This window comes from Microcebus murinus, chromosome 1 (genome assembly GCF_040939455.1).
Source record: "Microcebus murinus isolate Inina chromosome 1, M.murinus_Inina_mat1.0, whole genome shotgun sequence".
Classification (NCBI taxonomy): Eukaryota; Metazoa; Chordata; class Mammalia; order Primates; family Cheirogaleidae; genus Microcebus; species Microcebus murinus.
The window spans coordinates 132393984-132524618 of NC_134104.1; the positions used below are offsets into that span (position 1 = coordinate 132393984).

The 130635-nt window shown below is 39.7% G+C and overlaps 3 protein-coding genes and 3 non-coding genes across 10 annotated transcripts; 3 read left to right on the forward strand and 3 right to left on the reverse strand.

The window, feature by feature from the left end:
- The first annotated feature begins 6885 nt into the window (after positions 1-6885).
- Positions 6886-69817, forward strand: LOC105860526 (ubiquitin-conjugating enzyme E2 E1). The gene is made up of 6 exons (XM_012745327.2): positions 6886-7050; positions 8159-8343; positions 12555-12605; positions 66280-66412; positions 67897-68044; positions 69028-69817. Exons 2-6 carry the CDS (start codon positions 8192-8194, stop codon positions 69123-69125), a joined length of 582 nt encoding a protein of 193 aa, XP_012600781.1. The 5' UTR covers positions 6886-7050; positions 8159-8191; the 3' UTR covers positions 69126-69817.
- Positions 61391-61492, reverse strand: LOC142875113 (U6 spliceosomal RNA). Its single transcript, XR_012922623.1, has one exon. It is a non-coding gene; the product is annotated as a U6 spliceosomal RNA (small nuclear RNA).
- A 766-nt stretch (positions 69818-70583) lies between the features above and the next one.
- On the reverse strand, positions 70584-94506 carry NKIRAS1 (NFKB inhibitor interacting Ras like 1). 5 transcript variants are annotated; one of them, XM_076005720.1, is made up of 5 exons: positions 94250-94498; positions 87218-87328; positions 77380-77621; positions 71927-72011; positions 70584-70699 (listed from the first exon to the last, which is right to left on the reverse strand). In XM_076005720.1, exons 2-5 carry the CDS (start codon positions 87309-87311, stop codon positions 70680-70682), a joined length of 441 nt encoding a protein of 146 aa, XP_075861835.1. In that variant the 5' UTR covers positions 87312-87328; positions 94250-94498; the 3' UTR covers positions 70584-70679. The 5 variants fall into 5 exon arrangements, with proteins under 5 accessions (XP_075861835.1, XP_075861830.1, XP_020145955.1 ...); XM_076005715.1 differs by having other exon boundaries at positions 71904-72011; XM_020290366.2 differs by lacking the exon at positions 70584-70699 and having other exon boundaries at positions 71477-72011; positions 94342-94503.
- Positions 90470-90609, reverse strand: LOC142874886 (U4 spliceosomal RNA). The gene has a single exon (XR_012922471.1). It is a non-coding gene; the product is annotated as a U4 spliceosomal RNA (small nuclear RNA).
- Positions 94507-94551: 45 nt separating the features above from the next.
- On the forward strand, positions 94552-97410 carry LOC105860525 (large ribosomal subunit protein eL15). Its single transcript, XM_020290265.2, has 4 exons — positions 94552-94653; positions 95319-95500; positions 95925-96061; positions 96818-97410. The coding sequence occupies exons 2-4, from the start codon at positions 95329-95331 to the stop codon at positions 97121-97123; spliced, it is 615 nt and encodes a 204-aa protein (XP_020145854.2). The 5' UTR covers positions 94552-94653; positions 95319-95328; the 3' UTR covers positions 97124-97410.
- Positions 97411-104447: 7037 nt separating this feature from the next.
- Positions 104448-104510, forward strand: LOC142875355 (U7 small nuclear RNA). Its single transcript, XR_012922741.1, has one exon. It is a non-coding gene; the product is annotated as a U7 small nuclear RNA (small nuclear RNA).
- Positions 104511-130635: the final 26125 nt, after the last annotated feature.

The following is a 130635-nucleotide window of genomic DNA, read 5'->3' on the forward strand; positions in this document are numbered from 1 at the left end:
ACTTAACCAAATTCTAAAAAGATTTCTCTAGATGACTAAAGTCAGGGATGAAAAGGGGATGTAGGAATCGTTGCTTCTCTCCTCTCAGTCACATTGGGCCAATTATCGGTCTCTGCTTCACTGTGAGATTTAGGATAGCTTTTAGTTCAGTGAGTGTAATTTAGGAAGCAGAGTAAGTGTGTGAGTGTGTGTGTGTGTGTGTGTGTGTGTGTGTGTGTGTTTGAAGAGTGAATCTGTGCCCTGCTCCATGCCCACTGCTGGGGGGATGTCAACGACTGTGAGACGGCCCAGCTCTGTGGAAAGCAGTGCTGGGCAGACAGAACAGGAGCATGTTTGCCTCCATGGAGGTTTCCTCTTGCTCCTGTAGTCTTGGGCCTGTTTGAGTTGTAGACAAGTGGATTCCACAAGCCCCCATAGTCCACTATGATGCCCCCAAGGGAAGGGTCTTGGTTCTGCTGCTACCTAGTTGCCTGATCTCAGAAAACTCACTTGATGATCTCTTGAGCTCTTCCAGTTCCAGTTTGGAATTCTGTAACTCTGATGTCAAAGCTAAAATTCCTTTCCACCGCTGGAGGCTTGGGGGTCACTCAAACTTTCACAGGGAACAACCCATACCCGCACATTCCTTGTCAACTGCTTGATGGAGTAATCATGCATGCATGAATCAAGGAACATCAGAGGAGATGAAACAAGTGAAGAATAGTACTAAAGACAAAGATGGTTTTCATTCCCCACTCTGGTTGGTTAGCTTTTTATTGTATGCCTACTAAGTGCCAAGCAGTGCTAAGCAGACAAATTCTCTGCTCTCGTGGGATTTAGATTCCCAGAGCTTCAGCATTAAACAGTGATTAATTAAAGTAAGCATGGAGAATTAGGAATTAGGAGCTGCTTCCCTAAACCTAGACTTCCTCAGTGGCTTCCTCCCTGGTTTCCTTGGCTCCTTTCTGGCTTTTCTATCAAACTAAGCTTCTCAAAATGCCCCGAGGCTAAAATGCCTCTAACGTCTGTCTTTCCCCTGCACCTTTTATCCTGTAATGAAATCCAGGCTTCTTAGCTCACCCTGGAGTTCCCACACAGGCTCTCTGTACCTACTTTTCAGCCTTCTTTCTATCCATTCACTCACTTTTCTGAGTCCTTCCACCAAATTACTCTATCCAAGACCTCCCTAATCACTTTCTGTGTTTTTCTGCTTCCATATTTTTGTTGTTGTTGTTCTTTGAAGATTTAGTTGTTGGATTTTAAAAGTGTACTAAAGAACTGCACATTTATTTTATAAAACGATATAGAAATATGTGAGTTAGCAATCTCTCCTTCATTCCCCTCCCTTTCATTTTCTCTGAGATAATTACATTTTTTTAAAAATTTTCAAACTTAGAGAAATTTACAAGAATAATACAGAAAAGATCCTTACTCCCTTTTCCTAGATTCACCAATTTGTAACACCTTGGGCCATTTGTCTTTATTGTTCTCTCTTTCTCTCCACACACATGCATTGTTATTTATTTTTCTTATCTGAAATAGTTTGCAGACATCATGCTCCTGTACCCCTTAATATTTCAATATGTATTTCCTAAAATAAAAAATATCCTCAGTATAGTTATCTACTTCAGGAAATTTAATGTTGGTACAATACTTTTATCTAATCTAACTTCCATACTCTAATTTTTTCAATTGAACCAATTCTGTCCTTTATAATTTTTTTCCATTCAGTTCAGGACCTGATCCAGAATCACATGTTACATTTACTTCTTGGGTCTTTTCAGTCTACTTTAATCTAGAATCTTAATTTTTCTTTGTCTTTGATACCAGTGATACTTTTAAAGAATAAAAGGCCATTTTCTTTCCATTTGTTTTTAATAAAACATTAATAGTTTATAGTTTATATGTATGTAATTTTACATTTGTATAATAGAATATTTTGGGTCTGTTTGTTTTTCCATTTTTTTTCAATGTCATTTCAATATCGAAGAATGCCTCTTCATCTTCCCAAGTCTTATTTGTCCTTCTAGGCTCACTTCTAATCCCCTTTGCCCCAGCTGAAGGCCAGAGGGTTCTTCTTAGAACTCTTTACATCTGCCATGCCACTCATCACCCTGCTTAGCCCACCCAGACTAATTAATAAATATTTGTTGATTAATTTATATGGGGCACAGACATGAGTACTATCTATGGCAAAGACAGAACTTGTCCTGTGGGCTTAGCAAGATTGGTATCTTTGCTGCCAATTGCTTCTGGGGTTAATTTTCTATTCAAAACTAGATTCCACCCCCCCCCCCAAAAAAAAAAAACAACTAGATTCCTGACTACAGATTTGCCACATGATGGAACTGTGGGGAAGTTGACATTTTTTAAAAAGTTTCACAATAGATAATTAAGAGCATGAAATAAAAATAGTTTTTCCTGCAGAGGTGGGGAGCTGGGGGACTATTTCATTTCTCCAGATTTCAGTAAACTGAAAAAGTCTTAAATTTAGGGAAAGGTTTCAGAGACTAATGAACCAAAGTGTTCAAATTATAATCCAAAATATTCCAGTATAGTCCGTTCTTATGTGATCAGTGTATAGAAGGTTGAAGAAGGCTAGTTCGTTTAGCAAATAGGTCCTACAGTGGAGATGCTAAATTATAAATTGAGAAGAGTACTTTCATAATAATCACTATTTGTGGACATCAACCGTTTTGCCCTTGCCTGAGAGAGCATTAGGATCTTGTCAAGTCTTGGTAAATTTTGAAAATCACATGGTTGTTCAATGCCTCCATGTGGTAGAAAAAATAATTTAGTTCTGTCCTAGCTTCCTGTGATAGCAGCATTCAGACCAATAGAGTCTTGACAGTGCTTGGTGTCCTTCAACTGATCAGTATTTTTTGTTTGTTTGTTTTAAAAAAGGAAGGCCTATGGGAAAATGACCTGAATTGAAGATAAATGACCCAGATCTCATTAGGCTATACGGAATTAACCCTTCTTTCTGAAACTTCCTTATTTTTCTGCATGAGGAATGGATTTTTTAGCCAAAGTAGCATTATGAAATGAAACAAGTGGACTGAAATCCATAGTGAGTCCATCTTTTCTAGAAAGGCTTTATATAAATTCTTTTCAAATTTCAAACACAAGATTTTTTTCTCTTGACAGAAAAAGGAAATCCTTTCTGTTCAGCCATACGGTAAGTTTTAAAAACCATAAAAACCATATTAACAAATAGTTAATTTGCTTGGCAATTCTTTGCACATGAAAATGGCCAAAGAGAATGGTCATCTTTCTGAAAGACTTGAATTTCAGTGTAAGTCAAAATTAGGAGCGCTCAAAAGTTAGACTGGGTCTCTTTCTTTTGAATCAACTGTATCATTTCACCTCCTGGGAATCAGCTAGCACCTTGATCTTCAAGTGTTTCTACTTAAAAGCACTTGATACTCTAAAGATGACTTGAAGAAGAGAGTTGGATCATTCTGAGAACCAAGAATAGGTACTAGTGAAAACGGGGCCCACTTTCTCAAAGCCCAATGAGCTGTCACAGTGCTGTACCACTTGGGCTTCTGTGACTGGGTGAATTTTTTTAAATGTAAATTGAGCATTCCTATCAAAGCATTCAATGTATATGTGTTCATTTGCTTGCGCATGCATAGACTACAACAGAAAACTGTTTCCTCCAAGGGAAATTAGGGGTGAGGCCAGGGGCAGGCAGAAGGCTATTTTCTTAGCACATCTTCTGATTTCTTTAGAATAATATGGCACCAAAGTGTATTACCTATTTAAAATATGTCCATAAGTCTAAAACAAACAAATAACAAAGATTATTCTCAGGATGGGAAGGAGTGAACTTCAGTAGCAATAATTCGTTTGTTCAAGTAAATATTACAAATTCAGTGATTTCCTGAGCGTGCGTCCATCTTCCCACTTTCCCAATTATGTCTTGATTGTTCATATATTCTTGAAAATATTATCAGAATTCTTTTATATTTAATGTATTTTTATCCAATGCAATTGAGGCTCTTCTTCTACCCCAATACTGCCAGAAATGACAAGATCATCTGTGGACAATATGGATCATAATCACAATTTTGCCACTGATTTACTGTTTGACCTTGGATAAGTTATTTCTTTGCCTGAATTTCTTCATCTGTAACATGAAGAATGTGAACTGGAAGACACCTTAGGCCCCTTCTAGTGATAAAATCCTATGATTCCCTGACTCTATCTTTGTCCAAGAAGGTTTCTTATACTTGTCATCAATTCTAAGTCATAAAAACCCCATGTCCCCAAAATTCCTGAGAAATAGAACCAGGGTGGAATTATTAATAATTTATTTTGAATAACAGTTAATAAATCACTTTAATTATAGGTGCACATTTGATTCTGCCAGTCAGTACAGCACAGGTATTTTTGCCCTTTATAGATGAGGAAAATGAGGCTTAAGGAGGTCAATTGAGCTCCTTAGGCCCTGCAGTTAATAAGTAGGAGAGCTAGAAGGTTGTAAATGAATTTAATTTTTCTAAGAACTGTATACAGGTAGTTAAAATGATCTGACATAAAGATTAGTCTTTTGAGAGTGGTGGATTCTTTTCTAAACATTTTGAGGTTTTTACCCCCTCTCAGCAGGTCATTCCAAAACCATAAATCAGCTAACCTAAGCTAGTGTGTATTAGAGATTAAAGGGAATAGTACACAAAACAGGGTTAGGATCCTTCCAGACAGGTGGTGGGGAAAGCACTTCTCTATCTAGAAGGAGCCCTCAGATTTCATGATTTCTTTCCCCAAGGACCAATCCAACCCAACATTTACAATGCAACACAAAATACCATGTTCAGGTTCTTAAAAAAAAATTATCATTATAGTTAATATCCAAGGACACAATTTAGACAAACCAATATTAAAGAAAAAGTCATTCAATATCCTGGTCACTTCAGCAAATCAAACCTTTTATTTTCCTGTGGTCTCTGCCAGCTCTTGCCTTTATATATAAATGATTTTTTTACTGGTTGTACTCATGGGTAGACATGTATTTTTAAATATCAGAAATATCTACATTTTCACAAGAGGAAATCTCAATTTTAATAACTGTTCTTAGATTATTTTCCTTGTCCTGAATTTATTTCATCTGTTTGCTTATTGTTTTCTCTTGAATTTTTATCTGTTTCATCAGAAGAACAAAAAGTTCTGTTTTTAAGGAGTTTTCTTTCTTTCTTTTTTTTCCCCCAAATACCACACAGCAGGGAATGTCACTTTTGTATGCTCCTACCAGGACTCCTGAAACCAAACACTAAGAAAGATTATGTCTGGGGATCTTTTCAAAACCCAAATGCATTTGGGTTGTGGAGAAATAATTCTGTCTGGAGGCAAGAGGCTGAAAGGATGACCTAGAAGGTTTCTTCCAGCTTTTGAACTTCTTTGTTTTTTTCTCTTTTTTTTTAATTTTAATTTTTTTATCTCGTTTTTTATTTTGTTTTTTAAATTTATCTTTTTCAGAGAAGCAGAGGAACAGCTTTTGAACTTCTTGATTCTATGACAGCTCCTGGTAGATACAGGTTTCCTGGTAGGGACTGAGCAAGAAACATGCACAATTACTTTATGAGTCTTGATAAGTTGGAGTTTCAGGTTGACGGCCAGAAGGGGTTTAGCTGGGTAGTGAGAATGCTTGTTTTCCTGGTTACTAGATATGCCACGAGCTTATATTATTTTGTCCTGTGGTAACTGAAGCCACAGTCGCCATGGCAAATGATGGCAATATGAATGAGATATTTAGAGTGGCCCATGGAAATCTGACTAGACTGTCTCCTTAACGTACAAGACCTTATACGTGTGGTGCTGTGTTTGGATGATACACATCTCCTTAGTTCTCTTCAACCGAAATGACAAATAGGTAAGAGACCAAATTGTTATTTGATGGCTTAATATTTTAAAAAATCAATTTTGGTCATAATCTAAGGAACAATTCAGAAGAATCACTGGTTATTCTTAAAATATTATTTGAATAGCATTTATATGTAACTAAAGAAGGTACTGCGGTCCCCAGAACTTTCAACCAATTTCCAAAAATCACACTTTATATCTAACGTAAACTGACACCAAAAATTCTAAATTCAGTCTAATTCGGTAGTCTACGGCTTATTCCCAGTGATTCCTCACATTTGCAAGCCCGTTACACGTTGGTTTTACCTGTCACGAAATCCTTTGCATCGCTTTTACAAAACCACATTATTTTCCATAAAAACTGACTGGAAGAATCTAATATTGTAAATTCGCACGTGCCTCGTGCCCTGAGCAGAAAACTCCTGGTTTGGGATTTTTCTCACAGTCCTTCTCTGACCTCTGGTCCGAGCAGGTAAATTGCCAGAGGGAGAAGCAAGTGTTACCCCAAATGAAACTCGTTGTGGGATTCCTTTTTCCTCTTTAAACTGATCACTTTTTAGGAGGAGTTCCCCGCTGCATTCTATGGTCCAAAGTCCTTGCCACCAGGATTACCATCTTTTCCACCAATTTGCCACCTCCCTGCCCCCTTCTTTCCAAAAGCCCTCATTGGAAAGAACTTTCTCTCGTGACCCCCCTATTCCATCTAGTACCAATCGCTCCCAGCGCCCCCCACCTCCACCGGCTTGCCTCTCCCGCCCAGAATCCAGGTCCCCGAACCACTTAGGAGAAGATTCACACCCCTAGCCCCCTTCCCGGGCGTCCCGAGGAGGCGTTGGGTGGGGGTGTGGGTAAGGAGGAGGGGCAGGGTTTTGGGGGGTCCCCAGTGTCCTCCTCGCGCCACCCCCCGGAGGTTTTGCAGGGGGAGGGGAGCGCGGGTGGGTGGGACTGGGCCGGGTGGGGGAGGGGTGAGGGCGAGGAGGAGGAGGAGGAGGAGGAGGAGGAGGAGGAGGAGGAGGAGAAGGAGGAGGAGGAGGAGGAGTGGTGTGTGTGCGAGCGTGTGTGGCTGGGGGAAGCCATTGCCTGTTTAATAGTTGCTGTTGCTGCACTTCCGCTTCTCTCCCAGCGAGAGAGAGACACGAGTGGCCAGGCCCAGCCGCAGCCGCAGCAGCAGCCGCGGCGGCGGCACGGAGGAGCCAGACACAAAGAGAGGTACGGGGATCCCCCCGCCGCCCGCTGCCCCCCGGCCGCGCCGCCGGGCCTCGGGGACACCCCTCGCCGCCTCCCGCGACCCGCTCTGCCCGGGCGGCGGGGCACAGGGCTGGGTGGGGCGGAGAGGGGCTGGGGAGCCCCAGGGGTCCGGGGCCCGCCTGCGGGGGATGGGCAGGGACCCCGGGCCGCGTGGGGTGCGGGGGCCTCCCTCGTCGGGGGTGGGGGGGCATTGTGGCTTGAACTGTCAGTGCTGCCCCGGGAGCCCCCCACTGGCCGCCGAGGGGGCCGGGGGAGGGGGAGTTGGGGGAGCCCCGTTTTCCCCGGGGGCGGGGGCCCGCGGGGATTAACCCCTCCCGGGCGGAGGGGCTCATTGTTATTCCTTCACCGCGGAGGCCGAGCCCCCCCCCCGCACCCCACCCCCTCCGCGGGTGGCGATCCGGCGTGTGCTCCGGACCCCCGCCCGGCCGCGAAGCCGGAGCTGGGTGGCCCAGGGCAGGCCAGCGGGGAGGGGCGTCGGGGCGCGGCGCGGGGGGGCCTCGGGCCTCGTCGCCCCTGCCCCCCGCCGGCCTCTCCCTTCCCCCACCGGGCACCGGCTCCCCGCCTCCGTCCCCGGGTTTCGGCTTCCTCTCTTACTCCTTCCCGCCCCTCCTCTCTTCCCGACCTCGCCAAACTCCGCTCGTGGCCCCCACAGTCTTGCCCCGGCCCCCGGCCCCCCGCGACCCCCGGAAAGCGGACAAAAACAGCCCCGAGGCCGGCCGGCCGCCGGGACCTTCCCTCCTTGCCTCGCCGAGGCACCCCGCGCCCCCGCCCCGCGCTCCTCGGCCTCCTCGGCTTCCCCCTCCCCGGCGGGTGGGAGCCCCGGGGGGCGAGGGAGGGGCCGCTCGCCGGGCTCCAGGCCGTTTTCCCACCGCGTCCCCCACTTGGGGCCAAAAATAAACAAACCGCGTCCGATTTGCAAAAGCCTTAATGGCCTGACTTTGAAAAGCGGGTGGAGGGCAGTGGGCGGCCGTGTGCACCCCTGGTCAGTGCCCTCTTGACAGCACCCAAGTTCCTTATTTACACTGCCTGCATGGTTTGTGTGTTTCTGTTTTGTTTCTGTCCCCTGCAGGGGCTGTTCGCGGGGTGGGGTGGGGGGTTCGCTATGTCGGATGACGATTCGAGGGCCAGCACCAGCTCCTCCTCATCTTCGTCCTCCAACCAGCAAACCGAGAAAGAAACAAACACCCCCAAGAAGAAGGAGAGTAAAGTCAGCATGAGCAAAAACTCCAAACTCCTCTCCACCAGCGCCAAGAGGTATAGCATTCTTCCCCTCTCATCCCACCCCCACCCCGCAGGCTTCCTATCTTCCCCTTGGTGCGTTTGGTATGCCTCCTAATGTGGGTAGCTTAAATGCCCTTCTGCTCATGGTTTATGTGTTCTTAAAAATGAAAGAAGGACCTTGGAAGCCTTAATTAATTTTTCTATTGCGGCTGCTTTTTTAAAATCATTGTCCACGTGCAGCTGTTGTGGCTTGCCTCTCCCATTTCTTGCTGAAGTTTGTAAAAACCCTCATGACTTTTATTAGTCGCCCAAATCTGATTTCAGATTACTTGTCCTATTAATCACCAATCTGTGACCCTCCCCAAGGCTGTCATCCCACTTCTTAATAACTAATACCTGCCCAGACAACCGTATCAAAATGAATTTCTGTGACCACCTTACTTTCTCCTCACCTGTTGCATGGATGATCTTTTTTGAATAGAGTGTTTGCCCCATATTGCATAAGGAATAAGTAACTCATATTAGCAGGTAAAAAATTAGGTAGGTGGAAACATGTTCTCTGGAATTTAAAGATATTTTTCTAATTTGGAGAGTTGAGGCAAATGAATGAATCAATAAGTGATTGTAAAATGGTTATTCTAGGTTATTTTTGTGATTCTGTTTTTTTCTCTTTAAGAACTTCAATTTACCAAATTTCAGGGAAACTCATATTTTTTCCATGCTATTTGCTCTCATGCTGTAAAAATGTTCCTTCACCTTTTTTTTTCGATTGAATTCAAGCAGTGGCTATTTTTCTTTTTTCTTTTCCTCATACGTCTCTGGAGGTAGCTGCTTTTCCTCTGTCATCCTTCAGTAATATTCTCTGATCCCCCCTGACCCTTAAAATAATCTATAGCAGATTCTGGGGAGCCTCCAGACAACCTTTCATAAATCCTTTTGCTCTCGAAGTTAGACAGTTGTTAAACTTTAAAGTGGCAAACCAGGAAGATAGTAAGGAATCCGAATGGTGGGTTAGATAGGGATACCCTTCTTAAAATAATTTAAAATAAAATGGAACATGAAACTTTAGATCTCCGCTGAGTGGTAAGCCTGGAACACGGAGTTTGAGAATTTGTTCTGTCATTCTGCCTGACTTGAAATTTGAAAATTTGATGAAGTGCTCACCATGGGCTGATGAAGGAGTGACTTTAGCTTATTTTAAGTAGTATGGCGGTCTTGAGTTAAGTGGCAAGATGCCTCTGCAAGATTGTTGTCGTTTCAGAGAGTTGGTTTGATGGTACAACTTCCCTGGAGTCCTAACTGGCTTTTATTGACTAGCCCTGTGTGGCTCTCCCAGACCCTAGCACAGGGGTCCTCAAACTTTTTAAACGGGGCCAGTTCACTGTCCCTCAGACCGTTGGAGGGCCGGACTGTAGTTTAAAAAAAAACTACGAACAAATTCCTATGCACACTGCACATATCTTATTTTGAAGTAAAAAAACAAATGGGCAAAAACACCTGCATGTGGCCAGCGGGCTGTAGTTTGAGGACGCCTGCAGCATTTATCCTGCCCGCTTTGGATGGGCCCTTCTTAGCACCCCCACCTCCATCCTCTCACTCAGCTTTTGGCCTGACCTGCTCAAGGCAGGCTAGTTGCTTTCTGTCATTAGTATTTTTATATTTTGCTGGATATTCCTGGTGTACATGAATATATCTGGGAGTAAAAGCGTAAGTAGCAGCATACATAAATAAAATAGTCTGCTTTGTGTCAGTGAATTACAGAGAGGGTAGACACAATTTGCCCATTTACGCTAAGGAAGTTAAAAACTCATTGGAGAGGGCTGGGAGAGATGATAGGTGTAGAAAATGAAAAGTGGGAAACCACAAATAGTAATTTTAACCAGTAAGTTAACATCAGGGTGTTTTGTTTGTTTTTGTTTACATCAGGGTGTTTTGTTTGTTTTTGTTTACTTCAGGGTGTTTTATTTTTGTTTGTATGGCTTTAGCTTCCTGGATATCTTGCTGAAAGAGTGGCTGTTAGTGTAAAAGCAGAACTAAGATTAATAGCAAAAGGTAAAAAATGGAGATGGACGGTGTATCCAGGAAAGAGTAAGAGAGAAAAATTTATGTTAGTGAGACCCTGTAGAAGCTGTTCTGTGGAATATATTGATTTGGAATGTAGATGTTCCCATAGAATTGGAAGGGGCACATTTACCAGAAGATGGAGTGAAAAAGAAGCCTGAATTGGCAGATAAACAGTTTACTAACTGCATATTGTAAAGTGGTTTGTAAACCACCGGTAGAGGAAAGCCCCCATTGACAGTGGTCCAAATAAGAATTACTCTGTGGACATATGTATGAGTTACTCTTGTAAATCTTTTGCCAGTTCTCTAGAAATGGTACACATGCTGGCTGTTGAGATGAAGTGGATAAAGCCGTCTGGTATTACACTTTTTAGGTATTAAAAAAGCAACTACCTTTTCAGTGAATATTTTGTAGAAGTTGAGCTGGCAAGGGTAAGTGAAGTCAATATGTATTTTTATATTCGTTGTGCTCAGAGGGAGGAAATTTTTGCTTGTGTCCCTAGCTAGGTCTTAAAATGCAGTCATTCAAAAAGATGCAGGTAAAGAATCAGTAAACCAGGGTTCCAAACTTTCAGTCTAGCATACAATAATGAGTCAGACAGCAGAGATGCGAATGTCTCAGAACTGAAATGCTTATTGGTAGCAAAACACTGATAAATAGATGTAGATAGATATTGTGAACAAACCGCTTTCTAAAATTGACCAGATTTGTTAGGAGACAGGAAATGTCCTCCAATGGGAAGAACTCCCCCCTCCCAATCATCACCCTTAATTTCTTTTTACTTATAACATGGAAAATACAACACCTTCTAAAACGTATTCCTCTTCGCATATAGCTGAGTCTCTTTTCCTACCCTCAGAAAACCTTTGGAAAAGGAAAGACATCCGTTGTTGTGAATCCAGTCGCCGTGTGTTTGGTTTTTGTTTTTACTACTGTGCTGCCTCAGTGAGATTTTTAAGTTGTAACATAGCCCCTTTGGGCTTTATATGCTAGAAAGAGGGAAAGTTATAAAAATAGGCACCGTTTAGAAGGTGGATGAAGCTTAAAGGCCCCAAACTATGTCGCATTAATTGATGCTGTAAGCGCCTAGGTAAGCAAAAGACAAAGGCCAGGGCTTGGTGTGAACTGCCTGGTGGCTTCGGCCTAGGAGTGGGGGATGGGGCTCTTTGTGAAGTCGAGGGTCGGTGCGGAGGGAGACGACCGCGGGCAGCGTCTGTGTCCCGAGCGGCTGCGAGCGGACCATGGGGAAGGAAGGGGGCAGGCCCGCGGGAAGTTAGAGGACGCCCGGGTTAAAGCAGGTCCGGGAAGGTGGGCCGAGAGTCCGAGCCGGCGAGCGTGCTGGGCGGGCGGAGGCCGGGGTTAGTGCACCTGTGCGGGCCGCCGGGCTGGCGGGGCGCGGGTGTTGGCGCCCGCGCGGCCTCGGGGCCTAGGTTCCCGGCGCCGGGGAAGGCGAGCTGGCGAGCCCCGGTGCTGTCACCCCGTTCCCCTCCCCCCGCCGCTTCGCCCGCGCTGCACGAGCCGTCGGGCGCGCGGGAGGGGGCGGGGAGACGCGGGCGCCCCGCGACGGCCGGCGGGTCGGTCGGGCCCGAGGGGCCTCGTGGGGAGCGGCCATGTTGGCGTCCTTTCGGAGGACGGGGGCGGCCGGCCGTGGGGGACAGGTGTCGGGCGGCTCCGGGGACCCCCGTTTGCGGGGGCACCCTGCTGGGCGTGGGCGTGAGGGCGTCTGGGAGTGCAAAGGGCACAGCTCGGCGGGCCTGGAGGGGCCAGAGGAGGCTGGGGACTCGCGTCCTTCCCACCCACCGAGGGCTGTGATCTCTCCGTCCTGGGGACAGGAGGTGCACGGGAAAGAGTCAGGAAACTAGTCCGCAAGCGAGAAACTTTAAACTCATTTCCCAAGTGGAAAACACCGAGAAGTAGAGCTGCCTATGTGTGCCAGGCAGGATTGGAGCCCACATGCTGTAGATAACGTGAGTTCGGGACCACCGCCTCACTGCCTCTGTGAAAAAAGTTTTTTCCTAAACTAGGGACCTGAAGCTTTTGATGTGTCGTTTCCTCTTTCCTCAGTAAAATCCAGTTGTCGCTGTTAAATTTATATGCCAGACCAAAATGTTACAGGTGGGAGCTTCCATCGCCTTAATATTTCTTGTGTTTGTCTCTCTCCCCTGTTTCCCCGACTCCAGGATTCAGAAGGAACTGGCAGACATCACTTTAGACCCTCCACCTAACTGCAGGTGAGACGCTTTTCACATTTTTTTTGTTTTATTATCATGCTTTTGCTTTTATTCTTTAGTTAATGCTTGTTACAGTGCTAACGTAAGTGACAGCTGAAATATATTAACCTGATGTACTATTTTGATTGCGCCTCTGGCAAACTCAGTACTGTGTTGAAGAGAAGTAATAGATTTGGAGTGGACTTTTGCATGTATGAAACGAAACTGTAAAGCAAATTTAAAGGTGTATCTTGCATGATCATGGATCTTTGTTATGGCATTAAGGATGATGTAAAACCTTTTCGATGCTACGTGCGTTTTGGTGGAGAAAACTGCTTTGCTGTAATCTTGTATTCAAGCTCTGCTAAGAAAGCACAGAATTAAATCAACTACTGGATCTTCAGACTTATTCCATAGTATATAAATTTTGTGTAGGACTATTGGCAGAACAATTGAGGAAACTATTTGGCTTTGATAAAAAGTTTTGTTTTAAATTGCAGATTTAAGCTCTTCCATGGGGGTGTTTTTCCTCAGCATTGCTTTATTCAGAGTATATACATAACTGCATTTCAGTTTCAGAAGAATTTGAAACCAACTATCTGAGGTTTGTTGATCACAATTTTGTTTAAAGTAGCCATTTTGCTACTGTTTGGTCAAAGTGGAAGATGTGATGAGTTTACTAAATCAATAGTGAGGTGAGGAGTTATAATGAAGTCATTTAAGGGAGGCTTATTATTCAGCTCTGTAACTCCTATAGTTTAAAAATGAAGTATAACGTTAATCTTAATGCTCAGTCCTCAAGATTGGCATTGGAATGGGCTGTGAGACTTCAGAAGTGTTCTAAAATTATAGGTGGGAGTAGAAGTGAATGATGACAAGAAGACATTTAGTGGCCATACACAGAACTTCAGATGAGTGTGTGGAAATATTTTGGCTGAAAAGCTAAATGAAATATTTTTTCATATTAACACTGAATTTTCTAAACTGCGATTAATGGATTAAATGCAGACTTCAGTGTTGCCATTTTTGTTACATTTGTTCTTAATGTTGATCAGGTGTGTGATGCTCTTTGGTGAAATTTTGTACTGTTTTGTAAGAAAAGTCTTTTGGCATTTGAAATGTTCTTAAACTGTAATTTATAACTGAACTACTTAATCATTCTTGAAGATTTCCTTCGTGGCTATAAGAATCTTTTCATATGGTTGAGAAAGTGAAGAAATGATAAGGTTTAGGGCTGTGATATTTAACAATTTTACTTTAGTGGAACAGTTGTTCAAATGGAAGCCTATAGATTTCCTCGATTGTTTTTTGTGGAATCCTTGGATGTTCCCCAAGGTAGATCTGTGCTCTGTAGTTATTCTGTTCAGTATTGTGTCTCTCCTATGTGTGTATCTTGTGAGTTCAGACAGCTCTAGCTGATTAAATTGTAAAGCTTTTAAGGCATAGTTTAAAAACTAGTAACATTTATTACTATATATAATGGCTTTCTTGTGAATAAGTGCAATCAAATTGAAAATTGTAAACAATTTTCATGAGATTAATCATTTAAAAATAAGATAAGTACACTTCAGTTCAAACCATTTTAGCTGAGTTTGTGTGTGAGAGATTTGTGCTGCTGAGGCATGTGGAACTTTTCATCTTTGGAAAACCCTCATTACCTCTTCAAGGTGAAATCTTCAAATATTACCTGTGGTCAGGGGAAGTTCCAAACTGGATTGCTGTTGGGTAGCTGGGGGGGGGGAGACAAAGCTTAATATATTTTGAGAAAATATATTAATACATTTTGAGAAAAATATCTGATTTTGGGGAAAATATCAGGCATCTTTAATTTGCAAGAGAAGGTGTATTTGTGTTGTCTTTAAAAATGAAGATGGTTTTAGTTTTTGAAGGCATCTTCCAGTGGGGTTGTTTAATGTGAACAGAAATTTTTACTTTTGGTTGGCTTATTATGGCGTTGTCTTAATGTTATAGAGTACCAATATTCAGTACTCTTGTTGGAGATGAATTGTTTGGGGATACTTTTTGAAGTTAGCATCCAATGAAAATGTGTGAATAAGATGATTTATTAAAAGTATGCATGTTTAAGGTTACCCTGAGCATGAGAGCTTTCAATAGCTCAGCTCCTATTGGAATTATAATTCAATCAACTATAAATAATATTTTGAATAAGTTAAATGGTTATCAATTAATGTATCTTATGTTTTTACCTTTTGTAAGACTTTCTTCAATCAGTATTAAATCTGTAGTTTAAAATTTAATTAAACATATTACTTGATTAAAATATAGTTCTTGGCACATAGTAACCTCAATAAACAGTTGATTATTGCAAATAAGTAGAATTGCTCCTTTTCAAGGAGGGTGCACTGCTCGTGTTCACTAATTTTAGTATTTCATTTGGCAAAAATATTTGGATTTGAAGTTACTGAACTTCAAAACTTAACACGAAATGTAGTTGCTAAATATAATGTATGAAAACATAAAGTTAAATCCTTAATGTTGTATATTATGTTGAGTAGATTTTTTAAGAACAAAATACAGATTATATTAAATGACTAGGCCAAAAGTATTTTAAGTGAATATTTTCAAATTGCTTTATATTGCCACAAATCAAATTTTTACTTTTAGTATCTGAGCTGTTTGGTTGTATATATATATACACATACACACACACAGATGAAATAGTCTCTCAATTCACTATGCCTTTGGTGAGGCTTTTCCCCCCTACCATTTGGTTTTATTCTTTTAGGGAAAAAAAATCCTCTTAACTACTATAATGATTCCCTAAAGTATGCCCTATCTTGGATTGTAAAATTATGCGTTTTAGATAGCTGGTGAACTCTGGGCCACTAGAGTCAGTTTTGCAGCTGTAATTTATAGCTCAGGGCTCAAGCTTTGCTAAATTGACTAGTTATGACTGTATAACTAGCCTGTAGACATAAATGTCTGTAGACACTATGTTGGTACATACTAAATGGCATATTTGCCCAAGTCCTTTAAAGTTTGGATTTTATTTAATGGATACATTTGTTTTATGAGTAAACATTTCACATAGAGACTTAAAACCTAAAAATTCTTATGGAGAGGTGTGCTATTTTAGGATAAAATGTCTGAGAAGTCCTTAAACATTTCAAGCATAAGGGAGAATAATAATTCTCTTTTATATTACCTTATTACATTTTGACTGTTATTTTTCTGTTTCCTGAAAATGTAAACCTAACTAAGTCAATGCTTTTTATTTTTCTGGGGAAAATGTATTATGTAATCAGGTATAGTTGATTTTAAAGTTTCACAGCTAAATTGTACTTTTTTGAAGATGATTTTTAATAAATTTAGTGCATTTGTCTAGGAAGTTAAATTTTCTCAGCCTTCCTTTCCTTATTTACTAAAAGGGCCTAATTCCTGATTTGCCTGCCTCATAGTGTTATAAAGTTTAATTGAGATGAGAGTTTTCTGCATGTGATATATAATGATATTATTGGAATTGCCCATTTAGTCTTTTTTGATAGCTCACCTTTTTTTTTTTTACTAACATTGCCTGTATTTTAAATATAGTTTTAAGCCATTAGACAATAATAAAAATGCATGCTTCTGAAAAATTAGAATGCAGAAGTTTGTGGAGTAAAAAGCGAAAGATCTTTCTCATGATCTCTTCTGATCCTGCTCTTTTGCACAGAGATGCTCCAAGTTAGCACTTTGTGTGTATACTTCCAGATAGTTTATGTGAATTTACATTGTTGTAGTTTTCTGGTTTTGCAGTACCTTCTATAGTTGCTGGCAAGGGTAGTGAGATGTCAGTTTAGAAGTCCCAGGCTGCTAACCTTGGTTTTAGAACAAAAAGAGCCTTTTCTTGTAACAATAGAGTCTTACTTACCTCATCCAGGTTCAGCATGATTTAAATGGTTGTTTGGGTATAAGAAATGGGTTCAACAGAAGTCATCCTTTACAAAAGCCCATATTATGTGCTGAAAAATATTCTTCCTTTTAATATCTTCCATTCATTTGATGTTACTAAATGGCATTGAGGATAGAAAAGTAACTTAAACATATAAATAAATGATGTTTAGTTTCATCACCATTGCAGTTTGTGTACCTTTACATGTATAAAGGAAATGTTGAAACATAGTGAGAACTAGGAGGCTGGAGTGTCAGCACAATGAAAATAGCACCCAAACTAGGGTCAGGCTCCTAGAAATGTGATCATCACTTGGGACCTGAGTGGGTTAGAAGGAAAGAAACCTGTCCAGAAGTGAATTGCTTCCCATATGAGTAGGAACTCTTGTGGCTGCTGTGTTTACAAAAAGACAGTATCTGGATTGTAAAACTATACTACTGTTGTTCCTCAAAAAGCTAAACACAATTACCATATGCCCTAGCAATTCTCCTGCTAGGTACATACCCAGGATATTGAAAACAGACTTAGATACTTGTGTGTCAATGTTCATAGCAGCAGCATTCATAATAAATAGCCCAAAAGTGGGAAAAACTCAAGTGTCCATCAATAGATGAGTGGATAAACAAAATGTATTTATATATAATGGCATATCCAGCCATAAAAAGGAATCAAATTCTGATACATGGCTATAACATGGATGAACCTTAAAGATGTTATACTAAGTGAAATAAGCCATACACAAAATGACAAATATTGTATGATTCCACTTATATGAAATACCTAGAATAGGCAGACTTGACAGAAAGTATTAATAGATTGGAGGTTTCTGGGTACTCCTGGGAGGGGAGAATGGGGAGTTATTTCTTAATAAGTACATAGTTTCTGTTTGGGGTGGTGAAAATTTTGGAAATAGCAGGGTGATTGTTTCATAATGTTGTGAATGTGATTAATGCCACTGAATTGTACACTTAAATGGTTAAAATGGCAAATCTTATGTTATATATATATATTAGCAGAATTTTAAAAACTATACTTCTGTTAAAATATTTGTATTTTATTGAAATTGAAAAAATGTTGAGGCCGGGCGTGGTGGCTCACGCCTGTAATCCTAGCACTCTGGGAGGCCGAGGCGGGCGGATTGCTCGAGGTCAGGAGTTCAAAACCAGCCTGAGCAAGACCCCGTCTCTACCAAAATATAGAAAGAAATTAATTGACTAACTAAAAATATATATACAAAAAAAAATTAGCCGGGCATGGTGGCGCATGCCTGTAGTCCCAGCTACTAGGGAGGCTGAGGCAGTAGGATCGCTGAGCCCAGGAGATTGAGGTTGCTGTGAGCCAGGCTGACGCCATGGCACTCACTCTAGCCTGGCAAGAAAGTGAGACTCTGTCTCAAAAAAAAAAAAAAAAAAAAAAAAAAAAGTTGAAAAAAATGCTTATAGCTTAGAAGGCAACACTCAATAGTTTTTCAGGATTCTTGTTAAGAGTGCTGATATTAAATTCCTGTTACAAACCTTGGGTGCCTATTACAAAGCAAAAGACACTACCTTTAAGGAGTTCATTCATAAGAAATAAACAGATTTTGAATAGTACTTGTAAATATGAATGTTATGGCAGGTATGGTGGTTTGTGCCCGTGCACAAACAAAGTGCTGGTCTCCCAGCACTTTGGGAGACCAAGGCAGGAGGATCACTTGAGGTTAGGAGTTCAAGGCCAACTTGGGCAACATAGCAAGACACTGTCTCAAAAATAAATAAATAACTTTAAATATGAATATTTGGAAAGTATAATAAATGCAAATCACATGTTATAAAGGTTCAGAAGAATGAGAGATTACTTTGACCTAAGTGTGAGGGGTTGTGGCTGGAGCACTTAGTGATCTGGGGAGGCTTCATGGAGGAGGTAAGAAGTGGGGTGGGGAAGAGTAGGGAATATCCCCAATGGGGGAAAACAGTGTAAGCAAAGATGGCAGAGGGAAGACAGAGGGCACTGTTGGGCAGTAGTGCAAACCTGTGGCTGAAGAGTGAAAAGATAAGTAGAATAAGGAGTAGGAGATAAAACTTGTGGTATTCCTCAGCATCAGGCTAAGGCTTTGAATTCCATTTTATAGGTGTTGAAGAATAAGAGTTGTTGAAGCCCTTTTGAGTCGGGATTATAAATCAAACAGGGCTGAATATCTCAAAAGAGACAAAGTAAGGATTGAGCTCAATAGGAACCAGGAAACTTGGAGATTGCTGCAGTAGTCCAGGTAGAAGACTAAAAAAAAGGGCTTTGAGCATAGGAGGCGACCATCAAAATGGAGAGGAGACAGAAAGCAGTAGAATCCAGAGAACTTGGCCACTGATTTACTTTTTTATTTTTTGAGACAGGGTCTCGCTCTATTGCCCTGGCTGGAGTGCAATGGTGTGATTATAGCTCACTGCAACTTTGAAGTTCTGAGCTCAAGCAATCCTCCTGCCTTAACCTCCCAAGTAGCTGGGACTACAGGCACATACCACCATACCTAGTTAAGTTTTTAATTTTTTTGTTGAGATGAGGTCTTGCTATGTTACCCAGGCCAGTCTGGAACTCCTGGCCTCAAGTGATCCCCATGCCTTGCCCTCCCAAAGTGCTGGGATTATAGGCATGAGTCATCGCACCCAGGGTTGACCACTGATTTAGATATGGAAGACTTAAAAAGAAATCTTTGGGGTGTTTGGGAAGTTGGTGGTGCCATTAACAGAAGTAAATTTGGATAGGAAGATGAACTGGCTTGAGGCAGAGAGGTGTATATCATATCACCAAGGTTAAAAAGCTTTAATTATTTGCTTTGTTGATTATATACAATGCTTAGCATGTTTCTGCCACTTAATAGGTCTTCAGTAAATTTTTGATTATATATTTGAGTTTATTTATTAGTCAATGAACTCTGAGATCTATGTGGCCTACTTTTAGATTAGACAAACTCTTTGACTCTTACCCTACATGTTTTTCCCAAATTTTTTAGTTTGAAAATTTCAAAGCTACAGAAGAGTTTGAAAGAATAATACAGCAAGCGTCCATACTTCACTCTGATTCATAAGCAAAATTTCACTGTGTTTGCTTTGTTGCTCTCTTTATATATTTTGTGGAACCGTTTGAGAGTAAACTGCAGGTATCATGATGCTTTCATGTGTGTAGGTTTGCACACCTTGAATCTGATGTGGGCTGATGGTGGTGCTGAGGTTGGAACTGGCATTGGAATCTATATTAGATTTGAAAGTTTGTGGCTGGGCACAGTGGCTCTTGCTGACAATCCTGGCATTTTGGGAGGCTGAAGTAGGAGGATTGCTTGAGGCTGGGTGAGTTTGAGGCCAGCCTGGACAACATAGTGAGATCCTGTCTCTACAAAAAATAAAATTAGCTTGGCATGGTGCCATGTTCCTGTAGTCCCAGCTACTCGGGAGGCTGGGGCAGGAGGATTGCTTGAGCCCAGGAGTTTAAGGTTGCTGTGAGCTATGATGATGTTACTGCTCTCCAGTGATAGGGCAAGATCCTGTTTAAAAAAAAAAAAAAAAAAATGGAAGTTACTCAGGTCTAAGTAGCTCTGAAAAAGAAAAGAAAAAGTTTGGGTGGTGGTAAAGTGCATGAGATTGCCACGATTTGAAGATTGTACTCGGAGTGCACAGGTATGTGTACAAATGAAGGATTGGAAAATGAAGAGGACCTGGAGAAAGAAGCAGCAGAGAAATAGGAGGAGAACTCCAAGGTTGCAAAAGCCCTAGGGAAAGTCAAGGGAGTTTTCTCTTACTTTATGAGTATGCTTTGTAGGCTGAGAGGAAAAGAGTGAAAATGCAAGAGAAGGAGATGTTATTTCTTTCTTTTTTTTTTTTTTTAAACACAATTGTAGAGAAGATGGTAGAATATGGAACTGAGGCCATAAATGGAGAGTGTATCTTTAGAAAGGCTGGAAGTCTGGAATTTGGATAGTGACCATTTTCTAGAGAATTAGAGGCATTTTTGGTGCTTGAGCAGCACTCCAGCTACTTGTATAGAACTGAAAACAAGCAGCATCTGTCTCTAGTGTTATTTGGTTCGTCCTTTCCCAGTAGACTTTGTAAGTTCCGTGAGAGCAGGGATTATTATGTCTTTGTATCCCTATAGTGTCCCAAAAAAGTAGATAAACAATACATATTTATTAAATTAGTAGATAAACAATACATATTTATTAAATTAAAACACAAAACTCAAAAACCTAATTTGGGTCTAATGGTTTAATAGAACATCTTCATTACCCTCTTCAGAAAATAATGGAAAGAGCTTGGGAAATTGGTGTCACATTTTACAGCTGTTCATTGCTGGCAGTTGTTCTGAGTTGGCACCCAAGCAGTTTTGACAATTTTGACCTTCCTGGAACCGCAGGGGAGCTCTGGAGTCAGTGTGATACAAAAAGATGTGATCTGTGCTGCAGGCTAGATTGAGAAGACTAAGGTTACTGTTTGCCAACAAGTGAGCATGGGTCCAGGGGTGCTAAATAAATTGAGATTCCTAGATGTGGTCTCCCAAATCCTAAAGCTATTCCAGATAGTTGGTTATGCTAGAAGATGCTGGCACTCGCTTGAGACATCTGACACATTCCCTATCACCAGTGAAGTGAAACAGGGTTTCATAATAAGCCCATTCTTATTTAGCCTCTCTTATGCAGCCATGCTCTAAAGTGAAACAAAAGACCTAGTAACTGGTGTCAGAATATGCTTCTAATCCTCTGGAAACCCTCCTACTCTATAGGCTAAAAACCCATGAAAGCCCCTGTTTGAGTTTGGTAATCCAGAAGCTGCTGTATGCTAATAGCTCTTTGCTTGCAACATGCATGCAAGTGATTAGGGATTGCTTTCTAGAGTCCATGCCACATTACATAGATGATAAACCTTTGGAAGGCAAAGGTGATGTCCCGCCCCTCTTAGGAAAATCCTGCAAAGCCAGAGATTTTCATGCATAGAATGTAAGTTGTCACTGGGTTTTGCTACAGTGACAGCAAACTGTTGAGGCAGCATACTGTTCACTAATACTTTAACAGAGTAGTTAAAAAACGAATTCTGTCTTCTTTCCAAAGAACATGCTGACCTGCATGTGACAGATAAAGTCAATGCCAAGCCAAAGTAAAGAAACTGTTACTATCTAGCTCTTATATAGTGTTCAATAGCAGATTTGCCACAGGTGTCACATCTGACTCGTCTATAGCAACCTATGTCAGCACTAAATTTTAAATAGTAACACTCAACAGAGCGATCTTGGTAGGGTCTACTAGCATTGAAATGATGATGATTGTATTTACTACCAGGACATTGGGCATTTGTATCTATTTAAATTGATAGATGGAAAACCATTGTGGGACGGACCCCCTAGTAAATTCTACAGGAAAAGACAGTGAAGCATGTTTTCAAACAGCAGTGAAGAAGCTTGGGATGATCTCACTTGGAGAAAAGTTTTAGGTGTGATACAGCTCAGAAAATCATGGATTATGATCATGAAGTAACATTGTACAAGAGTGACAGCAGTGTGAGTAAATCAGATCATAATCATTTAAAATTTGAGTGCTGTGTGCTAGGCATTGTTCTATAGGTAACTGAAACAGATCTGGTCTCTGGCTTGTGAAACTTGAATTTTAGTAGCAGTACAGACAGCAACCAAGCAAAAGGGATTAGTACAAGTCATGATGACTAGTAGGAAAGACATCAACAGAATGCTGTGAGGAAGAATAATTGGAGGAATGGGGGTTACCTGAAGAAGGCTTAAAAAGACCTTTAGCCAAAGACCTAAAATATGAGAAGAAAAGACATAACCTTGTGAAAAGTACCAGAAGAACATCTCAGACAGAGGGAAGTATAAACATAGAGGTCCTGAGGTGGGGGGAGCCAGGTGATGCATATTTTATAATCTATGGTAGGTAGGGTAGGTAGTTTGGAGAACAGTAGGAAGCCATTCAGGGTTTTGAAGCAAGGAAATGAGATTAGTTTAGTAATGATTTAAAAGGCTGTCCCTACCCTCCTTGCTGTATGGAGAATAGCTTGGAGGAAGGCACTAATGGAAGAAGGGAGAGGAGAAAGGATATTGCTTTGTTTCATGTTAGGTGGGGGTTAGGATTAAGGTGTAGTAGATAGGCGGGGCTCCGTGGCTGGTGGCTCACGCCTGCAATCTTAGCACTCTGGGAGGCAGGGGCTGCTAGATCACTCAACGTCAGGAGTTCAAAACCAGCCTGAGCAAGAGAGACCCTGTCTTTACTAAAAAAAAAATAAAAAAAAAAAATTAATTTTCCAACTAAAAATATATAGAAAAAAACTTAGCCAGCCGTGGTGGTGCATTCCTGTAGTCCCAGCTACTTGAGAGGCTGAGGCAGAAGGATTGCTTGAGCCCAGTAGTTTGAGGTTGCTGTGAGGTAGGCTGACACCATGGCACTCTAGCCCAGGTAACATGGTGAGACTGTCTCAAAAAAAAAAAAAAAAAAAAAAAAGTAGTAGATTAAGGAGATGGGGTTAGAACACCTGGGCCTGTTGATGGATTGCATACTGGAGATGAGGAAAAGGAAAAAGAATGACTGAAGTTTCTGTGGCTTCGAGGTTGGCTAGATGATGGTGATGTTTCACTGGTAGGGAGAGACCTGCAGTAGGACCCCAGGGTGTATGTGTGTAATTGGGAAGAGGGCAGGGTAGAAGTGACTCCTTTTTGGACACTTTAGGTTTGAGGTAGATTCCCATGAGGCATCCAAATGAAAGTGTTAAAAAGAGTTAGATGTAGGTAATTGGAGCTCAGAGGATTATTTTAAGCTTGAAATACCTATACGTTTGGGAGACCTCATCGCATAGGTTCTTGAATGGCTTAGGAATGCCTCCATCTCACCTAGAAAAGAAAGTTGAGAAGAGGGTTCAAGCTGGGTACTTGGGCAATCTGGCATTTAGAGGTTGTACACTTGAAGCCAGCAAAGGAGACAGAAAGAAAATGGAGAGAGTGTGGTATTAGAAAGCCATGAGTGGAAAGTTTTGAGCTAGAGTAATCATCAAGTCTGAAATGATGCTGTGAGGTGGAAAAAGATGAGGATCAGCAAGCAACCATTGGATTTTACAACTTCAAGTTTGTTGATGACCTTCATGTGACAGGTGCAGTTTAGAGGAGAGATGATGGAAAGAAGGAAAAAATGTTTGTGTTACTTTTCTCAGTTAGAAGACGTAATTTTATTTGTCCAGAAAAGTGATTGGGTCTTACCTCATTTTTACATGTTGGAGCAGAATTTCTTAACATGGTATGTATTATTTTTCTGGCGGGATATCTGTCATTTTCAGTGAATTCTCAAAGGATTTTTTTTTTTTCTGGTCTCCTATGTTCTCACCAAAAAAAGTTAACTTGCTCCTTTACGAGTTTCAAGTCCTATGTGATCTTTTTGGTTAACATTATAGTATGGATATCATAAGTAAATATTGTTGGGTTCATGTATTACACTTTTTTTTTTTAAAGAGACAGTCCTGATCTGTTGCCCAGGCTGGAGTGCAGTGGCTCAGTCATAGATCACTGCAACCTTGAACACCTGGGCTCATTCAATCTTGATCCTCCTGCTTTAGCCTCCCAAATAGCTAGGACTACAGGCTTGTGCCACCATCCCCAGCTAAATTTTTAAATTTCTTATAGAGATAGGATCTAGCTACATTGCCCAGGCTGATCTCAAAACTCCTGGGCTCAAGCAGTCCCCCTGCCTTGGCATCCTTAAGTGCTGGGATTATAGGCATGAGCCACCATTCCAAGCCCATACATTACATCTTGATGAATCTCTTTTGTAGGATTTAGTTTGCAATACCAGACAGTGTATAAAGTGGAAAATCAGTAAATTGCTGCTGCCATCCTTAAAAGTGTTTGGCATGCTTTTATTTGCATTGACCTTTTGTATTCTGTTCAAGCTCAAGAATGTGCTAGAATGAGTTGGATACATGTTTACTTTCAACACAGCGTAAATTATTCATCATATTCAATTTTTCATCTTCTTGAGATTGGCTATTTTGTTAATACTTTACATGTACCTAGAACTCTTAAAGCATCACGTAAGCATCATCTTTCTAATTATCTACTAATTGTGTTTTATTAATTTGTTTCACATTATGCCAGGGACTCTTGGTCCTGTTTAACTTGATAATTGAGGGTAGAATTAAGAACTTTTCAGGATTGGGAGTCATTTTTCTAGTTCAAAGAGTAATTACTTGGAATCATAAAAGTGTTGGGTACTGTATTGTCAGAGGAAAGCAAATGATAACATGTGGAGTTACAAGTGTTTTGGCTACATAGGAATTTTGCTCCACAAATAAGTTACTCCTACCACTTCCAACTTTCCTCTTCCATGGGAATACATCTCAATTTTTAAAGAATTTATTGGAATTGGCTTTATAAAAATTTACTTCTTAGCAGACTTTGCTAGAACACATTTATCTTAACTAAAAGGAGATTGTTGAATTGGTATACATAAAAGACCCTAAAAGAAAACATTTGTTTTATTACAAGCACCCAGGAGGATTTTTTATAAATATGAAAGATGTCTTTCCTCTAACATAAGTAAATATTTCAAAACAAATTTTTATGTTAAGTGATTATATTATAGTAATGTGTGGGCAGGGATTGGCAGTAAAGTTAGCAACATCATTTATTGGTTACTAGTTTAGTATATTACACTTCTTTGGCATTGGTCCTTTTTCTGAGTAACCCCTCTCTGTGGAAGTCCTCAGAATGCATAGCTTCATTCTTCAATGAGACTGGTGGGACTGGTAACCCCCTAGAAGGTATTTCTATTTCTTTTTTCTTTTCTTTTTTTTTTTTTTTTGTAGCTTAGTATCCTGAGATGTTCTCACATACAGAGTAAACATTTTCAAGTGATACGGACCAGTCCTAAAGGAAATCACATATTGAGGACATAATTCTTATTAGAATTGAAATTTGAAGTTAGTTTTCACTTTGTCCATCCATCCTCCTGGAGTTTATGTAGATGTGTAGGGATTTTTACTATATTTTACTGTAACTATTTACATTTATCTATATTGGGAGGCAATTCTATATTGTAATACCTTCAAGTTAAAACACATGATTGTGGAAAAAGGAAAAAGCTGTTAAGATCTTGAAACCCAAATTTATTTGTTATAGAAATTTTGTACCTAGGAAGGACTGGATGCTCCCTATGTCTTATGTAGTGTGATGTGTGTTTTGATAATGAATTTGTGAAGAAAGGCATTCTTTGAAGTGATGACTTAACCAGAGAAAAAAGTAATAATAATTTTATACATCTGTCTCCATGTGACTGGTGCTATGTTTTACATTCTCTTTTTATTTTCCAGAGCCACTCTTAAAACCTTCCTACAGTTGGTAGTTTATAGTCAATTTTCATTGCTTTTCAAAGATTTGAACTTCCCAATCTGATAGTAAGCCTCCCCTTTAAAAGCAGTCATCTTTTAGTTCTGAAGCTTTTCTGATACTCTTCAGGCCCCTAAAGGAGTGCTAGGTTTGAAGATGATAACATTTACTCATTGTTATTTGGCCTGAAGGTGCATAGAAAGAAATGCTTGTCAAATCGCAGTATATTTAATAACTTTACTGTAGGCTTAATTTGCATTTTTCTTTCTGGTTGAAATCTTGTCAGTTCACTCTTGCATTTCTGGCTTTCTCCCATCCTGATGTGCTCCCTCCCCTTCATGCTTCTTTAAGAAAAAAATGTTAAGCCAGTTGGGTAGAATTTTCTCATAAATTTCTTGTAGGCATGCTCACTTCAACTGGAAAACAGTTTGTGACCCATGACTTTTCAAGAAGGAGATAAAATTTTGTGTATCCAGGTTGTGTGCATATGAATTATGGGTTTAAACACTGAAAGTCCGATTCATTCCCTAATAGTTATTTAATAGGCCCAGTAGAATTAGTAATTATATTCCTTGAATGAGTTTTTAAAATACGTAGCATACTAAACACATATTTGCATCATGAGAATTGTCTGAACCAATAACAGATTGTTTGTTTGCTCTGGTTAAGTCTAACTGCTAGTTTTGCAGGTGTATTGAGGCTGTCAGTTCATCACTGGGGTGAGCAGGGCAGTCTCCTACCTGCCCTGCCTGTTTCTTTGCCTGTTTCACTGTCACCCAGGCTGACTAATACAAATTACTGACAACACTGCCAATACATGGGTCTGTGCCTGCTCTGGCTTATTCCATTTTGTGACCCTTTGATTTAAGATATAGCTACAACCAGCAGCTCTTCACCATATTCAGTAATCCAGTGTAATATTTGTTGGGCATTTACTATTGTGCCAGGTACTACAGATACAGCAGTGAAAAAGACAGTGTCTCTACTCTCAAGGTGGTTTTATTCATATTGAGGAAGGGTCAATAAAAGAAATACGTACAAAAGTAATTTCAGATAACAGTACCAAGAAAATAAAACAGGGTAATGGCATAGCAAGTGGCTGGGCAGGTTGAAGCACTGGTTGGTGCCACTTTGGAGAAATGACCCTGAATGATAACAAGGACCCAACCATGAGAAGGTCATTTTAGGCTGAAAGACAGCAAATAGAAAAGTGCTGAATGGGATAGGCCAGTATGGCTGGACATAGTGAATGAGGGTGAGAGTGGTAGGAGAGGGGATCAAATTTTTTCTTTTTCAGTTGAAAACCATGAGATAACTTTAAATGAAGGAGTGGTATATCACTACAGTTGGCCTGTATTTAAAGAATACCTCACATAAAATTTCCAGTATATAAAAATAGAAAAGCAGGGTGTGTTGGCTTGATACTCACGAGGCTGAAGTGGAAGGATCACTTTATCCTAGGAGTCCATGGTTGTAGTGTGCTATGATCATACCTATGAAGAGCCACTGCACTACAGCCTGGGCAACATAGTGAGACCTCGTCTCCAAAAACACATAAAATAAAATTAAAAAAATCAAGATTATGGGCCAGGTGTGGCGGCTCATGCCTGTAAATCCTAGCACTGTGGGAGGCTGGAGGCAGGAGGATCACTTGAGGCCAGGAGTTCAAGAGTAGCCTGAGCAAGAGTGAGACCCCAGCTCTCCAAGAAATATAAAAATTAGCTGGGTGTGGTGATGTGTGCCTGCAGTCCCAGCTATTCAGGAGACTGAGGCAGGAGGATTGCTTGAACCCAGAAGGCTGTAGTGAGCTATGATGATGCCACAGCACTCTAACATGAGTGACAGAGCAAGACCCTTTCTCAAAAAAAAAAAAAAAAAAAAATCAAGATTATAGAGCTATCTTTATAAATTTTTTTGCATTATGAATAGTTTTACTGACATTTCTTTATGTAAGAGTTCTGAACTATATCTATATTGGATACATCTACTATAGCTAGATATCTATACATAAATATCTAATAAATCTAGAAATTTTACAAAAACTGAAGACATGCTACCAAAAATTTGTGTCTTAACCTGTGAAGGGAAGTATAGCCTACTCAGCTTGTCAGATATACTGGTTGGATGAAAGTGTGAGTGCCTTGTAATGCATATGTTGCATTCAAGGCCAACAAAAACAGCTTCTTAGGTGTCTTTGTAGCCTGCTTGGTTGGGTTTCTGGCTGTCCACCTGAAGTGAAGACTGCCTGAGTCTGGCAGTAGGAAAACATGAAGAATTTGGCCTTCTACTTCTTCAGAGCAGAAGCAGCAAATGAGATAACAAGGAAACTAGGAGAGCTGGGCGGCTTGGAAACGGGACCTCAGCAGTTTGAGAGGCAGCTTGTCAGAACTCTCACCAATTCCCCACTTGGTTATTTGTGATATCTAAAAGACTTAACCTGTATAGTGTGAAGCCCCAAAACTGTGTGATGTGATTATATAGAGAGAATGCTTTCCAGTTCCCTTCATTTTGTGAATGCTTTTGTGGAATAATAATTTTCCATGGTTTTTAGTTATGATAGCTGAAATATTTGGTCTCAAGAGGAGGATCAAACACAAGTGACAAGGCTAATAAACAGATTGTAGTAGCCATGTAATCATTCTTAGTAGGGGAGGGTGTATTTGAAACTTCAGGCACTAAAACTCTTTTTGATGTATGTGCTATAGAAAATAACAACATGATGAAAGGTAATTAATTACCTAGCATATCTTTTTTTTTTTTTTTCCTTTAAGAAGAGACAGGGTCTTGCTCTTTTACCCGAGCTAGAGTTCAGTGGCACAGTCATAGCTCATTGCAGCTTCAAACTCCTGGGCTCAAGCAATCTTCCCACCTCATACTCCCCAGTATTGGGCACAGGTTCGTGCCACCATGTCTGACTAATTTTTTATTTTTTTGTAGAGACGATTTCACTGTGTTGCCCCAGTTGGTCTCAAAACTGTGGCCTCTAGCGATCCTCTGGTCTCAGCCTCCCAAAGTGCTGGGATTATAGGCATGAGCCCCTCCACCTGGCTCTAGCATATCTTTATAAATTGTTGCCAGGAGGTTTTGGGGTTGCACTGAAAGAAATTACATCATTTCCTGCAGAAGGGTCATTTTTCTTGCTAGACAACGAGTTCTAATGATCCCTGCCCTGCCCCATGCTAATAAGCAGCTAAGAAAAAGGCCATTGGGAATTTTTTTTTCCCCACTTAACCATTATAGAAAGTTTACACATGTCATTCAAAATTCTTAAGGAGACAGAATTTCAGTGTAAACATAACATGACTATTTGCTTAAAGGGAAACAGCACCAATAATAAAAAAATAACCAAAATACAAAAAACTATTGTAATTTATATTTGACTTTGAGGTGGATTTTGGTCATTCTGAAATGATATGCGTGAATGAATATGTCCGATATTCTGGGTATTCACTGTATATGAAATAATGAAGGAACAGTAGAAAGCCTGATTTGTGATATTCTGGACAACTCTTTAGACTTAGCATATAAATTTTAGCTTAGTTTCTTGTGCTTCATACTCTATGCTGTGGAGATTTTTTTTTTTTTTTTTTTTTTTTGAGACAGTCTCGCTTTGTTGCCTGGGCTAGAGTGCCGTGGCGTCAGCGTAGCTCACAGCAACCTCAAACTCTTGGGCTCAAGCAGTCCTTCTGCCTCAGCCTCCTGAATAGCTGGGACTACAGGCATTCGCCACCAATGCCCGGCTAATTTTTTCTATATATTTTTTAGTTGTCCAGCTAATTTCTTTCTATTTTTAGTAGAGACATGGTCTTGCTCTTGCTTCAGGCTGGTGTCGAACTCCTGACCTTGAGGGATCTGCCCTCAGCCTCCCATAGTGCTAGGATTACTGGTGTGAGCCACCGCGCCCAGCCTAGATTTTTAAAATACATTAAAAAATAATGATAGCAGCTGACCTTAAGTATGTCGGGTATGATTGTTATTCTCATTTTACAGATGAGGAAAGAGAGGCTTAAAATGGTTAAGTCCCTCACTCTTAAGTGTGAAGCTGGTATTTAGGTCCTAGCTTTCAAAGCCTGTATCCCTAGCCATTATGTTCTACTGCCTCTTGTAGTGGCTCTATGAATTGTAGAGCTTCCTTTTGAGTTACTACCTGTTAAACTTTACTCATAGTAAAACTATATTTAAATTCAAAAAGAGGATTATTTTACAATTTAGCCACTGATGCTTTTCATCAGAGTGGCCATCTACCTCTACATGTTCTCCAGTGTAGGTTTAATTATTATAATAATCTTTTGTTTAAAAATTTAAGGCCCCAGCTGCCTTTAGAATTAAGTGCCCCCGAGTTTTTATACCATATACAAATCCATTATAACCTTATTCCAGTTTACTATATCCCCATTTTGTTATTTCCTCATCTCTATAACTTTCAATATTCAATTTGCCCCCTAGAATGTTGCCTCTCCCAACTTCTATCCTTATCATTCTTCAAAACTCAGATAAAAGTGATTCACTTCAGGCTGCTCTCATTTGTGTTCCATGGCACTGTAAATACATACCTCTTTACAGCATTTCTCACATTCAGTATGGTCATTTGTGTTCATCACTCTAAGTTCTTTAAACGTCTGATTGTTTTATTTTTGTTTCTTGTACCTAACACCAGAAGATGCCTAGAAAGTTTGGATGATCACTGAAAGAAATTACAGTATTTGTTTATTAGTAGTTGTGTAATTGTTATAAGTTTGTTTATTTAGATGTTAACATCAATCACAGAAATGTTACAGTCAGGCCAGCGTGGTGGCTCACGCCTGTAATCATAGCACTCTGGGAGGCCGAGGTGGGCGGATTGCTCAAGGTCAGGAGTTCGAAACCACCCTGAGCAAGAGCGAGACCCCGTCTCTACTATAAATAGAAACAAATTAATTGGCCAACTAATATATATACAAGAAATTAGCCGGGCATGGTGACGCATGCCTGTAGTCCCAGCTACTCGGGAGGCTGAGGCAGGAGGATTGCTTGAGCCCAGGAGTTTGAGGTTGCTGTGAGCTAGGCTGACGCCATGGCACTCACTCTAGCCTGGGCAACAAAGCGAGACTCTGTCTCAAAAAAAAAAGAAAAAAAGAAATGTTACAATCAGGCTAAAGTGATGAAACCATAAATACAGTTGGGTTTAAATCTTTCATTGTTTAAAAAAATCAGTTTCTATATTTTATGTAAATGTAATATTCATCCTTAACATTTTAAATGAAGGTTTAATCTTTAAGAAGATATATAGTATACCTAGCAATTAAAAATGTAGATCAGTATTTCCAAATGAGGTCACAAAAAATAAAAAAATAAAAATGTAGATCAGTTTTAATATATGAGAAATGGGATTATTATTTGGATATTTACCAATGCTAGTTGAAACAACTGCTTGTAAAGACGTCGGAGTTGATGCATTGTAGATAGATGTAAGTTACTTTTTCAATAAAACGTTGAGGTAACAGCTACCATTAGAAAAGAGGACTTGAAATTTTTATTTGACTACAATTACAAGCTGAACATATATGTATGTCTGTGTGTGCATAGCACCGAATTAGGTCATTTATAGATGCGAAAGTGTGATAGATGCTCTCAACATAAAGTGAACTTTAAATAGGTAGTGAACAAGATTCTATATATTAAGGTTCATTAGTGGCCTAGGATATAAATTTAGTTTATAATTTTTATCATAATTCCCTTTCATGTAAACCTTATGTCAGTGATTGCAGTACTTTCCTTAGATATGCCTCACCCTCTAGTCTAGTGATTTCTAGTTTGGTTCCTTTCCCAGCACATCCGAGGAATAGGGAAAATGCCCATCAATAAGTAAAGTTTACTTTCAGTGAGGAGGGTGGAGGAGAAGAGAGATTAGCAAATCTGGGGTGGAAAATAAAAGCCTTGCAGTGGTCTGGTAAACTATAAATGGAGGTGGTAGTAGCTGGAGGGGCAATCTCTCCCTCTTTTCTTCCTTGATAGGAAATAAGGAAAAAAGTACTGAAGTAGGAGGATTTGTAGATTTAGATAGGGAAAGGTAGAGACCTCTGAAAGATCTAAGCTAAGCTAATGGGGGGGGGGGGAGGAAAAAAGGAACTGGGAAAGGAAAGGGGTCTAGAAAGAGAGGTTAGAAATGGGGTCTTACTTGTTTTTCCCCATAGGCTTAGTTTGCTACTTTGTACAAATGAGAGATATCTGAAGGAGAAGCAGAAAAAAAGGGGAAAGCCTTCAGGGAATTTATGAGCTAATGAGCATGGATTGATTGGCTCTGTTGGGCCTGGGTTCCTAGGAAGAAGATCCACATGGTTTGCCATTCTTTCAGACTTTCCATGTAGAAGCTCCGGTATTGTTAGGATATGGACATGCTGCATTTCCCTTCCTCCTCTTCTTTCCCCACTCCTTTTTATTATCTAGTTAGCTACACACCTGGAATTTTGGCTCTAGAATAATTCAAAAGATATATTGGCCAAGAAAGTATCTTTAGACAAAAATCATGCAGGTATGATTTTTTTTTTTTAATACTTCTTGGCCATTTTAGAACTCCACTTCTTAAATGCAGATGCTTGATCTCTGGGCCATGCTTCATGTTAAGTAGCCTTTCAGAATGGTGTTCAGATTTATTCTAAGCTCTTTACACGAAGTCTTCTAATGTCCCTAACAAGGCCATAGGGTCGTTAGAGGGAGTCTTAGTTTTTACTGGTTTCAGGGTCCATCCTCTCAACCAGTCCACTTTGAGGAGAGTTAGTCACTCTGGCACCACTATTGTTATTAACAACTCTTCATGTTGCAAGTAAAGCAATCTAATTAACTTATCTAAATAAAAAGATGGTCTTATAAAGATATTTGTGTATGTGTCTGATGACCCAAGAACCGAAGTGTTCAGGATATCACAAACAACAAAAGCTAGGGATTCTTTCCAACTCTTATCTCTTCTCTTTGCAGGTGTATTTTATTTTTTCTCACATTGCAGACTGCTGTTGGCTGCCCCACAGCCTGCCTAAAGGAACATGACCACAGACACCCAGAGAGAAAATTCTGGGGGCGAGGGGTGAGGGGTAGGGAGCAACTCTTAAACTCCTGGGTGAGGGCCCAGTTAGTCTGGCCTGATTAGTTTGGATCAATCAGCTATTTTGGTGATTAAAGTCAAAGGGTCCAGATGACACAAATATTGATCATTAATTTAACAAAATAAATATTTGTTTCTAAAGAAAGAAACCTTATTCACTTATTTAGGTTTTAATAAACTAACTTACTGTTTGAGTTTGTTCAGTGAGAATAGGGACCATATCAACCACTTAGCCACAGGGCTTAGAAAGTAGTTACTGTTCAGACTGTTTGCTGTGAATGAATGAAGGAATAAATGAATAGTTTTCCTGAAAGAGAAATGAAAATAGAATTCAGTTTCTGGTCGTGTCCAGTGGCTTAGATACAAATAGTTGGTCTGTTGGAGCAGAACGTAGATTTGTAGCAGCGGAGATGAGGACTGTGTTTTTCCTGGGGGGTAGAGACCTATAAGGAAAATATAAACTATTCAAGTTAATTTTAGCCATGTAATACCACATCTCCTTTTTCTTTAAATCAATTTTATCCCTTTTCCCTCCTTTCCCTCAGTCTCTATGTTTGCCTCTCAGCACTTCCTTTTATTCTCTGTAACTTCTTTATCTCTCAGGCGAGTATAAAATGAAGATATTTTGTATTTTTTAAATACAAATTTTGTGTTGCTTGTTCCTAACCTGAAAAAATGAATGGTATATGATATGTGCCTTTATTGAAAACTATTTGCTGGTTGTATATAAAAAATTAAGAATTTAATAGACTCTCCCACTGGGGAAGCATTTGTTTCCCAGGCACCTTTGGAAGCAACCACACTAATGAATTTAATTTGGTTTATTATTTAGATAAATTGATTTTCCCCCATTTTTATTAATAGAATGTTAATAGAGTCAGGTTGGAAGATACAAATAAACAGTGACTCAGAAAGCCACATGAGTTCTGAAAGCCATCCCATAGCATTAGTTAAACAAAGTATTAAATTTAAGGCAAACAAGAAAGTTGTTGGAAAGCAGTGGCAACATTAGCAAAGCTAAAGGGAGGATAATTTCTTATATTTTACAGCAAATTTTGTTGTCTATGTAAATAAAATTATAGGCATGATTATGAAGAAAGGAGGTTGATTTTAACATGCCAAAAGTTTTGTATTATATCAGAAAACGTCAACTTTTGATAGGTGACTTAACAGGTTAACTCTTGACCATTAGAACATTTTTTGAAATGCCTTTGGGCAAGGCCTTTTATAGCTCGTTTATGATAAATACACACTTTGCTATAATAAAAGCTTGGTTTTGAGTTTCACTAGTATAAATTCAGTTCTTAACTCTGCTTCTTATTAGCACTGTAATCTTGAGTAGATCATTTAACTCCTGGCAGCTTTATTTTCTCTTTTATAAATCATAGCTAATAACCGTCATCAAATTTTCCTTTAGAGGGCAAATATTTGTCACCATTGCGGGTAATTTTTTCAAAACATGTCTAATTATTTTACTTTTTCACCTCAAATGCTCGCTGTCTACTTCACATACCTCTGTAGCTTGTCACATTTCAGTATTCATCTCTATTCTCCCTTCCTCTTCTGCTTCCTTCAAGTTCTGCTGTTACCTAAACAGCACTTTAACGTTTCCTGACAGCTTTTATTTTTAAAAGTTAAAAAAAAAAACCAAAAACTTCTCCTGGCTCTCTTTAAGCTCTTTAGAGATTAGAAATTGGGTATTCTTTTTCTTATAGTTTTATAAATATTTAATTTAAAATATTTATGTAATGGGAGAATTCACTTCGGAGGAAATTTTTTTAAATGTGATAATATCCAGATGCTCACTGAATATAATGTCCATACTTTTTAGGTGTCAGTCAATATGTCTTTGCTTGATACATACGGAGAAAAACAGATCAGGGACTGTAACTTTTTCTTTTCAAACTTTGTATTTTATGAGGAGGACATATTTCAGAAAGTCAGTTTTAGAGGGTACCTACAGCCAGGTGTAGCCTTTGGATTTCCTAATGCTTTTGACTTCTGCCCAGTCTCTCAAGGTTTTTTTTTTTTGTGTTTTTTTTTTGAGACAGGGTCTCACTTTGTTGCCCAGGCTAGAGTGAGTGCCATGGCTTCAGCCTAGCTCACAGCAACCTCAAACTCCTGGGCTCAAGCGATCCTCCTGCCTCAGTCTCCCAAGTAGCTGGGACTACAGGCATGAGCCACCATGCCTGGCTAATTTTTTCTATATATATTAGTTGGCCAATTAATTTCTTTCTATTTATAGTAGAGACGGGGTCTTGCTCTTGCTCAGGGTGGTTTCGAACTCCTGACCTCGAGCAATTCGCTCGCCTCGGCCTCCCGGAGTGCTAGGATTACAGGCGTGAGCAGTCTCTCAAGTTTTTTTTTTTTTTTTTTTTTTTTGAGACAGAGTCTCGCTTTCTTGCCTAGGCTAGAGTGAGTGCCGTGGCGTCAGCCTAGCTCACAGCAACCTCAAACTCCTGGGCTCAAGTGATCCTTCTGCCTCAGCCTCCCGGGTAGCTGGGACTACAGGCATGCGCCACCATGCCCGGCTAATTTTTTATATATATATCAGTTGGGCAATTAATTTCTTTCTATTTATAGTAGAGACGGGGTCTTGCTCTTGCTCAGGCTGGTTTTGAACTCCTGACCTTGAGCAATCCGCCCGCCTCGGCCTCCCAAGAGCTAGGATTACAGGCGTGAGCCACAGCGCCCGGCCAGTCTCTCAAGTTTTAAACAGGAAATACAGTTTGCTTTCCTTCCCTTAAATTATGGAATTTATTTATTTATTTATTTTTGAGACAGAGTCTTGCTTTGTTGTCCAGGCTAGAGTGAGTGCCGTGGCGTCAGCCTAGCTCACAGCAACCTCAAACTCCTGGGCTCAAGCGATCCTACTGCCTCAGCCTCCCGAGTAGCTGGGACTACAGGCATGTGCCACCATGCCCGGCTAATTTTATATATATATATATCAGTTGGCCAATGAATTTCTTTCTATTTATAGTAGAGACGGGGTCTCGATCTTGCTCAGGCTGGTTTTGAACTCCTGACCTTGAGCAATCCGCCCGCCTCGGCCTCCCAGAGAGCTAGGATTACAGGCATGAGCCACCGCGCCTGGCCGAATTGTGTTTTAAGACTTGTGGTATTCCCTAGAATGCATAAAAATTAGTATGAGGAGTCACTACTCCAATTGATAATGTTTAAAATCGAGGATAAGAACATAGAAAAAAAATACTGGACTAGTTGTACAGTATTTTAACATTTTTAGGTTTTACATACAAAGCAGTCTAGCATTAGGTGTTATATGTTTAATATAATGGTTCTCAGTCCTGGCCGCTATTATAGTGGCATGTAGTATTTAAAAATATATATATATAGATACCAGGGCCCCACTCCATTGGAATCATCTGCAGGGAAGGTTCACACATCTGCATTAAAACAAAACTCAGAAGCCAGGGTGAGAACTAAGGAAATAATACATATTTGACATACAGTATACCTCTGATCCTAATCTCTATGCTTTTATGACATATAATCATGAATTATTTGAAGTAAAGTCAGGGGAGGGAGAAAAAAAAGAATAAAATAAAGTCATTTAATTTTAGAAACTCTCCCCTTTACCCTTTTTAGACATTAGAAGGAAAACCTCAGGGCAAAGATGAGTGTAGCTGCATCAATTTATAGATTATTGTTTGAAGAACTCTAATGAATTAAGACTGTATTAAACTTCAGTATTTTATTTTGTAGATAATCTAGGTAGTCCTCAAAAGGTTCATTTCAATACATAATAGCTTTATACTTAAAGGCATTAGGAAGGGGAGGTGAGTTTAGCATCTGTTTCCTGTGAGTTTTAAGCTGTTTCTAATAACTTCAGCTGCTGCCTTTATGATTAGTTACAGCACAGACAAGATATATATTTCATTTTTAAAGTATTTTGTTTAATTTTTTTGAGACAGGATCTCACTCTGCTGCCCAGGGTAGACTGCAGTGACATCATCATAGCTCACTGCAACCTCAGCCTTCTGAGTAGCTGGGACTACAGGCTCACGCCACCACGCCTGGCTAAGTTTTCTATTTTTTTGTAATGGGTCTTGCTATATTTCTCAGACTTGTCTAAAACTCCTGGCCTCAAGCAGTCCTCTCACCGCAGCCTTTCAAAGTGCTAGGATTATAGGCATGAGCCACTGTGCCTGGCCGAGATACATAGTCCAGAAAAAAATTTTTTGAGCTTTTGCTGTTGATGTTAAGATTACTATTTTCGGCTGGACATGGTGGCTCATTCCTGTAATCCTAGCACTCTGGGAGGCTGAGGTGAAGGCTGAGGATCACTCAAGGTGAGGAGTTCAAAACCAGCCTGAGCAAGAGCAAGACCCTGTCTGTACTAAAAATAGAAACAAATTAATTGGCCAACTAAAAATATAGAAAAAATTAGCTGGGCATGGTGGCGCATGTCTGTAGTCCCAGCTACTCAGGAGGCTGAGGCAGTAGGATTGGATTGCTTGAGCCTAGGAGTTTGAGGTTGCTGTGAGCTAAAAATAAATAAATAAATAAAATAAAATAAAATTACTATTTTCTTAAATTAGGGTGTTTGGAACAAAAGCTCTTTAGGATATAGATGAAAGACATTGACACAGCAAGAAGTTAAAGTATTTTAAAAAGTCTTGTGAATCTTTAGAGCAGAGTTTTTGTAACTGAAGAAAAATAGGAATATCTAGAATGAACGTCTAGCTAATAAAATTAGCCATTCACATGGAATTTAGGAAATAACTGATTTAGAGTGCTATATAAAAAATAGTTTCTCTTTTGCTTACCAGTTTTCAACTATAATGCATTCACTTATTAAGGATCACATGTCTTCCACATGCCCTGTGTTATATTGGGGAATACATATAGACAAGAGAGACTAGGTCCAGGCCCTGTTGGAGCTCTTTGTCTAAGGAAGCAAGGGATTTTGAATAAGAAATAAAAAGAGCTCTAAATATGCCTTTGAAAACTGCAAGGTGCTTCAGTGAGGCAACTCTTTTGTTCTTTTTCCAAAAGAGCGATATTGGCTTTTCTTGGAAATTTTAGAGCTGAAAGGGAACTTAGATCTAGTTCAATTCCTCATTTTGCAAATGAGAACACTCAGATCTAGGAAGGTTATGTGACTTTCCTAAAATGGCTCAGGGAAGGACTAGAATGGTTGGGATAGAACACTGGTCTCTGATTCTTAATCATGTGTACTCTCTACCTTGTCCCTGGGGGCATGTGACATTAAATGACATATGACAAATAGGATAATGTTGAATCTATTCAGACTTTTATTGATCTGCTTTTATGTTCTCTTTATACTAGATGATGGGATTACTCAAAATGATAAAGCTCTTATTCACAGTTCGCAGTCTCTAGCAGGAAAAGATGGGCAATTTGGGAAATCTATAAACTTGTTACTTGCTGCTAATTTAGCAGACTGATTAAGATGGCAGGTTCTTGGCCGGGCGCGGTGGCTCACGCCTGTAATCCTAGCTCTTGGGAGGCCGAGGCGGGCGGATTGCTCAAGGTCAGGACTTCAAAACCAGCCTGAGCAAGAGCGAGACCCCGTCTCTACTATAAATAGAAAGAAACTAATTGGCCAACTGATATATATATAAAAAATTAGCCGGGCATGGTGGCGCATGCCTGTAGTCCCAGCTACTCGGGAGGCTGAGACAGAAGGATCGCTCGAGCCCAGGAGTTTGAGGTTGCTGTGAGCTAGGCTGACGCCATGGCACTCACTCTAGCCTGGGCAACAAAGCGAGACTCTGTCTCAAAAAAAAAAAGAAAAGATGGCAGGTTCTAGAATCAGAGTCTCAGTTAAAAATCTTTAGTTCCCACTTAATAGCTATGTCGTTTTGAGGGGAACATAAATCTCTACTCAGTTTCTTTATCTGTAAAACAGGGATAGTAATGCCTACCTCACAGGGTTTTTAGGATTTAAAAATGTATATTACGTATTTGGTATAGTGCCTGACTCATAGTAAGCACTTATTACATAATAGCCATTATGACTATAAAAAGCATTCTTTTAAAAAAGTTATATTTTTCTTTTTTTCACCAGTTTTATTTATTTCCTTTATTTATTTATTTTTTCACCAGTTTTAAAGATGAGGAAGTTGAACCATAAAGAAGTTAAGTAACTTGCCCATGATCATACACCTAGAAAGTTTGGGAGCCAGAATTTAAACACAGGCATCTACTATGTGCTCTGCTTAGATTTAGGAGCTGAGCCAGAGAATGTGTCCCAAACCTAGTTCCACCAATACTAGAGAAGCTCTCAAAATTATAAGCATCCCAGGATACTGGTGTCTCAAAAAGATAGTATGTTTATTGTGAGCTGTGTAGTGATAAAGCTGCTTTCTTCTGAAGAGAGAGAGGACTAAAGTTTGGGAATGTTGGCCATGTCATCCAAGTCATCCATGTCATCCAAGTATTTTTAGCCATGGGCTGCTCCTAATTTGAAATTCAAAGGATTTGTGATATATTATGTGATATGTTAAATTACCAGTCGCTTGTTGTATTTTATAAAGCATTGGACATAGTTTTTCTTTGGTTGGTTGGTTTTTTTTTGTTTGTTTGTTTTGTTTTTTGAGACAGAGTCTCGCTTTGTTGCCCAGGCTAGAGTGAGTGCCATGGCTTCAGCCTAGCTCACAGCAACCTCAAACTCCTGGGCTCAAGCGATCCTTCTGCCTCAGCCTTCCGGGTAGCTGGGACTACAGGGATGCGCTACCATGCCTGGCTAATTTTTCCTATATATATTAATTGGCCAATTAATTTCTTTCTATTTATAGTAGAGACGGGTTCTCGCTCTTGCTCAGGCTGGTTTGGAACTCCTGACCTCGAGCAATCCGTCCGCCTTGGCCTCCCAGAGAGCTAGGATTACAGGTGTGAGCCACCACGCCTAGCCTATTTCCTCCACATTTTCAAGTTTATGTGCATAGAGGTTTTTATAATATTCATAGATGGTATTTTGTATTTCTATGGTATCAATTGTAATTTCTCCTTTTTCATTCCTGTTGGAGCTTATTAGAGTCCTTTCTTTTCTGATTCTTGTTAATCTAGAAAGAGGCATGCCAATTTTTTTTTTTTCAAAGAACCAACTTTTTGTTTTATTAATCTTCTGTATAGATTTTTTTGTTATCAGTTTCATTTAGTTCTGCTCTGGTCTTTGTTATTTCTTTTCTTTTGCTGGGTTTGGGGTTGGTTTGCTCATTGTTTTCCAGTTCTTTGAGACGATTCATTAGATTATTATTTGTAATCTTTCTGTCTTTTAGATGTAGGCATTTATAGATATAAATTTTCCTCTCAGGACTGCTTTAGCTGTGTCCCACAGATTTTGATAATTGATTCAGTGCAGGCTTTATACTTCATTCGAGTCATAACAGAACATATTCCTTGCTATGAAGAGTTACTCGCTTTGGCACTCTTGCAAACAGAACACAGGGAATAGATATTTTCAGCAACTTTGAAGGTAAATGTAGTGAAGTTGGACTGAGTTTGGTAAATTTATTGTATGTACAGATGGTGCACCTTCCACAACAGGAAAACATGAAGATATTATTACACAGATAAAGTATTAACAAATCCAAATGCTCTCATTTCTTCTCATTGTATCTTGCAACAGCAAAATCTAGTGCTAAAGCTACTATTTTAAGTGACACTTTGCAACAAGTTATAAGTATTGTTAACTGTATTTGTGCATAACACACTAAAGCTGAAGGATGAGGTAATCAGTGTGGATTTGTCTTATCATTCTAAAGCAAGATGGCTATGGCAAGGATAGCTGTTAGCCAAAACTTTATCTCTGTGAAAACAGATAGTTAAATTTTATGAAGAACAGAATCAGCGATGGGTAATATCATGTCAAATCCAAACGACTTGAATATTTCTTTGGAAGATAAAACTAAGTCTGTATATGATGTGTGGCAAAAACTGAGCATTTTGAAAAAGCTATCTTTTTTCAAAACACTTCAAAAAGAAATTTCAGATGAACATAAAGGTCATTGATGATACATACGAATCATTTGAAGAATATGCAGCTGTTATAGACATATTAATTGGTGAACACAATGAAAGGTTCACTGACTTTGAGAATTATGAGATCACACTCAAATTAGCATTTCCGCCTCACCTAGTTATCACCAAGGCACCTAAAGAACTATAGATGGAATTCATTGAGCTCTTAGTAGATTACATGTAAAAGTCATTGATGCTAATAAGAAAGATCTCATTGAAATATGGAAAAATGCAGGATACCCATGCCTTCGGCAACATGCCTGAAAAAATGCTTTCTTGCTTTTCAGCCTCTTACTGCTGCAACCATACATTCTCCTCCCTAATCCAAATCAAGTTGCCCTTAAGGTTACAAATGACTGATACCCATCTAGAGGATCAGCTGAAACTGCAGACCTCCATACTGCAACCAAATATTCAAATGGCTTTCCCACAAAAAGCAGACACATAGTCTTTAAAAGGCTAGTTAACTTTAACAAATAGTTTTCAGTTTTTAAAGTTATTAAGTACTTAGTAGTTATATTTTTACAAAATAATGTACATTTTTAAGTGTAATTGAAGTTTCTTGAATGCGGCTTTGATTACAGTTAAGTTAATGTGGCCTTCAAACATGAAAAGGTTTTCCACCCCTGGAACTGACCTTTTCATTTCAGTATCATTTGCTTTAACATATCACTAAACTGTCTCATCTTAAGTGAGATACTCAGGCGCCAAGGTATTTTAGGGCCTTGGTTTGTTATGTAAGCTGAATTCAGAGCTTGAGAGCTTGAGGAAGTAAGTCTGAGTCTTATATGCACTTACGTGTCAAAACTTAACAGCAATTTTTGTGATATGAAATCTGATTACCACAAGTTACTAGTGTGTTTTTAGATTTTTAAAATTTTTAATTTTGATTCTTGAAGTCATACATAAGATTTTATGCTTTTTGAGGGAATGAAGATTTCTCATTGTAGAGCACTACTTAAAGTAGAAGGGACAATTAAAACTTAGTCTGCCTCTTCTGGAATAGATGCTGAAAAGCTCAAATTTTCCATACCTCCTATTAATATTAATAATTATTAATAACATAACTGTAACCTCTGAGGAGGGCAATGGCTTATTTTATTTGAATAAAGAACCCTGTTGTAGTAGGATTAGTAGTTATGGTATAACTTTATACCATAAAGTGTCCTTTATGTCACTATATTATGCCATATTATATCATATTTATTTACATATAAAGTTTATGTTGTAGTAGTTTATAGTATGATTATTCGGTATAAGGCTGTTTGTTGGCAGGAGCATAGTTTGAGAACAGTTTTTTTTTTTCAGATTTTCCAGAATAAAATTGACTTTCTTTGGGAAGCCGTCTGTCCCCCCAGACTAAGTTTTATTGGGAGTAGAAAGGGGGACAGGGGAGCCTATTTACTGAAGGATTTATAATTCCTAACATGTTGCTTAGCATATAACGGTACTAAATATTTATTGACATTCTGAACTGTGCTATTAATAAAAATCAGTCAGAATCATTCAGTTGCACAGCTCTGTGGCACACCATTCACATAATACGAATTTTTCTCAATTCCAAGTTTACTTGCTCCATAAATTTGTCTTAAGTCTTTGGTGCCTGCTTCTATTAGAGTAGCATATAATGGTATTTGAAGACAAAATTATGTATTTAGTTTCTATTATACATAGTCAGCTTTGGATAAATGAAAGCTATAATAATTTTCCTTCTCCACTCTAACCTCCCACAGTCATTTCTCCCCTGCTTCTTATTGGTTTATTTTTTTTTAAACCAGCACCCTTCTAGCTCCTCTTGAGTATCCATGAACATCTTCCATACCATGGTCATGTTTAATTACTGTATGACAATTAGGACAATTGACAATCCAAGTGACTCTCAAGTCTATCTCTAGCCATTCTTAACTGCCCTCTGGAGTCAGTATTTTCAAACAGTGGAACTTAAACCATGTCTAAAACTTAATTCTTCTTCCCAGATACTATTCCTGTGTTCCTATATCCCTTTAATAATTTTTTTTCTGGGTGCACAGCTTACAGATATTACCACCTTTATATCCTAAGTTACAGTTGTACTGATTCAAGGTTTCTTCTTGATATTTTTTGACCATTTACAATTTTTTATGCTATTGGGGCTCCTTTAATAAGGTTTATGATATTAATATATAAAATTGGAGTATGTAAAAATAATCAGTGGTCATGGCGTGCGTGTGTGTGTGTGTGTGTGTGTGTGTGTGAGAGAGAGAGGGGTGGGGAGAGAGAGAGAAATTGGGGGCGGTTTCTCCAAGATGCAAGCTACAGCTAGCTAGCCTGGTGTTTGTTAACCCTCCTTTTCCCCTCATAAAGGTTGATTTCTTTTTCTATTCTTTCCTACTTGTCTATTTTATTACATTTTCTCATTTCCCATTTCTTTCAACCCCCCAAAGCACCCATTCTAATGTGTTTCACTATTTGTATGTGATGTTCTTGCAAAATGTATTTAATGTGTTTATATTTTTAACTTAGGTAAATTATGTTATCCCATTCTGTTTCCTCTATTTTACTAAGCACAATGTTTTAAGCTCTCTTCCTGTTGCTATGCAAGCATCTAATTCATTGCTTTGAACTGCCACATAGCATTCCAGGGGGTATACCCATTCTATCTCAGAAGCTTAGATTGGTTCCAGCTCTCCATCACCACTGGCAGAGCAACCGTGAGCATTCTAGTACATATCTTTTTGTGTCCCATGTTCTTTTGTGTAAGAATTTAGCTGAATTGCAGAGAATCATAAGGTTTGCTTAAATTTAATTTGACTTAAGTTGTGCCAGATAGCTCTCCAGAGTGGCTGCATTCATCTCCGTGCCCACCATAGCAGGGCATGGGAATTCCTTTGTCTCTTTGCCATGTTCTGATTTTCTAATTTTTGCCAAGCCTACCCTAAACTTACATATGGAGAGTATACAAACATCTAGGTCACTCTTAGAATAAAGTAGGTGTGGTGTGGAGGTGGGCAGGGTTGTTGCTCTACCAGGTAGGAAAACATTTCCTAATACTGCACTGTTTTTATTACCCTGGCAAAGTGGTAAGATAAACAGACCAATCAACGAGGCTGACTTGAAGCACTCAGAGATAGATACATGAATATATAGGATTTTCATATATGATTATGGTGGCACCAGAAAAACAATGAGGAAAGGATGGGCTTGTTTAATAGATGGCAGAGGGAAAACTGACTCATCATATGGAGCCAAATAAAACTGAATTTCTACCCAAATTGTAAACAAAGGTAGATTAGATGGATTAAAGGCATACATGTGAAAGATAAAACTATAGAGTTTGTAAAAAGAATGTGACCCACAGTCTGGGAATGATTTAAGTCTCTTTTCAAAAGCACAACTCTTAAACTAAAGTGAATTTTATATGAAATTTAAATTTTCTGCTTAATAGAATATTTTCTTCTTTTTACTAGGATCTAAGTGTCTGGCAGTGTGCATCACACACTCTTTAGGAGAGGGGGGGCTGAATCAACTGCACATATATACTCTTTTGGCAGAAGGAAGGAAGCTTCTGTTTACCGAGTTGGCCCCATTTTACTCAGCAATGAAATTGGAAGCTTCCACGTGATATTTCCCTCCTTTCCTGGGAATATATAGAGAAATATGTAGTATATTCAGTGTTTCTGTACATATTGTTTATGTCAATTACTTGGGGTGGTTGTTAAAAAATGAAATCTCTTTTTTCCATCTCTCTCTCTCCCCCATTGTTTTGATGCTATATGGGTGTATGGGTGGGGAAGGATCTACATTTTTTTAAAAACCCCTCTAGAGTAGGGACTGGCAAACTTACTTAGTAGAGGTCCAAACAGTAAATATTTTAGGCTTTGTAGGCCATGTGTTCTCTGTTAGAACTATTCAGCTCCACCCATAGTATACAAAAGCAGCCATAAAACTTTATTTATGTACACTGATATTTTTTAATTGTATAATTCAATTTAAAATTCATATAAATTTCATATGTCACAAAATATTATTTCAGATTTTTTCTAATCATTTAAAAATGTAAAGACCATTCTTAGCTAGCAGACCAAACCAAAACAAAAAACAGGTGGTGGGCCTGATTTGCCCCACATGAGTCACAGTTTGCTAGCTCCTGTTCCTTAGGCAACCGAAGTTTTCAAACCAGTGCTCTTGCTTATCTGATATAATTAGCTGTCATTCCCTGTATTATTTGGGGAAAATTCTTGTGTCATGATAAGAATTTCCAGTACCTACAAGGGAAAGTAGTTCTTAATGGTCAGAAAGGGGTGATTAAATAAATATCTAATCTAATGTAAATTTAATATAACATTTGATTTTTTTATTGCTGCTTAAACTTTTTCAAGAATAGATAATGGAGATGGAAACTGGCATGTTCAAGCTATATTTTTGAAGTATACCGTTGAAGATGGAATTGTTAGTGATGAGAAATAGAAGTAGCTTTTTTTAAAAAAAAAACCTATGTCTAAAGTAACAATAGCTAGGTGTTTAGCTGCCTTTTTTTTCCTTTTTAAATTGATTTATCAGGATGAGTAAATAACTGTTATCTTCAAATATTCTAAGGGCAAGGGCCAGGTATGCTGTGTAAGGTCAAAATTTTTATCATGTTACTACATACTTTAATAAGATAAGCCTGCTAGAAGGCTGTGGCTCACACCTATAATCCCAGTACTATAAGAGGCTGAGGCAGGAGGTTTGCTTGAGTCCAGGAGTTGAAGACCAGCAACATAATGAGACCCCATCTTTCAAAAAAAAAAAAAAAAAATTAGCTGGGTGTGGTGGCACATGCCTATAGTCGTAACTATTGTGGAGACTGAAGAAAGAGGATCCATTGAGCCAAGGACTTGTAGGCTGCAGTGAGCTGTAATCGCGCCACTGTACTCCAGTCAGAGCGACAGAGTTGAAACCCTGTCTCTTACCAAAAAAAAAACCAAACAATTTTTGAAACTCCCAAAAGGGGGAATTTATTATACATAATTTTCATAGTTTCTTCCTTAAGTTGATGGAATGGTCTTTCTGATTGATGTCATAGGAAAAGGAATCTACTTCTTTTCCCTTTGGTTCTTGAGTAGAGTGACCATGTAATAATTAATAATTATACTGGGGGTAGAAATAAACCAGAAGAAGACATGCATTAATGTTATGTTTCAGTGGAACATGATGATGTCAAAATGAGCATTTTCAAAGGAAAAAAAGGTGATAAATATTAGTAAGATAACTATAGCTGAAATAAGTTTATTTTTACCTCTCAAAGGGTAGAAATACCTTGTGGTGTTAATATTTTAAAAAATATATTTCATACATTATTTGTAAATGTTTTCTGTTTAACCAGTGGGTTGTCTTTTCATTTTCTTGATGATATTGTTTGCAGCACTAAAGTTTGGTTTTGATGAAGTCTAGTTTGTTTTTCTTTTTGTTGCATGTGCTTTTGGAATTGTATCTAAGAAACCATTATCTCACAAAATTTTACTCCTACGTTTTCTCCTAAGAGTTTAATAATTTTAGTTCTTACTTAAATTTAGGTCAGTGATGCATTTTGAGTTCATTTTTTTGTGTGTGGTGTGAGGAAGAGGTCCAATTTCATTCTTTTTGACCTAGCACCTATTTGGTAAAAATATTGTTCTTTCTCCATTGAGTTGCCCTGGCACTCTTGTCAAAAATCAATTGACTGGCCAGGCGTGGTGGCTCACGCCTGTAATCCTAGCACTCTGGGAGGCCGAGACGGGCGAATTGCTCGAGGTCAGGAGTTCGACACCAGCCTGAGCAAGAGCGAGACCCCATCTCTACTATAAATAGCAAGAAATTAATTGGCCAACTAATATATATAGAAAAAATTAGCCGGGCATGGTGGCACATGCCTGTAGTCCCAGCTACTCGGGAGGCTGAGGCAGGAGGATCGCCTGAGCCCAGGAGTTTGAGGTTGCTGTGAGCTAGGCTGATGCCACGGCACTCACTCTAGCCTGGCCAACAAAGTGAGACTCTGTCTCAAAAAATAAAACAATTAAAAAAAAAAAAAATCAATTGACTGTAAATGTAAGGGTTTATTTCTGGGCTCCCAATTGTGTTCCATTGATTTATATGTCTATCTTTTTGCCACTGCCACACTGTCTCAATTTCTGTAGCTTTGTAGTAAGTTTTGAAATTGAGAAGTGTGTGTCCTCCAACTTTGTTCTTTTTCAAGATTGTTTTGGTTGTTCTGGGTCCCTTGCATTTCCATATGAATTTTGGGACCAGCTTGTCAATTTCTTAAAAAAATCCAGCTGGGTTCTTTATAGGGATTGTGTTGAATCTGTAGACCACTTTGGGAAATATATCTAAACAATGTTAAAGTTCTGGTCCATGAACATGAAATGTCCTCACTTACTTGATCATCTTTAATTTCTTTTGATGATGTTTTTTTTTAGTGTCTAGTGTACACATTTCACACTTTTGTAATATATGTTTCTACATATTTTATTTTTATAAATGGGATTTTAAAAAATTGCTCATGATGATTTTTGTATATTGATTTTGTAACCTCAGCCTTGCTCAGGTTGTGTTAGTTCTAATAATTTTTTAGCGCATTCCTTAATTTTCTCTATACAAGATCATATCATATGCAAATACAGATGGTTTTTACATCTTTTCCAATCTGGATGCCTTTTATTTCTTTTTCTTGCCTAATTGCTCTGGCTAGAACTTTCAGTATAACATTGAATGGAAGAAAGTGAGAGTGGATCTATTTGTCTTGTTCTTGTTCTTAGGGGGAAAATATTCAGTCTTTCACCATTAAGTGTGATGTTGGCTGTGGGTTTATCAGTAGTGTCTTTTTAAGAGCCCAGTGCTTTCATTCTGATGAAACCTAGTCTATTTTTTTCTTGTATGGTTTATGCTTCTTGTGTCTTAAGAAATCCTTATCTATTCAAGGATTACAAAGATTTTTCTTCTTTGTTTTCTTCAAGAAGTTTTATGGTTTTAGGCCTTATATTTAGGTCTGTTATTAATTTCACAATTCAGTTTTTAAGATTAAGTACATATAGGGGAGTTGGTGGGAAGAGGAGGCACTTGCCACCAATAACTTGTTTCTTGGTAAGAACAAATTGGTAAAAATAATACATGTAAACCTGTAGTCTTGCTTTGTATGGTTTTTGCATTTGAGTCTACCAGTGCTCCTTAAAACTCTGGTGGTAGTTTTTGAGGGACATCACCCATTGACCATCTATGGTGGTCATATGTTATTTGTTCCTCTAATATCCCCCTGAGGTACCAACATTCCTCATTTAATAATCCTTTCCATTCCATCTGATTCAAGTGGGTCTTCTCTTACCCCCACCAGGAATCCATGACCCAAGCCCAGTTCACCAGAGTGCTTTATCCTTCTACCCACAGTGATTGGTTTAGACTGTAGGGTATTCGACCTAATCTGAACTGATGGGATCTATGGCAAAAGTATTAGGGAGCGATATTTTTAAAGATTATCCCTTTTTCTGAGGTAACTGTTAGTTGAGTGTGAATCCTAAGCTTCTGATAACCTATCTTTTCCAAGCCATCGTGTGTGGAGAGCCTGTCTCAAAGTGAAATCAACTCAAAATTGAGGGGTTGGTGAGGAGCTTCTTAATGACACTGTTATTCCATTGGGTCCATCCTTACCTAAGACCCTCCGATGGTCTTTTCAATTATGTGGGCCAGTGGCTCAAGCCTCTTTGAGTTAGGTATCTGTACTTGTAACTGAAAAAATCCTAACTAATAAGCTGTTCATCTTGTCAAATAAAGGTCTAATATTTAGGAGTTCAAATATGTTAGGATCTGTTTGTTTTATTAATCGACCATAGAGGAACGGTAATTTTCTTGTGTGTATGGGAAGCAGTAGCTCCTGGCTTTTATAAAAGCTAGGAAATTCTGTTAAATACTCATGATCATGATACTGCTTTTGTGTAAGACTGAATTGAAGTGCTGACAGGTGTAACTTTTAATGTCTGCTTTTAATGAATATATGGATTAATTGTTCATTTGACAACTTATTGATGGTATTTTATGGAAGATTAACTGAATAGAAGCTTCATACTTAGGAAGGCAGATTGTCCTCTTACAGGATTTTCAAGTGTAATTTTTATTACTTTAAAGTTGTAATTACTTTGTGAGACTATCTTTGAATTGAGAAATATTGTTTTCAACTTGTAAATTTACAGGAGCAGTTATTTTGGGTATGCATCTAATGTAAAACTATGGAGTTCATTATGATAGTAGTAAAATTAAACATGCTTAAAGGCTTAAATAGGTAGATCTTGAAAGTATCCTCCATTGTGTTTGGTTAAATAAGGGGCACAAGTATGCAACTTTTTATAGGAAAGACTTCTACCATTCTTTATGTTTTTAATTTTAAATTTTATTAAATTAGCATATCAATAATTGATATAAGTTTTTATATTTGATTTCATTGTAATACTTTCATTAGTTAAATGGAATTTTGCTCTGTTGATTTTGACCTTTAAAGTGAAAAGATTGTTAATTATTAGCGAAAATGTACCGTTGGATTCTTGTCACAGTTGTTATTGATCGAAACTCAATTAAGCAGTTGTTAATTCTATGGAAGAGTTAGCACTTGTTGCTTTAAAAATAATTGTATGCATAGAAATGGTGCTTTAGGTCTTAAAGGCACTTACATGATACTTCTTTAGTCCCTTCAAGTTTAAGTTCACTGAGGTGTGGTATTTAGGGTGTCATTAGCCATGTTTTCCAGATGAGGAAACTGAAGGCCAAACTGGAATTTGCACATTGTTCTGATTTTCAAGTTCCCTGTTATTTACACTTAAAAGTATACTTTTAACCCTTTGCACTTGCTTGCTTTTTTTTCTCGATTGCGTTATTCTACTAGGGGTTTAATTTTTTAAATACCCCAGATTTTACAAAGCATGGCAGTAGAATAAAAAACTGGAGTTTCTTTTCATACAAGCTTATTTATTTGGATTATTTTATATTTCAAATTATTGAAACATTCAAAGAGTAATTTTAATCTCTATAATTTTTGCTAACCGTGTCGAGTCACACTCGACATCTGAGTGCAAAGGGTTAAAGCTTAAAAAAAAGGTGTAACTCTTTCAAAACAGGTTTCAGGGAAACCAGACATTTAAAACATTAAAGCTTTCTCTCCCCATCTGGAAGAGAAGTGGAAGCCATAGCTTTGTAGTAAGGCATTATTTTCCTAGTGTATTGCCAAGGCCCAACAACTGCTAAATCAACAAGCTCAGATTTCCTACTAAGTTTATGTCAGATTCTGCCTTTGCTTTCTCCCTTTCTCCTTCCATTAATGCCCAGTAAAGCCACTTCCGGCCTTCACTTATCCAGATTCTTCCCTGGAATGCACCTCTCTCTTCATACCATTCCAGTGGGAGCTTCTCTTGTGGATTCGTTTCTGGGCCCTGACAGATTAACAGGCAAAGGGCTTTAGAAAGGTGATACGGGAGTTAAGAGGTAAAGAGGACAATCAGAAAATTAACGTAGTGATTGTCAAGAAAGTTTCAAGAAGGCAGGGCTAGTCAGCCCTTGACAAAAAGGCCAATGAAGAAAATGGGAAATGGCATTTAATTTTGAGACTGGAAGGTCTTTGGTGACCTTTAAGAGACTAGTTTACTGTAGAATGTTGAGGTAAAGTAGGATTGAATTGCACGCAGAAGGGTTTGTGTGTGGGAAGCAGCAGAAAGTTGGCACTAAAGGGCACAAGAAAGGTGGCCCAGTAGCCTGAAGTGGGTAGAGGTGTTAAGGAGTATGCGACATTAGTTTTTTTTCTAAGTGAGAAAGTTTGAAATTTTTATAACCAAGTGTTAGATTCATTGATAAAGTAAGAAAGAGGGATTAAAGACCACATGTTTGTCTAGAGAAGAAACACACATACTTCTGGAATGAAAGGGGGAAAGAAGAGAGGAATAAGTATAGATATTTTCATGTGGGGAGAATTGAAGTTTAAGGGAGCAAGGAACACCAAGACAAGTGAGAAATCCTTATCAACAATGCCATTATTCAACACTTCAAGATGTTATTTCCCGAACCCATGCTTTTTGGTTGCCTGTCAGACTAGAGATGTAACAAGTCAAATTACACAGAATTTATTTAGGAATGGTTTGGGACACAGTATTACTTCTCTTGCCTCTTTTGAGGAAGTTGTCACATTGGTGTGGTGTCAGCCTGGTGAGAACAGGACTTGCTTGTGGTTTGGAAGCTCTCTGTGGGCAACTTCAAGAGCTGTTGTGCTCTGCTTTCGTGCGAACCTTCTATGCTTTTGGAAAGTGTTTATAGCGTATGCTCCTCTCTGGAATGAGTCTGAGTGATAGAGGGGCCAGTGACCTGTGAGAGGATTGCAGTGGCTCATCTGGGCTCTCTTGAGAGGCTGGGAGTCTAAGGACAGAGTTGAGAGGTACTGGGCCAATTAGGCCCTGATGCCGAGACCTACCCCAGTCACTTTCCCTATGGAAGCCCTATGGCAGATACCACTCAAGGGCTACTAGTTTTATTTTGTCTGGCAACGATATTGAAAAAAAAAATCACCATTTACTATCATCAGCATTTTATAAATGAGAGGATACTTTTTTATCATGAAATATGAACTTTATCAGAATGAAGGACAAATCTTTTTATTAGTTAACTTTTTTTTTTTTTTTTTTTTTTTTGAGACAGTCTCACTGTCACCCAAGCTAGAGTGCAGTGATGTTACCAGAATTCACTGCAGCCTCAAACTCTTGGGCTCAAGTGATCCTCCTGCCCTAGCTTCTGGAGTATTTGTGATGCCAGGTGCGCACCAGCACACCTGGCCTAATTTTTCTACTTTTTGCAGAGACAGGGTTTTGCTGTGTTGCTCAGGCTTGTCTCAGAATTCCTGGACTCAAGCGATCCTCCTGCCTTGGCCTCCCAAAGTGCTATGATTACAGGCATGAGCTACCATGCCTAGCTTATATTGAATAAATGAAAATTTATGAAATAATGTAATTGAAAGAATGTAGTGCTTTCTCCTTATTCTTACTACTCATGTGTAAGAACCACTGACCTATAGCACTGAAGCAGTTCATTTTGGGAAACTTGTTCTAAATACTTATTCTCCCTTCTCCCCACTCCTCAAAAGTGAAAGAAAGGGAACTTTTCTCATGGTTGAAACCTGGTGTGCTGGTGTGTGTTGGGTAGGGGACAATAAAGGAGAGGGTTGCCCATATGACATTTTTATATTGGGCCCATTTCTAAATCACCCTGGGGTTCATATCCACTGCACATTCCTTTTACCCATCCTGTAACAATTTACCTTGTATTTTCATCATTTCTTATTGGATTCTATCTTTTAGCTGGTAGTTTTATGAAAGTAGGCACTAGCTTTTACCATTTTTGTATATCTTGTCATAATTTTGCCATAAGTGTTAAAGGGAAATGAAACTGATTCCTAAACTCAATACAAGTTACCTCACTGGAACAGTACTAGCCAAACAGTGCGAGGCCAGACCATTTTGCTCTGCCAGTAGAAGTTGATGGGAGAGGAAATGATGTTTAATCTTTGACCTACTTTTGATCTCTTTCCAGATAGTAATGTGCCTACAGCTCTCTTTTCACTCTCTTGGTAAATTCCTGCTTGCTTTCTCTCCTTAAGCAGAAGTATGAGGCATGGAAATTTTCCCCCCGTCTCCAACACCACCACTCTTCTCTCTTCACCTGAGCATGTACCTCATGTTTCTCCATGTCTCCACTGACTTTGACATTCATATGGATGACCCATATCTGTCTGCTTCCCAGGTTCTTTACCCAGAAACATTAGCCTAAATGAAGCTGCACTCACCTCCGAGCAACAGTAGGTGATTCTGTAGAGCTGTGGTCCCCAGTCCCCTGGGCCAAGGCCCATTACCTGTCTGTGGCCTGTTAGGAAATGGGCCTCCTGTCACTGCCTGAGTTCCACACTCCCACCTCACCCTGCCCACCAACACCCCATGCTCAGTCCATGGAAAAATTGTCTTCCATAAAACCAGCCCCTGGTGCCAAAACGGTTGGGGACTGCTACTATAGAGAACAGGCTTTGGAATGCAGAGGTTTGAGTCCAGCCTCTGCCAGTTAGTAGCTGAGTGACATTAGGTTAGGGTTAGTTACTTAAAGTCTCTGACCCTCAGTTTCTTCTAATGCAAAACGGGAATAATCATTCTTTCCAAAATGGTATTTTAACCATTTGTGGTTTTGCTTCACATTTTGCATTGCATGTAAACTTTCCTCCCTGGTTTTTAAGGTCCTTAATGATTCTGCTACAGTCTGCCCTTCCAGGAGGCAAACTTCTTTGATATCTAGCATAACACTGAACAAATAGTAAGGTCTAAGTAGGTGGGGTTTTTTTTTGTTTTTTTTTTTTTGAGACAGAGTCTCGCTTTGTTGCCCAGGCTAGAGTGAGTGCCATGGCTTCGGCCTAGCTCACAGCAACCTCAAACTCCTGGGCTCAGGCGATCCTCCTGCCTCAGCCTCCCGAGTAGCTGGGACTACAGGCATGTGCCACCATGCCCGGCTACTTTTTTCTATATATATTAGTTGGCCAATTAGTTTCTTTCTATTTGTAGTAGAGACGGGGTCTTGCTCTTGCTCAGGCTGGTTTCGAACTCCTGACCTCGAGCAATTCGCCCGTCTCGGCCTCCCAGAGTGCTAGGATTACAGGCGTGAGCCACAGCACCCGGCCTAAGTAGGTGGTTTTTTTTACTGGTTTACTGTACTATCATAAAACACATTAGGATTTATTTTATTTTATTCTCTCATTCTTCCATGCATAGCAGTCTCAGCTGCAGGAGCCACTGAAATTTTCCTTTCTTTCTTTTTGAAGAGGCAGTCCAGAACCATGTCCAGGGTGTAGGTTTTGCACATAGCAGATGTGTAAGGGTGTCTTGAAATGAAGGATGGCTCTGATTTGATACTATTATTGCCGAAGGGGAAAGTCATTTTGTTCTACCAGACTGAAACTCAGAGGCTCACTCCTCTGCCAGCCTGCTCTCCCAGCTGTCTGCTCCTTGGCTTCTGGGTGCTGTCACCTTAGCTGGATGAAAATGAACATTCTGTCCCCTGATCAGGTGTCTGTGAGGTTTGAGACCAGTGCCATAACTGCTGCTCCTCCAGTGCTGGTGACTGCATCTCACTAACTTAGTTATTTTGCTAAACAAATCTTGAGTGCTCTGATTTTATCTTCTTAGTGATGTCTCAGCTGGTCTGCCACATGGCTCCGTGTGGTGCTCATTGTTAATGTAAGTACACATTAACAAAACACTAAAATGGCCAAATATTGACAGCAACTTTAGTTAACAAAATTCTGGGAGAAATATAATTAATTGTCAGAAATGCACTGCATTTCAGCGGCTATCCTCTGAGTTTATGTGGTGCTCGTCTTCATGCTTATGTGATCTTGAATGTGCCTGTTTGTGAGTTTCTAAACCTGTGAGCCCTGGTTCTTACAAGAAGCACAGTCCAACAAAGTTGCCAGGTGTAAACTAAAAGTATTCATTTTGCTTAAATGTATTTCCTTTCAATACACTTATCCCTTTATTTGCTATAAACCATGAACCCATTTAAATAGTGTTTTTATGATTATTATTATTATTTTAGAGATGGAGTCTTGCTGTTTTGCCCAGGCTGGTCTTGAACTCCTGGGCTTAGCCAGTCCTCCTGCCTAAGACTCCTAAGAAGCTGCGTTCACAGGTGTGAGCCACCATAGCTGGCTAAATAGAATTTCTTAAGGAATATTAAGCCTTAGTTTTTAACCTGTTGAAATAAAACTAGGCAATACCTAAGAAAGCATGGACACTATATTTTTAAAAATTATTGCATATAACAGCAAATGAATCGATTAGGCATATAACCAGTAGTGAACATTTTCTGAACCAAAATCAGAGTACATGGTTTATTTTTTGAAATGTTACTATGACAGACAAGGTTGTACATGTAAAGAAATCCACATTTTGTTTATTTAGTGAATAATGACTTAACTATAAATGCTACATGGTAGTGTGCTTGAGATGTCCGGTTGACGCTACTGCTGGAATAAACAGTTTTAGTTCCTTTCTGCTCTTTGAAGATTGAAAGTAGACATCTTATTTGTGTGTGTGTTGATGTGTTCAGAGAATCTGTGGTTTATTGATAACTCTCTAGGATTGTTACCATGAAGTACTTATTGATTTTCCCAGAGACAATTTTGCTCTCATTGCCACCACTTTAGTCCAGGTTGTTAGATCTCCATAGCCTCTTAATTAGGTCTTATGCTTCATTCATTGAAGGTTGAGTGCAGTTTCTTATTCTTGAATTGGCTGATGTTTTTAGTGTTTGGGTTTTCCATTTCTTAAGACAGTGACTGTTTTTTTGTTTGTTTTTTGATTTTTTGTTTGTTTGTTTGTTTGTTTGTTTTTGTTCACTCCTGTAGGCAGCATAAAACTGTTAAATTCTGAATGGTCATTTAAGGTGCTTTATGAACTGTTTTCATTTAGTCTTTCCAGTTCCATCCTCATCTATATTTCTGCAGGAGACACACATCTCTGAACCAAAAGTTGTTCTCCATTTTGGTAACCCTCTCCCTCAAAAAAAAAAAAAACCTATTCAGCTTTCTAAGCATAATTGTTATTACACTATGAAACCTTTCCAGTTCTCTTTAGAATAAATTTCTGTACCTTATGTGTTCCTTTTTTATATTTTTGTTATTTTAGTTTTGCATTGTACCATCTATAATACAGCATGCACTGAACTACATGTGGTGAATCCATATTAGGCTAATATTTTAGGGTTGATTTCTGGGAACCGACTGGATAATCATTTGGAAAAGTAACTAAAACACCTAACACTGTGCATAGGAGAGGAACTGGAATTGGTAAAAAGAGCTGTGTCATGTTGTTGTAGGTTGTATGACATTATCTTTGTCTTTCCTTTGCATCTTTTTTTGTTTTTATTAAAATTATAAACTAACGTAATTTAAAGACTTTCTTTAAGGATTGTTATAAAAAACAACTGTTCCCAGCAGCCTTCCCCTTGTTTTGCTCTCTAGTGGCAATTACTTGCACATCTCTGAGCTGATTATTTTGCTGTTTACTTTCCTATTTTTAGGTATAATGCCCATATTACTTGATGTTTCCATTTTTGCCTGTAACTCTTGATTCACAACAATGGATAATGACGATTTAGTTCTTTCCTCCCTAAGTCACACCCCTCCATCCTATTTTATTTAGATCAATATTGATCAGTATTCATTGTTTATATTGTGTGAATGTTATTCACATGTAGCAAACTATAATTACTTTTTCTTCCCTGAATAACTCTTTTCCCCCCTCTGGAGTTACTCACCCTCAGCTTTTCTCCTCATCCTTTCTCCCTTCTGCTTCCCTCCCCACCCCATATATTTTAATATATATACTTGTCACTTATTCAACCTTATATGCTTTCGTGATTGTCTAAACCTCCTCAAAAGATATTGAGATGCATTGAGTTTTACTTTTTTGAAGAAATCTCTCCTGGAGCCTCTGACTTGTCCCAGTTTGGACAGGCTAGCTACCTGCTAAGTTTGTATATGGCTGTTATACTGGGCCCTCTTATCACTGTCTTTTTGGGGATTCTCTTTACTACTGTCCATTGAATTTTGTTTCTTGTATCTTATTTTTCTTATTTATGCCCTTGTTTTGTACAGTAAATCCCCCAGTAACTTCCTGAAAAAGGATTCTTGGGAGATAAATTTTTAGAGACCTCATATATCTGAAAACTCTGTTCTCCCCTAGCACTTGATTGATAGTTTGTCTTGGTGTGGAATTTTTGTTGGAAATCATTTTGAAGACATTGCTCCAGTGCCAGCTCATTCCCTCTGTTTTAAAGCCAATTGATTTTGGATTCCTAGCTATTTATCTCTTTTTTCTCCCTGGAAACTTAATGTGCCTTGTGAAAGTCAGGTTTCCTTCAGTGTACTGTGTACCCTTTCAATCTGGAAACTCATGGCCTAGTAAATTTTCTTAAGGTTTTTTTCTTGTTTTGTTTTTTTGTTTTTAGGGTGGGGTCTCAGTATATTGGCTAGGCTGGTCATGAACTCCTGGGCTCAAGCGATCTTCCCAGCTCAGCTTCCTGAGTGGTTGGGACTGCAGGTGTGAGCCACCTTTTAAGTTATTTGTGACCCCCCCCTCTCTGTTTAGCCTTTCTGGATCACTCTTGCTATTCAGATCTTAGACCTTCTTATGGTCCTTTAGTTTATGTATCTTTTTTCTTCTCCTATCCTATTTTTTCTCTCTGTTTGTTCTTGGGGAGATTTCAACTTTACCCTTCATTGATTTTTTGAAATCTTTACTGTTTGCTGTCATTTTTTGTGTTTAGATAGATAGATAGATAGATAGATAGATAGATAGATCTTTGTATTTGAGATGGGGTCTTGCTCTGTCACCCAAGCTGGAGTACAGTAGCACCAACATAGCTCACTGCAATCTTGACCACCTGGGCTCAAGTGATTCCCACCTCAGCCTCCCAAGTAGCTGGGACTGCAGGCATGCACCACCATGGTTGGCCAGTTTTTAAAATTATTTTTTGTAGAGATGGGGTCTCACTGTATTGCCCAAGCTGGTCTCAAACTTCTCACCTCAAGCGATCCTCCTGTCTTGGCGTCCCAAAGTGCTGGGATTACAAGCATGAGGCCACTGTGTTTGACCTGCTTTCATTTTTAATTTACAAAAGCTACTTTTTCTTCTCTGAGTGTTGTTTTGTTTGGACCTTATTCTTGTTCCATCAGTGCAGTGTCTTCTATCCCTCTGGATATTAATTAATGATATTTAATTTGTTTTCTGTAGTTGGCTATGTTCTAGTTTGTTTTGAGCTTTGTTTTCCATGTTAGAAAGGAACCATGTTTCTTGGTTATCAATCAGTTAGCGAACCTTTAATGTCTTTTCTTTGGCTACTCATATTCCCCAAAAGAGACTGCCTGGAGGGTGAAGACTGGGCTGTGTTCTGGGAACGGAGTAGAGGAAGAAAACTGGGAGTCTTACTGTCCTGCATGCCTAAGCTCATTTTCAGTACAACACCTCTGTCCCCCATTCATATTAAAGACCCTTGATACAGGACCCTCTGTTTTAACCTATCCAGATAATAAACCTCAAACTGGCAGGATTTCTGTTGCTGTGTAACAGATAACTGCAAATTTAGCAGCCATAACAGTACACACGTGTAGTATCTCACAGTTAATGTGAGTCAGGAATCTGGGCACAGTTAGCTGAGTCCTCTGCTCAGGGTCTCCCTTGGCTGCAGTGTAGTCAAGGAGTTGGCTGGCCTGTGTCCTCATCTGTATGTAGCTCCTCCAAGGTCACATAGTTGTTGGGAGAATTCAGTTCCTTCCATGTGTAGGACTGAGGTCCACAGCTTCTATAGGCCACTCACATATGCAGTTTACACCATACTTCTTCAAGGCTAGCAGGAGACTCTCTTCAGTCAGTTAAGACTTAGTCTTATGTAAACAAAGCATTACCTGGTCTGAGGAATAGCATTGCATCAACTTTGCCATATACTGTTGGTAAGTAGCCAGTTATAGTTTTCTGCCTACATTCAGTGGAAGAGATCAGACAGCCCATCTTGGAATTCTGCGTATCATAAAAGGTCTTAGAATTTGCTGCTTTTTTGTTTGTTTTAGAGACGGGGGTCTCACTCTGTCACCCAGGCTGGAGTGCAGTGGCATGATCATAGCTCACAACAGTCTCAAACTCCTGGGTTTAAACCATCCTCCTGCCTCAGCCTCCCAAGTGGCTGGGACTACGGGCATGCACCGCTGTGCCCGGCTAATTTTTTAATTTTTTTGTGGAGACTGGGGCTGTGTTGCCCAGGGTTCTTGAACCCCTGGCCTTAAGCAATCCTCCTGCCTCCCAAAGTGCTAGGATTACAAGCTTTGATTGCTTCGTAAACACACTTTTAACTAATATTTTTCCTTTAACCAAAACTATCACTGCCTCACTCCCAATTTCCACAGGCCCTTACAAATTCCTGTGTCTTTAAGGGGATTCTGTGGGATACATGGATTCAGTCTTGGCTTTTTTCACAGCCAGTTCAGGATTCTGTTTTCTTGGATATGCCAAACCCTTTTGTACTTGTCTGTTTGCTATTAAGCTTCCAAACTTTTGCTTTGTCTCCTTCCTTCCTCCTTCTTTGGAGGTTTACGCTTTTTTTTTTTTTTTTTAAAACCCTTTATTGTAATGTTGGTGGAATTTGGAGGAGTAAAAGTTGATGGCTGGGCCAGGCGTGGTGGCTCAAGTGGGAGGCTGTAGCAGGAGAATCGATAGAGCCTAGGAGTTCGAGACCAGCCTGAGCAAGAGTGACACCCTGTTTGTACTAAAATAAAAATAGAAAGAAATTAGCTGGACAACTAAAATTATATATATAAAAAATTAGGCATGGTGGCACATGCCTGTACTCCCAGCCACTCGGGAGGCTGAGGCAGTAGGATCGCTGAGCCCCCAGGAGTTTGAGGTTGCTGTGAGCTAGGCTGACGCCACGACACTCTAGCCTGGCAACAGAGTAAGGCTTTGTCTCAAAAAAAAAAAAAAAAAAATTTATGTCTGTATTCAATCTGCCATGTTTATGCATGCCTTCTGAGCTATCTTAATGTTTTTTTCCTCTGGTCTAATACTGAAGTTAGGGTTACTGGTTCCTTTTAAGAAGGAAAAACTTAGGGTTAAAATTTTTCCACTTAATTTTTCATATCCTTCTATTATTATTTAACCTTTCTACTCAAACACCTGGGCTTTTAGCCCCACTTGTCCCAACCAATCTCCTCACTTAAGGCTTGGAGCAACTGCCTCCTTTTTCCTTTTAATCAGGACTTTTCTCATCTTTTGGGCTTTTCAATAAAACCTATGCTGAATAGCCGCATACCGTAGCAATTCCATCTCTAAGAGTGTATTTCATATAAAATTGCAAGTTCTTAGACTATGACATTTTTGTTAGGATCTTTCTCTAGGGATATTGCTTTGTACTTCTTGATATTAAATGACTATTAGAGTCATTTTAGGAAGCAGCTGATATGATAGCATATGCACTGCCGTGTGTTAATTTACAAGCCATTGTGGTGCCTGACTAGTCACCGCTGGTGAAAGTTCTGTGTATCTGCCTACCAGTCCTAGTACTAGACATACTACACTTGGGCAGCTTTGTCATGTCACATGTCAGCATTCCATCTGTGGGCCTCTTTAGCAGTTGCTGCAGCACCTAGCTTTGTGAAAGCTGTTGTCTACTGCTCAGCTAGAAGGGTGTGCGTAGAGAGTAGGACCAAGAGTCACGTAAGTGAGAGAGTTAGTGATGAGAAAGCAGCCGGACCCTCCCCTCCAGGGCCAGATTTGTATATGACATGCAGAGCATAGCCTCACTCATTCAGTCTCTCAGCCTTATGCAAATGTAAACAGCCTTCCTCTTTTCTCTCCAGGCCAGCTGGGGCCAAGAAAAAAGCCAGTGATTCCCCAAGTGCAATAAATAGCTCTCCTCACCTCTTGACCCTGTTATTTCCTGGTAGCTCTGAGTTGTGGATCCTGCAGTGGAGAGGGCGGGAACAAAGAAGTTGCAGAGGCCTCAGCTTCACAGAGCATTGAGCAGTGGGTGATATTGTATCCTCAGGCAGGGGTCTGACCTCACATTTCAGTGCAGGTCATTCCAGTGACTGCTGGACCTCCCAATGCCACTGTGAACTAGAATGGAAATAGAGTGGATCTAAATTCTGGAACCAACCTAACTTCTGAGCTGGGGAGAAAGTAGGTCTCATATTCTATATCGCTTTTTTTTTTTTTTAATAGCTGTAGGTGGGGAAAAAAGAATTGTTACTTTCTTGTTATTTTTGCAATTTAGGGGTATAACATTTGGACTATGACTGAACTGATGTTTGTTTCCCAAAACCATCCTTGGTTTTATTAAGGTGGGAATTACCAGCATTTCTGGAGTTGTCACATTATTTTTGAAATCTCCTTTCCTTCACACTAAGTACTCTCTCGTGGTTGGTGTTTATTTTCAACTGATTCATTTCTACAAAGTGAATTTTTATTAATAAATTTTAATATTTTGGCAGATCACAAGATTTTCTTGTTTCTGTTTAATCCCAACTTCCATCCAAATGTGAAAGAGAAATGAATAATAAGGTAGGAAAAGCAGACCAGTAAATGTTTATAAACTCTGGTAGTGAGTCTAACGGCAGATAACTTTATTGCAAGCCAAGCGTCATGGGTGTAGCGAAGAGTATCACTTTAGGAAAATCTGGATTGCATTAGCCAGAACTTAAGTAATAAATTCAGGAAAATTGAATTCAAACTTTATTTTGCTTATATTTGGATAAATTATTGTCTTTATTGAGATGTAACTTACGTACAGTTAAATTCACCCACTTCAATCAAGTCTTCCATGTGTTTTTTGCTTACAGTTGATATTTCTGCATTAAAGAAGGGAAGAAGAGCACCCTCTTTTGGTAGATGTGTCTTCTGTGTGGGCTGTCAGGCCTCATTTTTATTTAAAAAAATTTTTTTTAATATGGAACATCCCACAGATTTGCATGTCATCCTTTTGCTGGGGCCATGTTGATTTCTCTTTATTATGCCAGTTTTAGTATATATGCTGCTGAAGCAAGTACCTTTGCTCGTTTTGAAAGTAGGTTTATATCCTGCTATTGGAGTAAACTTGAGCCCTTTGATTTACAGGGCTGCAGGTTGTCTCCTAGCACCATGTCTAAGAGCATAGTAGAAGGAAGCGGCTAGGAAAGAGCACCTGAACTGAAGTGAAGATAGGAGGGAGAAGGCGGCAAGATAGCGAGACAGTGTCCATTTAGTATAGGTATTTCTAAGTTTTCCAATTCATTGTCGGTGGAAGCTTTTATCATAGGGCCAAAGTCTGTCTTTCATTGTGACTTCGGAGCCACAGGAGACCCGAACCCCACTTATAGTCACTGATGATTTTCATAGGATTATAGCTGTGAATAGTAACATTTCCTGTGAATGATTGTTGTAGATTTTCACCCAAGACACAGCATATTGGTCACCATAGAAAATGTACTTGGAATGAAGTAGGAATGACCAGTCAAAAGGTCTCCCTTCAGATCCTAAGTAATTCTGTCCTAAAAGAACTATGAAAACTGGGTTTAAATGAAACAGTTTGAGATGGCCAGAGTGAGAATACTAACAGTCCAGACCGAGTACCCTCCCACTCTTCCAAGCCCTTAAAGATGGAGCCCCCAACTCCTGGGCCGTGGTCTGGTACCTGTCAGTGTCCTATTAAGAACCTGGCTGGGGCATGGTGGCACAGGACTGTAGTACCAGCTACTCGGGAGGCTGAGGCAGAAGGATCGCTTGAGCCCAGGAGTTTGAGGTTGCTGTGAGCTAGGCTGACGCCATGGCACTCTAGCCTGGGCAACACAGTGACACTCTCTCTCAAAAAAATAAATAAAAGAACCTGGCTACACATCACCACCTCAGATCCCTCCAACCATGTGGAAAAATTGTTACATGAAACCAGTCCCTGGTGCCAAAAAGATTGGGGACTGTTTCCTTAAGGCTTCCTGTAGTCAGAAACCCTGCTTTTCCCCCAGGATAACCCTAATTAATTTTACTGTCTCCTACTACTCTTGTTTCTCTATTACTGGATGGATTAGATGCCATCTCTTCTGCTTTTTACCTTGATTTTTGTTCTTCAGAATTGAAATATGTTTTTATATTATAAAAGTAACACGGCTGGGTGTGCAGTGGCTCACGCCTGTAATCCTAGCACTCTTGGAGGCTGAGGCAGGAGGATCACTGAAGATCAGAAGTTCAAGACCAGCCTGGGTAAGAATGAGACCCCATCTCTAAAAAAAATAGAAAAATTAGCTGGGCGTGATGGCATGTGCCTATAGTCCCAGCTACTCGGGAGGCTGAGGCAGGAGAATCACTTGAGCTCAGGAGTTTGAGATTGTGGTGAGCTGTAATGACACCACTGCACTCTCTTCAGGGCTACAGAGTAATACTCTGTGTCCCCCCCCTCCAAAAAAAGAAAAAAAATTCACTAGGGGGAGACTGGGTGCAGTGGCTCATGCCTGTAATACCAGCATTTTTGGGGGCAGGCACTTGAAGCCAGGAGTTCAAGACTAGCCTGGGCAATATAGTGAAACCCTGTCTCTTAAAAAAAAAAAATTGACTAGGTGCAGTGGAATGCACCCATAGTCCTAGCCACTCAGGCTGAGGCAGGAGGAGTGCTTGAGCCCTGGCATTAGAGGCTGCAGTGAGCTATCAGCACCTTACTGCACTGCAGCCAGGGTGACAGAGTGAGACCCTGTCTTTGAAAAAAAAAAAACAAAATCACTATGGGGAGTTTTTTGGTTTGTTTTTTGGGGTTTTTTTGAGACAAGAGTCTCATTCTGTCACCCCAGCTAGAGTGCAGTGGCATTATCATAGCTCACTGCAACCTGAAATTCCTGGGCTCAAGTGATCCTCCTGCCTCAGCCTCCAGGGTAGCTGGGACTCTCTCTACAGGCGTGTACCCCCATGCTCAGCTGTTTTTTCCTATTTTTAGTAGAGATGGGGTTTCTCTTGCTCAGACTGGGAGGGAGTTTTTAAAATACAGATTTGTGGGCCCCCCTCTAGATAGTCTAAATTTATAAGGTCGGGAGGGTTCCAAAAATCTTTGATTTTTAAGGTTCTGTAGATTATCTTAATGCACAATGAAATTTGGGAACCACCAGTTTTCTTTGCAGTCCATAAAATCTGCTTGTAGTGGCATATGGTTAAACCTTTGTTCTTTATCTTTTTTCTTCTGAGGTACTAGCAGAATTGGGCCCACACCAACATAATCATACCTCTAGGGGTTAGACTGCCCTCACTCTTATTTTCTCCAAGTGGATTTCTTAGCATCACCAAGTTGGATGTGAAGAAAACAGTATGGCTCCTGATCACTGGTGTTTTTCAGGAAGCAGTTTGGAATATTGTCAGTATTAGATTTTGGAGGGCCTAGCTTTTGGTTCTGGCCTTGGTTCTCATCTGTAAAGAGAGGTTAGAGTAGAGGTACAGAGATGTTGAAAGTAGCCTTTTGCCTTTGAGTCTTGATCATGAGCTAGATAAAAGATCATTTCTCTTTATCTGCAACCTCTGTTAGTGTTATCATTTACTTAGTCCGCTTTTCAGCTAACTACAGTCTGGTAAACAGGTGTCTTAGCTGTATCAGCTAGTGTCTATAGACTTTTCTGCTTGTCTTAATTCAGGCTGCTATAACAAAGTACCGTAAACTGCATAGTTTACAAACAACAGAAAGTTATTTCTTACAGCTCTGGAGGCTAGAAATCTGAGGTCAGTGTGCTGGCAGCTTCAGTACCTGGGGGGGCCTGTTTCTTTGATTCCAGACAGCTGTCTTCTCAGTGGCCCCCTCACATGATGGAGAAAAGTTAGAGAGCTCTCGGAGGTCTCTTCAAAAAGGACACTAATCCCATTCATGAGGGCTTTCACATTCATGACTTAATTACCTCCAAAGGCCCTACCTCCTAATACCATCACATGGGGTGGGAGTTAGGATCTCAACATATTGGTGAGAGGGGGCACAAACATGTAGGCAGGGTAGGCAAACTTCTGGCCGAGATCCAGTTCTACGTTCAGGAGATGAATCATTAAGGATATAGAGTGAACAGAGGAATATAGATATTAGCCTTTCACTGAAGAGGTTACTACATGTTTCTAGGGGGACAGGGCTGATTAAGAGCTCTCCCTAATCCCATTTTGTGAAAATTAGTCAAATGTTTATAAAAGTAGGAAGTCATCTATTTTTAAAACACAAAGGTAAGCTTAAAACATCCCTGTGAGGTAGGTGGTATGATCTTGAGTTTAGTAACTTGTTCAAGGTCATGTAACTAGTAAGTGATCAAGTTACTGAGCTCTTTTTACCTCTTGGCCAATTACAGCCTATTCTTCCCATTAGCCCCTCTTCTGTTGTCCATTCCAAAAGGGAATGAGCTTTTGCCATGTCATATTTTCTTCCCCAACTTTTGTTTCTCTCTGGTTTTCTTTTGTATGCTCATTCCCTTTAGCTTCTGTTTCTGTTGCTTCCACCCAAGTTTCAGACTGAAATTAAAAAATCTGTGGTGGGTTTGAGGAAAGTACAGGGCACATTGGTGACTGTTTATTTCTCTCTCCCTCTCTTATCATCCTCTTTCTCTTAAATGAAGAAATCAATCCTGATTTTTAACTGGTTAGCAGAAGGCATCTTGAGGACAAGGAATTTGTCTTGTTCAATGTAAAAACTTCTAACATTTAGGACTCCATCTAGTATCTAGGCATTCAATAAGTGTCTGAGTGAATAAATCCAGTTTACACCATATATTTATTTAATAGTTTTGTCTGCTTCATAGAAATTATTCTGAGTATTGACTCTATAAGTCTCTCCAAGCACAGACCTTTTTTGTTGACACACATAGTTTTCAAAGTAGCTGTTAATAGTAAACGCTTGGGAAGGCTCAGATTTTGAAACCTTTTAGTTTAACAATTCTCTGCCACTACCCATGTTATAACTATGTTGTGGGAAGGTCTTTTTAAATGAATAACCAAGACCATTTCCCAGTCATTTTGTTTTTCTCTCTTCTCAGTATCAGAGTACTAAACTTTATGATGAGTTGGTATGTTAAGATCTTCATAGATTTTAAGGGTTTTAAACTTTTTGTTTATTAATGTACTTTTGAATACAAAACACTCTGGATGCCAGCACAATGCTTTGGGAAGGGTATTGTGGTCAAATCATGGTGTAACCAAGTGTATGTAACAGTGACATAATAGGTAACAGGGTTGGATTAATGTCCCAACTGTAATATTTTGAGAACCCAATTATTGAATTGTATATTGAAATAAAAATCGAATAACTTGCAATTGGATACTTGTCAGTATCCTTTTTCTCTCATCCAGCATGGTTTATGACACAAACAGTATGACTGTCTACCAGATTGTTTTTAGAATAAGATTGTAGAAATACAAGAATAAGAAAGAAGAGCAAGCCAGTTGGTAGGTCAGAAGTAAAACTTTTGTGCTACATCAGAAATGATGGAGGTCTCAGAAATTACCATAATTTGTCACTAATTTAGCTCTCTTTGCTAAGATGTGTTTCTCTTTAAGTATTATTTACATTTTCTTACATGTTAACAAGAGGTTTGAGAATTGAGGGAGAAGTTTCTTGCTTATTCACAACTAGGCAGGATTAGAATAGTTTTAACATTCTTTTATCCAGTTTACTGAGGGCTGACAGATTTGTTGCAGTTTCTGTCTGAAAGATAATTCTGTTTTGTGAAGATAATCCACATATTAAGCAAAAAGGAAGGAGAGAGGTGATCTTTTCCCCTTTTTGGATACACTGTAAAAAATAGAATAGTGCTACTACCATCTACTTATATCTACTGATGTGTTATTTCACAGTGCTGGTCCCAAAGGCGATAACATCTATGAATGGAGGTCAACAATTCTAGGGCCCCCAGGATCTGTATATGAGGGTGGTGTATTCTTCCTTGATATTACTTTTACACCAGAATATCCCTTCAAGCCTCCAAAGGTAAGAAATTTCCCTAATTTATGCTTAAATTTACTAATTCCCATGAGAAGCTATTGAGGTTTCTATTTTTTTTTAGATTTAATTTTTAATCACAAAAATTAGTAGATTTCTGTTATGTCCTAATGAATGTAAGTATATTAGAACACTTTTTTTGGTTGACTGGCCTCATCTGGCAGAGACCTTTGTAGGATTAGATGCTTTGTTTTGATTTAAAATTATGCTATGTTGTCAGCACCCTGGAATTAACCACCTATTTGTAAGCCTACAGAAAAAGTTAAAAATGGTGTCGAACCAGGCCAGGTGTTGACATACACCTTTGGGTGATTGCCCAAATCACCCATCTGTTACAACACTCAATGATCTATGATTCTCATTCTCATTGTCAGAATACGGTAGACTGCTAGATGTAGGTACAATTGCAGCAAGAAGTAATTGAATAAAAATTGGAAGAGTTACAGGAAATTTTTACTTTGGTGTGTTTCAGTATATTTCACAAAAATTAGGAAATGAAACAAAATAACCTATGCTCATGTGGCTTATGCTGATTTGTTTACTGCTGTAGCCCTTGCCCATTACTGGCTCCTCATCCATGGAGACTGTGTATTATAGGAGACTCTGATTTAGGTAGACAACATGTCTGATTCTAAAGGTCACAAAAAGCAGAAACAGATCTCTCTCCAAATTTTATGCAGCTTTTTGGGTATGTAGTCATTGTTAGCTAAGCATTTTAATTGTCTTTATGTATTCACGATGTTGTACCTCAGTTTTTATGAGGTATTATAATTTATGATTCTCAGTATTTTATTCTGAAGCTTACTTTAAGGCAATGTAGTAAGTATTACCAGCTACTAACACAAGAGGTCAGCAAACAATTAGCTTTTCAAACTTGGAAATGTTAATATTTAAAACATTAAAATTGCTAAAGATGAATTCAGGAAGCATTAAACTTTTGTCAGTATTTTCAAGATGAGGTTGACAATCCCTGAGATAGTATCAATGAACACTTTCTAATGAAATTTATTAAACGGTCCCCCCCCTTCCCCTTTTTTTTTTTTTTTGGAGACAGAGCCATGGTGTCAGCCTAGCTCACAGCAACCTCACACTCCTGGCCTCAAGCAATTCTTCTGCCCTCAGCCTCCCCAGTAGCTGGGACTACAGGCATGCGCCACCATGTCCGACTAATTTCTATTTTTAGTAGAGAAGGGGTCTCACTCTTGCTCAGGCTGGTCTCAAACTCCTGACCTCGAGCTATCATCCCAGAGTGCTAGGATTACAGGCGTGAGCTACCACGCCCAGCCTTAAACAGCCCTTTAACCTATCTTCTTGTCAGCTTCAGTTAAACTGTTAGTTTTTAAAAAGATGAATAAAATAAGTATCTGGGCGAGGGTTGTTTTTAATTATTAAGGGTCACTACATTGAAAATTTAGTAAAAAGCTTCATTGTTTTCTGTTTGAATATTGTTTGACACTACCTTATTTTTTCAGGTTACATTTCGGACAAGAATCTATCACTGTAATATTAACAGCCAAGGTGTTATTTGCTTGGATATATTGAAAGATAATTGGAGTCCAGCACTAACCATTTCTAAAGTCCTCCTATCTATCTGCTCACTGCTTACAGACTGTAATCCTGGTAAGGTTAATAATTCTTTTTTTCTTTCATTTTCCTCATAACAAGCAGAAAGGTTAATAATTGTTTACCTTATTTTTCTCCTGAAAAATACTTTTCTACATAAAAAAATAAAATCTCTTTAGAAAATCAAGTTTAAGAGCTTTCAAAGGACAAAACTAATTTGTTTCTCAAATTTTTAGTCAAGAGAAGTTCAATCCTGTAGTTGAAAAATGCAACTGTTTTTACATTTTTTTTAGTCATTCTCCCTCCTTTTTTTCCCTCTGTTGTGTGATTTCCCATATAGTTCTTTTAAAACAAACCACATACTTCCAAATTTCATCATCTGCCTGACTAACCTCACTTGTGCCTGTTGGTTTCAGTGGCACTTTCCCCATAGTTGGTTACTGAGATGGTATTCAATTTTGAAAATGTTCTTTCATTACTAAAAACATAGTGATTAGTGAACTGTGATTTTGTTGGGACTTAATTTCCTTTTATTTAAAAATATACTAGATTAATAACTAAATTTTGTATTTGGTTTAAGATTCAGAGAAACACTATACTTAATTGGATATCCAGGTTTGACCTGGCTCTTTCTAGGTAAACAATGTAGAGGTAAGTGGTGTTACATTGCAGCAGTCCCCAAGACTTCACAGTGCCATTGAGATAAAGGTCATATGAACACAGCTGGATGGATGGTCACTGTAGTTTGCAGCCTTGAACATTCAAGAGCAAAGAAATTCCAACTGGGTAGTGGGAGAGAAATAGAATGAACTAGGGAGGTAAAGCCAGACCAGTACAAAAGCCTTGAGCGTTCTATTTTGGTAAGAATCTCTCTTCCAACTTTTAAGTTTAAAAGGAAAAAATACCCCAGGATGGTGAAGTGGAATTTCAAACATGGGTTTGATCGATCACACATACTTTGTTGTACGTTCTAATGTGTTTGTGAAAGTTTAAAATGTTCTTTTCCTTTCTACAAAGTAATCTGTGTTCTTTTCTTCCAGCTGACCCGTTGGTGGGAAGTATTGCCACTCAGTATATGACCAACAGAGCAGAACATGACAGAATGGCCAGACAGTGGACCAAGAGATATGCTACATAAATTGGGTTTTCACAATTCTTAGATTATTTGTCTGTCACAGAGAGCTGCTTATGATTTTGAAGGGGTAGGGGAGGGTGGGAGTTGGTAAAGAGTAGGGTATTTCTATAACAGATATTATTCAGTCTCATTTCCTAAGATTTTGTTGTAACTTAAGGTATTCTTGCTACAGTAGACAGAATTGGCAATAGCAACTTTTAAAACTGTCATTAGTTCTGCAATATTAGCTGAAATGTAGTACAGAAAAGAATGTACATTTAGATATTCGGGTTCAGTTGCTTGTAGTCTGTAAATTTAAAACAGCTTAATTTTGCACAGGTTACACACATGGCCATTTATGTAAAGTCCCTCTAAGACTACATACGTTCTTGTTTAAAAAAAGGAATTTGTTTTCTCTTGGAAGGGACATTGATATTTAACAGAGTTTTTAGAGACTTGTCATCTCATATATATAAAATGGACATGTGGCTATAAGACAACGTATAGGAAATGAGTAGTTAATGTATTTTATTTTGTATGCCAATCTACTTTAAAAGATTAAAGGTTTGAATCAGGACTTGTGAAAACCTGTAGTGAAATACCTTAAGCTGTTAACTGTAAGGCGTGGAATAGGAGTCACTCAGTGAATTGGTTATATGTTGTGGACTACTTAAGTCTGCATTTGTTACTGTGCTAATAAACAATATTAAAAACCACCTGATGCAGCTGTGTTCACTTTTGCCTTTTCTGCTTTTGAGACAGTCTAGCTCTGTCACCCTGGGTAGAGTGCAATGGTGTCATTTGTCAACGTCAAACTCCTGGGATCGAGTGATTCTCCCGAGTAGGTGGAACTATAGGAGCACGCCACCATGCCTGGCTAATTTTTCTATTTTTGGTAGAGACAGGGCCTAGCTCTTGTTCAGGCTGGTCTCGAACTCCTGAGTTCAAGCAGTCCTCTAACCTCAGCCAAGTAAAGCTGCCTGTAAAGTGAAACAAGCTTTCAGTGCTTTAAAAGCTTTCCTCATCACGCAAAACGGATTCGTCGTCAATGCACAGCACAAACTATTGTGCAGACTCTGAGTGCCAGCTGTGGGCAAGGTTTCGCAGCCAGTGAGCACGGTACCGAAGTGGTTAAAAGCACTTGGCTAACTTGCAGGTGTTGTGGTGGCAAATGCATGAGAAATGGGATCTCTCATGGATAAATTGGTACAGCCGTCTTACAGGCATCTTGACAATACCTAAGTACGCACATATCATGACCCTGCTCCTGTCTCCTCCAGAGAAACTCATCCAGGTAGCCATATGTTCATTACCACATTCAAAAATATGGTAACTCTGTGTACTAATACAGATCTAAATTGCATTAGAAGAAAAGCAAACTGTAAGGTGACATTATTTAAAGATAATTATGAATGTAGACATTTGTGTAACATACATGGGAAAGAAGCTTAGAAGATCAATAACTGGGAAAGAAGGCTGGGGGTGACTTAATACCTGATTTTATTTTTTTGGAAACAGGGTCTTGCTCTGTCACCTGGACCAGAGTGCAGTAGCATTGCCATAGCTCTCACTGCAGCCTCAAACTCCTGGGCTCAAGCCTAATGAGTGATGAGAAATTTTAAAAGAATTATACATGGCTTGAACTTCATGAACTGAGCACTTGAGCTTAAAAATATTCAAGATGTTACAATTTATTTGATGTTTTAATGTTCATTGCTGAATAGCTTATTTCATACTTCACATTTAAATTGAATAGTTAAGTGCTTTTACAGATGAAACCACTAATAGCATAACTAATTTAAAAGGTAGGAAGCAAGCTATCAACTTGCTAAATACAGTTAGCCACGTTGATAACTAATGTTAGGATCACCTGTACCCCAGTATTTTTATGATATATTTTATTGCACATAACTAGATTATCTACAAAACTATTCCAGAAGATACAGGATTCTTCCTGGAAAATGGAAGCCTTAGTGTCCTTAAGTGTGTTTTCAAACAGAAAGAAGAAACAGTTTACCCTCTAGTATTTGGATTATCAGCAGGGGTCTGGCTGAAGAAAAAAAGGCCTTTTGAGTGGAAGGAGCCTACTTAGACTACCCATACTCTCAAGTCATTTTAAACATAATTGGGGCAAACCTGTATCGTGAGTTTGTTTTATTTAGCAGCATCTCCACGACATAAAATTTATCTTACTTAGTACCCAAAGTGTTCACTGTTTTTAGTCCAATTTGAACACAATGACAAGTTCTACAGTATTAGATAACTAATGCATTTTTAAAAGTTATGTTTGAGCTAAGAAGTTTGCACAAAGTTACACAGCATGATAGCTTCTGAAACAGCTTGGAGTTGGGGGAGAAGTTATGCATAGGTACGTTTGCATACTAACCAAGCTTTATTTTACTGTTTGAACAAGTGCAACATAAATAACAAAGGTGCTAAATTTCAGGGACAGGTTTCAAACAATGAGAATGAAAATACATTATTTCATATTAAGCAATAGTAAACTTAGCCCAAATAGTTTAATTATGACCTCTAGCGTGCATTAACTTCCTTAGGTGTTAAGGACCTAAGGTAGATACAAATAGCCTATTTTAAATACTAATCTTACTCCATGTTCACTAACACTTAAAGGCAATCACTATCCAACAGTTGTGGAATTATAGATTTTTAGTTCTCAGAGCTAGAGTTCCCTTTGTTTTTCCTCCCAGGCAAAGGAAAGCTCGATTTGCTCTGGGGTTGGGAAAGTTTGCTGGCTAATAAAGTGAAGGGTTCAATCAGTGTTTTCCGATCAGTAACAGTTACCTCCCACAGTCTCACTTTCTCACTTTTTGCCCATTGCTGTGCCACTTCAGCATCCACTTGTCTCTGCTCAGAAAGGTCAATTTTGTTTCCTAATACAACAATGGCTACCTGAAAGAAAATGGATTTAAAAGATAGTCAACATTAGTTCCTAGGCAAAATGGAGAAATTAGGAAAACTGTTCCATTTTAATAAACTGTTTTCATTAAACTGATTCTTAGATGTAACCAGAATGGTAAGATAGTAGGACATCACCTGACTTCTTCCTTAGTGCATTTTGTTAAAAATACAGATGCTATACAGTTTGCTAACTGTGAAAACAAATTAAATGTAAAAAAAAACTTCAGATATGAATGGTAGATGGGAAATTAACATCTAAGATACAGATACTGGTTTAATGTGTCTGCATTTCAGTTTGGCTAGACTTGATGCTTAAGAGATTTGTGATACAGGACTTCAAAGTAAAATGAGACAACCCTGGAGCTGTCAGAGTTCTACACCCCTAGGACCTAAGTTCCACAAGAGTAGAAATTTTTGTTGTGTTCACATTATTCCCAATGTTAGAAAAGTGCCTGCTAATATCTGTTGGATGCATGGGCCAACAGGAACATTTTACACAAATGCTTATTATACACACTAGGCACTGTTTGAGGTGACCAGAACACAGCAGTCGTGACACAAAGTGTAAGGAGATACGAGAAGAAATAGTATTCAGATTTTCAGAGAGTTACTGTAAAGACAACAGGACAATGTGACAGTGGAGAAAGGGCAGCAAGAATTGTCAAAGGCACCTCTGAGGCACAGCAGCAATGAACTAATAAAACCTTGGAATCTCACTGGCTTTGTTCCTGCCTTTAAGTTGAGCTCCTTATGCTCCAGGTAACGCCATCCTTTGCAGGCAAGATGAAAGAGCAGGTCCCCGAATTCAGGTTTTCTTGGTAAATCTCAGACTCCATCTCACAGCAGGAGCCATCCCCTACTCTGATCTCCATCTCCCTCTCCCCCCAACTGCAGAAACTTTTACATTACCACCTAGAATTCAGCAAAATCCACCTCCCCTCTCCCCAATCTCTCACCTCTGCTTTGAATGTTCCCTTCGCCTTCTTGCCTACTGGAATCCCTGCTCAGCCTTGCAGTCCTGCTTTCTTTCCCCATCATGCCCTTCCTACCACTACCACTGGGAAAGGGCCAGGGGGCAGTGTCAAGTTGTCCTCATTGTCCCTCAGTCTTGCCTCCAACAATGCTCTTTCCTAAAACCCCCAGGGAAGGCTGGTTCTATGAATCTGCTGTATCTACTAACTGCCCCTCACCCTCCACTCTGGAAATCACTCTGAAATCACTCCTAGTGATTTCACCAGCCTTGTAGATGATGCTTCCAGTAACCTGGTCTCTCAGTTTTCCTCAGCCATTCACTCCCCTTGTCATGACACCGTAACTGCTCCCCTCTATGACTTCAATTTCAATCATCCCACTCTAACCTTACCTTCCCAGTCATGCTTAATCCCAAATGCAACAATTCTAAAGGACAACAATTCCACAAGGACATATGACCCCACTGACTACTACCTCTATCACTATCCTACTCCACTCATGTCCTCTGTTCCTCTCCATGCAGATTATTCACTCCCACGCTCCCATTATCCCACCATTGTCACCTGGCAAAACTCCTCCTTTGTGGAATTTTAACTCTTAACAAGACTCTGTGCCTACACCACTTAGCTGAATATGGCTGGAGAAAAACACAACCCTGCTGGCTGGTCCCAATTCATACCACTGACCTCAAACAAGCTGGTGGTCTCCAGCAAATATATTACATTTTCTCCATTTCATACCTTGGCTCTCTTCTACAAGCCCCAACATCTCCCCTTCCTTCCTCACCTTCCTCTCACCTGATGACCATATTATTTCAGTACGAAAATGACCAGTTAGAAGAGAACTTCCACATACTTCTACTATATCCAACAACCTACCATCTTCCAAGCCTATTTCCCTCTGCTCTAGAACCCTGGATTGGGATGTCATTCCAGCAATGCTATCTCATCTAAATAAAACAAACTTTTTTTTTTTTTGAGACAGTCTGTGTCACCTAGGCTAGAGTGCCATGGTGTCAGCCTAGCTGATAGCAACCTCAAACTCCTCGGCTGAAGCAATCCTCTTGCCTCAGCCTCCCGAGTAGCTGGGACTACAGGCATGCACCACCACACCCAGGGAATTTTTACTGTTTTTAGCAGAGACAGGGTCTCACTCTTGCTCAGGCTGGTCTCGAACTCCTGAGCTCAAGCAATCCTCAGCCTCGGCTTCTCAGAGTGCTAGGATTATAGGCGTGAGCTACTGCACCTGGGCTAAAGCAAACACCACATTCTTCTCCAGCTCCTCTCTGTTCTCCCTTGTAGCAAAGAGCTGTCTCCTGTGTTCAATTCTCTCTAGTATCCACTCCAATTAGACTTCATTCTGCTATTTCATTAAAACTGTTTTTGTCCAAACCTCTGTGTACTAAAGGATTTGCCAATTCTTAGTCCTCAACCTTTGGTCACTTCTTAGACTCCTTTGCTGGTTTCTGCTCAATTAACCAACTTGTAAATGTCAAACTCCCTGCTTCCCACCTTGTGCCCACCTTGTGTCCACTGTCAACACAGCAGCCAAAGTATGTTCAACCTCATTCGTATCCGTATCAAGAAAAATGAAACTACTAAAATACCATTTTCTCCCAATAGATTCACAAAAACCCAAAAGTTTAACCACACACATGTCAAGACTGGAGAAACAGGCATTTTCATACCATTCCTGTGGAAGGTAATTTGGCAATATATATTTACCCTGTGACTCAAGAACCCCATTTCTACCGACTGATTTTATAGTTATATCCTAAAACATACAAAATAATATGTGTATGAGATTATTCATTGTAACACAATTTATAATAGTAAAGACTGGAAATAACCCAAGTGTCCAATTTGGAACTAAAGTATGATACACCTACATCCACATAATGAATATTATGCATAAGTTTCAAAAAAAAATTGAGAAATGATATGGAAACAACTCCAAAATACATTACATAAAAAAACACAGGTATAGAACAGAATGCTACCTGGTGTAAGAAAGAGAAAAAAATTTTGAAAAAATATACACAATATATACTCCTATTTGCTTATGTTTATATAGAGAAACTCTGGCCAACCAGGACAACACAGGCAGACCTCCTCCCTACAAAAAATTTTTAAAATTTAGGTATGGTGGTAGCTGTCTATAGTCCTAGCTTCTTGGGAGGCTGAGGTGGGAGGGAGGATTGCTTGAGACCAGGAGTTCAAAGTTGCAATGAGATATGTTCATGCCACTTCACTCCAGCCTGGGCAACAGAGCAATACCCTATCTTTCTCTCAAAAAAAAAAAAAAAAAAAAAGCCACTTTGGAAGGATGCCCTAAAAATAATAGAGGGGTAAAATATTTTTTAAAAAACCATGCTTGAGGTACAGGATCATGATGCTTGAGGCCAGTGGTGGGAACCAGACTTCACTGTAGTCCTTTTTGTTTGTTTGTTTTTTGTTTTTTGTATTTTTATGCTGGACAGGCCTGGGTTCCCGAAAATGTAGTCCTTTTTACATACCATTTTCATTTTTGGAACCATGTGCAAACATTACCTATTCAATTTTTTAAAAACCAACCATGAAAATAAATAGCTGCAACTTAAGCTATATCATGTCCTTCCTTTGCTCAAAACCAGTGGCTTCTGAGCTCACTAAAAGTGAAAGCCAAAGTGTTGCCTTCATTTCCTACAACACATCTTCAAACCCACCCTGGTTTCACTGCTGTTTCCTGAACATGGCAAGCAAACTTCTGGCTCAGATCCTTGGACTAGCTATTCCCTCCACCTGTAACAGTCTTCCTCCAGACATCAGCTCAGCTCCCTCCCTCTTCAAATCCTTTAAATCTCTGCTAAAAGTCACTTTATCAGGAATGCCTTCCCAGATCACTCCACAGAAAATAGTGCCCTCACTCCCCAACCTGCTTTACTTTTCTCTACATAGCCTCATTCTCATAATGTATATTTATTATCTCTCCCCCTCCCGGTCCCAAAACAGAAGTTGTATGGGGATAGGAACTCTCTTTTGTTTATTATTACATTCCTTGCACCTAACAAAAATGCCTGGTACATAGTAGATTAATAAGCATTTGTTGAATTATTATGCAAGGTAAAATGACCTTATAAGGAAGGTACTATTATCCTCATTTTATAGATATGGAAACTGAGGCAGAAAAGCCTAGAAGCCATGCCAAGATTTAAGTGTCAAGTTTGGGTGTTCAACTATTCTTTCAAGTTTTGAGGGACAGGGGGGAGAATCTGGAGGATACCCAAGAAAATAATTACAGCATTTACCTGTTTAGGTGGGAAAGATGGGAAACAGGTGGAAGAGGAGGTATCATTACTTTCCTTTTTATATCTTTTGAAGAAACCTTGTGAATAACTGTATCTATTCACAAAGTAAATAGCATTCAAAATAATAAAAATAAAAAACAACACCCAGATGACCTTCCACAGATAAATGGTCAAAGTTGGGTACATACCTACCATGGAATACCTCAGCAATAAAAAAGGAATGAACTATTAATGCATGCAAGGATTTGAATGAATCTCCAGAGAATTATGCTGAGTGAAAAAAAAAAATCTCAAAAGATTACATATATATGATTCCATTTATACAATGCCCTTGAAATGACAAAATTATAGAAACCAAGAACAGATTAGTGGTTAGCAAGGGTTAAGGAGGGGGTGGGGGTGGTATATAAGTGAAAAACATCCAGCCAGTGCTATTAACTACTAATACATTATATGGTTCCCTAGAGGAAGAAGAGTTAGCCGTGAGAAGATCTGGAGAAAGATTTGAGATAAGCGAGTTCCAGGTAGGGGAATAAAAGCAATTGACAAGGACTTAACAGGAGAACAAAATTATCATGTTGGAAAAACAGAAAAGTAGACCAATGTCACTGTAACAAGAGAGGGGAAGAATGATAAAGATGAAAAGGATATGCACAGGCCAGGTCATCTAAGTCTTTACAGACCATAGTAAGGCATGCAGATCTTATTTTTAAGTGGTAAATGGGTTGAATCCAATAATTATTTATTAGGTCCCCTCCCCCCTTTTTGTAAGGCTGAAGACAAGAATCCTATTTAGCCAATGAGAGGATAAAAAGCCCAAGGAAACAGTGATCCCAAACAACATGCAATGAACTATGTAATACTTGAGATGTGGAGTCATTAAAATTCAACTTGTACATGTAATAAGCAAAAGACAGAAAGTCAAATGCTGGTCTTGATTGAATTCAGTCAGTCCTATATTTCCTGGGCTAAGAAAAAAATTATGATGGTTTTACGAGTACTCAGAATTTAATGGTTTTAAAATATTTAAACTACCCAAAAGTCTATGCTACAATTTAAATGATATAATTCACACTTGGCATTTTTAATATACCCACTTACCTCTTTTTTGTCTTTGAACTTATCAATTTCTTTCTTCAGAAGCTCCACTCTTTGAAAGGATTCAAGGTTATTCACACTGTACACAAGAACAAAGCCATCGGCAAATGAAAAATAATGCTTTGGCAGCTCCACACCTTCCTGTAGGCCTCTGGTGTCATAAAGGTGTAACTGTTCCTTTACTCCTCGATCTGTTTCCACTGAAGCCATATACACATCTTCCATTGTTTCACAGTCTACCATTCCTGGGATTAAAAAGAAATTACTCTTTTTGGATAAGCCAGTGCTAATTATTCAGCATTTTCATCTCGTACTTTAGAAGCTGGCTTTCTAGGTTTCCTATGTACCATACATAATAATCACATTTCTATTTACTAACTTCTGGAAAATGGAAAGCAGTTGTTAGAGTAAGTGAACAAAGTTCTTTTTAAAAATACTTCTTTTGTATAAAAATGAAAGTAATAAAAATCTAGCAATAAGACTTACCATTACATATTTTTGAAAAGTATTATAAGACTCAAAGAACTTACTATTAACATTAGAGTCTTAAAGGCTGGTTTAAAAAGTAGCTTCAATAACTAAATGGCCCCATTTTCTTTTCCATCAGAGCCAAGAACAAACCTGGGGAAAATTTGCTGTTTTTTTTTTTTTCTGTAGAACACCCACTATTTTTCCAGGGTCTGTCTGAGCCTGAGCACCAGGTCTTCAATTCCCACGTACCCACTGGGCACTTTGATGCAAATGTCCTGCAAGCACTTCAAACCAACCAAACGTGTCTTCTCTTCCTACACCTGTTCCTCCTTGCTTTCTTCCCTTGATAACCACTCACATGGGCAGTCCTAAGAGTTCTCCTTGAACAAGGAAAGCGTGAGAGAAAGTTAACCACAAACCAGCAAGCCACTCTACTGCTGAAACATCTGCTTAATCCATTGCCTCCTTCTGTTCCCATTGGCTTGTTATCTTCACCTGCACTACTTACTGCAATAGCTCAGTAAACACCTGGTAAACACCTCTTAATCCTTTGAAGACTGCTGAAATGTCAACTGTGTGGACCAGGCGTCCTCAAACTACGGCCCTCGGGCCACATGTGACCCGCTGATGACATTTATCCAGCCCTTCGGGTGTTTTTGCCACTGCTGCCTGTCCTGCTTAGCAGCCAACTTGTCCCGGGCCCACAGTGTGCATGTGTGCAACGTGCACCACACTCTCCAACGGCCCTCCAGCAGTCTGAGGGACAATGAACTGGCCCTCTGTTTAAAAAGTTTGAGGACCCCTGGTGTGAACCCTCTCCTAATTATCCCCCTCCCTCCTTTCTGTTCCTACATGCCTTGTACAGGTAACAATCTTTCCACATCTGTCCCCTCCAACTGAAATGTAAACTCCTCAAGAGCCAGGACTATGGTTAATCTATCTTTGTAGTTCTGAGGACTAACAAATTGACTTATGTACATAGAAGGTCCTTAGTAAATGTTTGCTGAATGAATGACTGAGCTCATAACTGTCTCCCAATTTCAGTCCCCTTCTTGCCTCTGATCTTTTAAAAATGCATTTTACCACTTTATTCCATCTGTGCAGGTTTTCCCTCTTCAACTAGTCTTTAAGTTCCTTTTTTTTTTTTTTGCCTCCATGTGAGAATGCATTTAAGTTCCTTGAGTGAAAGGAACCATTCTGTGTACACAGCAAATATTCAATAATCCTTTATTCATAAAGGAATTAAGGGGAGAAGATTAATATTTTGAATTTTAATGAGTAGTGGAGAGGCATATGATAAGATAGGTAAGATATAATCCCAGTAACCACCTTCATATTTAAATATGAAGTTATATCCAGAAGTAAAGTCATACGGATAACATCCTATACCAAAAAAAAAAAAAAAAAAAAAAAAATCATACAATGTTATAGTTTTTTGAAAACTCAGGTTATAATTTTCCTAAACAACCTAAATACTGTAGAAAAATTTGTTTCAGATGCCTTACATGAAATATCCATAAGTATTAAATAAAATTTCCTTAAGTATTAGGTCAAAAGAATAATCATGTAATGAGACATAGATTGGATCATGAAAAACCAAAAATTTACTTTTATCAACATAGCTCTTTACATTAAGGTTTGGTAAGGAAACATTATTCATCAATTTGATCATATGTATGTGTGTCTTTATCATCCTATCATAAATTAAGCCTTAAGGAAATTAAAGGCTGTTTATTAAGACACAAACTTACTGGCCTTTGCTTACATAGAAATTTAAAAGCAAAAACTACCAAGAGTTTTGTCATATGATATTTTATCCACCAAAAGCCAGTTAAGTTATCCAACCCCCAATTCTCCCTCATTAAGCTCAGAACTGCAGATATTTTGTTACTCTACAGATCAACTTAAGTCATGACTCTTTCATTAGTTCTCTAGATTTCCTCTCCCACTCCCGACTGCGGGGCAACTACCCCTCTCCCACATCAGCAAAAGATTAAGGGTACAACCTCTGGAGAAGGTAAAACAGAGGATGTTTGTTTGGACTGTAGGATAGAGGACAGAGTTCTATAGTGAAAACGGTAATTAAGTGACATGCCTACACATACTGAATGTTGAATTCCCCCAGCTTTCTTCCCTTTCTCCTCCCAAAACTTTGGCAGCCAGGACCTTTATCCCCACACTGGGGAATCTGGCCACTGGAAAAGAAAAAAAATCCTAAACATAGTGACATCTAGGGTTCCCCAACTAATGCGCCAGCCAGATCACCTTGGTGAAGCTCAAAGTCATAAACCCTAGCCATATGCTTAGAGCTTCCAATTTGCTTTTTCGGTGTCCATTCCTAATTATGAGTAGATAACCAAGATTCACCAAACACCTGAAGAAAATAGAGGCCAAAAATTAGAAAAGAGCACTCTATTCACAATGGAGTGACACACTGTCTCAAAAAAAAAAAATTATTAAAAAAAAAAAAAAAACAGGCCAGCCATGGTGGCTCATGCCTGTAATCCTAGCACTCCAAGAGGCTGAGGCAAGTGGATCGTTTTCAGGAGTTCGAGACCAGCCTGAGTAAGAGTGAGACCCCATCTCTACTAAAAATAAAAATAAATTAGCTGAACAACTAAAAATATACAGAAAAAAATAGCCAGGCATGATGGTGCAATGCCTGTAGTCCCAGCTATTTGGGAGGCTGAGACAGGAGGATCCCTTGAGCCCAGGAGTTTGAGGTTGCTGTGAGCTAGGCACTCTAGCCTGGGCAACAGAGGGAGACTTTTTCTCAAAAAAAAAAAAAAAAAAAAAAGAGCACCGTAGAGGAAATAGACTATACAAAGAAAAGAAAAACAAATAAACAAAAAAACACTACATAAAATCAAAGGAATAAGATAGTGCATCCATAAAGTAAGGACAGGATACTAAGAAATAAAAACTCAATAGAAGGGCTGGAAAATAAAGATGAAGAAATCTTCTAAAAAGTAGAGCAAAAATATTGAGAGATGGAAAAATAGAAGAGGAGAAATAAGAGAATTAGAGGACAAGTCCAGAAGGCCTAGCATCCAAAAAGAGAGTTCCCAAAAGAGCGAAGAGAACAGGGGTGGAGGAGGAAACATCAATAATTCAGAACTAAAGAATATGCACATCCATATTGAAAAGATCCACTGAGTGCACACTACAACAAATGAAAACAGACTAATTCTGTGAAATTTCAGAACACTGGTGTCTTAGTCTATTTGTGGTGCTATAATAATAATTTTATAATAAAATTATAATTTTATAATAATAAAATCACAGACTGAGTGATGTACAAACAGAAATTTATTTCTCACAGTGCTGGAGGCTGGGAAGTACAAGATCAAGGTGCAAGCAGGTTTGGTGTCTGGTGAGGACCCAGTCTCCACTTTCAAGAGGGTGCCTTGTTGCTGCATCCTCCAGAAGGGTCGAATGTGTCCTCACATGGAGGAAAGGACAGAAGGGCAAGAGAGCACACACCCTTCCACCTCAAGCCCTTTGTAAGAATGTTAATCCTTCAACATGAATTTTGGAGGGGACGCTATCATTTAAACCATAGCAACAGGGGGAGGGGGTCATGGGCAATATAAGTAACCTTAACACTTGTACCCCCATAATACGCTAAAATAAAAAATAAATAAATAAATAAATCAACCATAGCTATTGGGAACAAAGAAGAGAGCCTACAAAAGCTTCCATAAAGAAAGCATCAGGATTCATGATGGTGCCCAGATTCTCAAAAGCAGCACTAGAAGCAAGAAGACAACAGAATCTGGTAAAGTTGAAGATACATGCCCAGCAATTTCACTCCTAAATATACACTCCAGAATTTGACAAATAGCCAGGATACCTGTACAAAACCATTCATGGTAGAATTATTTCTAATAGCTCGAAACTGGAAACCACCCAAATGTTCACCAAGATAGAAGAGACAGAGGTACTTTTATATGATAGAACACTATACAGCAATGAAAATTAAACAACTACAGCTACTATAACAAAATGGATGTTGAGAGGAAGAAGCTAGACACTGAGGCATTTATAAGGTATAATTCCATTCATATAAAATCAATAACAGGCAAAAATAAACTATACCATTTAGTGATACACACATATGTGGTAATAAAGAAAAGAAGGGAATGATTAACCAAAAGTCAAAGGCAGGAGTAAGTTGCAATTGGAGAAAGGAACAAGGAGGGCCACTAGTGTGCCCTCAATATTCCATTGTATGACCTGTGTGGAGATTGGATAAGGTTTGTCTTATAATTATTCCTGAAACCTGTGGTTCACAACCCCCAGGCCAAGGACCAGTATGGGTCTGTGGCCTGTTAGGAACCGGGCCACCTAGCAGAAGGTGAGCAAGCGAAGCTTCATCTGTATTTACAGCTGCTCCCCATTGCTCACATCACTGCCTAAGCTCCGCCTCCTGTCAAATCAGCAACTGCATTAGTTGCAGGAAAACAAGCTCAAGGCTCCCATTGATTCTGCATTTCATTATACATTACTTTGTAATAGAAATAAAGTACACAATAAATGTAATGTGTACTTAAATCATCCCGAAACCATCCCCTTGCAACCTGGTCCATGGAAAAATTATCTTCCATGAAACTGGTCCCTGGTGCCAAAAAGGCTGGGGAACTAGTGCATTAAACCATACATGTAAAAATACTATTTTCAACCTAGAGTTCTATGCCCATCAAAATAATTCAAATGTGAGTATAAAATAAAGATATTTTCAAATATGCAAAGCCTCAAAAAATGTATCATGTACATTTTCTCGGGACACTATTTGAGGAAATCCTCTATCAAAATTAACATATGATCACAGAAACACGAAGACATGGGGTACAGAAAACAGAACCTAATGCAGATTGAGCACAAAAGGAATCACAAGGAGAAATAGATACATACATACATATATAAATAATTATTCAGAAGCCCCAGGATTATGATTACGTGCCAGGCACAGAGGGCACTTTGAGGGCTGCATCACCCAATATCCTGTTCCATAGTATAAACTTTTCAACCCCAGAAAAGTACTAGAAGATATGCTTCATTAAAAAAAAAAAAAAAAAAAAAAAAAGGGTGTAAATCAAAAGAAGAGAATCTAGGAAACAGGAAATCAAAACCAAGAACAAAGATAAAGGGAAGTTCCATGGTGATAGTGGTGCTGTAGATAAAAGAATAGATAGCTCCGGAAGGATATAGCCAAGAATATCTTAATGTAAAAAAAAAAAAAAAAAAAATCTTAATGTAAAGAAAAAAAAAAGAAAAAATTCTGTGTGAATATCTTAATGTAAAAAAAAAAAAAAAAAAGGATATAGCCAAGAGAAACAAATAGATTATCTGGTGGAGTTGACCTCAATGAAAATTGAAAAACATTTGGACTGTGTGAAAACGATTAGCAAAAGGTATAAACAAAACTAAAGAAAAGACTGATAAAGCAAATATTAGCCTCCAAAAAAAAAAAAAAAAAGAAAAGAAAAGAATTATAGTACACTATACTGCTCAGCTGAGAATATAGTTGACCCTTGAATAACACAGGTTTGAACTCTGCTGGTCCACTTAAACACAGATTTTCTTCCAGCTCTGCTGCACTGACACAGTAAGACCAACTCCTCCTCTTCCTCTTCTCAGACCTACTCAACATGAGGATGAGGCTAAAGACCTTTATGATGCTCCATTTCCACTTAATGTATAGTAAATATATTCTCTCTTTCTTATGATTTTCTTAGTACAATTTTCTTGTCTCTAGCTTACTTTATTGCAAGAATGCAGTATATAATACACACAACATACAAAAGGTATTAATCAGCTGTTAATGTTATTGGCTTTAAGCGTTCTGATCAACAGTAGGCTATCAGTAGTTAAGTTTTTGGAGAGTCAAAAGTTATACAAAAACTGTATGCAGGGTTAGGGGTTTGGTACCCCTGACTGCTGAGTTGTTCAAAGGTCAACTGTACTGCATTTACACATGCCAGTAGCTCTCAAAATGTGGTCTATAGACGCTTTGAGGGGATCCACATGGGCAAAACTATTTTCATAATACCACTAAGACATTTGTCTTTTCCACTGTATTGACATTTGTACTGATGGTGAAAAAGCTATGGTGGGTAAAACTGCTGGCACTATTGTACAAAATCAAGGCAGTGGCCAACTGTTTTAGTAGACATTAGATTCTTCACCAGTTTGTACTTGTAGTTTAAAAAAAAAAGCCAGAATGTCCTCGATGAAGCAGTAAAAATTACTAATTTTATAAAATCTCAAGCCTTGAGTATATACCTTTTAAATATTCTATGGGATTAAACGGGAAGTCTGCATAAAGCATGTGTCCATACAATTATTGTAACTGTCTCGAGGAAAACCTCATGTGTTTGATTTGCAAGCTGAACTAGCCACTGCTTTTAAAAAGAAGGAATGACAGAAAAACTATCGTTATTCAGAATATTTGACATTTTCTCAAAAATTAATAAAGGGAGCCTACCATTTCAAGGAAAATAACCATAGTATTTTGTTGTCAATGATAAAATTTGAACTTTCAAGCAAAAATTAGAATTGTATCCATTACCATAAACTTGTATAGCTTCCCAATAATGATGAGGATTGGTGGTGATATTAACAAATGTGATATGGAAGATCTTCTTATCTCAGTGAACCAGTATTTTCCAAATGAGCAATTCATAATGTGTAAAAAAACCAAAAAACATGCTTCGGTAAAAGACCCATTTAAAGTGCAGGATTGGCTTGAGCCCAGGAGTTCAAGGCTGCAGTGAGCTATGATCGAGCTACTGCACTCCATCCTAGGCAACAGAATAAGATCCTGTCTCAAAAAGTAAAATCAGCCGGGCATGGTGGCTCACGCCTGTAATCCTAGCACTCTGGGAGGCCGAGGCGGGCAGACTGCTCGAGGTCAGGAGTTCAAAACCAGCCTGAGCAAGACCCCATCTCTACTAAAAATAGAAAGAAATTAATTGACCAACTAAAAAATATATATACAAAATATTAGCCGGGCATGGTGGTGCATGCCTGTAGTCCCAGCTACTTGGGAGGCTTAGGCAGGAGGAGCACTTGAGCCAGGAGATTGAGGTTGCTGTGAGCTAGGCTGACGCCATGGCACTCACTCTAGCCTGGGCAACAAAGTGAGACTCTGTCTCAAAAAAAAAAAAAAAAAAAAAAAAAAGTAAAATCAAATCTAATTTAAAAGGTAAAAAAATAAAAATAAAATAAAATAGTAAAGTACAGGATCTATCAATGAGATTTTAATGTAATATAACAGAGTACAAAAAGTTCACTGATACATGATTTCGGGTTCCACACTGTAATACCTTTAAGTAACCATCACTTGTTGAGTTTCACTGAAATACCAAAATAACCACAATTATCTGGAAAGGCTATTAAAGTACTCCTCCTACCTTTTCCAACTACATATCTGTGTGAGGCTGAATTTTCTTCATAGATTTCAACTAAAACAACATATCACAACAAATTAACTACAAAAGCAAGTAGATATGAGAATCCAGCTGCCTTCTATTAAGTTGGACATTAGATTTTCAGAAATGTAAGTTAATGCCAGTCTTCTATTTTTTTATTTGAAAATATATTTTTCATAAAAATGTTATCTTAGCATGTAATATCAGTGTCATTTTAAAACAAAAATAGTAATTTTAAAATTTCTCAGTTTTTATTTAATTAATTTTTTAGTTTTTTTGGAGACAGAGTCTCACTCTGTCACCCTGGATAGAGTACAGTGGTCTCATTGTAGTTCACCACAATCTCAAACTCCTGAGCTCAAGTGATCCTCCTGCCTCAAGATCCTGAGTAGCTGGGACTACAGGTGCATGCCACCACATCCGGCTAATTTTTCTATTTTTAGTAGAGACAGGGTCCCCCCATCTTGCTCAGGCTGGTCTCCTGCCTTGGCCTCCTAGAGTGCTAAGATTACAGGTATAAGCCACCAAGCCTGGCCTCAGTTTTAATTACTAACAAATACTCAAAGCTATAACCTACATAAACGAAAGCTGTTTGGGGTCCCCAGTAAAGAGATTCTCAAAAAGTTTGAGAACTGCTGGCACAAGCATTATAATAAACACCAAATATAGATTTAACCATAATTGTTAAACATGTTAAAGTTAAAAGAGAAGCAGGGCTCATCAAAATGGTTATGGTTAATAAAAATTAGAAATGTGCTCTAAGCTACTTGCCAGAGATCAATGCTTTGACAATCTATATTTACTTATCTAACAAACCTTGTTTCATTCTAACCTATAATGTCTCCTCCTTACTAAACCATGACCTCCTTAAATCCATAGATTCTGTATTCTTCACCTCTGTAACCCCACAAGGCTTCATCACAGCCTATAACATATAGCAAATATTTAATAATTATGTGACTCAGTACATGAATAAATGAATGAGATAAATTAAATAATTTTGAGATAAATCAAAAAATTAGGCCATACTGCAGCAAACAGCTGTTTCTCCCATTTTTAAAAACCTATACAGCAGCATTGGAAGGACATGTTTGAAGTAAGAAGGAGAGATCATTCAACGTATTCTTTTATTTATCTGTCACCCAGGCTGGAGTGCAATGGGCACTCGCATAGCTCACTGTAGCCCCCACCTCCTGGGTTCAGCGTATTCTCTTTTTTTTTTTGAGACAGAGTCTCACTTTGTTGCCCAGGCTAGAGTGAGTGCCGTGGCGTCAGTCTAGCTCACAGCAACCTCAAACTCCTGGCTCAAGCAATCCTCCTGCCTCAGCCTCCCAGGTAGCTGGGACTACAGGCATGCGCCACCATGACTGGCAAATTTTTTCTATATATATATTAGTTGGCCAATTAATTTCTTTCTATTTATAGTAGAGACGGAGTCTCGCTCTTGCTCAGAGCTGGTTTCGAACTCCTGACCTCGAACAATTCGCCCACCTGGGCCTCCCAGAGTGCTAGGATTACAGGCGTCAGCCACCTCGCTCGGCCTCAGTGTATTCTTAAATCAGTGACTGTATGACTCCTAGATGACCATTCATTATGTAAATACACAGGAAACCACATATATACAAAGGAATACATATCCATATCTATCTATCCATTTCTTTTCTTACCTGTTATAACTTACAGCAAGCACTCTGAATTTCACTAACATTAAGATTTTTTCTTCCCTCTCCCTCTCCCTCTCCCTCTCCCTCTCCCTCTCCCTCTCCCTCTCTCTCTCTTTTTCCGCTCTTACTCTCTTAACTTCTATGACTCTTTTGGTCCCTTTGGATTACACTTCACTTTTGTGTACCATCAACCACCTTTAGTATAGCATGACTAACAAAAGACCCTTAACAGTTCCCAGAACCTAGGGAGAAACTAGAGAAAAATAATCTTACCAATAGTATGATTCCCATAAAGGAGCTGCTCCAAAATTGCAGTTTTCCCCACAGATAACAATCCACAAACAACAACCTTGCAGCCCTTCCCCATCTTCTCTCAGGATATCACTGTGAAGAGGATAGAAGGTCTTTAAAAGGACATATAAAATAAGGTATATATCCTTCCAAACCCCATTCCCCAGTCTCTCATTTGCTCCCTTAGGGCAATCAGTGTTCTCAGTTTCTTATATATCTTCACAGAGATAAACATAAGAATAAATGGATTGATATGAATACGTTTGTTTTCAAAAAGAATAAATACGTTTTATATGAAGAATATTTCAATACTGATTAAATCTATAGGAATGCAATAGACTCTCAGATTAAATTAATCCTTGAAAGAGATTGCCCACTCATCAACATTTACCTGGAAAAATGAACATTTAAGTAAACACTTAAAAAAAATATATCTTCATGCCTTTAAGAGATGAGAGTCTCACTATGTTCCCTAGGCTGGATTCAAACTCCTGGGCTCAACTCCCACCTCAGCCTCCCAAACAGCTGGGACAACAGACACATGCCACTGTGCCCAGCAAAAATAAAATTTTTAGAGAATGGACATAATTTTTAAAAGAAACATTAATGCCATTCATGCTAGTCTCAGTCTTTTCTTGGGAGAGAAATTGGATTTTGGTAGTCACATGGGCTTTCTTAGTCATACTTCTTTTTGAAGAAGAATAGACAATGTTAGAAAAATTGCCCAAGCACTTTAAACTGGAAAGAAAAGAAAAATTCAGGCCCGGCGCAGTGGCTCACACCTGTAACCCTAGCTCTCTAGGAGGCCACAGCGGGCAGATTGCTCAAGGTCAGGAGTTGGAAACCAGCCTGAGCAAGAGTGAGACCCTGTCTCTACTAAAAATAGAAAGAAATTAATTGGACAATTAAAAATATATAGAAAAAATTAGCCAGGCATGGTGGCACATGCCTGTAGTCCCAGTTACCCGAGAGGCTGAGGCAGAAGGATTGCTTGAGCCCAGGAGTTTGAGGTTCCTGTGAGCTAGGCTGATGCCATGGCACTCTAGCCTGGGCGACAGAGTGAGACTCTGTCTCAAAGAAAAAAAAAAAAAAGTAAAATTCATCTCTCCTAGCTTCCCAACTTATATACAAGGAAGACCAAGCTCAGGTGGTATTTCCTTCAATTTTCCTCAAGGCTTTTGTTTTCCAGAAGGCAAGGTACCAGAAGCTAAGGCAGAAAGGAAAAAAGGCAATTAAATACAACAGAATAATCTGATAAAATAATTCAAATGTCTACATTGCTTTTTGCCATCTCCCACCACCTCCTTCTTTCCCCCAATGCTCTTCTTACTTAAAAGTGAACATGCCATAACCCTGGCTAAAAGGGACACCATAACTCTTTGCAGTCAGAAACAACTATAACAGAAGCTAAGGCAGAAAGGAAAAAAGGCTTATTAAATACAACAGAATAATTTGATAAAATAATTCAAATGTCTACGTTGCTTTTTGCCATCTCCCACCACTTCCTCCCTTCCCCCAGTGCTTCTTACCTAGAAGTGAACATGCCATAACCCTGGCTAACAAGGACGCCACAACTCTTTGCAGTCAGAAACAACTATGACAACAAAGTTTAAATAAGCATTCTGACAAAAGAGATGCTGGGTATCTTTCTGTGCTCATATGCTCACTGTACTGTGACAACTAAAAATTGTCAATACAAAACACATCTTTTTTTTCTTTTTCTTTAGAGACACAGTCCTGCTCTGGTGCCCTGGCTGGCATGCAGTGGTACAATCATAGCTCACTGCAGCCTCGAACTCCTGGGCTCAAGTGATCCTCCCATCTCAGCCTCTTGAATAGCTGGGACTACAGGTGTGCACCACCACACCCATCTAATTTTTTATCATAATTTTTTGTAGAGATGGGGTCTTGCTATGTTGCCCAGGTTGGCTCGAACCCCTGGGCTCCAGCAATCCTCCCACCTTGGCCTCCCAAAGCTCCAGGATCACAGGCATGAACCACCTCACCTAGCTCTCAATACAGAACACATCTTAATAATGGCAGAACAGTTCTTTTGTATGCATGTGTGTTGCACAGAAATATATACACACACACATATTTTTTTTTACCAATACTGAAAACATTAAGCAACAAATGAACTTTCCTCAAGGTCTTCTCTACTGTATTTTCAAAGTCTGTAATTAACTTTTTATGGCCCAAATCATGCACACCACTAATCTGCTGATGCAAAAAATTTAATGCTACCATTTCTGTAGCATAACAACAACATAGCACTCATTTCCAGAGCAGTATACAGCATTTTACCAGTAGACAAATAACCATCGCTTATGTTATATAATCATTATTTCCTGGGTGGCATGTTTCAGATTCTTCAAAATCTTCCAAGAATATTTATCACTTCCTTCCATGAGAACCACTTTTCTTAGGGGACTTTCTTTATATTTTCAACTTAACTGCAATAGAAAAATTCTCAGCTTTTATTTATATGGGCAGAGCTTTATGTAACATTGATCATATATAATACGGCATCTCATATATCTATAATTATGGCCTATTTTAAAGGGTTTTCTACACCTATCTCTGAATTTATGATTAATGTCACCTCCTTTATCATAGGATTCTACTCTCCCAGCATATCATGATTTCCTCGTAAGTTATGATACCATTGAATCAATCTTTCAAGGTTTTTAATATAATAATTACAATTTAAAGGAACCTGCTATATAGGCACATGAGAAGAGTCTGAAAAAGAAATAAATCTGCCAGAGGATGGTAAAAATGATGGCAGAACAGCACAATTCTGTCAGAAAAGGTTGCTGTTGGAATCTAAGTTCTGATTTTTCTATTGTTATTTTCCTTTCCTCTGAAAAGTCTTTAGCCCTAGTAGAATTTCTAAATATCAATCCTGGTCCATCAAGAGGGAATGACTAAAAAAGAAATTATCAATCCTTACTTCTTCTCCCCTTCCTGTTTGGTTGAAAAAATGCCCTTTTATCACACAGTATGCCAATCTTCAAAAAACTTGAGTGCCTTAAAAGGGCAGGCACACACCGTACCTGAGTGAAGCATGCAGCCATAAGGAAAAAGCACTCAGGTTGTCTGTAAAAGGGAGGCAAATATGAGTGCTGGGGACTGCAGCAAACTGGAAAAATGCTGAAACCAACAGAATTCTGAAAAATTCAGAAGTCAAATATTCCAAAGAGTCTTTGGAAGTAGTTTTTTTTTCCTCCTCATTCCCTGTAGGGACCGTCAAAATTGCCAATGTCGACTATATTGCAAGTCATCATGGAGGGGTATTGGGAAAAGTTTTTAATTAGCAATAATCGCTCCACGGATAAACCTCATTGGCTACCATACTGCCACTGGGCAAAGCTATGGAAGTCATTTTAATATATACACTTTAAAAGTGGCCCACTAGGCCAGTACAGTGGCTCACACCTGTAATCCTAGCACTTCGGGAGGCCAAAGCAGGAGGATCACTGGAGGCCAGGTGTTCGAACCCAGCTTGGACAACATAGCGAGACTCCATCTCTACAAAAAATAAGAAAAGTTAGCCAGACATGGCGGCCCGCACCTGTAGTCCCAGCTACTCAGGAGACAGGCAGGAGGATCACTTGAGCCCAGGAGTTCAGAAGCTGCAATGAGCTGTGATCACACCACTGCACTCTACCCTGGGTGACAGAGAAAAACCCTGTCTCTAAAAACATAAATAAATAAATAAAAGTGGTACACTATAATTGTACTTTCATCACCCACTGATGTTAGAATTAATGGATAAAGTTTGCTAAAAATATATATTATTTTGTATTGATATACAAATAACTTTATTTCTATGTGTGTATAAATAAATTGGGGAGTTTCTTTCAATACTGCCAGAGAAGTCTTCATCAACGGCAAACAGTAAAAGTAACTGAATAGAGATAGCTCAAAACACTGAAGATTTTTTTTAGGAAGGGAAGAGATAAAATAGACCTGGTTAAATATTTTACACTATCAAAAGGAAAACAAATATGGAAGGTTAAGTGGGATTAATCAAAGCAGCTGAAATACTCTAGGTTCCTGATTGTCTTCCAAATGGGAAACAATACTACTACATAAAGCAGATTAGTGACCTGCTACCATCAATTAAAAAGTATGAATTCTCCAGTCTGAACAAGAGCAAGACCCCATCTCTACAAAAAATAGAAAAATTTGCTGGGCACAGTGGTGTATGCCCGTAGTCCCAGCTACTTGGGTGGATGAGGCAGGAGGATTGTTTGAGCCTAGGAGTGTGAGGTTGCAGTGAGCTATGATGATACCACTGCACTCTGTCCCGGGTAACAGAGCAAGACCCTATCTCAAAAAATTTTTAAAAAGTATGAATTCTTAAAAAATTAATATCCAATGTAAAATTCTGAATAACATTACATCACCCATTCAAAAGTACCTTATTTTCTACATGTGATCTCTACAGCAGTAACTCACATTACACATAAGGAAGTGGAGAGAATGTGCTTAACAGGCAAGATCCAGTGCAGTCTCAAATACATATTACTTTGCTTTCCTGGGTAATCAATAATGTTGCTAGAGAATAAATACATGACCTGGTCCATTCCTATGGAAAACATTGAGCTTTGTCAACATTTTCTTTGAAGAGCCATCAGAAACAGCTCCTGAAAATTGTTAGTGCTGTTGCTCTATATAAGTGGGTCATTCTATTTTTATAAGTAAAACACTACTTTTTTAATACAACTAGTAAAATATTAATACTGAAACACTGTTAATATCATAAAAGATGTTATAAATCTTTAAAAATTATCATCACATGGGGAAAACATCTACACTATGTACTTATGTAAACATGTATAGTGTGTAATACTTTCACTCATCCATATATGAATACAGTTTACATAAACACACATTCAAAGGGCTCTGCAAATAATATTGCACATAATAAAATGTAATAAGCAAACTCCAGCTTACCATTCTTTTATTCATTTACTAAATATTTACTGAGGGTTTACCACAATATCAGGCATTAAGGACAAACTGGGGGACAAAACCAGAAATGATCTGTCTTCAGGAATCTCAAAATCAATTGGAAATACGAATCCAAATCTTGTACAACTGCTGAGAAACAAAACTGCAAAACTAATCAATAAATTAGCAGTGATTATTCTCATTGCCTGAATCTTCTTTCCAGTGATTCACCCAACTTTGTAGTCAATCATTTTCAACTCATTTCTCTCACATCCTACATTTGATCCACCAGTAAATCCTGTTACCTCTACCTTTGAAATACATCCAAGGCTGTACCGCTGTGTCACCTCCTTCACTACTGAAATGTCTGAGTGAAGCACCATTCTTCTCTCACCTGGGCTCCCAAAGATGTCCATATCGAACTCCTGAAAACATTTATGTCACTTCACATAGTAAAAAGGAGTTTTGCAGGTGCGATTAATTTAAGAACTTTTAAATGACAAGATTACCGCGGATATCCGAGTAGGCCCAATGTAATTACAAGTATCTTTATAAGAGGGACACAGGAGTGTTGGAGAGGGGAGAGGGAGTAATTTGAAGCTGTGAAGATGAAGGAAACTCTCAGGAGCTAAGCAACACAGGCAGCCTCTAGAACCTGGAAAAGGCAAGGAAATGTACCTTCTAGTACCCTCCAAAAGGAACACTGCTCTACTAACACCGATTTTAGCCTAGTGAGATTTCTGATCTACAGAATATAAAATAACAGACTCGTGTTGCTTTAAACCAGTAAATTTGCTGTAATTTGTTACAGTAGCAATGGGAAACTAACACAATCTCCTAACTGGTCTCCGGCTTCCAGCTTTTCTTTCCTTTTAGCCTAAAAGCAGCAATCCAAGTTACCCCTTAAAATGTAAGCCACATGAAGTCACTCTTCTGCTCAAAACCTTCCAGTGGGTTTCCAATCTAAGGCAGTTTGAAACCCAACACCCATATAAGGAACCTTCACCTCTCTGGCATCATTTCCTACCTTACCCTATGGTGGATTCCAGCCACGCAGTTTCCTTTTGTTCCCCTATTAATCCTGGCATGCTCCCGCCTTGGCACTTTTCCCTCTGCCTAAATCAGCTCCCCACCCGCATCCCCAAGCTCTTATCCTTGAGGTCTTTTCTTAAATGCTACCTTCCCAAGAAAGCTTGCCCTGAACATTCCGTACAATATTGCACGGACAACATTCCCTCCCCTGCATGTTTCCTCAGCATTTATCACCAGACGTAGCTTACATATGTTTACTGCCCGTTTCCAAGGAGGCTGGAATTTCTGCGTTCTCCGCTGCTGCATCTCCAGCAGATAAGGCAGTGCCAGGCACATAACGGGCACTTAAAAAATATTTGCTGAATGAATCAGTGAACCAGATGAGAACTCTTTCAAGGGTAAAGCGGTGATTTTTTTTTTTTTTTTTTTTAGAGGAAAATATGAAGTGGGGTGGGGTGGGGGGGAGCCAAAACCGCTAATGATTTACAAGGTAAACAGGATTCTCTTAAACTCTGGCCACATTTAAATGTAGAATTTGGAAGGGAATTAAAACCATATGACGGTTTTAAAAATAAAAATATTCTGGAGAGAGAGACACACACACACAAAAAGCCAGTAAACTATTTCTCACTAAAGAACGCAACGCAAAACGCCAGCATTTTCTCGGCATTTCTTCCCAAAACATTTGCACCTGCCAAACAGGCTTGGCAAATAAATATTTTGCTTTTCTGGAAAAAAAAAAAAACAAAACTGTGGTTCTTACGTTAGCAAATCTGGGACCCAATCTGCACGCAGGACAAGCGCGGAACTAAATGCCCGCACCCACCGCCTCCCCACCCTGTTGAGGGCAAAATGTTTCGCAGCTGGCGCCCGCCAGGGCTTCCCGCGGAACAGAGAGGAAGGGACGCAGTGCGCGGCCCCCCGGCCCGCGAAGCCCTTCCGTGGGGGCGGGAAGGGGGCAGCGCCGTTTGGGGGGCCCGCAACGACTCCTCAGGTGAAGAGCCGACAGTGCGTGAAACCAACCTGGACCCTCCTCAGACCCCGAAGACAGCGGCGCGCAGGCTGCAAGGCTCCACCGAGGTCCGCAGCCACCGGCTTTGGAGCCTGGCTCCTACCTTGCCTACTCCCGTGGCGGGACAAGCGTGGACGCCCGCTTGCCTGCAGAGGCCTCACCACCAACCCCCTCACCCCTCCAGATACCCCTGCTAGTCAGACTCTTAACCCTGCGGAGCGGGGGCGGGACAATCGGGGAGGCTGCGCCGAACCAGCAGAACTCCGCCCACTTGCTCAACGCCGGAACTACATGTCCCATGAGGCTCTGGGCAGCGACGGCATCCGCCGGAAGAAGCCGCGCTGAGGTGGGGGAGGAGCCCAAAAGGGATTGTGGGAGAAAGGCTCCTTCCTTTCCGTCTGGCGGCAGCCATCAGGTAGGCTGTGTGAGAGATCTTTGCTTTCTCATCCGCCTTTGATCACCCCCAGCCTCAGCCATCCAGGCCCGGGGACCCTGCGTCCTCGAAGCCACGCCTGCCTCCTGTGCGGCGAGACTTCGGTCAAGATGCGAGGGAGTGGAGAGGCGGCCCCCGGGGCGGGTTGGGGGAAGAGGTGATGGCGGCGCGAATTCGAGGTGGGCCCGGCGCCTGAAGGAGGCTTGGAGCTGAGGGATGGAAGGCCGCGCCTAGGGCGACTTAAAGCGAGGCCGGCTGGTCGGGTGGACTAAGTGCTTTTTCCTTGCGAGGTCACCCTCGGCGGCAGCACCTTCCCCTCTCGGGTTGGCGACGTCTCCAGGGCGGCCCAGCCCTTGGGGGACGCCGTCTGCCGCGGCAACCCGCCCCCTCAAGTGCTCAAGTCTGTCTCCGCTCGTTTGTGCAGCAAAAACGTGCTGAGCGCTTCCCTGCGCTGGGGTTTCAGAGGTGACTGGACGCCGCTTTCCGGGAGAGCAGAGGTGGGGGGGGTTGGGCATGTTCCCTGCAATTGGTGCAGAGCCATTTTCATTTCCAGCGGTTTCCTTGTGGTTGGTGGTAAACTAAGATGGACGGGGTCTTCTCGTTGTGTTTCAAAGGGAGGATAATTAATAACCAGCTTTATTTCAAAGGTAAGCCAAGATGGGTGCATACAAGTATATCCAGGAGCTGTGGAGGAAGAAGCAGTCTGATGTAATGCGCTTTCTTCTGAGGGTCCGCTGCTGGCAATACCGGCAGCTCTCTGCGCTCCACAGGGCTCCCCGCCCCACCCGACCGGATAAAGCGCGCAGACTGGGATACAAGGCCAAGCAAGGTACGTGGATGCCTGGATAAAATTGTACTCCTCGAGAAAAGCCAGAAACACTCGCCCCAGTGGCTCCCTTCGCAAAGGTTTTGGCAGAATAGTGCTAGCAAGGCGCGCAATTTGTTAATCATTGACTGTATACACTGTTGCCTAAAGTAACGGGTGTGTCGAAGATTACAAATCTGAAAGTCTGGCTTAAAGGAAAATAAATAATGTATCTCTTTGAGGTTGACGTAAAGTGCTTTGAAAAACATCAGGTGTGGTTTTTTTAAGTAAGTCTCATAACCTGGTATTTTATTGGTTTTTATCTTTTATCAGATAGTATTTAAGTCACAGTCTGGAATGTATTTGATGTTGTTGCATTAGTGACAATTCATTGAGTCTTAAATTGTATGGCTTTCTATGAGACCACTAATTTTTTTGGTGTGTATAGGTTATGTCATATATAGGATTCGTGTGCGCCGCGGTGGCCGCAAACGCCCAGTTCCTAAGGGTGCAACTTATGGCAAGCCTGTCCATCATGGTGTTAACCAGCTAAAGTTTGCTCGAAGCCTTCAGTCTGTTGCCGAGGTAAATGGTTTTGAATAGCAGTTGTATTGACTACTACTTGGGGGTAGTGGGAGAAGAAAAGGATTTAAGCAATTTTTCTCATTGCACTTAGGTAATGTAGGGTTTATGATTTTTGCTTTACTAATCTTGGTAAAGAGTAGTTACTGTTCTCATCTTTGTTAATCTGTGCATATATATGTATGTACACACTGAAAGTATGTTATGATTTGCATGAACTGGTGGAACTTAAGCTTTTGAAGGGCAGTAAACTGTCTCAGTATGTTTCCCTGAGTGGATAGAAGCAGTATTTGTGTGTGTTGCTAATCGTCTGTAGTCAGGTTTTCTGCAGTTGCAGATTTTCTTGCGGGTTAGTAAATTAAGTTGTGTTCTGATGTAAGGGTTGGCCAACTATGGCTTGTCTCTTAAGACTTTTATAGAAAAGTCTGCTGATCACTCAGTTGTAATATTATTAAAAGACCAAGTTCCCCAAATCCTAGATTTTATTAGCCAAATATTAACATTCATGCCTTAGGGGAGAGTAGTGATAAGAAAGAATGATGTATTTCAATCCAAAGTGTGTTTATGTGTGTTACTTGAGCAAGTCTAGTTGATCTCATACTTAATGGTGCCGGTTTCTGGGGGGAGATACTTCATAAATATTTGAATAGTTAAGTGAAAACCTCGGTCTTTTGTATAGTGGTGAGTTAAGAGTTGGGATTCTAATTTGCTACTCTAGGCAATGTGGGAGGCTTACCTTACACCTTTTTCTTATTCTAGGAGCGAGCTGGACGCCACTGTGGGGCTCTAAGAGTCCTGAATTCTTACTGGGTTGGTGAAGATTCCACATACAAATTTTTTGAGGTTATCCTCATTGATCCATTCCATAAAGCTATCAGAAGAAATCCTGATACCCAGTGGATCACGAAACCGGTCCACAAGCACAGGGAGATGCGTGGGCTGACATCTGCAGGCCGCAAGAGCCGTGGCCTTGGAAAGGGCCATAAGTTCCACCACACTATTGGTGGTTCTCGCCGTGCAGCTTGGAGAAGGCGCAATACTCTCCAGCTCCACCGTTACCGCTAATAAGTAATGTTTGTAAAATTCATACCTAATAAACAATTTAGGATGGTCATGTCTGCTTAAAGGTGTTATTTGTCTGTTAAACTAGTCTGCAGATTGTTTCATGAATGCTTTGTCAAATATGAAGTTAAAAGTGCAATAATGTTTGAAGACTATAAGTGATGGTGTATCTTGTTTCTAATAAGATAAGCTTTTTTTGTCTTTGCTTTATCTTATTAGGGAGTTTTATGTCGGTGTTTAAAACATGCTGTGTGGTATAATAGGTGTAAAATAAATTCTTTAAAAGAGGAGTGCTACAACTACCCTGTAGATTTGTTTGGTGCATGTGGTGAAACCTACAGCTTTACTGGGATGATGGCAATGCTCTGCTGGCTTTTTAATTGGGTTTTGTTTAGAAATTTTTAGGGTAGGAGGAGGATATCCTAACCCTATGTCGTGGTCATGTAGAAAAATATGAGCTCGTGTAGAGCCCACGTCTTCAGATTTAGTCCAGTGTTCCATTTGTTTCTGAAAGAAAAGTTTAAAATGCCACCATATTTGGAACTGGATATACTTGTTGCAAGAGGCTTATCTTACGAATGAAACCTCTGGGTTAACTTAAAAATTGCCTCAGTCTTCATTGTACCATTTTAAATTAACATAAGAGATAAAAGCTGCTCCTGATTCAATCCCATGGCTCCATGAAATCTGGAGTCCTGGATTCTATACATATAGACAGTAGTGATGTTACACTGTATTTTGAAACTGATGGAAATTGAATGTTAGGCAAATAAGAATCATTAACCTTATGTTTGTAAGCTGGCAAGCCAGTGGCCATTAGGTAAATACATTTCAAATGTGAGGTGAGAAAATTAAAGTCACCTTTATTCAAGATTTTTAAATACTTACCTGTAACACTAACTAACTTGTGACCATTCATTATAAAACCTCTAGCTACATGAGGGGTAAAAGTATAGTTGGCTGCTTAAAAATATGTCATTCTTAGTCCATTCTTAACAAATCATCTTGGGTCAACCCAATCCATAAGGTTACAGGCAGGGAAGAGTCATACATAGTTGGTGTCAATGTAAATTCATGGTTTCCAATCTAACCTTACATATCTGCAGTTTGTTTCTGATCAAAATACCCTGAAAATCCTTAGCCTTTCACAAAGTTGGGCCGTCAGTTAACTTTAAGGCCACCTTAACTTTAAGCATCCTGCCACATTATGTTTCATGTGTTCAGTGGACTAGGCTAATGTTTCCCAGGGTAAATTTGAGTGTGAAGGAAATACAGAAGAGGAGTTGCTCCATTTTTTCCAAATTCTGAGTTTTCTGACTTAAGAGTAATTTGATTTCAAAGTTCAATTGATGGTTTTCCTGAACCAATTTTTCTCTAGGGGTTTCAAAAGGTTCAGTTAATTGATGTCCAGAAAATATTAATAGGCTCATAAAATTTGAGACCTAAGACCTAAATTTACTTTCTAAAAAAATTAATTTGGATTTTGTGTAGATGTTGTTTAATGAAAGGAATAAATGTCTATTAAGCTAAAACAAATGGATCTTCTGGTATCTTTTTTCATCTGATGCTAAGTTACTTCAAGTACCTGAACCTGCAAAAATGGTATCAAAATGTGATAGTAGAAATAGCTATCATAATTTGAGGGAAAATATGTAGTCTTTAGGGTTCTCTCTTGGTTCTTCGGTCATCACATGAGTTAGAAAAAACATTTTCAGCCAGGCACAGTGGCTCACACCTATAATCCTAGCACTTTGGGAGGATTCCTTGAGCCCAGGAGATCTAGACCAGCCTGGCAATATAGCAAAAGAGCCTATCTCTGCAAAAAGAAAAAAAAAAATACCAAAGTTTTTATCTGAAACTATTCCAGATGCTCATTTGGGAAGGAGAAGGAAGGGTTTGGGCCAAAGGTCAGTATCATCTGTCTACAAGGAAGACTTGCTCCTGTCCTTGCTATCCTGCAGTTTTATCTCCACATGGCAGCTGGAAGGATCCTGTTATAAAGCAATCATGGCACTCCTTTGCTGGAAATCAAAGTCATAATCTGATCTTCCCCTCTCCTACTTTGTGACCTCATGTCCTACTGCTGTACTCACTCATCCCGCTGCCCTTACTGTTCCTCAAACACACCACTTTCCCTACCTAATGCCTTTATATGATGGGAAAACTTTCCCCAGATGTTGCTTTATTTAGTATTTTCTGACCACCCCACAGGCTGTTCTCAATTTTTTAAATATTTTTATATCAGCATGTAATTCAAACATAAGTTGATTGTTCAAATTTTCCTTAGGAATACAGCAATTGGTTTCTCACAGCCCCACACAGTATGTTATTACTAATGGCCGGGCATGGTGGCTCACACCTGTAATCCTAGCACTCTGGGAGGCCTAGGCAGGTGGATCGCTCAACGTCAGGAGTTCAAAACCAGCCTGAGCAAGAACGAGACCCCATCTTTACTATGGAAAAAATTAGCCGGGCATGATGGAACATGCTTTTGTAGTCCCAGCTACTCAGAGGCTGAGGCAGAAGGATTGCTTGAGCTCAGGAGTTTGAGGTTGCAGTGAGCTATGTTGACGCCACTGCACTCTAGCCTGGGCAAGAGAGTGAGACTCTGTCTCAAATAAAGAAAAAAAAAAAAAGTTACTAATAAGCCTTTTTTTGCCAGTGAAGAAACAAACATTAAGTAACGTACTCCAGGTCACATAATGGCAGTCTGAATTCAAATCCTATAAGCTTAGTTTTGACTTTAAGTTTTAAATGCATTAACGTTAAAAATTCAAAAGTGACACAATAGGCTCTAGAGTACAAAGTCTTCCTGCCTACCAGTTCCCCTCCCTGGAGGCACTTAATGTGATCAGTTCCTTGGATTTTCAACAAGAGATACTTTTTTGAATGTACAAACAATACATATGTATTTTTTCTTTTCCTATTATATCCAAGTGATAGGAGATAATACATATTATTGATTTTTTCACTTAGTTATGTATAATATCTCAGAGCTTTCCTGAAGAGCTTCTTCATTGTTTTCTATGACTGCATGGTATTCCATCACATCATGTGCCCAAATTTGCTTCGTGTGGCCCCTACTGAGGGGCATTTACAGTTTTTCCAATCTGTCACTATTACAAAAAGAAACTATGTGCATAACATCTTAGTCTATGTGTAGGATAAATTCCTAAAAGTAGACTGGCAGACTTAAAAATTATATGTATTTTAATTTTAATAGGTAATTACCAAATTGTCTTCCATAGAGGGTACACCAATTTATACTTCCACCAGCAATGTAAGGACTTGTTTACCCAGACCATTGTCAACACGTTATCAAATTTTTGGATGTCTGCAAGTCTGTAAGGGGAAAATAATATTGTTACCTACTTTTATTTTACACTTCTGAGTGTGGCAGAGGCAAAATTAAGTGCATACCGTAGCTTTTTTCTCTAGAAACAAATAAATCATGTTTTCTCAGCCTCTCATACATTTAGGTAGGGGTCATATCACTTCAGTCCAAGGCAAACAAGAGTTGGTATGCCTCTCCACACTTCCCACGACCATGGTGGCCAGTGATAGGGACAGCATAGCTACTAGATGGAAGAAAGCTGCCAAACTATCAGACTGCATGAGTGAGAAATAAGATTTTACTGTGCTCAACTATTATTGTGTTAGTTGTGTTTCGTTCTTATGAAAGCACAGGCTACCTTGACCCTAACTAATTCAGGAAAATTGAGCATCATTTTTATACATTTAAGAGTTTTTTATGTTTGCTTTACAGTGGCCTTCCATTATTATCCTTAGTCCATTTTTCTATCAGGGAATACTCCCTGCCTTACATACCATGCTGTATTAATGAATTGGAAGGTAGCTGCACCATCTCTAAAAATTACTATTACTACTAATAAAGATGTATTTCTTGGCCGGGTGTGGTGGCTCACGCCTGTAATCCTAGCACTCTGGGAGGCCGAGGCAGGCGGATTGCTCGAGGTCAGGAGTTCAAAACCAGCTTGAGCAAGTGCAAGACCCCGTCTCTACTATAAATAGAAAGAAATTAATTGGCCAACTAATATATATAGAAAAAATTAGCCAGGCATGGTGGCGCATGCCTGTAGTCCCAGCTACTTGGGAGGCTGAGGCAGCAGGATTGCTTGAGCCCAGGAGTTTGAGGTTGCTGTGAGCTAGGCTGACGCCACGGCACACACTCTAGCCTGGGCAACAAAGCGAGACTCTGTCTCAAAAAAAAAAAAAAAAAAAAAAAGAGAGATGTATTTCTTGCTCTTACTCCATGTTTATTGAGGGTTGGTCATATTCCTTACTCCAGAAGCCAGGCTGTTAAGGTAGCTACTATCTGGAACATTGCCAGGAGCCCATGGCAGAAGGCAAAGAGAGCATGGTGAGCTTCTGCTCAGAAGGTTGTCCAAAGTAAGTCCATGGCTATGCCCGAGTTCAAAGGGTGGGGAAGTAAAATCTTACCAAGTTCCTGGAAAGAGGGAGAGAAACAAGCATTTGTGAACAGCTCTAATGGCTACCACATACACTAATCCATTTGATTTTCCTTTTGTCTTTGTACACATTTGAGGTGTTGTGGAGAACAGCTGGTGTACCAAATGGGGAGCAGGAACCAGTGCAGTCCACAATGGTAGAGAGAGTATTTTATCACTGATATTGCTTGGAATTGCCAGCATATGATGATAATAAAAACAAATACACTTTAACTTAGTTTTTGTTGTTTTTAAATTCTATATAAACAATGCAATCCCTTGTTGAGTTGATTCATTTGGCAAAATATGGTTATCTGCATACAAATCTGCAACCAATTTATCTGGTACTTTATTATGTGACAGCGCCTTTCTTTTAAACCACACAAATATTGACTGAAAAAATACTTTACATTTGTGCTATTCAGTACTATAGCCACTAGCTACCTGTGACTATTTAAATTTAAATAAAATAGTATTAAAAGTCAATTTTTCAGTCACATTACACCTTTCGTTTTTCTTTCCTTTTTTCTTTTTTTTTTTCTTCCTAGCCACTAGGCAACCAGGTAACTCTCTACATTTCAAATGCTAAGTAGGCACATTGGCTACCATATTGGACAGCACAGAAAACATTTTGATTACTACAGAAAGTTCTATTGTACAGTGCTAATTTAGACCCTTGAAATTTTTTTTTTTTTGTGGCATTTCCCAATAGATGAAGATGAGGCCTCTGAAGTCTGGTTTTACCATAACAAATGTTTGCTGTACAGATTTCATTTCAGAATAGTATTTGTAAAAAAAAAAAAAATGGTATTTGTTGCTATAGGTTTTTTGTTCGTTTGTTTTGTTTTGTTTTTCTGAGATAGAGTCTCACTCTGTTGCCCCAGGTGAAGTGTAGTGGCATTCATCATAGTTCACTACAACCTCAAATTCCTGGACTTAAGTGATCCTCCTGTCTCAGACTCCCAAAAAGCTGCGACTACAGATATGTGCCATGACGCCTGACTAATTTTTCTATTTTTAGTAGAGACAGGGTCTCCCTCTTGCTCAGGCTGGTCTCAAACTCCTGGACTCAAGGGATCCTCTGTGCCTCCCAAAGTGCTGGGACTACATGTGTGAGCCACCATGCCCAGTCAAGTTGCTATAGATTTTTTAAGTGTATAATTACCATTTCCTTTGTCAGGTTGATATTGAGTTATTAGAAGTTTTTGACAAGAATTTTCAATAGTATGAACTATAAAAGAAGGAACTGCTACAAGACCTTTCTAAGAATAAAGGTTTTGGTCTAAAAAGACTTTCAGTTTTGCACTGGCTTGAATTTGGCTTGCATGGTTGCCAAACTGTTGGATCCCTGAAATCAGACTTATAAATATTCATCATTCAGAGAACAACAATTCTTTGGATTTGTCCTGGAAGGGTCAAGCTGGCCTGACATACCAGTAGTGAGGTGACATGCAGCCATAAGCTACACTTTGACCACCAGCTGCCCCATAGAGAATGACCCAAAGTGGCAGTTTGGGTCTTCCCTTTCTTCTCAGCCCAATCTTCACTCCACCAGTTCAGCCTTGAGAAGGCTGGCTAGACATTTAGCTTGTTCATAGATTTTAGTTATTCTTATTAATGCTGCAGTAAACATCATCACCATACATATAGTTTTCAACTTATTTTGATACAGGAAAAAATAAAGTGAAAAACAAAGGCTCTTAGAAAATGCTGCTCACATTTCCTTTAATAAATCTGCTGCATGGGCTGGGTGAGGTGGCTCACACCTATAATCCTAGCACTCTGGGAGGCTGAGATGGGAGCATCCCTTGAGGTCAGGAGTTTGAGACCAGCCTGAGCAAGAGTGAGACCTCATCTCTACAAAAAAATAGAAAAATTAGTCAGGTGTGGTGGCACACACTTGTAGTCCCAGCTACTTGGGAAGCTGAAGCAAGAGAATCTCTCAAGCCCAGGAGTTTGAGGTTGCAGTGAATTATGTTGATGCTACTCTAACCCAGAAGACAGAGTGAGACCCTGTCTCAAAAAAAGAAAGAGAAAGAGAGAAGGAAAGAAAGAAAGAGAAAGAAAGAAAGAAAGAAAGAAAGAAAGAAAGAAAGAAAGAAAGAAAGAAAGAAAGAAAGAAAGAAAGAAAGAAAGAAAGAAAGAAAGAAAAGAAAGAAAGATCTGCTATAAAGGTGTTAGAGTTCGCCTGTGCCTTTAAACATCAACGCATTAAAATTTATTGAAATCCTGTAGCTGGAACACACACTGCAGCTCACTCTCAAATCCTCATAAAGGGCAACTCACTCCTTCAAAATTGATTAAATAATTTAATTTAATTGGTATGCTATGAACATCTGAACTCATTTACTTGCAATTCACATTGTCATTTAGAGAGAAGTTCATTATTTGGCAGTCCTAGTTAGTTTAGAAACAATAATTGATGGATAATTTAATTATCAGTCATCTAACCACTAAACTTCTTTCTTTCTTTCTTTCTTTTTTTTTGAGACAGAGTCTCACTTTGTTGCCCAGGCTAGAGTGAGTGCCATGGCGTCAGCCTAGCTCACAGCAACCTCAAACTCCTGGGCCCAAGTGATCCTCTTGCCTCAGCCTTCTGAGTAGCTGGGACTACAGGCATTCGCCACCATGCCCGGCTAATTTTTTCTCTATATATTAGTTGGCCAATTAATTTCTTTCTATTTATAGTAGAGACGGGGTCTCACTCTTGCTCAAGCTGGTTTCGAACTCCTGACCTTGAGCAATCCACCCACCTCAGCCTCCCAGAGTGCTAGGATTACAGGCGTGAGCCACCACGTCCGGCCGGTTCCATAGAATGTTAACTAAGGAGGAAGTTTCACTTATCAAAAAGGAAAATTCAGTGTTATAGCTCTTTTAAGAATTTGTCTAGCAGGTTTTCTGGTCCTTACCAGAAGACCCCCTAAAAAATCTTAATAAAAGGAAAATTCAAAAAATGATCGTCCACGTTAAAGATGACCACCTGTCCATTGGCCCCCAGTTGGATTCTACATACAGGACTGTTACAATCCATTGCTATCAACACACTCAGCATTAATACTGTGATTAGAATGGAAAATTTCCAATGCTCTACCCACTTCCCAATTTAGTAGTTCTCTAATTTGTTAATTCTTAGTTTTTGTATAGTATAGGCTGGTATAATGACTGCTCAGCAGGTTTTCCCCTCTAAATCCTCTCTCTACTCTTGTTCTTCCCTTTTCTTATAGTCAGGGAGAAGAGAATTGGAGCCCCCCCCATTCCCCCGCCGTAAGATGAATAACAAAACCTAGAAAGGCAAATGCGGTGGGTCACACCTGTAACAGTAGTGCTTTGAAAGGCTGAGGTGGGAGGATCACTTGAGGCCAGGACTTAGAGACCAGCCTGAGTGCGAGCAAGACCTTGTCTCTACAAAAAATAGAAAAATTAGCCAGGTGTGGTGGCATGCACCTGTAGTCCCAGCTGCTTGAAGGCTGAGGAGAAGGATGGCTGGAGTCCAGGAGTTTGAGGTTGCAGTGAGCTATGATAATGCCACTGGACTCTAGCCCAGGCAACAGAGTGAGACCCTGTCTCAAAGAAATATAAATAAATAAAAACTAGGGAAAACACCCACAAGTGTCAACCCCAAAGATAGAAACCACTACTGAAGATGTCAGCTGCCAACCGAAGAAAAGTTTTCCTAATGTAACCTATCCTACAATGTAATGGTAGGAAGTATTAATAATATGTCATTATATCATCGATTGCTTTTATGTGATTTGTAAAATATGCTTGAAGTTTTTAAAATACTTTGAGCAATAGCATTACTATTATTCTAAATAGTACTCTTCCACTAATTATGCTTCATAAATGTTACCAGGTATTAGACAAGCTGCTACTTTTTAAATAAAATAAAACTTTTCATCGCAAGGTCTGCAGAGGTGGGAGAGTCTCCAAGTGGGGTTGGACAGCTGGACTAGTCGAGATTTCCTTGATCTAGGGCTCTTAGTGGTCACCACTGCCACCACCATGACCTTTCCTTAATACTCTGCAGTACAGCTGGGACCAGGAGAAATCATTTGAAGAGTACTAGGAGAATCCTAGCAGAATCTAGAGAGTAACAAGAAAGAAAGAACCAGGCATGCATCCAACTTGATAATCTGGTCTGACAAGATAAGACATACTCTGGGACCCATTCTGCTGCTGCCTCAGCAATCTTCTTATTCTTTCATGCCTGTTTCCCGTGTTAATGCTGTGCATTAGTGAGGCAGTAGTTAAAGGCAAAGGTTCTGCGTGGGGCGTGGTAGCTCATGCCTAGCACTCTGGGAGGCCAAGGCAGGAGGATGGCTCGAGGTCAGGAGTTCAAGACCAACCTGAGCAACAGTGAGACCCCATCTCTACTAAAAAATAGAAAGAAATTAGCTGGACAACTAAAAATATATAGAAAAATTAGCCGGGCATGGTGGTACATTCCTGCAGTCCCAGCTACTCAGAAGGCTGAGGCAGAAGGATTGCTCGAGCCCAGGAGTTTGAGATTGCTGTGAGCTAGGCTGATGCCATGACACTCTAGCCTGGGCAACACAGTGAGACTCTGTCTCAAAAACAAAAAAAAAAAATGGCAAAGGTTCTGGATTCAGATTGCTAGATTCAAATTCTTACACTCCCACTTCCTGGCAGGAATCACCTTGGGCAAGTGGCCTCAAGTCTTTAAGTCTAAATTCTCTCATTTGTAAAATGGGCAAAACAATGAACCCAGGATTTATCAGTATTTTTCCAGTCCTAGCTAGAAGAGGAAATACTCTGAGAAACTGAATGTCTAGGTCAGACTTTTTAGAGAGAAATATTTCTCTAATGGAACAAAGGAGTCTGTTAGGTCATGATGACTTGAATGAAATTTCTCTAAAAAGCCAATTATTCCCTTCCCTCTAATTCTGGACTTCCCCAGGTAACCACTTAATAATTTGATCTTCCAACTGCACCAGGAATAGCTTTTTCTGCAGACCATAGGTCTAGACTGTCAATTTATATATCACTGATACAAAATGGTTTCAGTTGAATACAATTAGTACTAACTCTCCAGTCCTTAATAATTCCTTACTGAACTGATTACATTAAGTTTCTAAATATGAGGAATGTATTTAATTCCAATGTATGTCATATTTGACTTGTATAGAAAAATAAAATACTGTGGCATCTTGAATATGATCTAGAAAAAAATGTTTATAAGTTTGCTAATGTGTTCAAAGAACTTTAAAAATGATTAAAGATACATAAAAAATTTTAAAAAAATGTTTATACTAATAGTTTTTTCTAAGGCCATCTTGGTGGCTCATGACTGTAATCCTAACACTCTGGGAGGCCAAGGCAGGAGGATTGCTAGAGGTCAGGAGTTTGAAACCAGCCTGAACAAGAGTGAGACCTCATCTCTACTAAAAATAGAAAAAATTAGCTGGGTGTGGTGTGGTATGCCCATAAGTCCCCACTACTAGGGAATGGGTGGGAGGTGGCTGAGGCAGGGGTATTGCTTGAGCCCAGAAGTTTGAGGTTGCTGTGAGCTAGGCTGATGGCAAAGCACTCTAGCTAGCCCGGGCTACCCAGTGAGACTCTGTCTCAAAACAAAACAAAAAAACTAATAATTTTTTCTAGAAAAGTTGTAATTTTAGATAGTGCCATATAGGGAAGCAGAGTCCAAGTCAAGGATTTGTGTGTTAGTTTATCACTCAAGGGCTCTGTGCTCTCAGGGAAACCGGTAAGGGAGGAAGTCCCACAAGGAAGGAGAAGCCAAGTCAGAATGTGTTTTTCTGTCCAAGCCCTCCAGGGGGATTGACTTCTGTCTGATCCATTAGGGGAACTCTGGAGTATAAATTGTACCTCAGAATTTGTACCAACTCATGGCAAGAACTGACTTTCAGGCCAGGCGGTGGCTCACGCCTGTAATCCTAGCACTCTGGGAGGCCGAGGTGGGTGGATTGCTCAAGGTCAGGAGTTCAAAACCAGCCTGAGCGGGATTGAGACTCCGTCTCTACTAAAAATAGAAAGAAATTAGGCCGGGCGCTGTGGCTCACGCCTGTAATCCTAGCTCTTGGGAGGCCGAGGCGGGCAGATTGCTCAAGGTCAGGAGTTCAAAACCAGCCTGAGCAAGAGTGAGACCCCGTCTCTACTATAAATAGAAAGAAATTAATTGGCCAACTGATATATATATAAAAAAAAATCAGCCGGGCATGGTGGCTCGTGCCTGTAGTCCCAGCTACTAGGGAGGCTGAGGCAGGAGGATCGCTTGAGCCCAGGAGTTTGAGGTTGCTGTGAGCTAGGCTGACGCCACGGCACTCACTCTAGCCTGGACAACAAAGTGAGACTCTGTCTCAAAAAAAAAAAAAAATAGAAAGAAATTAATTGGACAACCAAAAATATATAGAAAAAATTAGCCGGGCATGGTGGCACGTGCCTATAATCCCAGCTACTCGGGAGGCTGAGGCAGAAGGATTGCTCGAGCCCAGGAGTTTGAGGCTCCTGTGAACTAGGCTGATGCCACAGCACTCTAGCCCAAGCAACAGAGTGAGACTGTCTCAAAAAATAAAAGAAGAAAACTGATTTTCATACTCTTGCACCAGTCAGTTATGGGCTCGGGGCTGCCCTAGGAGAATGTAAAGTTCCAGGAACTTTGCTCCAGTAGCAGGCAAAGGGGCATCACAGCTCGAGGGCCGTCCTACCACCCTCAAGGGTGGAGAGTCACAAGTAAGACCATTTGGGACTGCAAACTAGTTCAACCTCTGTGGAAAGCAATATGGAAATACCTTAAAGCGATACAAGTGAATCTACCATTTGATCCAGCAATCCCATTGCTGGGCATCTACCCAAATGATCCAGTGACACTCTACAAAAAAGACACCTGCACTCGAATGTTTATAGCAGCACAATTCATAATTGCAAGGCTGTGGAAACAGCCCAAGTGTCCATCAATCCAAGAATGGATTAATAAAATGTGGTATATGTATACCATGGAGTACTATTCAGCTCTAAGAAACAATGGTGACATAGCACATCTTATATTTTCCTGGTTAGAGCTGGAACCCATACTATTAAGTGAAGTTTCCCAAGAATGGAAAAACAAGCACCACATATACTCACCAGCAAACTGGTATTAACTGAACAGCACCTAAGTGGTCACATAGGTACTACAGTAATAGGGTATTGGGCAGGTGGGAGGGGGGAGGGGGGTGGGTATATACATACATAGTGAGTGAGATGTGCACCATCTGGGGGATGGTCATGCTGGAGACTCAGACTTGGGGGGGAGGGGGGAAGGGCATTTATTGAAACCTTAAAATCTGTACCTCCATAATATGCCGAAATAAAATAAATAAATAAATTAAAAAAGCACACAGAAGCTGAGGAGGCTGAAACAGAAGCAGCGAAAGGATCCAAGGGGATCTGGGCTGGGCATCAACAAAGCCTGCCTCACAGAATCACAGCGATTTCATTATCCTCTTTCTACTTGGGTTTTTTTTCTAAAAGCATTTTCATTATTAATAATTTCTTTGGCCACCACCATTTCAAGTATAATAATAAGCCAGTGAACAGTTTTGCATTAATTATCTAGCTTTGGATGTTTTGGAACTGTTCTTAAAACTTAACCAGTTTTAGGCTGGGCACGGTGGCTCAAGCCTGTAATCCTAGCACTCTGGGAGGCCGAGGCGGGTGGATTGCTCGAGGTCGGGAGTTCAAACCCAGCCTGAGCGAGACCCCGTCTCTACTAAAAATAGAAAGAAATTAATTGACCAACTAAAAATATATATACAAAAAATTAGCCGGGCATGGTGGCGCATGCCTGTAGTCCCAGCTCCTTGGGAGACTGAGAGGCAGGAGGATCGCTTGAGCCCAGGAGATTGAGGTTGCTGTGAGCTAGACTGACGCCACGGCACTCACTCTAGCCTGGGCAACAAAAGTGAGACTCTGTCTCAAAAAAAAAAAAAAAAAACTTAACCAGTTTTAGGTAAATATTTAAGTTTGCTGCTCTAAAATACAGCCTCCAATCCCTCTACTGGGAGCATAATCATTTCATTACATATAGTCTCTCTTATTTAAAATGATTTTCTAATAATCAAGGAAATATTATAATTTCTGGGCCAAAGATGTTCCAAAAGTCTTCTCACATATCTTAAAATAAATGAGTGTTTTTAACAAGCTTACCCTTCCTAAATCAGTTTTAATTTTGAAAGAGTAGCAAACATATGTTTTAACTTATTGGCTAATCAAGTATGGGGAGTATTCCAAGGAATAGTAAGATGCCTTAAAATTTTCACACCATTATTTGAGGGAATATTTAAAACAGAAATTAAAATTAACTCTAACAATCATGTTTTAGGCCTGCAGCAGTGGCTCACGCCTGTAATCCTAGCACTCTGGGAGGCCGAGGCAGGAGGATTGCTCAAGGTCAAGAGTTCGAAACCAGCCTGAGCAAGAGTGAGACCCCCGTCTCTACTAAAAATAGAAGGAAATTAATTGGCCAACTAAAAATATATAGAAAAAATTAACCAGGCATGGTGGCGCATGCCTGTAGTCCCAGCTACTTGGGAGGCCGAGGCAGGAGGATTGCTTGAGCCCAGGAGTTTGAGGTTGCTGTGAGCTAGGCTGACATCATGGCACTCTAGCCCGGGGAACAGAGTGAGACTCTGTGTCAAAAAAATAAAATAAAATAAAAATAAAAAATCATGTTTTAAATTAACTGTAAAAATTATTTCTATATTTAAATGTGCTAAAAATTTGTGAGACTTTCAAAATTCTTAAACATAATGCTAACACAAAAGACTTTTTTTTTTTTTTTAAGAGATAGGATCTCTGTTGCTCAGGCTGGAGAGCAGTGGTGCAATCATGGCTTAATGCAGCCTCTAACTCTTGGGCTTAAGGGATCTTCCTGCCTCTGTCTGCTGAATAGCTGAGATTACAGCTGTGTGCCACCATGCCCAGCTAATTTTTTTATTTTTTTGTAGAGAAGGGGTCTCGCTCTTGCTCAGGCTGGTTTCAAACTCCTGGTCTCAAGTGATCCTACTGTCTCAGCCTCTCAGAGTGCTAGGATTACAGGCATGAGCCACCACACCCATTCTGGAGCTCTTTTCTTTTAATTACAGGAAATTTGAAAAATACAAAGAATAAAAAATTACCTGAATTCCACCACTCAGAGAGAGTATCACATTATCGTTTTGGTTTATTTTCTTCCAGTCTCTCTTTTTTTATATATATTTTTATTTATATAATAATTAATTTTTCTTTTTTCACCTTGATGTCTTGTGATATTCAAACTAAAGTCTCTCTTTTTATTAATTAGAAAAAATTATAGGATTCCTAGTTTTCATAGTGGTAGAATCTGTAATTGGTGGAATAGATAATCTGGACAAAATCTCCTTCCAAGGACAACTAGAAAGGCAGATCAAATTATATCTGCATATACTATAGATGTTAAATCTACTTAAAGGCATTGGAGAGATAATAAGCAGTGAAGAATTACCAAACCCAGATCTGGAAGAACATGAGGAATCCAGAGATGGTTTAGCATTGAGGGCTGCTTCACCCTGGGGGATATTTGCTGATTCTGAAAGTAGTACTTTAGTAAGAGGCTTAGCAATTCCCTGACAGCTTTGGTGGGCTACAGGGATAAAAACATATGGGTACAGGGCCACCAAGCAGGATAGGGGAAGGGTCCTGATAAACCCTCTACACTTTGAGTTGGATTCCCTGTAATCTATTCCCCACAAAACAGCAACCAGTCAGATCATGGCACTGTTTAGCTTGAAACCCTCCAGTGACTTTGAACCGGAGACTACAAGATAAAATAAGAAGGGAAAAAACACAAAAAGCCTACAAGATTCCTATACTAACGGTTTTCAATTCTATTCTGGGGTTGAAAGTACCTAACACCCCCTTTTTATAACAGGAGTTTATAATGTCCTCTGTACTATCCTGAAATGAATTTTTTTCTTTTCTTTTCTTTTCTCTTTCTTTCTTTCTTTCTTTCTTTCTTTCTTTCTTTCTTTCTTTCTTTCTTTCTTTCTTTCTTTCTTTCTTTCCTTCCTTCCTTCCTTCCTTCCTTCCTTCCTTCCTTCCTTCCTTCCTTCCTTCCTTCTTTCTTTCTTTCTTTCTTTCTTTCTTTCTTTCTTTTTGACAGGGTCTCACTCTGTTGCCTGGGCTAGAGTACAATAGCATGATGGTCATACCTCATGCAGAATAGAATCATTGTGAATACAGCCTGACACAGCTGTGTATGCTATCAGCGGCTCAAAGACCATAAACAGTGTTTCCATCATTTACTTGGTTTCTGAAATAGTTTAAAAACTCTTGGTAAAGTTTCAAACAAAATGACCTTCCCTTCTATCACAAGGTTTCATACTCCTGGAAAATATGTTAATATCATATATTAATAAAGTGCCACAAGTACTTTGTCTTTGTACCTATAATGAAATTTAGTTCTGGGCTCAGATAATAGATTTTTCCCCCTCTGTGAATGTCTGGCAAGGCATTTGAAAGTCGCGTTGAACACAGGATGATTCCCCATTGAGTAGGACTGTGCCACTAAAATTGCAGGATTTCTGGTATCTCCGGTGTCTTAGTCCATTTGTGTTGTCATAAAGGAATACCTTTGGCTGGGCAATTTATAAAGAAAAGAGGCTTATTTGGCTCACGGCTCTGCAGGCTATACAAGAAGCATGGCACCAGCATCTGCTCAACTTCTGGTGATGCCCTGAGGCAGCTTCCACTCATGGCAGAAAGCAAGGGTAGAGAGGTAGTAAGAGAGAGGGGAGGTGGCAGGCTTTTTTTTTTTTTTTTTAACAACCAACTCTTGCAGGAACTAATAGAATGAGCATTTACTCACCCCTGCTCCCAGGGAGGGCACTAATCTACTCATGAGGGATCCATCCCCATATCCCAAACACCTCTCATTAAGCCCAACTTCAACATTGGGAATCAAATTTAAACATGAGATTTGGAGGAGTCAAACAAACCAAACTATAGCACCTGGCCTCTACTTAGAAAATGCCAGTAGCACCCTCTCCCATCGTTGTGACAATCAAAACCACTACCACCAATTTGCAAAATGTCCCTGAGACAAAGGAATAACTGCTTTTGAGAATCTCTCTTTCAGGGGCTTGGGGCAGAGTTACCTCTCTGATCTCATTTCCTACTGCATTTCTCCTAGCTTTTGCCTTTGCAGCCAAACTGGCTGCCTCTCTCTTCCTCAAATCCTCCTGCTTTAGGCTCTTTGCAAAGGCTGTTCTACCTGGAATGCTCTTCCCCCAAACATAGCCATGGCTCACTCCCCACCTCCTTTGTGTCTTTGCACAAACATCACCTACTCAGTGAGACCTTCCCAGATCTTTTATTCAAATTTTAAAATTCTTCAGGCATGCTGTTGGCATTTCCTCATCCCCCATCCCTACTTTATTCATCTCCACAGCATCGCCTCTGACATTCTCTTAGGTTTTACTTGTTTGTTTATTGTTTATCTAGCCACCCCCAGAGGTTTTAAGTTTAAGGCAGTTGGGTTTCTTGTCTGTTTTATCCACTGCTAGGCTCAATAAATGTTAGTGGAAAGGAAAGGAAGGAAAGGGAATAGCAAAGGGAGAGGAAGAAGAGGGAAGAAGGGAAGGAAGGTGGGGAATAAGGGTGATTTCAGGAAATAGCAAAGGGTCATGAGCCCTACATTTGGCTTCTTGCCCTCAACCAACCACTGAGTTCAGAAACCTGGCATAGGCTGTTGGTTCCTTGCCCCAAAGACTGTCCCCTTTCCATGGGAACTGGGCAGAGACAGGGTATTTATTCTATCAAGTCTTTGCCTAGAGCCATGATGCTTATTACTAGTTGGCAGGGCCTGCAGCCCGTTTTTGACATTTCTGTGGATGGAAAGGTTACTTTTAAGGGGGAGAGATAGGTAAGAACCTCTGAAGCTATGCTTCCCCAAAACCAGCTGACTACAGGTGATTATAAAAGAGCTTTTGATTCTCTTTCTAATGAGATGTATATAATTATGGACCTAAAAACTCACTATTAAATGGAAGAGTCAGAAGTGATTATAGATCTGGCAGAGTTTGCCAGGGGTGTTTTGAGTTAGCTACAGGAGGCAGCCTTTAAACAATTATTGTTGTAAGAGTGCCTAGAAAACAGGTTTCAACAAAAGGAGATTCAACAAAGAAATCATGCAATGAAATTTCAGTCACTTGTGTAAATTGTTATACCAAATGATATCCAGAGGTCCCTGTGGATACTTAGCCTGTGATTTCATGACCTGAAGTCCATGTAGTTCCTTAATAAAATAATGTCACATAAGGAATGTATCTTATTCCTTGCCACAAAATACTACAGTTTTAGACAGAAAACTGGCAGAGAAGGTTGCTAGTGTCTTTCATAGAAAACAGCAGAAACTAACAGTGTGTTCCACTTTCACTTACTCTTCCTCCAAAACAGGGGTGATGAGTCCACTTGCTCAAGGCTTCTTTGGTGTGGCTCCAAGAAAAAAAAATAAAAAACAAAAAAACCGAAACAGGGTTGTTTTCTCTATACTGGGAGTCAGTAATGTCAACTTTAATAGGATCGTTACATATATGTTTGTGGCAGGTAGAACAATGCCCCCCAACAATATCCATGTCCTTATACCTGACACCTGTAAATATGTTAGGTTATAAAACAAAGAGGAGGCAGGATGTGGGGCTCACACCTATAATCCTAGCACTCTGGGAGGCCGAGCTAGGAGTATCTCCTGAGGTCAGGAGTTTGAGACCAGTCTGAGCAAGAGTGAGATCCCGTCTCTACTAAAAATAAAAATAATTAGCCAGGGTTGGTGGCGCATTCCTGTAGTCCCAGCTGCTCAGGAGGCTGAGGCAGGAGAATCACTTGAGCCCAGGAGTTTGAGGTTGCTGTGAGCTAGGCTGACGTCACGGCACTCTAGCCTGGGCAACAGAGTGAGACTCTGTCTCAAAAAAAAAAAAATTAATTAAAAATAAATAAATAAAAACAGGAATTAAAGTTGAAAGGCAGCTGACTTTGAGATGACAAGATTTCTGGGTGGGCCCAACGTAATCACAAAGGTCCTTTAAACTATGGAAGAGGAGGAGGCAGAAGAGCATGAAAGCAAGAGAGATGGAAGGGGACAATGTCTCAGTCTGACATTACTGGCTTTGCAGATGGGAGGTGACATATGCCAAGGATTGTGGGCGGACTCCAGAACTATAAAAAGCAAGAAAATAGGTCCTCTTCTAGAGCCTCTAGAAGGAAATGCAGCCCTGCTGACATGATTTTAGTTTAGTGAGAACTGTGCTGGACTTCTGACCTGTAGGTGGGAACTATAAGATAACATATTGCTATTGTGTTAAACTACGTTTGCGGTAATTTGTTAGAGCAGCAATAGGAAACTAATACAATATTGTTCTGCTGTCTGCGTTTGTCATTTAATCTCACACACGGAAGTTATTCTCCCTCCCACCCCCATGCCTCCACAACTTTTCCTCATTGTTGCTGGTTTCCCGTGAATTACTCTATCCTAGTGGCTCTCAGTGAGGGAGGGGGGAAATTCTGCCCCCCCCCCAGGGGACATATGACAATGTCTAGAGATATTTTTGGTTGTCACATTGGGAGGTGAGGGGTTTGCTACTGGCACCCAGTGGGTAGAGGTCAGGAATGTTGCTAAACATCTTACAACACACAGGCCACTCCCACAACAAAGAATTGTCCCGACTAAAACATTAATAGCACCACTGTTGAAAACACCCTGTTCTACACATATGTCAGCTGATATAACATATGGGGCTGGGGGAGAAGTGCCCACATGTAACAAATTCCTGCGCCTGCCTCCCACATTTCTCCCACATTTCTCCGTCCTGCTTGCTCTGTGTCATGCCTTCTCAAGGGCATAACATCCCCCACAAGGGGGGAAAATTGGTTCTCGAGGGTTGTCTCAGGAGTCAGTGTAGGCTGCCGTAACAAATTATTACAGACTGGATGGCTTAAAGAACATTTATTTCTCACAGTGTGGGAGGCTGGAAAATCTAAGAAATATCAGGGCGCCAGCAGGTTCGGTGTCTGGTGAGGACTCGGTCTCTCCTTTCATGATGGCACCTTGAGCACTGTGTCCTCATGTGGTGGAAGGGCAAGAAGTGCCTGGAGCACTTCAACCTCTGTTATCAGGTTGCTAATCTGATTAATGAGGGCCCTGCACTCCTGACCTAATCACCTCCTAAAGACCCCACCTCTTAATACTACTATTACATTGAGGATTAAGTTTCAACATAAAAATTTGGTGGGGCACATTCAGATGATAGCAGAGGTTTCTAAATTTAGCTCAAAGAATATCAAAGGAATGAACTGAACTTTGTATTAGTCCAAAAGAAATGGGGAAGGTTTGTGTGTGTGTGTGTGTTATCCCTTGCCCCTTCCTTCCATTACATATATGCAGAAACGTTTTTTTCCACAAAGAAAAACTAAACATCTTCTCACCTTTCCTTACTCGCAAACAAACCACTCCAATAAACCCAAACCAAAAGTAATTTTATCCTTACATTTTGTCATGGACATAAAGTCAAAAAAAAAAAAAAAGCCCACATTTTAGGCAGCTGTGGGCCATGCTGTCATAATGACACGTCTCTTGTAATATTGGGTATTTGAATGATTAAACCGGTTATTCAGTTATTGGAATGATGTCATTCTGTTGCAGTTCCTCTGGCTATTTTGCTTTCATTCTGCAAATGTGTTAAAAATTTAAGTCCCAGCTTGAACTTTTATTTATGCTGAGATCAGCCCTGTGGATTGCCTCATTATACAGTGCCTGCAGGGGTGGCACTTCTGGGCATGCAGCCAGCACTCCCGGGTCAGCAGGAACTATTTCAGCTCAATTTATAAAGGAAAAGAAAGGGATCCGGTTGACCTACAAGGACCAATGCTGCAAGAATTAACGCTAACCACAATGGTGATTATTCACAGCTTGCCCATCTTCCTGAGAAAATAAAACCTTTTTCAGAGATATTTTACCCTCTTTTAAATGAAAGCACCCATTCTTGCTCTTTTGTAAAATAAAAATTAAAAAAACACTTTCGGAGACTATGAGAAGACTTATTATCTAACAGATTTTTAAAAATCCACAGAAGATTGCTTAAGGGAATCCCTGCGATCAATGACCTTCTAAATCCTGAAAGAATAGCAAGGTAAAGCTACGGGGACCACTCAGCAGGACTCACTGCAATCTAAGGGACCCTCTTTTTCCTTGTGTACCTTGAAGGTGATCTTATAGTTCTTCAAGTTCTTCCTGATATGTCATGCAAACAACATTGAACTGTGTGAAGCCAGCATTCCAAAAGGTTAGAATTCAGCCTCTCTACTGCTTATCAAATCTTTTCCACATATCAGTCCATGAATAGCTGTGAGCTTTGCTTTTCCTTTCCTCTTTTTACCTGAGTGACTTTTTGGTGTCTCTATTTGATCTCTATTGCTACTGTAACAAATTATCAAAAATTTAGTGGCATACCTAAAATTTATTATCCTACAGTTTTGGAGGTCAGAAGTCCAAAAGCGAGTCTTCCTGGGCTAAAGTCAAAGTACTGGGAGGGCTGCATTCCTTTTGGAGGCTGTAGGAGAGAATCCACTTCTTGCCTTTTCCAGCTTCTAGAGGAGCCCACATCCCTTGGCTCGTGGCCCCCTTCCATTTCAAAGCCAGCAATGGCTGGTCTAGCCTTTCTCAGGCTGCATGATGCTGACACTGACCTTCTGCCTCCCTCTTCCACATTTAGAGGAGCTTTGCAATTACATCCAGCCCACCTGGATAATACAGGATAATCTCTTCAACGTCGGCTGACTAACAACCTTCATTTCACCTGCAGCCTTAATTCCCTTTTGCCAGGCAACATAAGATAATCACAGGTTCCAGAGAATTGTATCTGGGTCTGTGGACTTTTCTGGAGGTCATTATTCTGCCTACTGCAGTGTCTTTGATGGGCAGTAATGAAAAAACTGTAGGTTTCAACCATATTGACCTCTTCCCTGCTCAGTAATTCTGCTCTTTCTCATTTACACACCTTTGCACAAACTCTGTCTCCCAGGATCTTTTGTGCCTTCCTTTCATCTTCATTTTCCCACTTGGTCCCCTTCTCAATTGCCTGCTTCCCACACTCTGAATTTCTACGCATGGTTCAATCAAAAGTCATCTCTTTCGTGATAGCATTTCTGATTCTTTGATGACATCTGTTATATTCTCTCTCTTCTTTTTTTTGAGACAATCTTGCTCTGTCACCTGGGCTAGAGTGCTATGGCATCAGCCTAGCTCACAGCAACCTCAAACTCCTGAACTCAAGCAATCCTCCCGCCTCGGCCTCCCAAGTAGCTGGTACTACAGGCCCATGCCACCATGCCCAGCTTGTTACATTCTCTATTTCAGCTCTTTCTACACAGAATCATGCATTCATCCATTCCACAAGTGTTTCTTGAGGAATAACTATGTGTCAGGCAAGTGGAATACACCAGCCAACAACACAGATAGGGGCCCTGCTCCCAGGTGTCTCATATTTTAGTAGAGGAGATAATACACAAGTAAATAAATAAAATTGTTTCAGATGGTGACAAAGATTGTGGAGCAAGGGTAGGATGAAATTAACCTGGGATCAGAGATGTCTCCAGGAGGAGATGAAACTGAGATAAGATAGGGAGGATAACAAGACGCCAGCCATGTGATGATCTGAGGGAAAAGCACTCCAGGTAAAAGGAACAGCAAATGTAAAGGCTCTGAGCTGGGAATGGGCTCAGGAGGTTGGAGGAAAAGAAAAGAGGCCAGGGAAGCAGGAAGGAAACGACAGACAGGAGAGTGGACAGAGAGAGGTTGGAGACAGACTGAGGCTACACCATGTGGGACCTTCTAAGTCATGGGAAAGACCTTGAATTTTATTCTGTGTGAAATGAAGCGTTTTAAGCACAAAGATGACATAATTTCAAAAAGATCACTCAGAATGGATTGTTGGGGGTCAAGAGTGGAGGCAGAGAGACCGACGAGAAGACTGTCGTCAGAAAACCATGAGGTGGACCAGAGAAATGGTTAGCGGTAATGGTGCATTGTAATTACCTGTTTCCTGGCAAAATCGTAAATCCCTATTTTAGCAAAAGATTAAATATATCCAACTCAACCATCCATAAGCACAGTATGAAGACTATGTAACAGTCCTTTTCTTTCAGTAGAAGCCCTGGAGTTCTTTTTTTTTTAATTTACTCTTTTTTTTATAATTTATTATTTTTTTCTTTTCTTTTCTTTTTTCAACGAAGGATTGAGTTCATTAAGCCCTGGAGTTCTTTGAGGGTAGAGACTGACATCTTCTCATCTCTAGCACTTAATACAGAGCAGAGCCTGGCTTAGAGTAGTGGTCCCCAACCTTTTTGGCACCAGAGACCATTTTCATGGAAGGCAATTTTTCCACAAACCAGGGAAGGAGTGATTCAGGCACATTACATTTATTGTGTACTTTATTTCTATTATTATTACATTGTAATATATAATGAAATAATTATACAACTCACCATAGGTTGGGGACCTCCGGCATAGAACACTTACTGAAAAATGATAAGTGATGTCATTTGTCATTGATAGTTATCTGGTTTTTATGAAGTAGGACATTTTCACCTGGCCTTTACTTCTTTGGTCCATCAGCAGCTTGGATATTTCATACAAGGTGGGAAAACTGGTTAGGATAATTGGTTCAAAAGTGCAGTAGCTCAGTGCAAAGTGCCCAGGGGCTGGGAAACACTGGGAGCTGTTACAGAGCATGAGCTCTGAGGGCAGACAGGCTAGGCCCATACTGTGCAACTTTAGGAGGTTACTTAACCTCTCTGAGCCTTAGTGTTCTTTGTTCTAAAATACAGTAGTACCTTGGGGAATATAAAGAGCTAAAAAAAGTGCCTGGCACATAGTAAGAGCTCAAGAAATGTTAGCTGTTTATACAATTGCTCTCTTTTATTTGTTCTATATTATTATTCTTTTTTCTTGAGACAGAGTCTCACTCTGTTGCCTGGGCTAGAGTGCCGTGGCATCTGCCTAGCTCACAGTAACCTCAAACTCCTGGGCTCAAGCAATCCTTCTGCCTCAGCCTCCCGAATAGCTGGGACTACAGGCATGTGCCCTGAAATGCCCAGCTAATTTTTTCTATTTTTAGTAGAGACGGAGTCTCACTCTTACTCAGGCTGGTCTTGAACTCCTGAGCTCAAACGATCCACCTGCCTCAGTCTCCCAGAGTGCTAAGATTACAGGCGTGAGCCACCGTGCCCGGGCTTTTTGCTTAATTTTAGATTATAGACATTTTTACATTATTGTCTCATCTTTATAAATATTCTTTTTAAAGGCTGAGGGAGATTTACTTATGCTTTCTTTTGGTTGGGCATTTAAGGATTTGCCAATTTTGCAGTAATATATAAATAGTGCTATACATCATTTCATATAAAGATTTTTCTATACTTAGGATTACTTTCTTAGGATAAGTTCCCAGAAATAGAATTACAGGATCAAAAGATTCTTTTTTCTTTAACATGGAAAAGAGAAAGAGATTGAGTCTCAGTAGTATCCTTTCCAGAAATGAGGCCAGTGAAAAAGCAATTCAAATGACTCATAACAGCCCCTCTGTAATTCTGCTGTGTGTTTTCTCTACCTATTTTCTTGGAAAACAAATAGATTTAAGGAGAGTTGGAGAGTTTTTGTCTTTAAAGTAATTTTTATTTTCATCAATGTAATACACTCACATGGGTTAAGAAATCAAAAAATACTATAAGACTTACGATGAAAAACAGTGATACCCTGCCTTGTCCTTCCCCAATCTCCTCTCCCCCACCCCAGCTTTAACTCTTTTAATATTCCTTGAGTATTTGCCTTCATATTTCTAAATTATATTCTTAAAATGCTATTTATTTTATTCATAAACTTTAGGCATTATCTATAAAGTTTCTATCTAATATGGAAGATGAGAATTTTGAAAAGTTATTTATTTATTTATTTTATTTATTTATTTATTTTATTATTATTTTTTTTTTGAGACAGAGTCTCACTTTGTTGTCCAGGCTAGAGTGAGTGCCGTGGCGTCAGCCTAGCTCACAGCAACCTCAAACTCCTGGGCTCAAGCGATCCTTCTGCCTCAGCCTCCCGAGTAGCTGGGACTACAGGCATGCGCCACTATGCCCGGCTAATTTTTTTTATATATATATCAGTTGGCCAATTAATTTCTTTCTGTTTATAGTAGAGACGGGGTCTCGCTCTTGCTCAGGCTGGTTTTGAACTCCTGACCTGGAGCAATCCGCCCGCCTCGGCCTCCCAAGAGCTAGGATTACAGGCGTGAGCCACAGCGCCCGGCCTATTTTTTTTTTTTTGAGACAGAGTCTCACTTTGTTGCCCAGGCTAGAGTGAGTGCCGTGGCGTCAGCCTGGCTCACAGCAACCTCAATCTCCGGGGCTCAGCGATCCTCCTGCCTCAGCCTCCCGAGTAGCTGGGACTACAGGCATGCACCACCATGCCCGGCTAATTTTTTTTATATATATATCAGTTGGCCAATTAATTTCTTTCTGTTTATAGTAGAGACGGGGTCTCACTCTTGTTCAGGCTGGTTTGGAACTCCTGACCTGGAGCGATCTGCCCACCTCCACCTTCCAGAGTGCTGGGATTACAGGCATGAGCCACTCCGCCTGGCCCAACCTGGAGTTTTGAAATATTAATACACGTGGAATGGTTAAATCAAGCTAATTAACCTATGGATTACTTCACATACTTATCGTTTGTTTTTTGTGGTGAGAACACTTAAAAGCTACTCTCAGCAATTTTCAAGCGCTGTATATAATACATTGTTATTAACATGGTTACTATTTTGTCAGATTTTTTGAACTTATTCCTCCTATCTAACTGAAATTTTGTATCATTTGGCCAAGAGAAAATGAGACTATAAATACCACATCTCTTCCCCTTATATCTCTGACACATGTGGGTATACTGGCATACCCACATACTTCCACATGCACATAACACACACACTTGTCTTCCTTCTTCTCTCCTAATCTATGTTACATCATTTTTTCTTTTGTGGAGCATATTCTCCAGTAGCTTTCTAAGAAAGGGTGTCTAGAAGGTGAGTTTTTTGAAGACTTACCCGTCTGACAATATCTTTATCCTAACCTCACACTTGACTGATGATTTGGCTGATGTTTGAGATTTAGGGTACAGTATTTTTTTCACAGAATTTTGAAGACATTCTTCAGGTATTCAATGTTGCCATTGAAAAGTCTGATGATATTCTGATTTCTATTGTTTTGTATGTGATCTGATGTTTATTTCTGGGTGTTTTTATGATCTTTATCCTTGATGTTTTAAGATTTCACTAGGACATGGCTTGCAGGTAGTTTTTTTGTTAGTGGTACAGTGTCGAGTATTTTAACCTGAAAACATTTTCATTTAATTCCAAGAAAATTCTCATGAATTATTTCTTTGATCATTTTCTTTCTGGAACTCCTTTTATACCTCCTGAATTAATCTTTGGGTTTCTAAAAAAATCTCTTCTAATGTCCATCTCCTTATCTTTTTGTTGTTTAATAGTGATTTCCTTGACTTTATCTTCCAACTTTTCTAATCCATTTTTCATTTTGTACCTTGTCTTTTAATTTTCTAAAACTCTTACTTGTTCTGTGTTTCTTTTTTGTAGCATTCTGGTTTCATGGATGCTCTGTCTTCTCTTTTGTCTCCACTAATAAAGAGTATTTTTCTTGCTCCTTGTATTGTTTCTGAGTTCCTATTTTCTTTTCTTTTTTTGAGATGGGGTCTTGCTATGTTGCCCAGGCTGATCTTGAACTTCTGGGCTTAAGTCATCCTCCTGCTTCAGCCTCTCAGTAGCTGGGACTACGGGCATGTGCCACCATGCCTGGCTGAGTTCCTATTTTCCTTCTGTCATGGTAGAATCTTCCCTCAACAGTTAGTAATCCAATGCTATCTGTTAATATTCAAGAGAAGCTGACTGTATACTCTTTGTGTGACTGTGTGTGTGTGTGTGTGTGTGTGTGTGTGTGTGTGTGTTTGTGTGTTGGGGAGCTCTGGGGAGCCCCTTTGTTGGAAGACTTCACTGCAGGGTGGGAGGTGGGACTTGCTACTTCACTACAGATTCTCAAATGTTATCTGTGAGTCTTGCCTGTGAGGCTACTGAGTTCCTCCAGAGAAAAATCCTCCCATCTTCTGCTTGAGGGAAAGTAGACTAAGAGTCTTATCATTGAGGATATAGACTCTCTAATCCTCTATTTTCAGTAAAGTTCCTCACTCCTACCTTCCACAACACCTGTTGTCCCAGGGTCTCACAGATGAAATATCTTCAGGGGATAAACCTCAGTGGGTAAGAGAAGGATAATCTCTTTTTATTCAGAGGTGAGGAGGGGATCCTTTTGCAAAGTTTGAACCATTCCTACTGTTTTCAGTCTCAGCAATCACCTTGGACAAAGGAGACCTTCTTCCTAGGTGGTGACTATGATTAGGTGGTATTTCTATATTCTACCTGTTAGTTCTCTGTGACTTCAGGGGAGTCTGGACAATATCTGAGTTTTCAATGTCTTTGACTTGCTTATTGCCCCCAAATGTAACAAATCACCCCAAAGTGTAGTGGCTTACATTTCTTATCACACACTTTGGTGGATCAGAAAACTGCACGTGGCTTAACTGGGTCCTCTGCTTCAGGGTTTCTCATGGGCTGCAATCAAGGTGTTGGCTGTGGCTGAAGTTATCTCAAGGGCTCAGCTAGGGACAGATCTGCTTCAAGTTTCCTCTTGTTGGCAGGATCCAGTTCCTTCCTTGTTGGCTGTTGGCTGCAGGCCACCCTCAGTGTTTTTTTACCACACGAGCCTCTCCATACGGCAGCTCACAGCATTGCATCTCGCTTTACCAGGGTGAGCAGGTGAGAAGAGCCGGAAAGAGGGTATAAACAAGATGCGTTTCAGTCTTTTATAACAATCTCAGAAGTGATGTTCCATTGCTTTTGCCATATTCTATTGTTAGAACAAGTGGGCCGGGCACGGTGTCTCACGCCTGTAATCCTAACATTCTGGGAGGCCGAGGCGGGCGGATTGCTTGAGGTCAGGAGTTCGAAACCAGCCTGAGCAAGAGCGAGACCCCATCTCTACTAAAAATAGAAAGAAATTAATTGGCCAACTAATACATATAGAAAAAATTAGCCAGGCATGGTGGTGCATGCCTGTAGTCCCAGCTACTCGGCAGCCTGAGGCAGAAGGATCGCTTGAGTCCAGGAGTTTGAGGTTGCTGTGAGCTAGGCTGACGCCATGGCACTCACTCTAGCCTGGGCAACAAAGCGAGACTCTGTCTCAAAAAAGAATAAAATAAGAACAAGTAACTAGGTCCAATTCACACCTGAGTGTGAGAGATTACCCATGGGGGAGAATCCTAGGAGGCAGGGATCACTGGGAGCCATCTGAGAGGGCTGCCTACCACACCTCTTCAGAGAGCTCTCTGGCTGGAAAGCCTATGTCTCCCTGGTATGGTAGAGCTGTGCTTCTCAACTTCATTGTACCCTGGAATCACCTAGAGACCTTGTTAACATGCAGATTCTGATTCAAGACGTCCAGTGGGAGGCCTGAGCTCCTGCATTTCTTACCAGCTCCCAAGTGATGCCACTGCTGCGGGCCCAGGACCACACTTTGAATAGTGAGGTAGTGGAAAACCAATGTGCGTGGCTTGCTCTGAAAAAAATTACATTTGGCCTCTCTTCTAAGACTGATAGAGGACCCATACTTTAAAAGACCAATATCACAAAAAAGAAAAAAGAAATAAAATATAAAAGAAATAATTAATAAAAAAATAAAAAAAATTCACCTGAACTAAGAGGTAACAAAAAGAAAAAAGAAATAAAATATAAAAGAAATAATTAATAAAAAAAGACCAATATCAAACCATAAATTTACTATATTATTCACAAATTGTAAAGTTGGGAGGGATTCTCAATTAGATGGGTTTTCAGAAGAATAAATAGGAAGATTAGATGGGAACATTTCTGAGACAGTCAGCAATATGTATTTTTCCTTTAGTGACATAGCATGCCCTGTTATTAGAGCTAGCTTGGTATTTGAAGTTTTCCTCTCTCCCCTACCCCTGGGGAAAAGTATGGTAGAATTTTTTTTACTTCAAACTGTGATAGAGACTATTAAAGATATCAGGCATTTCTTATGGCATTTTTATTTATAGCACTGTCACGCAACTTTTTCTTCTTTATTTCCATTCTTATTTTTTTCAAATTTCTGTTTAGTATAATCAGGCATTTCTTATAGCATTTTTATTTATTGAACTGTCTTGCAACTTTTTCTTTATTTCCTTCCTTATTTTTTTCAAATTTCTGTTTAGTGTGTTATTAAATCAATAGAGCACTTAAATAAATTCAGCTAGGGTTTCCAGATGGCATTACATATTTCCTCGCTCTATTCAATGAGGCATCTTGGCCAGATGGTTTCTGTTGTGGATTATCTTGTGTTTTTATGCAACACTATATAGATTGCACTCACCACACATAGATGTAACCCTGCTTCCTACTAAATTCTTCTCTGAATGAGAGGTCCTGTTCCAAAGCCATGTGGTATTATCGGCATTGGACAATAAAGGACCTCAGAATAGGCAAGAGATTGGGTCTCTATCTGAACTATCATTCTACTGACCTTCAGCTATACAGAGAAAATAAGTTCCTCAAAAATAGAGTGGAACCATCATGTGGAGTGGGGGCCCTTGTGTGCCCACTTCTGATCTCATCCCTTTCTCTGGAGCACCCTTTCTGGAACACTTAGGAAAATGCTGCCAGGTGGAGGGGATGAAAATGCTTTCCTTGAGATGTACAATATTTTAAAGCTTTAACATTGTAATGTGGTCCTTAAGTCAGGGTGAACTGTATGTGTGTGATTCTTTAAAATTGTTCCCTGTTTGAACAACAACAGTTGCAATAGTATATTCCATCTCCCATGCTATTCAAAATATAACCTTGAGGCTGGGTATGGTGACTCACACCTATAATTCTAGCACTCTGGGAGGCCGAGGTGGGAGGATTGTTTGAGCTCAAGAATTTGAGACCAGCCTGAGCAAGAGTGAAACCCGGTCTCTATTAAAAATAGAAAAATTGGCTGGGCATGGTAGTGCATGCCTGTAGTCCCAGCTACTTCTGAGGCTGAGGCAGGAGGATCGTTTGAGCCCAGGAGTTGGAGGTTGCAGTGAGTTATGATGACACACCACTGCAGTCTACCTGGGGTGACAGAGTCAGACACTGTCTCAAAACAAATAAACAAACAAAAAACCAAAATACAACCTTGACAGTCCTTTTATGAAGATATGGGGTCTATGTCCCCTACCCTTGAATCTAGGTGTGCTTGTAACTCCTTTGTAACCAATAATGCTCCATAACTTCTGAGGCCTGATCAGAAAAGGTGATGTAACTTTTACCGTGTCCCCTGGAACACCTGAAACACGTGCACTGGAGCCCTGAGTTGCTCTATAGGCAGTCTGACTGCCCTAAGTCCACCATATTGTCAGGAAGCCCGAAGTAGCCCACGTGGAGAGACCATGTGGAGGAGCCTTGCAACTATCTACAGAGAGAAAAATGCCTAGGTAACCCCTGGCAGCTCCAGCCTCCTGCTATTCCAGCTCCACCCACTGTCTGATTGCCAAAAGACCCTGAGCCAGAAATGCCAACAGCTTCCCAAATTCCTGACCCACAGAAACCATCAGAGATAATAAAATAAGTGCTGTTATTTTAAGCCGCTAAGTAATGGAATGATTTGTTACACTGAAATAGTAACTAGAATATTCCCTAAAATAGATGAGAATGAGTTAAAACAATTTAATCAGTGTGGTTTCCTTAGTTACAAACAAGAGAAACTATCTCTGGCTAACTGAAGGAAATATATGAGCTAAATGTCCAAATTAAGAAATGAGAAAAATCAAATTAAAAGAAAATGGAAGGATGGAGATCAAGATAAAGAGCAGAAATTAGTGAAATTAGAAACAAACATAGTAAATCAAAAAAGCCAAAAATTAGGCTATTAAAAAGCTAACAAAGTAGATACATGTCCAGTAGAACTGATCAAGAAATAAAAAGCACAAATAAACAAAATTAAGAATGAGAAACTATAGAATTGATAGAGATCAAGGAGATAAGAGGATATATTTTTAATATAATAAATTCAGGAATTTATATAACATGGATAAACCCCTATAATAAAAGTTTATCAGACTGGGCAAGATGGCTCATGCCTGTAATCCTTTGGCTTTGGGAGGCTGAGGTGGAGGATCACTTGAGGCCAGGAGTTCAAGATCAGCCTAGGTAACATAGCAAGATCCCATCTCTACAAAATGTTTGTTAAAAAGTTAGCTGGGTATGGTGGCATGCACCTGTAGTCCCAGCTACTGAGGAGGCTGAGGCAGGAGGATCGCTTGACCCTGAGAGTTTGACATTGCAGTGAGCTAAGGTTGTGCCACTGTACAGAGTAAGACCTCATCTCAAAAAAAAAAAAAAAAAATTATCAAACTGACTAACAAAGAGCAGGAAAGCCTCTAAATTTGTAATGACTAATATGGTAGCCATTAGGCAAGCCCACCTATTGTACTTGGGACATGAGTAGTGTAACTGAGGGATGAAATTTTAAATTATATTTCATATTAAAGAATTTAAATTTAGATTTTAAAACTGGAACAGCATACAATATTTTCACATTAAACACAACTTGACTGTTTTGGTAGAACTATATTTTACTTTAACTGCCTCAACTCATAAGATATTATTATTGCCTTTTAGTGTGTATGTTGGAGGTGTGCATCATTTGTAGTATTGCCCATAACACATTACTGACCTTTTTTTTTTTTTTACATTACTGATCTTGTTGGTGTCAATGGATTAATTCAGTTCAAATGAGTTTTTACTATGCACAGATATAATACTAGAATATGTTTATTTAAATATTTTATGAAGATGTAAAATGAGAAGATATGATTTAGTGACACCTGTGTAATTGGTAATTAAGTTGAAATGCCCATTATTTAGTTATGACATAATTAAATAATTTTTCTAGTTAAAAATATAGACAAAATTTTTAATTTAAAATAAAGGCATACTATTGATGCAGAATTGGGGAACGACATAGAAGCTAGTATCATGACTTGGAACATCAAATAAAAAAAGAGTGGAAGAAGGTGAGTCACAAATGTCATGATGGATGGCAATTGCAACTTGCTGTGGCAGAGTAAACTGCCAAACCTCTTTGTGATATGTGATGATGTCACTGTTCTGAGACAATTCTATTGTGAATTCTTGGGTTTAAAACATTCCTGTTTCCATTTCTAATAGGTAGATATTGATAAATATAGCCCACAATGAAAGCGCTGTATGATCTTCAATAATTTTAAGAGTGAGGAGGAGTTCTGAGATCAAAAACATTAGAGAACTGTTGATCTAGGGCATAGAAAAGGCAAAGTTTAAGTGGAATGTTGTTGAGGTATTAGGTATTAGGAACGTTCAAGGAATAACTTTGAATGTTTTCAATTGGCCTTATCTTTCAGACTCCTTCTTTCTTTATTTTTTTTTTCCTAATGTCCCTCCTTCATCTAGGTCCTCATATTGCAGTGCCCCACTTGGCCTATTTTACTTGTTTGGGATAAGGGGACTCTAATATTTAGGTTCTTCCCTCTTTTATCCACATCTAGATTGACCTGTCCTGTGCTGTTTCAAAGGGCTCTGCTGACTTGTATATAAGGGCTAATGAGGTAGCTTTCTCAGGAAATAATTTCCATTTTTTAACAGACAATTTTTGAAGATACAGTCACTTCATTCAAGAGAGTTGTTTCGGTCAGAAGAACAAGAAAGGTGGAGTAGGTAAAAAATCCACTATGAATATTCTGAGAATCCCAACAGATTGAGCCATAGACACCACAAGGTTAATAAATGAGGCTCCTTGGAATGACAGTAGAAAAAGGCAATTTCTACTGCAGCTACAGCATGCTGGAGACCATCCAACCCAGACACTGCTGAGCGCCCTCTGGCACTGACAAGCCCAAGGAGTTCCCAAAGGTGACTGACCTGTGTTACAGCTCTATATCCTCTGAAAGTTATCTGCAAAGCCTCATAGGAAGAAGGCAGCCTTTAAATAAAAGAGGCACATAGACATACATTTTATTTTATAGCCATTATCATTGAAGAGAGGGTCTTATATCCTATGCAATGGTGGTTTTTTTTTTTTTCACTTATATTCTTTTCTTTTTTTTAGACAGAGTCTCACTCTGTTGCCCCAGCTAGAGTGCAGTGCTGTGATCATAGCTCACTGCAGCCTCCAACTCCTGGGCTCAAAGGATCCTCCAGCCTCAGTCTCCCAAGTAGCTGGGATTACAGGCATGTGCCACCACGCCCTACTTTTAACAGAGGCCAGATCTTACTCTTGCTCATGTTGGTCTTGAACTCCTGAGCTCAAGAGATCCTCCCACCTTGGCCTCCCAGAATGCTAGAATTACAGGTGTGAGCAACCGTGCCTGGCCCTTCAAATTTAAACGGTGATAATCTCTTATACTGTTTTTTTTTTTTAATAAGCTTTATTTTTTAGAGCAGTTTTAAGTTCACAGAAAAACTGAACGGAAAGTACAGAGAGTTTCCATATACCTCCTGCCCCCACAAATGCGCAACTTCCCCCACTATCAACATCCTGCACCACAGTGGTGTATTTGTTACCATCGATGAGCCTATTAATACATTAATACATCATTATCAAAGCCCATAGTATGTATTAGGGTTCACTCTCGGTGTTGTATATTCTATGGGTTTTGACAAAGGTATGAAGACATGTATTCATCATTATAGTATCATACAGAATAGTTTCCCTGCCCTAAAAATCCTCCATGCTCTCTGTCTAGTCATGCCTCTCTCCTCTCTAACCCTTAGCAACCACTGATCTTTTCACTGTCTCCACAGTTTGGCCTTTTCCAGAATGTCATATACTTGGAATTATACAATACAGTACATAGCCTTTTCAGATTGGCATTCTCTGATTTCTTTTTTACTTTCTAGACCATTCATATTAACCTCATTTTACCTGTGTAGAAGCAGATGGTGGCTGATACATAAAATGAAAATGCAAGCTACAAAGCATGGCCTGGGGAACACTTGCATCAGCGTCACATGGGGGTGATAAAGCCCTGAGGTAGGGAAGGAAAAAGGACTATTGTGGTTACGAAACTGTGTTTAGAGGAGTCTGGGTGACAAGAGAGCCTTGGAAAGAGAAACAGGGCCCCTAGTTTGTGCAGGGATATGCAGGTCAGGGTTATTTTTTCAACATGTAACAGGAAGCTATTGGAGGGTTTTGAGCAGAGTAATCAGATCTCATTTACATTTTAAAAATAACATGCTGACTGGTGAAGAGAAGTGACTGCAGGTGGACCTAAGGAGCAGTCCCAGTTAGGGAACCATAGCAGTAGCTGAGGCAAGAGATGATGGTGGTTTGCTCTAGAGTAATAGCAATGCTCCTGGTGAGAAACTAGGGACTGGAGGCATTGTGAAGGCAGAATAGCTCAGATTTGTTAGGGATTGAATGGGGTATAAAAGGCTGAGAGAGAGAGTGTTAGGGAAGAAACCTAAGGCCTTGCATGGCGGCTCACGCTGCAATCCTAGCACTCTGGGAGGCTGAGGCGGGTGGATTGCTCGAGGTCAGGAGGTCGAAACCAGCCTGAGTGAGACCTCATCTCTACTAAAAATAGAAATTGACCAACTAAAAATATATATACAAAAAATTAGCTGGGCGTGGTGGGGCATGCCAGCTACTGGGGAGGCTGAGGCAGTAGGATCGCTTGAGCCCAGGAGATTGAGGTTGCTGTGAGCTAGGCTGATGCCATGGCACTCACTCTAGCCTGGGTAACAAAGTGAGACTCTGTCTCAAAAAAAAAAAAAAAAAAAAAAGTAGGGAAGAAACCTAACTTGCTGGCTTCATGAACTTCAAGATTTCCAAAATAATCAAGAATTGAGAATTGGGGAAGGAACTTGGGGGATGGGCTATAGGGTGTTGCACATGTATGATGTC

What these genes read in the sequence shown, in the direction of transcription:
- LOC105860526 (XM_012745327.2), top strand. Translation starts at nt 8,192, where the DNA reads ATGTCGGATGACGATTCGAGGGCCAGCACCAGCTCCTCCTCATCTTCG. An exon ending in CTCTCCACCAGCGCCAAGAG is followed by an intron (nt 8,344 to 12,554) that starts GTATAGCATTCT and finishes CCCCGACTCCAG; the next exon opens with GATTCAGAAGGAACTGGCAG. An exon ending in GACCCTCCACCTAACTGCAG is followed by an intron (nt 12,606 to 66,279) that starts GTGAGACGCTTT and finishes GTTATTTCACAG; the next exon opens with TGCTGGTCCCAAAGGCGATA.
- NKIRAS1 (XM_020290366.2), bottom strand. Translation starts at nt 87,311, where the DNA reads ATGGGGAAGGGCTGCAAGGTTGTTGTTTGTGGATTGTTATCTGTGGGG. An exon ending in TTATGGGAATCATACTATTG is followed by an intron (nt 77,622 to 87,217) that starts GTAAGATTATTT and finishes TTTTAATCCCAG; the next exon opens with GAATGGTAGACTGTGAAACA. An exon ending in AGTTCAAAGACAAAAAAGAG is followed by an intron (nt 72,012 to 77,379) that starts GTAAGTGGGTAT and finishes ATTTTCTTTCAG; the next exon opens with GTAGCCATTGTTGTATTAGG.
- LOC105860525 (XM_020290265.2), top strand. Translation starts at nt 95,329, where the DNA reads ATGGGTGCATACAAGTATATCCAGGAGCTGTGGAGGAAGAAGCAGTCT. An exon ending in GGGATACAAGGCCAAGCAAG is followed by an intron (nt 95,501 to 95,924) that starts GTACGTGGATGC and finishes TGGTGTGTATAG; the next exon opens with GTTATGTCATATATAGGATT. An exon ending in GCCTTCAGTCTGTTGCCGAG is followed by an intron (nt 96,062 to 96,817) that starts GTAAATGGTTTT and finishes TTCTTATTCTAG; the next exon opens with GAGCGAGCTGGACGCCACTG.